The 140,661-nt window shown below is 39.9% G+C and overlaps 7 protein-coding genes and 1 long non-coding RNA gene across 12 annotated transcripts; 5 read left to right on the forward strand and 3 right to left on the reverse strand.

Moving 5' to 3' along the window:
* Positions 1-21,900: 21,900 nt before the first annotated feature.
* Positions 21,901-38,410, reverse strand: hic1 (hypermethylated in cancer 1). 4 transcript variants are annotated; one of them, XM_084950938.1, is made up of 2 exons: positions 38,353-38,410; positions 21,901-31,021 (listed from the first exon to the last, which is right to left on the reverse strand). In XM_084950938.1, exons 1-2 carry the CDS (start codon positions 38,408-38,410, stop codon positions 28,803-28,805), a joined length of 2,277 nt encoding a protein of 758 aa, XP_084807064.1. In that variant the 3' UTR covers positions 21,901-28,802. The 4 variants fall into 4 exon arrangements, with proteins under 4 accessions (XP_084807064.1, XP_084807063.1, XP_084807062.1 ...); XM_084950937.1 differs by lacking the exon at positions 38,353-38,410 and adding an exon at positions 37,111-37,414 and having other exon boundaries at positions 21,901-31,037; XM_084950936.1 differs by lacking the exon at positions 38,353-38,410 and adding an exon at positions 37,111-37,199.
* Positions 38,411-47,049: 8,639 nt separating this feature from the next.
* tsr1 (TSR1 ribosome maturation factor) lies at positions 47,050-59,103 on the reverse strand. Its single transcript, XM_084951420.1, has 15 exons — positions 58,926-59,103; positions 56,704-56,803; positions 56,385-56,613; positions 55,862-55,996; positions 55,306-55,757; positions 54,611-54,755; positions 54,047-54,231; positions 50,204-50,412; positions 49,941-50,100; positions 49,734-49,844; positions 49,502-49,634; positions 48,010-48,126; positions 47,697-47,837; positions 47,534-47,608; positions 47,050-47,447 (listed from the first exon to the last, which is right to left on the reverse strand). Exons 1-15 carry the CDS (start codon positions 59,054-59,056, stop codon positions 47,269-47,271), a joined length of 2,502 nt encoding a protein of 833 aa, XP_084807546.1. The 5' UTR covers positions 59,057-59,103; the 3' UTR covers positions 47,050-47,268.
* A 2,032-nt stretch (positions 59,104-61,135) lies between these two features.
* taok1a (TAO kinase 1a) lies at positions 61,136-75,281 on the forward strand. The gene is made up of 20 exons (XM_084950789.1): positions 61,136-61,624; positions 65,081-65,329; positions 65,743-65,814; positions 65,920-66,021; positions 66,136-66,181; positions 66,283-66,379; positions 66,490-66,603; positions 67,165-67,256; positions 67,451-67,544; positions 67,659-67,740; positions 67,843-68,004; positions 68,122-68,322; positions 68,454-68,582; positions 68,870-69,106; positions 69,201-69,329; positions 69,460-69,663; positions 69,792-70,031; positions 70,401-70,613; positions 70,745-70,927; positions 71,384-75,281. The coding sequence occupies exons 2-20, from the start codon at positions 65,198-65,200 to the stop codon at positions 71,915-71,917; spliced, it is 3,063 nt and encodes a 1,020-aa protein (XP_084806915.1). The 5' UTR covers positions 61,136-61,624; positions 65,081-65,197; the 3' UTR covers positions 71,918-75,281.
* A 5,769-nt stretch (positions 75,282-81,050) lies between these two features.
* Positions 81,051-84,969, forward strand: LOC146373532 (uncharacterized). Its single transcript, XR_014802308.1, has 4 exons — positions 81,051-81,177; positions 82,804-82,940; positions 83,699-83,743; positions 83,855-84,969. It is a non-coding gene; the product is annotated as an uncharacterized LOC146373532 (long non-coding RNA).
* Positions 84,970-86,097: 1,128 nt separating this feature from the next.
* On the forward strand, positions 86,098-92,142 carry paf1 (PAF1 homolog, Paf1/RNA polymerase II complex component). 2 transcript variants are annotated; one of them, XM_084950454.1, is made up of 14 exons: positions 86,098-86,315; positions 87,102-87,131; positions 87,252-87,344; positions 87,457-87,578; positions 87,671-87,737; positions 87,818-87,919; positions 88,019-88,124; positions 89,183-89,251; positions 89,395-89,498; positions 89,590-89,706; positions 89,860-89,988; positions 90,177-90,282; positions 90,777-90,861; positions 91,315-92,142. In XM_084950454.1, exons 1-14 carry the CDS (start codon positions 86,269-86,271, stop codon positions 91,740-91,742), a joined length of 1,605 nt encoding a protein of 534 aa, XP_084806580.1. In that variant the 5' UTR covers positions 86,098-86,268; the 3' UTR covers positions 91,743-92,142. The 2 variants fall into 2 exon arrangements, with proteins under 2 accessions (XP_084806580.1, XP_084806579.1); XM_084950453.1 differs by having other exon boundaries at positions 86,099-86,315; positions 87,099-87,131.
* Positions 92,143-92,306: 164 nt separating this feature from the next.
* Positions 92,307-94,946, reverse strand: gmfg (glia maturation factor, gamma). The gene is made up of 7 exons (XM_084950455.1): positions 94,805-94,946; positions 94,295-94,391; positions 94,100-94,149; positions 93,963-94,014; positions 93,077-93,157; positions 92,825-92,898; positions 92,307-92,476 (listed from the first exon to the last, which is right to left on the reverse strand). The coding sequence occupies exons 1-7, from the start codon at positions 94,805-94,807 to the stop codon at positions 92,405-92,407; spliced, it is 429 nt and encodes a 142-aa protein (XP_084806581.1). The 5' UTR covers positions 94,808-94,946; the 3' UTR covers positions 92,307-92,404.
* A 4,279-nt stretch (positions 94,947-99,225) lies between these two features.
* Positions 99,226-111,489, forward strand: samd4b (sterile alpha motif domain containing 4B). The gene is made up of 13 exons (XM_084950452.1): positions 99,226-99,532; positions 100,554-101,065; positions 101,202-101,672; positions 101,831-102,073; positions 102,212-102,321; positions 102,643-102,729; positions 103,068-103,341; positions 103,587-103,672; positions 103,911-104,026; positions 104,271-104,463; positions 104,970-105,096; positions 107,091-107,174; positions 108,496-111,489. The coding sequence occupies exons 2-13, from the start codon at positions 100,870-100,872 to the stop codon at positions 108,522-108,524; spliced, it is 2,016 nt and encodes a 671-aa protein (XP_084806578.1). The 5' UTR covers positions 99,226-99,532; positions 100,554-100,869; the 3' UTR covers positions 108,525-111,489.
* Positions 111,490-111,608: 119 nt separating this feature from the next.
* Positions 111,609-116,154, forward strand: socs9 (suppressor of cytokine signaling 9). Its single transcript, XM_084951329.1, has 2 exons — positions 111,609-111,751; positions 113,717-116,154. The coding sequence occupies exon 2, from the start codon at positions 113,865-113,867 to the stop codon at positions 115,500-115,502; it is 1,638 nt and encodes a 545-aa protein (XP_084807455.1). The 5' UTR covers positions 111,609-111,751; positions 113,717-113,864; the 3' UTR covers positions 115,503-116,154.
* Positions 116,155-140,661: the final 24,507 nt, after the last annotated feature.

The following is a 140,661-nucleotide window of genomic DNA, read 5'->3' on the forward strand; positions in this document are numbered from 1 at the left end:
ACATGACAGTTTTATATGTTGAAAAAAGAAAGAAACTGATGCTCGCCTCTCTGTTCCTCTGTATCAGCAATTCACTGCAATTTTATTAGTTTGAGGTGGCCCAAAGAGGTTGAACGTGTTCGAGACCTCTTTATGGCCACACTGGGCCATAAATCTGTCATTTACTTCCTCCCAGTAGTCACACTGTTTTTAAGACTGTATTGAATACTGTTAATAGACTAACTCTTGACCAGAAATCTGGCTATTTTTTCCTAAAAAGGCTTATAAATGAGTAGCTTATGATCCAAATGGAGTTGTAAGCAGTGATGACTGATATAAGCAAGCACAGGTTAACTCTCTTATGTTTTCAGTTACTCCACTCTTGTTATTGTGAGAGCGTATTATCAGATCAGCAGTTGTGGTTGGTTAGGATATTCTGTGCAGTGAGGTACAAAGTTTTAAGAAGTGGTGAGGTCACTGGATCCAAGAAGAGTTTTCTTCTTGTGCTCCTTATAAACATCCCCCCCCCCCTTTTTTTTTTTCTTTAATGTTAACTGTGTGGAGAAAAAATTAATTACATAAAACAATAAACAGTTTATACAGTGCTATGGGTTTTGTTTCTGTACCCTTTAGCATTTCATTCATTAGCTCTGTCTTTATTATACAATGAAATGATTTGTATCTATGATGTAGCTTTGATTAAGAATACGTATGAGTATGTGGTGTGTCCGCATAGTTGCCTTTTTGTCTGTGTTTGGTACGTGCTCCATTGACTGTCCTGGGTCACAGTGGGACTCCAGTGATTGAAGCCGCATTGAGAAAGGGGAGAGAGGGGACAGACAGAGGGGAGCTGGGGGTGTGGACGTGACATCTCCAGCTGGCCTGTGACATCACTCCAGCACGGACAGGAAGTAGGGGAATTGGGAGGGTATGGTACAGTAGGTGACATCAGGGCTCTGTCTTGGATCTTTTGGTCTTCCAGCTGGGTAAATTTGACAGAGAGAGACCCCCTCCCACAAGTTCCACCCACTCATCCCCCAGCTTCATCTCTCTTGTCTTCAGCCAGCCACCTTTTCAAATCCTCTTGTGTCTGTGATTACGTTTGTGTTCGCATTATTTTCCTTTCTGACCTACACCTGTCTATAATGCCATGTGTTTCCTCATGCTGTCTCGCCTTTATCTCACTCTCTCTTTTAAGTTTGTGTCTGTATTTATGTTTACGTGTGTGTCTGCTCTGCATCCGCTCACTCTGACCTTGCATCCCCATTGAATGTCTTCAAACAGCACTAACTCCCTGCTGACATTCATGTAGGCACACATGAAGGCATTGCCCTTTTCTTTAATGACAGTGTAAAAAATAAAAATATAGTTTAAGTAGTTAATGATTTTTGCATAGCCAATATTTTCAAGTCTAGATAGCCAGTCTGTAGCCATTAAACAAGTATACAACTTCATGTGTAAATTAATTCACTTCAGTAACTTTGCAGTCGCCTTTTTAAAAAGGCAACACAATTCGTGAACTAACTTACAGACACAAATATTTTAAGATAACATAAAAAATTAGCTAGTTTACTAAAGTGAGTAAACTATATAACCAGCAAGTGTGACTAGTTTTAGATATTTCACTTAGAATGACTGTGCATATGTTAAAACCCAGAAGAGGGGAAAAGCCAACGTGAGACCCCTATAAGAAAGAGAACTGAGCTGTCATCAGTGACGACAGATCTGACACTGATTAAATCAGACAGAGCATAAAAAGGAGGAACTACAGTCGAGCTGGGCTGCAAAGCAGCTTGCAGAGGCAGAGCAATTGACTAAAGCAGCTCAAATGCCACAGTCTGTCTGGACTAATGCTTAATATTGTTTTGTTGTTGTAACAGAGTAATGACGTGCATTATATTTTCTCCAGGTTACAAGCTACATGGCAACAATAACCAAAAAGAACATGATGTTTGCTGAGCTGAATGTTCTGAATTAAGCAAAGCAATTGAAATCAGCCACAGACACAATTTAAGACTACACTCAAGAAAGTGGTTGTGTCACAGTGTTACAGTCAGGTCCATAAGTATTTGGACAACAACACTGTTTTTGTAAATTTTGCCTATTTTAAATAGGCGATTTAAGTGTAAACGTTCAACTAAAATTGTAATTCAACTATTTAGGAATTACACCCAACCTGTTTTCAGAGACTTAGAGCTTATTGTACAATTTACTCACAAGTAGTTTCATGTCCTGGTGAGGTCTGTTCCCTCATTATTCCATGAAACATAAAGCAGACAGAAAATCTGGAGCCAATTCTAAGCGTTCGACGTGTTTTATAGTCTTTCACCGCAATTCTCAATATGAGGTCTAAAGAGATATCAGCACAAGTGTAGGAGGAAGTGTCATTAGGCTGAAAAACCAAAATAAAGCTATCAAAAAGATAACAAAAGCAAAAATTTTAGGAGTGGCCAAATCAACAATCTGGTACATTCTTACAGGAATGCACCTGCCAGCTCAAGAAGACCAAAAAGCCTGAAAGACTGGAGAAGACAACTACATAGAATGATCACAAATGATTTCATTGGTTAAGAAACACATTTTCACAGCATCTAGCCAAGACGAGAGCACTCTCAAGGAGGTAGACATTTCATTGTCAAAGTCTGCACACAACTGGTCACACTGGAGAACAAGAAAACCTGATTAGACTTTGGCAGATCTAAAAGAAAAACATTCTTTGGACAGATGAAATCAACATCAACTTGCACCCAAACGATGTGAAGAGAAAAGTATGAAGAAGAAGGAACACCTCATGATCTAAAATGTACCACATCATCTGTCAAACGTGCTGGAAGCATTGCTATGGCATTGCCTCCACCATGTTTGGTCGCCAGCAGAACTGTGTCGCTAAAGTTTATTGATGATGTGACTGCTGACAGAAGTAGCAGGATGAATTCTGAAGTATACGGAGCGATACTTTCTGCTCAGATTCGGCCAAATGCTCCAAAACTGATCGGACAGGACTTCATTGTACAAATGGATAATGACCAGAGCATACTGCAAAAACAACCCAAGAGTTTCTCAAGGCAAAGAAATTGAATGTTCTTCAATGGCCAACACAGTCACCTGATCTCAGCCCAACACAGTGTGCTTTCCAGTTACTGAAGACAGAACTAAATGCAGAAAGAACCACAAACAAGTAGCAACTGAAGGTGAACTGAATTAAACGGTAAGGAGAGTATCTCAAGGAAACTTCAGTTCAGACAGTTACTGACTGCAAAGAAATTTCATCCAAGTATTTAAAGCAAAACTGACATTTAAAATTTGTGTTAGTTTTTCCGATTACTTGTAAACCTCTGAAGATTGGAGGTTTGTATTTAAAAGAACAGAATAATTTACCAACAGGATTTTTTTTTTTCTTTTTTAATGTCTGGACATTCACGATATTCATCAGCTGAGACCGGTCCACTCTTTTTGTTACAGAAGTGTGCCAGTTGGTCTCTTTTCTTGTAATAAAAGATGCAAACACAAAGCCATGATCCTGTTTTGTAGGTTCATTTCTATGACTACACAGAGAGAGAGAGAGAGAGAGAGAGAGAGTGAGAGAGTGGGCTGCCAGTCACACAGAGTGGTTGGCCGTTGGTTTTGCACATCTCCGCATTGAATGTGAAACACATGTTAATGTGTGGGTGGGAGTCAAGAGAATAGAGGAGAGGGTATCCATGTCTCAATATGAAAACACCCTGTCTGTCCATCTGCAGGAACATTTAATAAGACTTGCACACCAGCAGACCTTTTTCCACCCTCCTTCTCTCTCTCTCTCCCTCTCTTCCTTAATCTCTCCAGTCTCAAACTCTCGTTATCTTTGATCTCCAACCTCAAATTCTTTTCTATGCAAACTAATTTTTCTGGAAACTGAAAGAAAGTGTGTTTTGGTAAAGTTGTGAATGTTTGCACCTGTATAATGTTTCACTTTTCACTGTGCTTTCTGTGTTTGTTTAGGTGTATAAATGTTTGTGATATGAACTCTGTCATATGGTAGAAGATTTCCTGTGTGTGTGTGTGTGTGTGTGTGTGTGTGTGCGTGTGTGTGTGTGTGTGCGTGTGCGTGCACTATCTACAGCATGTTTCACCATATGTGTTTGCTTGAAGAATGTGATATTGTGAGGCTGAATGTACAAGAGGGACCTGAGTGCATGGCAGCCCCCTGCCTGCCCCCCTCAGTGGTCTGGTGTGTCTCAGTGCTCTGCCGTGGGTTTATGATGTCTGGCAGAGAATGTAGAGAGTGCAGATGGCAAGAGTGAGAGAGAAAAGGAGGAGGGAGGGAGGGAGAGGTGTGTGGCTGCATTAATATGGTCTGCAATTCTCGTTAGTGCTAATCAGGGGCTTCCTGTACCGAGAGTAGCATAAGTTCACCTTCCCCAGTACCCCAGCACCACACACTTATATACAAACAGAGACACATGCAGGCACACCTTCAGAAAATCTGATATACACCAATGCACAAAGACAAGTACATGCACCCACACCTGCAAACTCTCTGTCAATCCTAACGGCTCTGTCACATCCTACTCCCTCTTGTTGAATGCGGTATAGAAGGCCCATCTCTGTCTTTGTGTTTCAGATCCCTCTCCCTGACCATTTATTCCTCTCTGTTTGTTTGGCTCCTCACGCTCTGAAACTGGCCATAAAATGAGTTGGAAAGAAGTGCAAGCAAAAGTGGAGTTTTTCCACTCTCGGGGTGACTTACCATATGCTAGAGTCACGTGAGACCGCAGCGAAGAGTTCATTCTCCCTGAGTAAGGGCCTGTCCCAACATGAACTATGAGGGGTCATGAACTTCAGCTGGAGTGCAGGGGGAACTGGCACTGAGGGCGGAGATCCACAAAGAGAGGCTAGTTGGCATAAAGGTAGCACAGTCGACATCCTGGAATGTGGCAACACAATGACACACTCATGAGCGGTAAATCACATGCTGACATTGGCATTTTACAGAAAAAAAGCATCTAAGCCTGACAGAAATCAAGTCATCTGCATGCGCACAAAGTGTGTAATACCATCTGTGACCGTTTAGCAGCTTGGAGCTTGTGTGGCCATGATGGCATGTGGAATCTTTGGGCAATATGTTGACCATAGAAACAATAGAAACAAGATTCCACAATGAAAATGTCATAAGTACCCTCGCTCCTTTTCCTCTCCCTCCTCCCATCCCTTCCCTTCCTTTCTCTTGACTTTAAAAGAGCCTCAGGGTAAGATAAATTAATGTATTTAAGATGTGGAAATCAGATATTGAAATCTTTGCCCTCACCATCCTCCCCCTTCTTCCTCTGCTTCTCCCCAAACCCCCAGCCTCCCGTACCCCTTCTCTCTGCACTGCTGCTCTCTTTAATAGAGTTTAATAGTGCACAGGGAGACAGTGTGATAGATAGACTGAGAGAAACAGAAGAAATTCAGTTCAAACTAAATTCTTTTTTTTCACAGTGCACTTTTTGTGTCAAATCTTTTTTTTTTTTTTCTTTTACTGTGCCCTGGGCTTTGCAATTGATAGCCTCCTCGAAACCACCTCCCCTTCCCCTTCTCCTACTCCTCTTCTTCCCTCCACACCTTCCCTTCCCAGCCCCACTGAAACCTGGCCAGCCACAGCTGCCTGACCAGATGTGAAAGAGAAAGAAAGAGAGCAGAAGAAGAGATGGAGGACAGGGAGAGGCCATCTCCTGCGGGGAATGAGGATTGAAAAAGAGAGTGGAGAAGAAAGAGATGAAGAAAAGAAGAGAAAAAATAGTATATATATATGTGTGTGTGTGTGTGTGTGTGTGTGTGTGTGTGTGTGTGTGTGTGTGTGTGTGTGTGTATGCGTATAAAAGTTGCAGTACCGTAGCTGGGAATCTAATGTGAGAGAGCAAGCATAAATTCTCTCTCTTCAGACAGTGACTGGCCTTGTCATTAGAGACCACCTACCCAGACCACACCATGGTCATCAAATAATGGCAAATTCATTATTTCTGCTGCTTCACACCTCTTTTCACAGCTTTAATCACCACGAGGACTGAAACATGATTGAAACCCCCTCAAAAAGTCACCAGAAAGGAATAACACTTTGCAGCTCCATCACTGAGTTAGTGGAGTCCGCATGTATCGAGGTCTCTCTATGGGTAGAGCTGATTTATGAAGCAGCTCAGCACTCTAAGCCCTGAGTCCGCTCTCACACCGTACTCCTGGGGACTGCCTGATTAGAGATGGGGGAGAGAAACCATGCACTCGCACACCCCACCATTTGGTTCTTATTACACACATGTACATGTACACCCAGGACACACACACACACACACATTCATACATGCACACATAAGCACACTCGCAGCTATGCAGATGCGGACTTGTGCAATTTCTCACAGTGCCATTTCTAATTTACCTGTGTATTGTGAAATTGGACATTGGCAGCTGTAGTGCTGGATACATGGTGCAACAATAAAATCTAGAAGTGGAACGGCAAAAAGAAAATAGCATCCCATTAAGAAAGAATGCAGCAAACTTTCCACACAATATTTATGATGCACATTTGAACCAATTCATGATATAAAAGCATAAACAGTGTTCGCCTCCACTAAAGTCTGGATTTCATTGGTTCTACATCTCCACTTTGAAAATGTCCTACTTCTCCATTTTCTCAGTTTTCATTTCTCTTTAAAACACTGCTTCGTCTGTTTAAAGCAATAAATAAATATAGGCTGAGGTAGTTTATTTAGACATGCTCGTCCTGCCTCACATAAGCAGATACGTGATTTTGGCAGGTACCATCAAGCTGATGGTGTCAACTCTAAGCCCAATTCTGTGCATCTGAAAAAAGCTAGTCCAGGATGGTACCCCATGCTGTTTAACACAAGTGTTAATATGGGAGGATTGTAAACACTTGGCTGTAATCGCAGACCACAGCATGAGGTGGCTTTGAGTGCAATACGATGAGGAGATGCATGTAATAGAGGTAGAAATGAAGGAGACTGGGTGGTGCAGAACTAATCTACAGCATGAAATGCTGATTTTAACAGCTGACCAGTGTATGAAAACCCAGACGGGGTCTCTGAGATCCAGTGTAGTCTGTTCTGTTCTGGATCACGGGCCATTTGTAGCATATCATTAAAACCTTGTTAAAACTGTGTTCCCCAAGCACCCCTACCTCTTAAACATACACTGTCTCCTAACTCAACATGAGATATGTCCCTCTCCATGCTCTCCCCATCTTTGTTATGACAGACAGTGCCCACTAGTTTCCACTTCGACTGAATCCCCTTACGGGGTGACATCAGAGCTCAGCAATGGAAGGAAACACGTTAAACACGTAGCTTCACCGGCCTCGATGTGCCCCTCACCAGGTCAAGGATATGACAATGGAGCTGAGATTGGTAAACCAGATGCACACAAAGACAAACACACGCATGCATAGCAGAGACACACACAAAAACCATAATAGATCACCATTTCAGAGAAAAGAGGAAGAAGATGGAAGGACAGAATCTGTTGTAAATAGTTAACCCTTCTCTCCTCGTCTCTCATCTAACTATTTATTCCAAAGTTTGAACTATAAATCTATTTAAAATCTACACAGAGGCTGTCTCATATCAGTAAATGCATGATTAGTGCTTAATTAATATTTCAGATGGCCATGACAGTGGGTTTTTTTTAGGTTTTATAGCACTTATTTATGGAGAAAAACATCTACTTTCACACAGTATCCTAGACATCAAAACATAACAGCCACAGTGACTAAATTATATGCTATTGAATATAAAAATGACAAGAGTATTCTGGAATTGCAGGGAAATATTACACGTGGGCCAGCACAAGGCCAGTTGCTGACACACTGGTGGTCCTGTGCTGGCCCATGTGTGGATTACCTCTGGCAAACCTGATCTGGGCCACCAAAGGGCCGTCATTCTTTGCGGTATGTGGGAGATGTGTAAGTTGTGTGCAGCCACGGGCCAGTTGCAGACACACTGCTGGCCCTGTGCTGGCCCAAAACAGTTTCAGCTCTGGCCCCAGATGTCAGCCTAATGTGTACCTTAATCAAGCCATGTAATAACAACATGTGCCAGAACATAATGGTGCAAAAGTAACATGACAAAACTCTGTTCACAGTGAATGGACTGATTCTTATATAGCACATTTCTACTCTCTTGGATTACTCAAAGTGCTCTATACAACATGCCACATTCACCCAATCACACACTTTCTCTAGACTGAATACTTCCTAACTACATTCATTCGTCAGTAGGTGACCTGCTCTACCGCCTGAGCTACAGGCACCCAGTGGCAAAGATGAGTAAATTGCCTATAGGTTTTGGATAAAGTGTACACTCACAAACCTGTCAAATATGCATTTGGAACTTTGGCTACGTTGGCAGTATAGTATTGCAACATGGCATTTGGGTCTTTTAACTAAAATAGGAAAATAGGAACATAAACAGTGGCATCATTGCCAGACCTGGCCCATATCTGGTTGACATACACTCTGCCATGACACCAGTCACTCAGAAGTGACAGCTTGATGCCAGATCTGGGCCAGACCTGTTTTCTATGAGCCTGGGCCACATAACCCAAACCACAATCGGGCCAGATGTGGCATGCCATCCCATAGACAGCGCCATCTATGCCAGGCCTGGCCCACATCTGGATGCCATACGTCTTATCATGCCAGAAGTCAACCAGCAGTGCCAGCTTGATACCAGATCCAGCCCAGACCTGCTTGCTATGTGGGGTGTCAAGCCACCCTTTTACATTGGTTCCTTATGTGTACCATGTATGATCACTCCTATTTTGCTTTACTATTTCAGATTCCCCCATAATTTCTGAAAGACCATCAGGTACCTCTTTCTACAGGAACATGGATAAATATGTTGGAAACAGACAGTTCATGTAACACTGTCAACCCCCCCTTGAACTTTGCCCCAATAAGACAAACACTCAGACATGGGACGTTCAGGTTCACAGTTTCAAAAGTCCATAAAACCACCATTTTGCTTGAATATTTTTGTAAGAAAGGAGATACTACATTTTATTTGGAATTTGCTGTATGAGCAAATAGGGTACATTTCAATATATCTTTGGTTGCGTTTTGTTTATTTTCGTGTTTAAAATCATTTATTAACTCACTTATTGCTATTAGTTTTAGTTATTTATATGATTATCTGTTAGAGTTATTTTTTTACACTGAAAAGGTTATTCTCACAGGAACTTAATGAGGTGACATATATTATTTTTAAACTTTCTGACACTTGTGTTATAGCTAACACCTGTAGGCGGCTGCCATCTTTTCAGCCATGGTCCCTTGTGACCATATTCAAGTGTGAAAAGAACAATGAGGTGGACAAAACTGCATAAGAGGATTCTGCGGGGGATGTAGTGGAGACATATCACGCTCTCTCTCAAAAGGGGTGTCCCTGCCTGACAGGAAGTGTATAGGTCAGTCCTAGACGTGGATGTGTGTGTGCATGTCTGGGTCTGTGTGTGTGTGTGGCCCAGTCCACACCAGGAGGTCAAGGCTTTACAGCTAGCCAGGAAATGACTGAAAACATGCACATCAAGACTTAACCCTGTATGTACTGTAATGTCTTCTTAACCTGAGGTTCTTATCCAAACAATAATTATTACCAGAGATTTCAGTTTTTGAGTAAACGTCTCTTTTTGTATCTAAAAACTGATAAGTACTGTGTAAAGCGGGGTAAAGTCTGAATAAATCGAGCAGAAGTTTTAAAATCACTAATGCCGGTCTGGCATAATGATGTAATTCTTGGAAACAGATGAAGTAACAACCTGTATACGTGAGCAACCAAATATACGTAAGAATATTTGGAATACTTGAGCGGAGGTGCTCTAAATTTAGCCTCTCCTTGACTTTCCCTCTCCCCTCCCAACACTTCTGCCTTCGAGTTTGAAACAATGGACCCCCTAATGTCCCTCCTCCATCCTCCCCCTCACCAAACACACACACACACACATGCACACACACACAAACACTGCGTGCCATTATTGGACATGCTGCCTCTCCCTACTTAGGTGTGTGTCCGTGTGCACTTGGAGTCCATCTGGCCTCTGGAGTCCCATAAGGAAGAGCACACTGTTTAGCAACTCCTGTAGTCACTTTGCAGTGTTGTTTCCGTGGCGATAGGGACACTATGCCTTGGCGGACAGGAAGTAACTCTAAGGGGCGAAGAAATTCTCAGACAGTAAGCTCTAACGGAAGCACAAAATATGTCACTGGAACCAAGAGTATGAAATTTTTGGACTGGATTTCTCTGCCTGTCAGCAGACACGTTTACATAAGTCCCGTCCAACTCTGATTGACCTATTAACTCATCAGGTTATGTAAGCACCGCTCTGAAAATGAAAAAGGTATTCAGTTTCAGCTTGGAGTGCCTATCTGTGTCTTATCCTGCTGCCACTCTGTAAGGGCATAGTCTACAGCAGCCTAAAAAACAGGAGTTGGTGGCGTGATCTAAGGTTCATCCTGTTTTGGAGAATGAGTGCAACCTTGAGAGTTTTTTTTTTTCCTGGAGTATCTTGGTAAAAACAGACATTTGTTATCATCAACTATTTGTAAGGAAGCCTTGCTGGCAGCTCATTAGTTTATCCTCCCTCTTGGTCCTTTCTCTTTCCCTCTCTTCTCCACTCTCCTCCTCCAGTTTTTCTATTCTTACTGACCACTCAAAGCACTTTAGACTACAAGCCACATTTGCCCATGCATTATATATAGTATGTACTTTATCCATATCCAATCCAATACTTTACCCACAGCCAAATTAGAATTCTGACTTAACCTAGCATGCACGTCCATTGACTGCTGAACCCCAATTTCCCCAGAGGAAACCCACATAATAAAAAAATGGACAAAATATAAACTCCAGAGAGAAAAATGAGCTGTCTAAATAATCAAATCTGCCTAACATTTGCTTAAACTTTGTTTATTAATTAATATATAGATATTGTTTGCTTAATTTAAAAAAAAAAAAAAAAAAAAAAAGTGAAAAGACACAGTTTGGTGTTTTTGGGTTAGCCATCTTTCCAGAAATTTCCCTGAATGCCTAAAAGTCTGCTTCGAGCTAAGAAATATTGGAATGACCACACAAGATGACATTTTCAGAGTTTAGTATGAATAAGAAACCTTTTTTCTGTTTTCGTAAATGGAGCATGTTACCATTGTTGTTGAACTGTCTTGGACAGAGCCAGGCCAGCTGTTTCCCTGGACAGACTGAGACTTACAAGCAGCCCCGGAGTTTGACCCAGGGCACATGAAGACAATGCAGTCCCTGGCAGGATTGTCTTATTTCAGTAAAGATAACATTACTTAATTAATATCTCATTGTAATGTTTATCATATCAGGGGCTAGCTACTGTTACTAAACATAGCTAAAGGACTTCCTTTGAACTTTTTCCCTGCTACTTCATCAGCTATCTATGTGGTGCATGGAAACCTACACCTCGTATCTCTTGTCTGACATGAATGTGACCAAGTTAGGCAAAAATCTTGTTGCAGAGAGAAAAAAGGAAAGCTCAAATTTAAAAGCAGTGTTTTTCCTTACCATTGTATGGCTGTGCAAATGTTATCCTTAGATCTCTGTCCTTGTCCCGCAGCCATGCTCGCCTTGTCCTTCATTTTCACTACTGTACAAAATTATCTCAGTATGCAATTCAAGTTATAATACTGAAAAATAGTAATGAGCAGTAATGATAGTAGCAATAATTATAATTTTGTTTCGAATAATGTCTAAAAACGAGTTCAAAATGTTAAGAAAATCTAGGAATATGCAGGAATTTGCAATGACAGAATGTCTTAAAAGGCAAGCAGTCATCTACATCGTTTTAGCTCTGTACATCACTACAGTGGATTTCAAGTCAAACAGTCAAGATGAGAAACAAGAAATGCTGACATTCAGCTTCAATTCAAAGAGGTTAACAAAAGTACTGCATTAACTGCTCAGTAACATGACAAGTACTGGGGTCATGGTCAACTGGTCCTCAATAGTTCAGAATATTAATATATCTTCCAAGCCAACCATATGCCAACTCCCACTGACATTTCTGCTATGAAAGCTTCTATTATTATTTGTACCAGCTTTGTGTATTTCTATTGCATCAGATCTAATTTAATTAAAGGCAAAATGTGCACAATGCAACATGAACTATGTTGCATTACAGACATCATTTTACATTGCTCTTCTCAAATTCTGAAATAGTTGATATCTATGGAAAGTATATCTCCCAGTATAAAGCTAATAAAATAAACTTTTGTAAGCTTTTACTGCATGAGTTTCCTAATGACTGTGCCCACGGAAACCAGCTGCTTGGGTTTTTTAAGAAAGATGCTCCTCAGAACTCTTTGCCCATACTCTCCAGTAACTCCAGTATCCTTGTTCTGCACTCACTGTACAAATGTGTGCGCACGTGTGTGTGTGTGTGTGTGTGTGTGTGTGTGTTTGCGTCTAAAGCATGTGAGTCAGTGTCCATCTCTCCATGGCAGCATTCCAGTAAAACTGAGCCAGTGAGGGGTCTCTGTCTCACATCCCTCTTCAATCAAACACAAACACACACGTCCGGCCAGCCTGGCCCACGCTATCTTCCCCTGCCTCCCTGTGCCAGATGCACACACCCTGTGCTCTCCCTCCTCTTTCTCCTCTGCTTGCTTTTCCTCCTTCTCCTCCCCTCCAGTTCAGCACCCCTGTGCATCACATTGTCTCCCGGCTCTTCATCTTTCCCCACTTCCTGTGTCCTGCTCCTTGTGCCCCTTACACCCCCTCCTCCTTCCTACCCCGCTTCTCTCTCTCTCCTCGCGACGTGACTTTTTGCACAGACAGTGGGGCCGCTGCCAGTAAACTAGGGCAGAACTGGCTGAAGATGTGCACTCACTTGGTGTGGTGTCCATGAGCACTGAGACATAGTGAATACATCCAGACACCTCAACACAGACATAGATATGTGGTTAGCACCAAATTATATTTGGCACCTTCACTTCTGCCTTTTCAAGGACAGATGGATGATGCAAAGGTAAACATTTCTTGAAGAGACTTTGCACTCATTTACTTGTATGCAATTACTTTTTCATTACTTTAGATTAGCCATGGTTACTTTAGCAGATTTGCAAAGATAAGACAAAAAAAAACTAGCAGCTCCTCAAAGCTGGCAGCTGGTTTGCTGACCTTAGAATAAGACTAGAATGTGAAAGTTTACAACTGACCATGTTTTGTTTTGCGTGCAAAGCTGAAATATAAAAATTGAATCATCAGGTCAATAAGTGGCTCACACTTGATCCAGCTTGAAACCGCAACCTGTAGTTTGTAAAATGTTGTTTTCAGTATGGATTAAGCCAACAAAACATATCCTGTTAATCATTGAGGGCACAGGTTTTTTTTTAAACCTTTAAATGTGTTGAGGTGGGTGTTTCCCCCAGTTTCCAGTCTCTTTATTCTAAGCTCAGCAAACCAGCTGCCAGCTGTACAGCCTCAGATACTGCACAGACCCACAAATGACTTCCTCATCTAACTGTCGGCGAGAGCGCAAATATGCATTTTTCTCAAAAAAAAAAAGAAAGAAAGAAAAAGAGTGAAAAAAAGTTTTTAAAAAATGTAGATGATTTAACAGATGGAACAAGACCTCCCTCAGTAGTTTGATAAGAATGAAAACGTTGTGAATTGCAATGACTAGATCTCAGACCAGCTAAAATCCTGTGGGAGCTCAACAACACACCAAATTAAGCAATATTGTTTAGAAGAAATGTGTTTATTCCCATCTGTAGAGCTCCAGAGGCTTGTAGAGTCTGTAAATATTCTTTTGGCTCACGGGCCAACCTTGCTTTATCACTTTATGTTGGGTTTTTTTTTTTAATGCATGACTAATTTAAATCAATAGAGCCTCACTGGACAACAACAACATGTTTTGAGTATTTACTATAACTGCTATATTTAGGTGTCTTACAAGAAATGCAGTTATTTTTAATTCTATTCGGTGACTTTTTTTCCTCTTTCAACCACCAACAACTGATAGGAGCATTGTGCTCATGACTCAGCTGACAAACACTTTTTTATGTGATTGTGGGAATGAAAGAAGATTCAGATTGCCCTGAAGAGAGCAACAGGGAGAACGAGGCGGGGAGACGAGCTGCAGCTGGTACAGGAAGTGAGGAGGATGATGCCAGTGGAGGGCATGAGAGCAGTCCACAGAGCAGTCTCACTGGAGACCTCTTAGTCCACACACACTCACTATGTGAATAAGGAAAGTCTGGTTGCCCAGACATGTTGTTGTGTGTTTGCAAGTGTTATCAGGAGATTGAGGATGGAGAAACAAGACGTCGAGCCATCCCTCCCTCTGTGTTTATACTCAGTCTAAACAGCAGACCAGCCACTGAGGCTAATGGGGTTCTAATCTACAGCTGGATGACACACACATGTCATCCTCTGCATTTCTCAGACAGACGAGTAACCCCTCCGTGCCACATGTGCATTTACACATACTCTCACTCTTACTTTAATGTACTTTTTATACATTTTACTGGATGCAATGACCCCAGCGTGGAGAAGTTGTGTTTTTCTGGTCTGCTTTTTTTTAAATAAGTTATTTACATTCCATTCATTTGGCAGATGCTTTTTCCAGAGTAACTTACATTTTTCACCCACACAGAAAACAATTTGGGGTTTGTGTCTTCCTTGAGGCTATTACCAACATATAGGCAGGAAGAGCAAAAGATTAAACCAGCAAAGTTGCAATTAATAGCAAGTCCAACTGAGCTCCTTCGAGAGCTGCAGTATTCCCCTTAGACCTTTTTGTTAACTGGAAATCAGTGTGACGCTTGGAGATAAGATGTTCACACATAAATGAGCAGATACACACAGAGCCAAACTGAAATAACACTTCTGCTATCTTCTCACCTTTCTGCCATCTACGCCCATTTACTCAAGCGCGCGCACACACACACCACACACAAACATACACAAAGTGAAAGTGATGAGGCACTTGATAATTTATTACCCTTGTCAAACTGAATGGAATAGTAATGGACTGCTTTTAAGTGTGTAACTCCATGCTGAGAAGGTAATGGACACTCTGTTCTTAACAGGTCAGTGAATTTCTCTGTTCTGTGACACAAGGAAATACTCACACACTCACACACACAAACACACACACTCACACACACAAACACACACATGCTGGGCCCCAGAGCGTGTCACCATACACAATAGCGTCATAGTTCCAGCAACAGATCCGGTATTCTCACCTTCACACTTTGTGTGATACACAGAGCACATCTCACTGCCAACGCTTTCACATGAAGTAATTCTCAATAAATCAAAGGTCAAAGCCTGTACAGGCAAACACGTAGAGCCTATATGTGCCTCTTACAGCAACACTCACGCTTTCTAGTTCACTTTGAACTGCAGTTGTTTGCATGCCAGCTCATTAGTTTGTTAAATTTGTTTCCCTTCAGGCATACATTATAAAGGCTCTTTCTGCCTTTTCCACTAATAGATAAGGATCTCATTATTGCCTTCAGTGTTTGGGTTGCCTTTATTTATATGCATGTATATGTGTATCACCCAGCCGGGCTGGCCGTCAGCCTCTCTCCCCCAAGGCCAGACAACTTTGTCCTGGCTTGTCTACCCGCTGGACCGCTCTGTGCTAGATGTGCAAAATTTATGATGTAAAGTTCCTGTTTAGTTTAATGTGTGTGCTTCTCGCTGTAGCTTCCAGCATCTGTGAATGACTAATGCATGAGCCTCTTGTACCAGTTTATATTTTCAGTGGGCTGGTATGAAACACAAAGTTTCAGAAACACTGATCTCATTCTCAAGATCTGCTAATAGATGATATGAGGTCCAGATGCACAAATTTTATGTATGTTTTAAACATCTTTTTGTGTGTGTGTGTAGTTTGCTGCATGTATGTACAGCAGCAAAGAGCAATGCATTGTGAGCTGAAAGAAACAGGATGGGTGGATTTGTCAAGGCAGGTGCCCACATGTTAGTCAATCTGCAGGCAGGAAATTGCACTGGCATAGACACACAAACACACACATTGCCCACAATATACACCCAATTTGTCACCCAGGCCCCCACGGCAGCTGAAGCAATACTTCCTTCTTGTACTTCTCTTGACCTTGCACTGCTTCGAACACTGTCTTCAGTTCTCTAGAAAATTGATTTCATCTTTGTGATGTAAACACCTTAGAGAGAGACCAAGTTTTTAACTACTGCCACCGTAGAAGTGACAGTAGGGACAGAGTGATGACACTTCAAATTTCCCTTTATTTCCTAAGATTATCCTGCATCAGATTCTGTAAATACATTATCATGATTCAACTTTAAAAATTTGGCCTTTTAAACACAGCAAATATTTATTTACTTTTAATAAAGAAAGTTTAAAAGCATTCTCTTTGCTGTCTACACAGCAATAAAGATCAAAAGGATAGTAACTGACTAGCTGGTCAGCTTAATGGAGCATTTAGCAACTGAAGAGCCAGATATTTCTATCAGGGCTAAAAAGGCAATAGGAACTATAGTAGTCAATTGTTATTCTTTGGCTTAGAATGAGTTCTTTTATTTGTGTTGTTGTACTCAGCTTTCCTCATTTTGTTGTTTTCTGCTATGTTTTTATCTTTTGTGATTATTTTAGACATACGTCACTTTGGTCAAGAGCTGTTGTTTCTAAATGTGCTACATAAATAAATTGGACTCGACTAAATGTGCAAGCAGATAACACCAAGTTGTGTGACAAATTTAAAAAAAAATGGACATCAAGTGTCTCACTAAGGCACCAGGTCACATCCTGTCACCAGAACACCTTCAGTGCACTTTAGCGTTTTGCAGGAACAAACGTTGTTCTTCCAAAACACATTTCCTCATTTGGTGTTTTGATGACGGTGGTGGAGATCGCTGTAACACAATGGTTCACATGTTGAAAGATTTCAGGATTGCGAAGGCCTCAGATTATGATTCACACCGTTTTTGTGCAGTTGGACTCTCTAACTCAGTTAACCCCCCCCACCAACGCACACTCACACAATCAGACACCCCATACTTTTGCCCTATATCAGACTGCTTCAGGATTATTCATCATAGGATGAAGAGGTCAACTAGAACAATTTTGCACTTTGACACTTCTCTCTCAGCTGGGTTCAAAATGCCCTCCGCAGTTAAACAAATCCCTCCGATGACCAACACAGTCAAGAGTTGTCCTTGGCACTGTTTTTCTTGTCACAACAGTAGTGGTCAAAGTTTTTCCTTTAATTTGTCACCCATCCGTACTATCATAACAAGCTCACGTTAACAACTTCCCATCTACTTTTTGTGTTACCCCATCCTGAGACTGAATTGCCATCCTGAATTATGTTTTGTCGACAGCAGACAGAAACAGTTATCAGCTGGCTATCATTAACAATATGCCTTTTTTTATGTCCCTGAGGTTTATTGGTTATAGTGTGAGTACTGGAAGTATTACTAGTAACACCGATAGCATCAGAGATGCTAAATTGGTTTTCAGGGATGGTGGTTCAAAAGACCAATGGCCACAGTTTAATTTTTTCAAAACAAACTTTGATACTTTGAAACAACACGCGCTAACATGCATTTCATCCGAGCATCCCACTAGTCTACAGTGCGGTTTGGTGTAACCTAAAACATATTATTGTTCTTGGGAAATCATAGCAGAGTTTTATGAGTGTTTGTCTTCACACGATTCATCGTCTACCACAGCAGGTGAACTATGGGTATCGGGGCAAACTAATAATTCTGACACATTACTCTGTATGCATACTTGGCCATTCAGCTCAGCTGCATTATATCTTGGTGCTTTTCAGCTTGTCAAAAGCAGAACCAGCCATAACAGCAGAGTATCACCAGGGAGTAGGGTTGGGAAACAAATTCACAGAAAGGAGGAAAGGGAGAAAGTGTACCATATGTGGGTGAGAAACATGTTCTCATGCAGGCTGTTTTTCTTTTGTTTCAGCTGCACAGCCCCACCTTAAATGAGGACAGGGAGCAGGGGAGCGCACTGGACAGAGAGGGAGCGGGGAGAGGTAGATGGGAATTCATTGAAGAATTGGGCATAATGTGCTCTGGGCAGTCCCCGACCCAGCTGTTTTCCATTCAGTGGGAGTCTTAAGCGGTGAAATGTAGCAAGGGTGGGATAGACGGACAAAGAAAGAAGTGAAAAGGAGGATGAGGAGGAGAGAGACAATAAAATGTGACGTGAGACACTTCGTATCAAGGTCATGATGGGGCTATTTAAGTGATCTGTTTGCCTCCTTTTTTTTTCTTTTTCCCGATGTTGTCGTACTTTTCTCACAAACCAAATTGGAGCATATTTCAGAGTTCGGATCTTGAGTTTGAAATTCCTAGCCCTTGAACGAACGGTTTTCTTTTTTATGTAATATGGGAAAACAATGTACTGCCTTACAATTCCTTTATCCACTTCATGTAATAATGTGAAAGGCAGCAGTGCAAAAAGAGACCGGGGGAGCATTTGTTTTAGTTATTACAGCAGACTAAAGCTTCCTAAGTCAGACGTGTATATATGGTGATAATAAATGCCACTTCAGCAGCGGTTTAAAAGTTATAAGCTACTGCAAAAGTACAATTACCAACACAAACACAGCATTCTCAGTGATAAATTAAAAGCATCAACTAACCACAATAAAATTATAAAATGCAAAGCAGTTAAATAGCCTTTTTAACCTGAGAGTGAATTCAAAAACTGTGGACACATTTCTGAGGTCAAGTAAGAGTCAGACATAACTATTGTGCAAACTTTAGTAACTAAACATGCAAAGAACATGCTAAACAAAAGCTCAAGCTCCGCTCCTGATAAACATTAAGCACTGTTTTCATACCATCCTACTCAAGCACATAAATGTCTCACGTGTTTTCTCTGCCATTCATATTTGAAGCCCTCTGCATATAGAAGTCACGGGGAGTTACTGGCAGGACTTTCATAATCAGTATCTGGCCATCCTGTTCTGAGTAAAACAAATATCATAGGTCTTTAAAAAAATTCTGTGCTACATTTATAGAAAGGGCATAGTATATACACGATAAATAAATATTTAAACCCATTTTCTAGTTCTCTGGTTTGTTTCAAGTTTGCCAGAATCACTTTACAGCTAATAGGTACTTTATATTGCTGGGACAATCTTTATTTGAACACACACACAAAAAATCAGAGAAAGATGTCAATCTTAAACTCATTACTTATTATATGGACAACAACCAACTGAACTATCTTGCTTTGGTTTGATTGCTGGCTCCACTGAGGTGTGACTGACAAAAGAGAATGCCTGTCTGATTGTGGGCTCAAAGGACAGGAGCTATTGAATGAAAATTTAATTTGAAAGAGGAAAAAAGCAGATGTCAGTAAAGCAAGAAATAATCCTATCTCATTTCAGTTTTTTGGTTTCTGAGTGATTGCATATTGCTATAAAAGTGGGACTGAAACTTTTGTTGACCTTTTGACAGCTCCAGAGCAAACTTTAGATGCAAAAATGTGTCATAATGTTGGAAACCGTATTAGGAGTCCCCAAGCAAATTCCTGGAATTTAAGAGAAGCTGCAGAAGTGTATGCACCTAATTTAAACATAAGTCATTTCTCTGTAATGGTATAGATACTTACTCTCTGGAGCACAACTACGGTTATGATTAAGTCCCTTAATGTGCCCACAGCAGACAGTCCCTGACTGTTTAAATGACTCAGCAGTCAATACCTTTGCCCTTCTCATGTCTCACCTACTGAAGAATGTTTGTGAGAAGGTTACGCAAACTTCCACTGGAAACCTACTGATCATCCACCATTTCTATTTATGTTTTTCCACAATTATCCCTGATCAGGGTGAAAAAGGTCTAGCACTTCTTCCAGTGTACATTTCCCCCCCAAGGAGGGCAAACATCCGTAACATTTCCATCACTTAGACGACACAGACGGAGTGACAATCTCTCACATTTTTTATTAACGTCTGCGAAAATTTAATTGACTATGTTTTGTGGGAGTAGACCAAAGCAAACTTAAGGAGAAGGTGTAAACTCTACACAGACTAGCGTAGAGTTTACAGCCCCTGAGCTTCTGGTAGTTTCTCTGACACAGAGGGCACTGAAAGCTCAAAGGGATGGTGGGGTTTCCAGAGCCTGGCACCCAGTTTCTGTCACCCACTGAGGGAAACCAAACACCACAGACCTTTGCCATTTAATATGCAGTGTCTCCGAATGGAAGAGTGGCAAGAGACCAGAGTGGCTGTAGCCCACCTGCCAGGAATATCCTGGTTTCTCAGAGTGAGCAGTGGGTACCAAGGCTTCTAGCAACTGCCCTTCAACTTTAGACCTAGTGCACCTATCTTCTTTCTCATGGACACATATAGCTTTCTGACTATGTGTGTCCACACAGAGGAATTTTTGTCAACATAACTATGTTTCAATTTTAGGCTGAAAGCACAAACTCTATCATTGCTTTGAATGAGGCTATCACACTTATTTATCAAGCACGCTAGCACAGGGCCAGACTGAACCAAGCTCAAATTCCGCCGTTCCTCATTATCACAGCTGCTTCATTAGCCAACGTGCATGCAAACACTGCTAAATATATACTATTCATTAAAATAAGTTTTAGAATTATTCTGCATAAAGGTATAACCTGCTATGCATACATTTTTGGCCACAGATAGGTTTTTGAAAAGTCCTAATCTATCACACAGGTTGAACTTCCTGGAAAATATTTCCTGTCTTACTAGTATCTAAGGCAACAAGCCATCACACCATGTAGTTTTTTGTTTTGGTTTTTTGTATGCAGGGTTGTTCTATTTACACAATTACACTCAAATAAAGCGGTTTAGATAATCTGGTTAAACTGCCGGCAGTCTTTATGACATGTCTTCTGTTCTGAAAGTTTGTGCCTCATACGACCTACATGTAGCAGGGCCATTTGATGACACATCTAAATAATTCACTGAGGAGTTTCAATGCATATTAACAGCTAATAGTTGGGAAATGTCTGGGGAGGGGGAAGCTGTTAAGTTAGACATTCTGTTAATATTTTTGCTAAACATGGATACAATGACCGTAACTGATTAAACAGTACGTGGATTGTAATGTGAGGGGATTACCATCAGAGAAAAATGTTCCTGTTCCACGTTTGGGTAGCAGAATTGTGCGAGACTTGTGATAAATGTCACGCTGTTCCTTTTGTTTTCACCCACTGTTCAAGCAGCATAGAGCGGATGATGTCTGTCATTACACCTGGTGAATATGATCTCTCAGGAAGCACCTCCAGCTCATGAATGTTGATTTAATGCACCTGAGAGAAGAAATGCTAATTTGTTTAATGTCAAGAAGTAATTTGTGGCAAGTTGCTTGAATTATATAAAACATCTGGAAGGCACTATGATTTCTTATGTGCTGGTGATAATAAGGTGATTTTCACACAGTGGAAAAGGATGTGTGTGTGTGTGCGTGTGCGTGTGTGTGTGTGCCTGCCTGGCTGGCTTTGCTCCTGCTGACAGAGTAATGGATCTGTTCATTGTTGCATGTGGACTGTGTGTGATGTATGAGATTCATTTGAAATTCTCTGTCTTAAATGAGGCACTCACATGTCTCCATGTGGGAGAATACAGACCTGAAGGCCAACGTGTTGTAGGAAAATGAACAGAAGTCGTTCATTTCTGCGGTCATCATTGCTGTGAAATGGTCTCCGCTGTGGTCTTATGTCCCATTCTTTCTTTTAATGTAAAACTCATTTCATGCAAAATAAATTTTCCAAAAACATAAATCATTGCATTGGTCTACAACAAGTTTTGTTATGAGAGATTTTGCACTGCAGTAATCAAGGGTAATTAAATTAATAAAAATATAAATGTGATCATTTACTGGACTATTTGATTTGGATGTGCAAATTAATTAAATAACTTGACAAACGTCCGTGCAAATCCATTATGCAATTCATTTTATTGCCAAGTTGATTTCGAGTATAGTAACAAACAAACAAGAAAAGACATTTTTCACATTGGCTTTTAAAAAAAATAAAAGCCTTATCAACATTTTATCGAGACACCATAATCAAATAAAATGATAAAAACCCACAATAAGAATTTACACAAAAAAAAAATTACCTATAAAACTTTTGACATGCAATAAATACATTCATTTCACTAAAGCAAAGTAAGATCAATATAGACACTGAAATATGCAGAATGCACAAAAAGAAAATACTGTTTTGGTTTAAGTGTATTGCTTTTAATTGTCATTTTGGTATAAAAGGTAAAACCATGTAACAAAAACACCGGACGCTGCTGATGTTTCTGGCACGCTTGGTTCATGCCTGCTGAAACATGATTCTGTCGTCTACTAAAAAAAAAAAAAAAATCTAATTTCCATTGTAAATTTGTGATGCATGTATTCTGCCATGCATTTTTCCATTTATTCACAACTACAATTGTCTACGTGGCAGCCTGTGTTCCTGCATAACATATTTGTCCCTGAACCACAGTCGGGCACAACCACCTCAAAATGTCAAAGTGGTCTTCATTAGATCGTAATCCATCATTTCTACACTTCTCCTTACCGATTTTCCAAAACCAGAATAGATGCTTGTGCGTGTGTCTTTGTGTACGTAAGTGTGTGTGAGGACCCTGAGGCTCTGTAACATTTTGGCACAGGTTTCAGCGTGTGACGGGTGAAAGCCGTCAGTGGAATCGCCTTTCTTTAAAAATGGGTTTTTCTACAAGAAGCGACACTCCAAACGGAGCAGAGCAAGCTAATTAAATCTGACCTAATCTGGAGCAGCAGTCTGCCATCCAGCTGTGTGTTTATGTGTGCGTGAGCAGGAGTGTGTTAGAGAGATATACAATCGAATATTCTCCCCCGGCTGACTTTCACTGCACCAAATTCCTGCTTGTTTTGTCCTAGCTCTCTGTTTGTCTTCAGATTTAAACTTCTGGAGCAGAAGTTGTGCACTGTAAACTAAACAATTAAAGTCAAGGTCCACTCAGTGGACTTTGTATGTGTTCAAGGTAGAGAGAGAAAAAGAGATCCAAGCAAAACAGATGCAGGAGGATATGGACAGACAGAAGCCCCTTCACTATTTCGCTACAAAGAGCCTACTGTAGGTCATGTGCTGATTTGGTGATAATTGCTAGGCCTGGAAAGAGCGTGTCATTTCCGATGTCACACTGACATGAACGTTAAAATTAAAAACCTGAAATTGACCTGCAGTAATAAAAAAAAAAAAAGAAAAAGAAACATGTCCTCATAAGATTAAATTGGAAGCGGGTGGAAAAGAGTGGTGAGCAGACACACACAACACTGCCAGCTTTCCTTTGTTATTTACTGAAGGTTAAGACTATCAAGCACAAGCTTTTTCTCTCTGTTTCTGCTTCTTTTCCTCTCAACCATCTCTCTGTTTGTTCTCTCCATCTCAGCGCATGACTTGGCTGGTGCAGCTGAGGCCCGACTCAATTGTGCAATTTCATACATGTTTACTTTACTGGCATCTTTCTGAGCATATTTTCCCTGAACATTTCCTCTCACATTATTCTGCATTTCCTCTACAACAATAAGATGTCTTTAATCTCTCCTTTGTAAGCCATTCCTTGGCTTGAAGATCACAATACAATAACAATGTCAGATACAGGGTTTTTTGCTTCTTCTTTTTTTGGGCCCGTCATCTGTTGTATTTTAACACATGCCACAAAGTTCATTTTGGAAATTGATCAGGGCTTAAAGAAAAAGAAAGTAGCTCTTTACATAAACATTTAGACAACTGTCTTCTTCAGCATGAAAAACAGCTGGAAGTAAGTGGATCATGGGAGAGGAGGGGAGGCAGCGGGTGCTGTGGGTCAGCGGTTTGTGTTAAGTGTAAGAAGAGAGAAGGCACAGAGAGAGGTGAAGAGGGAAGCTGTGCTTTGAGGGTACAAGGGCGGTGAACGAGTGTGGCCGAGCTCTGCACTGGAGGGAGGAAGAAAAGGAAGCAAAGTGCCAGAGGAAAGGCAATTGTGGGACTTCTAGGGGATCATAAGAGTAATAAAAAATCACAATACAATGATTTTTCCAGAAAAGTGCAGTTCAGAGAAATAAATCTAAAGCAGCTGCTTGTAATAAAGAGCCTCAAAAGTGTCAGATATCTCCCTTGTACTTCACCCTGCTACACTGTGGGAAAGGCATTCAGACATGTAGATGGGCAGGTGCATTAAGTAGCCACATCAGAAACCTCCCCATGCTACAGTCGTACAATTTATTGCAGGATAACTTCATACTTTTTATACCAAAGGCACGTTTGAACTGACTGACTTCAGAGTCAGTTTTCCCATTTAAAGGACAAGCTTAGGCTTGAATATCAAAATCTGACTCTAGCTTATATTTAAACATAAGTGCTCATAAATAGAAAAATATGTACTGTACACAGGACGATAGTAACTTGTGCTCACGTTCTCACGATTACCCACACTGATAATGACTTTCCTAACAAGGTAAAGATGGTTACAAGCTAAGCTCACCGATGCAAACCTCAACGTTTGTTGCTGAGTTTAGTTTTGTGCATCTGCGATGTCTATCGAAAGCTTCAGTCTTTTTTGGCACACCTTGCAAAATATAATAAATGTCAAACAGTGGTATGATTTCAGACTGTGATGCCGACAGGCGGCACAGAGGTGACCTTGGCCTCCTGCGACTGGAAGAAAGCTTAAAGGCATGCTTTGCATTTTTTAACGTTAAAGCCAAATCCTTTTTTGGTCCACGAGATGCTACTGCAGATCATCCAGAGCCCTTTTTACTTCTATAATGTTAGTGTTACAAAAAGTTATAGGACTGGGATGGTTGCCATAAAAAAAGAAAGAAATTAAAAAAGGGGAAATGACATGGCAAGTAAAGTAAAAAACAACCCACACCTAATTTTCTGCGGCTTTTGTTAGTGCATTCATGTATATTTGCATTCACTCACTTGATTCTAAAAATTCATTTAACTAATAAACTCTTTAGATGCCTAATTATGTTACGCTCCAAACATCTTCATCAAAACCACTGTAGTGGCAATAAGAGTTTTGCTGGGCTTACTTGTCATATAAATAACATTAACAAAGGCAAAGGGCATAAAACCCCATGGGGTGGGTGGCTACATCAGTAAATTGAAACAAGGCTCTTCTAATTAGACTAAGTGAAACAACCACAGAGCAAAGGAAACACTGCCAAGTTTTCCAATTAGGCTCTACAATACACTCACTGGGGTCTTCCTATTATTTAGTCTTGCCTCAAATTTAAAAAATGTTCAAAATATGGATATATAGCAAATAGAGGGGAAATTGATTTTAAAAAACCACGAGGATGCCAAAAGTATTGAGTCCACAATATCCTCAAATTCTAACAAAGCATCTAAATGTCTCACCATGCAGCCCTTGAAAGCCTTCAATGCAACATCACTGTGATGCTGAGCAGAGATTTATTCCCAAAAAGCAACAAGGGGAAGGAAAAGAGAAGATACAGTCTACTTGTTTTCTGAATGGAGAGTTTCAGAAGTGTGGACAGGCTTTCATATTAGGACAATGGCTCGCATCCACCCTGCTGTGCTCTCCCTGCTCCTCTCCCTCCCCGTTCTCCGTCTTTCTATCTGCTTCTGAGTAGAAACACACGGCACATCCTGCTCAGCACAACACACCAGCCAAAAGTTCACTTCCTGCTCCTCAGCTCTTCTCCTTCACACCAACCCTATTCCCAGGACATGCATTACCAGGCCTTCATGCGCTTAAATAGCACAGGGACACACAAACAGACAAGCAACTGCTTCCCCTTTCTAAAGACGTGAAACGCTCCCCTCCACTAACATTCGCACATAAATGAAATTAAGCAGATTTAAAACAGTGCGCTTCCTACAGAAATGCTCGGGCATTATCTTGGTCTTCACTCTTACACAGATTTGGTGTGACAGTGGAAGCGGTATGTTATTTTAACTAGTGAAGGGGAGTGTGGAAATTCTCACGACTGCCTCTGCCTGTTTTTTAGGTTTTGAACACATACACACACGTTTGTAGATGAAGCCTCTACTGGTTTTATTTTTTCTGCTATGTTCTTTTCCTTTTTTCTTTTTTTGCAGAGCACCAAACAAAACAAGCTGGCTTCCTGTGTGCTTGTGTGCATGAGCGACCTCCGTCTGACTCTTGTCAAAAGTTCACTAACCTCTGAGGAAAAGGGGGCCAAACAATACGAGGCTAGCTTTCATAGTCAACCAGCAAAGCCACTGCGTGTCTGTTTAAGGAAGTACAGATGATGCATCATGTCTTTCACAGAGAGAGCAAGAGAGGGAGAGAGACACAGAGAGAGAGGGAGATATTTCACAACACAAAGCTTGTCAGCTCAACTTTACTGTAATATATTGATCTCGCTGCCTTCATACTTACTAAACTGTGGTTCAGATATCGACAAGCACTTAAGGTACAAGCAAAATGGCTTTGCCTTATGTTACAACAATGGAACTGGTCAGACATAAATGTCATTGAAGAAGACAAAATAGAAAAAATGTATACCACGTACTATAACAAAAATGTTAATACCACCTCATCTCGCCACAACAAAACTGTAACAACAAATGGATAAACAAAGAATTAACCACAGGTTTAACACAGGACAACGGTCCTGTTAATAAAAAAAAAAATACTAAGGTGAGTGTGGGTGAGTGTGTGCATGTATGTGTGTTGATACTGTTGATCTATAGTTTACAAAAGATTAGCATCCCCACGCTGGGTTCAGTCCTGAGGTAAGCACCAATTTCACGTGCGCTGCTTTCAGTTCAAATTAAAATGAAGAAAAGTGACAAGAAACAACATGTTTGATATGATCATATGCTACAGAAAATAAGCCCTTAAATTATCGTTACATTTAAAAAGAAAAAGGAAATTCCAAAGAAGTAAGTAAGGCACACTGTATGATTTTTTTTTTTTTTCTTTTCTTAGCCTTTATGATTCACTACGTCTATCACAGTGTATTTATGGCTTTAATCTTCACATTCACCCTCTGAGGTTGGCATTGGCACTATAGTGGTCAAACATTTCTAATCTGAATTGAGGACTAGTAAAAGTGGACAAAGACCCAAAAAAAGAAGAAAAAAAAATGCAACTTCTTTTTTTTTTGGAATAAAGATTTACAGACAAAAATGTGCCTTCAACCCACAATCTTTAAGTGCTCTTTTGTTTTCAGGCTGCTCAGCCAACACACAAATCAGTCATTCATTGTTTCCGCATTTAATACCAGCAGGGCCGGGAGGCAAGGCCAGGACACATTTGCTAGGCTGGGATCTAATGTTAATAAGTGGATCAGAGGGGTACAATGGCAGGCATGAAATGGGACATCACGCCAGCGAGCAGTGTGAATTGTCCAGGAGAAAGTGAGATTTCACAGGGATTACTGAAGCACAGCAGCTGGGAGTGCTACTCACCCGCTGGCTTCCAGGGAAGACCCACAAACCCCTTCTTATGTTCATATCACTGACAGATTAGCAGCTTGCTGTGTGTGAAGGGGGAGCGTATATGCATCCGGTGTTTGGAGTGCTTCTAAGGCAAAGGGCTGAGTAGAGCACTCACTTTGGCCTGTCAACAGTAGCGGGGCTCCCAGACAACAGACTACAGGGGAGGGAGGTCAAATGAGAGGCCGGACGGTGGAACAGAGAAGCATCCAACAAAGCCTCTGACTGCTGCCGCTCCACGATTAATCATCAGACCGCAATGAATGGTTTAACTGCTGATGACAGTAAATGACAGATTTCTGTGTCATTAAGCCCGTCCTTACCCCTGCCTCTATGCTCAACTGTATCCATAATTGTAATAATTGCACAATGTCAGCGGCAACACCCATGCTTCATGTACACCATAAGATGAAGCTACACTCGCCATGAACAGGGATTAGTGTGTCATCAGTTGGGTATGTGCAATCATGTCCCAGTTATGAGATCACAGGGCTGTGCTTGCTGCATCTCAATAACAACTGAGCGCAAAGGGGTGGTTGTCGAACTGCACAGGAAGTTTCGGCTCATAAGTGGTTGAAAGCTGGGCATAAGGTGGATTCAACTGCTGTCATATAGTACAAGCCCTTTATCCACACAAATATGCAGAGTGGTGAGTGGTGTTACTTTAAAATAAATGGTGATTGGGGAATATATTGCCCTGGTGACTATCAAAATGCTCTTATCATTCAGTCATTTCCCAAGATGATGAGAAGCTGGAGAGCGAGATACATAAATTGTCCAGTACCCCAAAAACAGGAAATTAAAAAATGAAATAATAGAAAAAAACAGACAAAATGTACTCCCATTCCTTTAAAGTCCAGGTGAGTGGCCTTATTCATATTATAAAAGTTCTGCTCAGTTCTGGACAAACCCTGAAATTTGTCCTTATGTGCTTTTTCTTTCTTTCTTTTTTTTTTTTTTTTTTACAAAGTTGAATAGTACACAGGTTTAGGGTCAGGGATAGTTTTTGTTTTCTTTGGATTCCACCATAATAAAAAATAAATAAAACAATTTTCATTTTGGTTTTCAATTTTTCACTTTGGCTCAATGGCTGTAATCATAGAAAAAAAAGTTTCTTTGCATACACTGTACATAAATACTGTACTTTTTTTTAAGTGAGTGTCCCTTGGTCACGTAATAGCACAAAGCTCCTTTATGAAGGAGGTCTTTAGGATACATTAGATGCATAGAAAGGCACTTACAGTCTACACATTTTGGTGTGCATTAGCAGACCAATTGTTTATGGCCTGAGTCTGAGGTGCAGAGATATTGAGTTGAGGTGAATGGAATAAGGATACTGCAAATTGTGTGTGCACACAGACTTATTGGTGATATCACATGTCTTAACTTGGTGAGTAGCGGTCGATGGTTCGGGCGTCAGAGAGGGCCTGTGGGGGCAGTGATTGGCCGAGGATGTCCATCTTGTCATGGGTGAGGCCCAGGTGTTCAGAGGCCAGTTTGGAGAGTGGATACAGGCTCTCCATGACCTTTGCATCAGCCACCAGTTGCTGCTGCGCTTGGATGAGAAGCTCACTAGCCTTCTCTTGTTTCAGTCCAAGATGCTCTGCTGTGTATTTACTCAGAGGATAAATGCCCTCTGCAAAGTCCAGCTTCAGTTTCCCATCTGTGGTCAGGCTCCCTGCAGTCCCTCCACTGCTATGCATCTTCATGTGGCTGATGAGATTGCGCTGCTGAGCGAACTTTCCCCCACACACCTGACATTCATAGGGCTTCTCACCAGAGTGAATGCGCATGTGCTCAGTGAGGCGGTACTGCCGGGTGAAGCGCATGCCACAGGAGTCACAGGCAAAAGGTTTGAGGCCCAGGTGGCTACGCATGTGGCGGGTCATGGTACCGCGCTGTGTAAATTTCTTGCCACAAATACTGCAGGGGTAAGGCCGTGTCAGCCAGTGGGTCTTCTCGTGTTGGCGCAAAGTGGCTGGATCTTTGTAAGACTTGTCACAGGTGGAACAGCGGTAGGGTCGAATCATCTCCCCGATGCTCGCTGGATTCAGCTGGCTCGACTTGGTCTCCAGGTGTGACAAACTATTCAGAGTGTTGCTGCTGTTGAGGCTTCCATAACCGTTTGTGTTACTGCTCATGTTTTTGCTGCTGCTGTTATTGCCGTTTCCTATGTCCCCGCCTGAGTTGCCGTACAGCTCCTCTTCCGTGTGTGTCTCCACATGTGCATTGAGCTGCTCTGAGCTTGGGAAGCCTTTGTCACAGGGAATGCACACATACAGATTGTCCCCGAAGCTCTCCGGCTCGTACGGCATGTGGAACCTCCCCATTGGTCCTGTCGGGGATGGGCGACCCTCACTGCTGCCTGTCTCTTCTGTGCCTGACCCGCTCTTGTCATCTGCTCCTTCACTCTCCTCCCCAGTCTTGTGATGGTTATGATGCTGATCTCCATTTTCACCCCCTTCCTCTTCATCTTCATCCTCATCTTCATCTTCAGCTGTGTATGACAGCGGTTCGTGTTTTACCCAGCGGTAGATGTTGCCCATTTCTCTGCCTGCCTCTCCGCCTTCCGTGGGGGTGTCCGGACTTGGGGGGCATGGGTAGCGGTCTGTCCCCTGGGAACCTGAGCGATGCAGGTGGGGGAGGTGCGGGGCTATCGGTTGGTTGAGAGGTGGAAAAGGTGGCGGAGTGAGGGAGCCTCCCTGGTCAGTTGATTCCATTTTTTCTGAGGGGAAAGCTCTGCCATTCGTCCCCTGGGTAGGACTTGTGCGGTCACTCAGAGTCCCATCTCGCTCCTCGTCATTATGAGTGTTCCCCAGATGGGTCTGAGAAGGTGTGAGCTGAGACTGAGAGGTGGGGCTTTTCTTAGAGAGATCAAGGCCGAAGCTGGGTGAGCAGTTCCTGTCGGATAGGGCTGCACGCCCAAGCTGAGAAGGCAGAGGTGACTGCAGAGAGGGGAACACCTGAGAGCCCTGGGTGGAGGTGGGAGCATACAACTCTCCTGTATGAACAGCTAGTCGATGTGGAACAAGCTCCTCTGGTGGTAGTGCCCGGGGTCCATGGCTGTTCAAAATTCCGCCTGGAGGACAGGATTGAATGACAGGAGTAGAAACCCTATACCTGCCACCACTCCCTAAACCCATGCTATTTGGCCCCATCTTTGAGTAGGGTAGAAATGCTGGACTTGGGCGGGGAGGGTACTTGCCATTTCTTCTTAGCTTCTTTTTGCACAAAGCCACTAAGTCAAGCAGTTGAAGGTAGCTGGCTGCTGCCAAGACAGCCCCTAGATTTGGTTCATTTGGAGAAGTGGGGTCTCCATCACTAAGGCGGCCTGTGTAGATGTAGTCCAGAATTACCCTGAAGACCCCTGGACTCACCATCTCGTGATCGAGGTTGATGAGATTGTCATGGACTACCAAAGACTTCAAGTAGAGGCTGCTGGCAGCCAGAATGTTCTTGTGAGCTCTGAAGAGGGCGTTCTGCACCACGATGATAACATCACACAGGAAGCCCTTGGTGCGTTGGCTGTTGAGTTGCAGGAGGAGATCCCTAGCATGACTTGGAACTTCCATGGCATCCAGCATTGTTTTCAGTCCACCACCTGCAACAACAGATATCTGTAAAACGTCATGCAGCAGTCATCATTTCAAGTCACAATAAGCCAATTAATGTGCAATTTTCTGCACCACTAAAAATATTATTGATGCATTTCATAATCACAATCTATCAAAAGTTACAATAAACACATTACATTAAATCAGAGTATATTTTCAGAAGTTTGAGTGCCAAAAGCTTTAACAGCAAACGGGCTAGTAATGTAAACCATTAAAAAACCTTGCATATGGATGCACTTATTAAGATGAATTAACCGCTGTCAGATTTTCTTTTAAAACATAAACAATACTTAAATATGTCTTAATGGAAGCTCACAGTTACGCTTTTATGATTCGCTTATTATTTGCGTAACAGCTATTTAAGCAGATTGACCAGCTTTGACAGTAAAGTGCAGAACATATGTGTGGAAAGTGCACGGAAAGGCCACTCAGTAGAAGTGAACTTTTGCAAAAGGTGAGCAGTTGCAGTGGTTTTCTCATTATAAGAAATTCAAGTCTTTGCATTCACTTCCTCTGCAGCAAGCAAAAAAAGAGAAAGAGCTCAAGACAGAGAACCACAAACATATATTTTGTAATTGCTGGCTTCCTGATAAAGTATTCCAGAAGTGCTGCACACAGTTTTAAACAAAGCTTAGGGACAAATGTTTTGCTAATATGACGAAGAGCAGGTATAAACCTGTGGGGGAAGGACACATCCAAAAAAAGATCGAGATTTCAGCTCCCCTTCTTGCCCAGTCATATAAGGAACACTGAGCGCACGGGATGTAAATCAACATTAGGTGTTTCAATACGTTACGTTGAGGTAGGCTTCAAAGATCCAGTGTGTGCCTACACACACGCGCACAAACATGCACATGTACACGCTCAAATCCCGACAGTAATTGTTCCACCAATCTTAAAATAAACTATATTGGCTGCACCAATGAAATCCCACGTATTGTTCAATCAGTGGCATCTGAGCCTAGTTTACTTACAAGATTAAACGTCTCAAACTGTCCCTAAAGGCTCAGTCTCACTGATGGGAAACAAGCAGCTAAATAAATATTGTGTCATCCATCTGATCGCTGTCTTCCTGACACCAGCTCATTCACTTCTTGTTTATTTCATTAAGTGTACACACTCAGCATAAGAATGGAGAAGTATGAGTTTTAAAAAAAAAAACTGACAAATGAGTTACTGAGGAATTATGACAATTCCCGAGCAAAATGTGTCAATTTTTTCCTCCAAAAATCTTCCACAGCTAAGACTGGGCATTTTTAAAATGTTGATTGTTCAGCATTAGAGCTGCGAAATCAGACAGAAATGTCATCACTCACAAAATGGAAAATGACAAGTCACAGTCAAGTCCAGCAAGTGATCATGTGATAAGCATCATGCGATAAATATCAAAGGAAATTTCTGTTTTTAACAACAAATGCCATTTTAAAAAAAATAATTCATTTTGAATTTTTTTAAAAGGTTCTGTCGTCATTTCCACACGTACAGCTGAACTATTGTATACAGTTCTAGTGAGGGTAGTACGTGGGCTCACACTCCATCCTGTTTCCAGCTGACATGTGAAGTGCATCCACCGCTGGCTTCTCTTCTTTTCGGCTTTCAGCGGACATAATTTACTAGAAATTTTCATGACATCAAACGAGTTTAAGATCTATTTCCGAAGTAATTTCCATAACTTGCTGAGCTGTTGCAGTCTTCATTGCACTGAGCTGATTACTTGTTACTCTGAACCGTATGTTAACAGACTGTGTACATTCTCTCCTGTATGTGGTTTGTAGTGCATATTTAAGCATTAGAATTTCATCAGAAAGCCTGGCAGAAAACTAAGCCTTCTTTATATCCTGACTTCTGATTAAATACTTCTTCACAGTACATAAAAATCTTTTTCTTAATTGACATATTACAACATCTATGTGCACCTGCAATGTCCTGTGGATACAGCCTAACAATTTTTTTTAGTAATGTTTTGTGATAACAACAGGCACAGTGTTTGGGAGTTTACTATCAAGACAACAAAGATCTCTATGCTTTTGCTCTTTGAGTTGTTTGACAGGCTACAACTTGCCCTTTAAGTAGCCTAAACTCTCGACTTACTATAGCCCCTGACAAAAAGTGAAACATTACAGTAAAAGATGTAATACAAAACGCTTGATCTTGGGGCCATGTGTAAGCTGGCTGCATCCTGTTAGGAAGCTATCGATGATTGCAATATTTAGTCAGAGAACACATCTTAAAGAGAACCTGCTACATGCCGTGAACTTGAAAACACATTTTAAGCCTATAATATGCCACAAAAACTGCTTGTTTTGTTATGTTAAACATGCGCTGTAATGTTATTCTTCAAGACTGCACATACAGTGCAGTTTCCTGAGGGAAGCTTACAGCTCCCTCGTAGATTGATAGCTTTCTTCTAAAAGACCCCTGAACAGGCTAGAAAATCTCTTATGATTGTTATGTAGTTTATGGCAATGACATTCACCTTTTTGCATTAGATTAATAGTCATTGTTTCTAAGTTTTGTCTGTTTTGTCACTTTTGTGGTTTGGGGTGAAGCAAGACTAAACTTCCTACCTCTGCATACAGCCTCAGTCATATAAACACACCACACATCTGCTTAAAACGTTGTGCTGATGTTTTATTTTCTTTCTTTTCAATTTGGGACCCATATTCCTATGGCCTTGTTTATTTTAGAATAAATACAAAGTCAGTGTAAATTTTTCGCAAAGACTTTTACTGTACTTTTTTACAACTTCAGCCCACCTAATTTATTTTGTCATTTTTGTGACTCAATGGAGGTGAACTGTTTTAGAGTTTGAAGTTTGGAAGAAAAAAAAATGAATAGACTGGGTGTTTGCAGTGATGGTTAGTGATTATATTTGACAGTTTGGTTTTTTTTCGTCACATCAGTAAACAGGATGGGCAGTTAATCATTTTCCTGTTTGATTTCTATATTTCTATAATCCTAAAAATCATCACAAATTTAGAAATAGACTACTGATAAAGACATGAGGGTGACATCTTCATGTAGATTGTAACTGAGTTAACAATGAGATAACGAGATGGTCATATTAACCATGACATTATAATAATCCAAACTTCTATGCTAGTATTACGGAGGTAACCTGTTTGCTTGTTTTTTAAATGATATACTAAAGTTTTCAAGGCAAGTCGTTCCTTTTTTTAATTTCCTTTTTTTCCCCTAAGCAATTATCAAAGACAATATGTATGATAATAATTTCTGCAGCTTGCTTGGATACAGTTATTATTGTTTTCCTGTGCGATTATTAAGGAGTAAATTCTTAACGTCGGTGTTGGCTTTGATTCCACTGTTAAAATATACATGTACATATATATCGGAATACTACATGTCGCAAAACACAAAGTCGTGTCCCGCCTTCGTGAGTCGCTGAGAGGACCCGACCTCTCGGTTTCTAACGTTTTAATTTGCCCTTCACACACTGAGCAGTAAACCGAGTCACGAGTGAATGCATCTCCTCTGCGCTGCAGCGCCTCATCTACCCTCTGCTTCTCCTTATCTCCGCCAAAGAAGAAGAAGAAGAAAAAGAAATGAAATCATCTCCAGAAACAGGCCGATTTCACCTCATTGCGCTACGAGGTGTATCACACAGCTGTTTCTTATAGCAACTCTTTTTTCCCTTTTCAGACCTGTCAGCAGCATTGAGAGAGCATCTCTTTCCGGGCAGCTGTGTAAAGTCTCCACTTGTACAAAGGAAACCAGAAATTTATACACTGCAAATCACCCCCCACAAAAAAAAAAAAATCATATAACGCTCTCCTGCGCTTGTGTCCTCACCCTAAGCTCCGCACTGCTGTTGTTACACATAAAGACAGATCCCCAGTGAGGACTTTGCTTAAGGATTTTGTTGCAGCATCCCTGACAAATTTATAAGACATTTATTTTACTAAATACAGCTTTTTAAAAATGTATTTATATTTTTAATTCTGAGTTTTTAAAGTTTTTAAAGTTTTTTTCAAATACACTTTAATATTAGTCAATATAAAACACGTTAAAATCTCATTTTACAGAGGGATTTTTTTTTCTTGTTTTGTACTCGAAGCATGTCAGATTATTTTTATTTGCCAACCGCCGGTTACATCGGCGTGATCTTGAAGAAATATACAAATTAACAGCTTCCTCTTTACGTGACAATTTTTTATAACGTAAGGAACAAGGAATTAAACAATTTTATGTTTCAACCAACGCGAATTAAATACGCTATAAAGAACATGTGCAATGTTCCGTGTCCGAATTAAAACAGGATTTAAAAAACAGAAAAAGACGCCATATGTTGTAAAACAAGTTCCACTAATATCTCATCGACTCCAGGAAGTTTCCTTCTGAAAGCACGCACAGAGTTCAGTCATTATTAATAGAAATGTCATCCTTCCCCTCTTCTTGCCTCTGTACATATCAGCTCTTACCTGCATGCCCGATGTCTTCTGCCATCCGATCTAAGTCTCCCTTAATGATCATCTCAGCAGTCTCTAGGAGTCATATCTGACGTTTCAGCTTTGAACTGCCAGCCTCCAAAAAACCATGCCAGTTTTCCGAGCTCGTCTGCCAGCTCTTTTTTTTATGATTATTAATTGATATGAATTTCTTTTCGCTCCTTAGGTCCGTCCTCCCACCCACTTTCCTCCCTCTCCCTCTGTCTCTCTGTCTCTCTGTCCCTCCTCTCCCCTCTTTCTCGTCCCCTCCTATAAAAAAAAAATACGTGCTTAGTACAGCATCATTTTCCTCCCTTTTTTTCAAGTAATTTCCTTAGCTATTTTTGAGTTGGAGCAATAACGCGCACAGGGATGATAATGGACACTCTGTGCGCCCTAAGTGTTTTAGCGCCCCGTGTGATGTCAGTCTATAATAAAACTAAAAGGTAAAATCGAGGGCAGGAACTTCATGTGACCCCGACTTGAACTTCTCAACACATCGTCTTAAAGAGACAGGCAGCAATTGTATACATATGTGTGTGTTATACCTATGATCCTTAGGTAGCCCACCTTAATTTTAGACAGAAGCGTAATGACGGAAATAGCTTGGACAGCGAATCAATAACATGTCAGGAGCTTAAAGCAGTCAGACTTCTTCCATAACGACACTGATTTTATTTTTATTTTTTTCTTCAAAACTCAGCTCAAAATCCAATCAAGTTCAATCACAAATCATTGAGGGAATAAATGTATTGATATTCTATAATTGAAGCCGTTTCATTGAATAAATCAATAAAACGGTTAAAATAAAAGTGTCCGTGTCCTTTTCTCCAGACCTCCCCTGACAAAAACCTGCCACAATACGAGCCTTAAAGAAAACAATTAGCCTGCGTTAGAGGGAAAGTTAAAGCAGGTTAGATAAACTTTGGGCACCTTAAAATTCTCTCTCTCGTGCGCGTGCGCTCTCCCTCACTCGCTCAGGTAAAACACCTGTTGCGCAGTTAAAGCCCTCGATCATGACCCGGATTGGTGACTGAACCAAACACCAGTACGAGTTTGGGATACAAAGGGAAACTAGCAACTCGATGACACGAGGGCCTTTTCTTGGCTACTTAAAAATAATCAAGCGCTTCCTCTGATGTCATATTTTTAAGATAAGTAATGAAGTCAAAGTTGTGCGCCCTCGCAGGTAGTGCCATGATGACGGTTTTTAGATAAACAGAAATTGTATTTCCCTTTTCTGAAGAAGTCCTTTGCAGTTGCTCTATAAAGTATTTAAAATAATTACGTGGAACTTTATCTAATATCTGTTATATTACAGTTTCCTATTCTGTGCCAGCACAACGTTTTTTCACCCCAGTTCCAGTTTAGTTGAATAACTTGCATGTTGTTTGCCAAATATCAACAGAAAACCTAAGTCTGAAATATTGCATATCAAATGAGCGGTGGTGCTATAATCCAGATGTTACCGTCTCTGTCAGTACGGGTTACATCAATCTGCTCAAAAGGAAAAGACCTGGGGAAGCATACAGTAATTGGATCAACACATCTCTGTAATTCAATAAAACTGCTCATTCTGACACGTCTGCCTGTGTGCCATCCCCGCCTTTCTACCCGTTTCTCAATCTTACCTCGGACTCATGTCTGGTGCTCTGGCCGTATGTCTTCTCCCCTTTTCGGCATTCCCTCAATAAGATCTCCGCAGTTCCCTCAGTGTCCAGCTCTCTCTCAAAAACTTCTCTTCCGCGTAAATTTGCAGCCCCCTCTCTCCCGGTCTCCCCCTCTTTCACCTTCTTCCACACACTGAATTTCTCACGTGTTAACAAGACTGTCTGACACTTCAGACTGTGTTGAGGTCCGGTCGGACCAAACCTGCCGGCTGAGACTTTACGCGCACAGCGACACCCAATGGCAGTGAGTCCCAAAGGCCTTATCAAGAGTGGGACGCGGGTTGCAGTGATGTTGGGGGGATGAAAAAGTCGGTAAGCGCTGGCCTCTAATTTGTGAACGCCATATGACAAGCGTACAGTAACTTATAAACCAGTTATATTGATAAGATAAGATCAGCCACGTAGTTCGCCAGAATGTCAACGGGAGACGGCTGCATATTAAGGGTAAGCACAGGGAGAGTGCCATAGTCGTCGTTCATTTTCACGATAAAATGCGTTGTTATGTAAGAATCATTCAGAAGTACAAACACCCCCCAGCAGCTTCCAGTTAAAAATTACAACAAATAGCTTTAGGTACCTTTACTTCTAACAGCTATATTACATTATATGATTATCTTGTTGAGTCATAATGACTCGCATTTGTGTCGATTTTAAGTGCTCTATATGCTGCATAGCAGGGTATTTATATGTGTGGTGTACTAATACTTAATTTAAGAAGCGACTGCATTTGCCAAATGTAGCTGACTACAAGTACAGTATGTCTCTCAGGAGAAGCTTAAAGTAGCAGTAAACGTTTAAGTAAACGCTGTACCTTAGTATCTTTTCACGCAGAGTAGTTGAGCTGAGCATTAGTGAACATTAGCAGTAGACTAATAAAAAGCCTTCCCTTTGTATCAGTTGCACTCTGAGCTGTTATTACAAATCAAACAAAACATGTTCACAAAAATGCTGTGTGTGTTTATGGCTCCTAATTAGTTTCAGTACCTTTGAAAAAGTACATTTTAATTCTGCTTGCAAACTATAACAAGCAGGAATCATCACCTTTAACTGCATTTGGATGGATTATGTTATTCAGGCCTCAAGCCTTTCTATAACCATCCAAAAGCTTCTTTTTTTTTAAGACCGCAGACTGAAATTGATGAAACAAATTATTTTGCCATCATGTTGAGAGAGACAGCCGATGTGATTCGGTGAAACACTTACCAAACTGAGGCCGATTCATGTTTGTTTTGATCACAGCAGCAGCATCTGACAATGTCATAAAGCACACAGGGCCTCTTCCTCTTTAAATTATCCAACCTCAAGGTGCTGGTCTTTCACTGAAATGCTCTGCTTCAAAACTTAGTGCCTGGTGAAGTTGGGGAAGGTATTGTCTCTGACTTCCATGTTCCCTTGATGAACTGATGATAACCTCACAGACAGAGAGAGACAGAGTTTTCTGTAGGTGGAGATAAATATCTTCTATCAAGGATATGACAGTGTTTCAATTCATAGTCCAAAATAGTTTCCACAAAAGGAAACGTTGTTGTGATGTCATTTTGTCAGGTAGGCTATATGTAGATTTCTTTCTCTTTAATTAACACAGATTTAAAAAGGAGTATAGGGCTGGCAGCATTTTTACCCATTTAAATCCTAATAGTCTCAATATTTACACGATAACTGTCTCTGATTTTTATTAATTCCAATTATTTGTTGGCAGAAAGCATTTAATATGACAGATTAGACATATGCAGGCTTTACATTTGCCTAGAAAATTTCAGTTGCTATATGATTTTTTTTTATTAAGGAGTTATGACACATCTGTAAAGAACAATGAATAAAGAACAACAATCTAATTGATGCCTTCAAATGTAAACTATTTTTTAAAATGCTCTAATCACAAGGCTAGAATAGGTCAAATCTAAGAGTGAATAACAGCCGTTTAACAATCAGCAAACTGTGACGCTGCCTGTTAAAAAAAAGTCTCCGGTTTTGCAAAATTGATATAAAAAGAGACACAACCTTTTGATCTTAGCAGTATTAAGCAGCCTATCATTCACTATGTGCAATACTCAAAACTAGGACAGGGGAGGGTGGGAAGAGTAACTATAAATATGCAGTAAATATGTAAATGTGGTAGTTTCATAACCAATAAATAATACAAGAACTTGAATAGTTCCAACAATATGCATTCAATCAACCTTTGACAGGTTTTATTCAAGCCAAACTAGAACTCTGTCTTCAAAGCCCAGGGTCTGACCAGTTTACTGATGCATCATAACCAATTAATATCATTTTTGTAATATCACATGTTTCTGAGAGCGCTATAACAACACTTAAGGAAGAGAGCATGATCGCGTTTGTTGCTTGCAAACATATCGATACGCTGTCTAATAGTGAGCACCCCAGAACAGCTTGGACAAATGAGATTAAAGGCAAATACAGTGGTTTTGATATGAACAACAGTGGCATGTGCTCAGTCTCTGAGGAAAGAGTCATCACATGACAGCGCGGTCACGATTTCATTTGTAGCTAGGGACTTGTGTTGCTTGTCATCCTCTGTCTTTCCCTCTATGTTTTATGCCTCTTTGTTGCTGACTGTCCAATAAAAGCAAATATGCCACAAATAAACCATTTTTCCCAAATATAAAACTACATAAAAGTTTCTTCATTTCAGTTGTTTTGTGTGTCTCTAGGTACAACTATTGTCTTCCCAGACAGGCGTTATCTCTTTAATCAATCAGCCTCCTGAGGCTTGTGCTGGACATTAAACTTCAGCCTGTCAAAACACAATTTAACATGCCGTAATCTGGAGCACAGCAAACCTGAATGGCTGAACTTTTAATGAACTGAAAAGGCCTCCAAATTGCTGGTTGTAAGCAATGATTCAATTAAAGTTGCAAGCGCAAACCCCAGACACAGCCCAGGGAGCACATCCCAAAGCCTGTGCCTGACTACTTTCCCAAAGACCAACACTTGGTCAGGAACCAGAGCTGGAGATAAGGCAGGCTGAACAGCTAAATCCCTTAACATTTTGCTGTCACTCTCTAAATCACACACCTTTCCCACAGTTTCTCCAAGTGTGAGCATTGCAAGTTGTACATGTGACATATCTCACCGAAGATTGGTGGATATGGAAACACAGTGAGGCGTTGAATAGTCTGAACGACTGCAGCCAACTTCTTCAGACATCTTCAATCAGATATGTTGCAGGGTCATCGTGTCTCTAAGGCCCAGTCCACCTTGTTTCAATTAAGACTTTGAGTGACGAATATTGCAATTACCTTATTATTGCTCCATCTCTGTCTGCCAGCACAGACAAAGCAGGTCTGGACAATAGACAGGACAGTCTTAAAGTAATTTTAACACTTTGAAACAGACTATCTGAGTGTAATCTTCCACACTTTTCTCAACTACTAACATCAGGTCTTTTGCGCGCTCTCTTTTCTGTCTTTCATTCTCATCAATCATCTCTCCGTCCGTCCTTACTTTCTTTCCTTCCTTCCTTCCAGTGGACATGGCCACACATATCTCCAGATGCTGGCTGTGGCCGCCTCACCATACCAGACGCACACCCCTCCAGCTTCAGATTCCCTTCACCACCAAAAATTGAATGGTAGGCTCAACATTCACACACAGACCTCTCTTAATTCATTGTAATGAGCAGTTGCACGACAGCTTTAGTACATAGGCGTGCAAGGCATGTCATCTGAATAAGCAGAGTTGTTGTGTGCGTTTGGCCTCTATTCTGGGTTGCCCATCTGATGGTGATGCACAATTATCTTGCCATGATTAGTGCCAGATAAGAAATACTTGAAAGGCAAGAGTGGTGTGGGGGGGTGAATAAATGCAAGATAGTTTCTGGGTTGAGAACACTCACACCATAGCATATTTTATTCTCTAAACATTTTCGACTATTTGACCTTCACAGTTTGTTAATGTATCCAGTCAATTAATATAAATTAAATTAAAATATACAAAAATATTGGAGCCGCTTAAAATAATAATAATAATAAACAAAATTTATTTAGCATTTTAGGAAACTGGATTTTTCACCTATTCTTGCAAGCATTGAGATAAGAGCATTAAATAAATAGTATTAATTCTGTATGGTAAACAGAATTCATTTAAACCTTAATAATGGAAGCAAGGCAGCTTACATGTTGAAATCTTTTTTGATTGTACATATTAGATATTGCAGTGAAATTGTGTTTTAAAGGTGCAAGGAGACATTCTTTGGGCTACCATAGAGGTAAAAGCACAATTTCAAAATGTTCATTTAAGGTCTACTTCTGAGCTTTAACCTGAGCTCTGTGACTCTCCCTCAGCTGAGGGAGTTTATCCTGTTGTTTATGTAATTATAATTCAAATTTCCATTTTCTTACACTTGAAGAATCAAGAAAAATCATGTGAAACAAACATAATACTGACACTGATATGGCATACATCCAGTGCTCACTCTCCGTTTAGCTGCGGTCGGGTTTCCACCGCCTCCTCAGAGATGCATATGTATCTAGCACTTTAGCAGTTAAATGCTCTATTATCACCAGATAGTTGCCAACTTTTTCTACAGTTTGAGGCTGAGCAGGCATGCAGTTGGTTTTTTCTCTTTTTTTTAATGAACATTTGCCTTCAGGACAGTAAAGTTGTGGCAGAAAAGAAAAATCCACAATCATGAGCTGAAAGATGCTAAAATGCTCTTTAAAGCAGATTAACTGCATTTAGGTTGTACTTTTCTGCCTGCGTATGACTGCCAGACAGTTATGTGATCCGGTGTTAAAGGGAGATTGAAATGGGAACATATTTTTTCGACTGATACTGAAACTGAGTAAGTAGTGCAACACATATCTGGCCTCCTCCTGAACTGCAGTGTGGGTATCAGTAACTATGTTAAAATCTGTGTATCTGTGTGTGCGCACATGTGTGTAGGCCAATCCAACGGGCGCCTGTGCAGCACATGGCTGTCCGATGCATGGTCTCTGCTCCCTGGTCTCTCCTCATTAGCCTCACACAATGCAAACATTCCCCTTCCCTCCCACTCCGCCACCCCTCCTCTCTCGCTTTCTCTCTCTACCTTCTACTCACAGTGCACACAGGGGGAAGAGCAAACCTTTTGTTTTTTGTGTCCAACCTGTGCGCAGCTCCAGCCCTCCTCCTTTTTTCTCCTTCTCCCCTCCACTGACTAAATCTCTTTTCCGGCTTGATACTGCCGAAAACCATATGGTGTGTGACATCATCAGGGCAGGAAGCAGGGAGAAGGGAATGATAGAGCTGGGGAGAGATTGGCTTGCCAGGTCTCTGTGCAGTGATATCAGCAGAAAAGCACTCTTGGAGGCCCGTTGGGGGGTGAAAGCAGAGCAGGTTGGAATTTATTCTTTTCTTTTTTTAAAGATTTCACTCCCACCTGGATAATCAGAGGGTGAAGGAAGGAAAGTAGAGAGGCAGTGTGCACCTTAAAGGGAATATTGATGACATTTGTTAACATCCGAGGTCATGGATTGTTGGCCTTGTGAGCCTATTATAAATTGGTGTGCAGGTGTTGCTGCAGCGCTTTTGTTAAAAAAATGCCCCGAACAATCTGGATCAGAGGGATTTCAGATTGTTACAAACTAGGCTTGGACCATATTTAGATGCTTTGGACTCATCCTGTTATCCTTAAAACTTCTGCAGATCATCTGTCTACCTCTTCCTTTTCGTCGCTGGCAGTCCCAATCTGCTCACCAGGCTTTATGTCTGTCAACCCCCTTCCTCCTCCTTTTGTTCTCTGGGTGAACTCTCCGGCTTTGTTGTGAGATCCTGGTCTCCATACCATCACTCCGGACCCATCCAGCTCTCTATCAACACACACACATAGATACACATAAACACTCAGTTAGACACTCACACAGTCAGCATCTTTGTCTTTCACACACAAACACACATGCACTAAAATACCCTTTCCCCTCTGATTAATGGCAGAGCTGGGGAGTGTGCCAGGCGAGAGGATGGGAAAGGAAAGGAACGGAAAGGAAAGGAAAGGAAAGGAGAGGAAAGGAGAGGAGAGGAGAGGAGGGGCTGCTGCTGCAGCTGTGGTTTTGGAGTCAGTCTCAGCACCCCCTTGCTGCCCCCTCTCCATCTCCTCTCTGGCTCCTCCGGGGACACGAGCCTTGGCCAAGCCCCAGGAACCAGGGAGTCAGGACCAGGCTAAGAGGGAGAAAAAGGGGAACAACAGAGGGAAGGAAGGATAACACAAAAGAAAGAGAAAAACAGAGCTGACCTAATATGCAAGTATTGTCAGGCAGCACCTACAAAAACAGGGGAGCATGTGAGATGTTCATCAAACGTTTATGAAAATGTTACAAAAAGCATAATTTTTCCAAAACACTTGATAAAGTATGTTTTTTAATTTAATACTGGTGCTGTCATTTGGTTTTACAATGCATCAAAAACATAATCAGCTCTGAGTTGACACAATATTAATATTACTTAAAAGCCGGATAATCTTTTTTTGTTTTTTGAAAACATAATAACATTTTACTGGAATATTTTTTTAAATCGTTTTTAGTCATCTGCATTGTGCTTTTGATCAACAAAAGCATGCGTGAAAACTCATTTATATTTCACATGTAAGTGAGCTTCAATTTATTTATTTTTTGTGCTTAATACTTTATAAAAAATTAGAACACCTGTGATATGCTTCAGCTTCCCTGCAAGCTGCATTTGGACAAGGGGTTAGGAAAATCGATGGATGGAAAATATTTAAGCAAAAATAAAATAATTAGTCAAATTTAAATATTCAGATGTGCGAGCGATAATACACATAATAACGATAACTTTATACTAAATCTCACTATTACTCAAGCAAATAAGCTCCATAGCACGTAGGCAGCATTGTTTCTAAAGAGTGCCTTAGAAATTTGTGCCAAAATAATTTTTGCCAATATCTACTTGATTGCAGAACATTTTTCCCCTGTAAACACGCAAAGGCAGCTAATGACTGCCTCATATCCCACTTTTAAAATTTTGCTGTAAGTAAAGTTTAATTTGCAGTAAACCATATGTACTGTGTGCTGCTCAGAGTGTACATAGTGCCATATGTATACACAGGTCATCTAAAGATGCTTGCCAATTACTGTACACGTATGATAAACCTAAGGTTACTAATCAAATATATCTGTGCGCAGAGTGTGTCAGCAAAACTCTCTGCTCCATTAAAACATAAATAGGCCTACTTGAGGCAAATTATTGCAGTCATATTGTTCATTCTCAGAACTGTAACTCTAGTGAGTTTGGCAAAGAAATAAAATAAAACAAGTACAGTTTCCCATTTTTTTAATAAGCATTTTTGCTTGGACCAGATCCAGTGAGGTTGGCCTGAGGATGGCATGAGAAATGGCAAACTTTACAGGATGAGCCTATGAGAAAAACCACGAGTTGAACACTTTTGGTCTACACTTGGCTAGCTTGCTGCTCCTTTGTACTGTATAAACTAAATTTAGCATTAAGTGCAGAAGTGGAAAGTTTTCTGTCAACAGAAGAGATGGTGTGACTTGTCATAGTTGATGGGTGGGGCAGATAGAGTTTATTTACAGAAAGCTCAACTTTTGTATCTGAGATAAGCTCATCAGCTCCGAGCTTTATTAACATATGACTTGACCCAAGCCTGACTCTTGCTTGGGTCCGCTTGTGTGTGATTGCACCCCAAATGTAATCTGCTCACCCACTCCGCAACGCAGTCCCGGCTTAGTGTGCGTTTGAGGCCTACCTTCTCTTTCTCTCGTTCCCCCCACTAGTCAGTGTTTTATGGGCTGTGTGCTGCGGTGCGGTGACCTTGCTCTCACCCCGGTGCCACCCAGCCGGTGCAGGATTCAGGCGCGCATGGCCCCTGCCAAAACCCCATAGCGCCACATCTGCAATCCATAAACGCCAGCCACTCTCGCTCTCCTTACTCCCTCGCCCACACCGCCTCAGACTCTCACACTCCTCCATTTCACTCTCTCTCTCACTGGCTCTCTCACCCACTAATGTTTTATTTTAATTTCCAAATTCTATGCATCCCCCTTTTTTTTTTTTACATTCCTTTGACTGCTTCCTCCCACCACTTCTGGCTTTATTCAGGCAGAACATCAACTAGTTCTTCCCTTATCTCTCACTCCCTCGCTGCCCCTTTTCTCTCCTTCCGTTTCTTTATCCACATCCAACGGAAAAATCTCTCACCCATTATATCTTCTGTGAGAGCCAACTGAGTGTGGTGGCAGTGAACTGGGAACCACAAGACATTCCTGATCCAAACAGCACTAAGTCACCAGCATTCAAGTCTTCAGAGGGTGGCCTTTGCCAAACACACACTTCACTTATGGGCTGGATTCAGTCTTACCACGTCGCAGTTGGTCCCCAAACAGCTAAATGTTTATCTGTTTCAAATTGATAGTGTCAGGGAAAAATGTAGTGCACGCATCTAAATACAGTTCCATTTTTGTATGTGTTAGTGTAAGAGCGTTCTCCATCATCGGGGTATTGAAGTCCCCCTCCCCTTTAGCGGCAGAGCATACTCTCTGCCTCTCAGCCTGAACAAGATGTGTTCAACACATCACTGTTGCTGTGCCCCTGTATGAATCCATAGCGAGGTACTAAATATATGAAGTGTTACCTCAAAACTGTCCAGTGCTCCCACCTTCCCTGGCTCCAAAAATAGTAGGCACATTTGTCTTTCTTGCATTGTCTTTTTTTCAATTTATGTAATTTTTTTTCCACTGTTCTCAAACAAAAATGCACAGGATGAACTTTTTGCCTCCCTCCGTCTTCTTTTCTTGGCTCATGTTCTCCACTTCATCCAAAAGACTTCACCTTCAGGTTTCCCAGACACACTGGCATGCCTTTATGGTGCAATCCCAACAGAGTCCACGGATGAATCATGTTGCTGCAGGCATGCAGGGGCTCAGTTTTTACGATAAATATTGCAATTCATAAATCAGCGGTTTCCGAAGAAAGAAAGTACGGCGAAGGGGAGGACGCAAAAGTGTAGAGCATTTCAGCTTTAGTTTCAAATTAACAGGGGTTATGATCTGTGTGTGTGTGTTGACTAGAACTGAAAAGAAGGCTACAGGTCAGGCCAAGACCACCATGAAGAGCCAAACTGCCAGAGTGTGTGTGTGTGTGTGTGTGTGTGTGTGTAGGGGGGGGGGGGGGGGGGGGGGGGCTAAACGTTGCTGGTAGGAGGCAAAGTCTTATCAGTGCTTTTATTTTTGAGTGCTCATACAATGTCATGCACTCGATTCGTAAATTACATCAGGGAATTATCATGTACAGGAAAGTGTAGCAAGAGTGAATTTTGCGGAGATCAATTTGTATTCAACCTTTTGGCTTCTCACTCATGTAATAGTGGCAATGCCATGCATTTCAAAATGGTTTAAATGGTTTTCATCTTCTATTTTGCACCATTGTTGTTTCACTCGGTGCTAAAATTCAAGTCATTTATTAGTTCTTCAGCCTATATTTTTTAAGTAAACTATACTGAGGCATGTGTATGATAAAAGATAACATAAATAACGCTCGAAGCTGCGATTTTTCCAAATCTTAAACAGCATTTCATTAAGCGATTACAGAAAATAACTTTTCCTTAAAAGTGCGACTTGGGAGTTCTCTTTCCATGATTAAAGTTCCTCACGTATCTCGGTCATTATCGATACATAATTTCGTCCTAGCTTTCTACATTTTAATGTGCGTAGGCATTAAGCCACACATGCATGACTTCAAAGAGTTGCCCATGTAATGAGCTCGATACATGCCTAATGTTAAATTACTGAACTCACCCAGTCGTCGTGGTACCAGCTCTCAGATTTGTTTAATCATAAAGCACTCAGTGCAACTCAACTATTTGTTTAGAGGCAGTGACTCAAATCTTTTTTACCCATTTAGGAAAAAAGAAAAAGTGAGATGCTCTACAAACACGTAGGAAGCTTTATTAATACTTATCCATTCCTGCCATCTAGTGGTCAAAACAAACTCTGCAGCATGTTTGAGGCTTGGATGCAAAATGGAACAAGATAACTTAACTTTGGATCAAAATAGATTTATTTAATACGCATTCCACTTTTTGAAAGTGTCCTGAAACCACTTGGATGTTTCTGTTATTACATGGCTTGTCATTCTGTCCCTCCACTATTCCATATCCAAGTCTTCCATTTCCACAGTGCCTTCTCTCTTCACCCAAGTTAAAGGCGCGGGCACATAGGGGTCATACGTCCACCGAGGATACACTCTCTTGTACAAATTCATCAGCACAGTGTCTTGAGAGCGTAGCTGATTGTCAAACACGCATTTCATGTGACCATGTGTTCCTGAAAGATAAGAAATGGCAGTGAGAATCCACAGCAAATAAGGCACAGAGACACAGACACAGGGTTTTATTCTTAAATTTTCTCACCTAAGGCCTCCTTGATGTGACCTCTCCGACCCCATTTTGTTCGCAGCTCCACTGGCTTGAACCACATGATATCATCTGTAAAAGAAAGTCAAGAAAATTTTAATGAAAAATAAGGAATTATGTCTGCAGTGACAGTAATAACAGTATGAGAACGTCCTCTCACCCCTGTTAAAGAACATGTAACGAACAACAGCAGAGCGCCTGTTAATTTTGAATGGGTGTCCACTCAGAACAATCCTCTTCAGCACAACACGCTGAGGGTCACAACTGAGCAGACTGCCTGTAGCCACAAGGTCCTGGATGCCTAGAAAGACACAGTAAGAAGAACACGTGCTCAAAGGCCAGTACAGAATTTGCTTAAGTGGATAATTAATCAAAACCACCAACAGGATGAATGGTCTAAAGTTTAACTTGAGGGCAGCCAGGCCACTAATTCAATTTACTTATGTTGACGTAAACAGGACTTTCCATCTCACCATCATTCCTTTGCTTAAAAAGCAGGACTCCTGAAGGGGGGAAGGTGATGGGGGCATACAGTGACACTACAGTAGGGGCATCTGGTCTGAGGAAGCGCTCCATCTTATGCTTGTCAGCTAGAAAAAAAGGTGGAGAAAAAAAAAAGATTTTATTATTAATATTAATAATAATAATAATAATAATAATAATAATATATCCAACAGATATCTTGTTTCCAGAAGTAGCTTTTAAGATCATTATACTAATAAAGTAACTTGATTAACAGTTCTTGTTTTGTAAAGAACCAAAAGTCAACCTTACATGGTGGAAAGACATTTTTCAGTTTCTGATTTTTTCAGCTTAAGATCGACACATCTTAATTAAAATGTCAATAATAATAATAATAATAATAATAATAATAATAATGAAAAGGTTATTTTAATAATAAAAAGGTTAAGTTTATGTTTTTTACTGGATGATACCTTATTATACATTTTTTTCAAAAGAACACAGCTTAGCATTATAACAACAAATATTACAGTAATAGCACTCCCGTAATGCAAATGCATAGAGGTGGTTCTGTTTAAGGACACCGTCTCAACATCATAAAAAAAAAATGAAGTGGTACAATGAACCCACCGAGTTCCAGGTGACCCATCATCACTAAATTCGTGAAATAATAGATCCTAGATTAGCACTAGGTGTGTTTCAATATTACAAGATTTACTTGTAATATGAACCAGATGTTAAAACACTGCATTTAGTCTGCATCTTGGCTGGTTATGATATCTGATTTTTTTTTTCTTTTTTTAACAGATTTTTGCCCTCAACTGCAGTAAGTTACAGGAACTTCTCTCAGTGAAACAAGTGAAAATAAAGTGCTCTGCTTTTGCAAAGAGGCAAATATAAGTAACTCAAAACGAGCTGCTGTACATCCACCTTTATCTGACATATTTTACCTTGCCAAACAGAAGCAGGTACAACATATTTATATAACAAAGCAAATGTCAGGTTCTTGTATAATTTTCAAGTGTTTATAAACTCACCAGATAACAGGATATCCTTTTCTCTCATCTCCATAATTTTCGTCATAACTGGTCGGATCTTTTGCTCATACCGAGGCTGCTAGCTTGCGGCTAGCTCTAAACTCTGGATAGTTTTCGCTTTAACCACGTTACTTTGTTAGCTTATTTAAAATGTCCATGTTCAGCTCGGTGAGGGCAATTTAACTGTTTGATTTGGTTTGTTGTTACAAACATTATCGCGGTTTGTGACTTAGTTTGGCAAGCTTTATCTCTTCTTGATAGCTATAGCCAAGCAATAAACGATATGTTAGTTAGACTGATCAGTCAGTTACCGGTCAGTCAAGAATGCAGGAAGTTGGACGTTACAAGCCCTTAGCCCTGAATTGATACATCTCTGGCAATGTGTTTGATTTAAGTTTGTTTATGCAGGATCACTGCTGCCGTTTGTTCTGATGAATGTACTGGATGAATTCAGCAGGTTTTCTACCTGATGTGTGCTGAGAGAAGATGGGAGAGGCTCGGAATCTCCGAAATCCACAATGGAACACAAGCTCCTCTTTAGATTTGATCGGTTCTGTGTTGCTGGGGTGTCTCCGCACCAAAACATGCGTGACTGACATCTATGCACAGAAGAAAAAACACATGAGGTCAGCAAAAATTATTCTGTGTAGCTGGTGCAGCTTTTCTTACAAAAAGGAAACATTTTCAGATGTGAATACCTTCTGTTCATGGGGCAAGAGAGACACGAGAACCAGAGGTTTGCCTGACTGGACACTCTCCATCACAGAAAAAGGCACATCAATGATGTGCAGGGTCACATACCAGCCATCCTGAAACGTGGAGGACAGCAGAGTGAGTGAAGCCAAAAATCATGGTTAAACATGAGAGCATTTACAGCTGAAGACAACTACTGTTGTCTACTTTACCATGGCTCCATCCTCCTCAGCTGCAGCCTCAGCCAATATGCGGCGGCGAGTGCGTTCAAAGCTCTGGAACTGGAATATGCGCGAATAGTCGAGGGGCAAGTTTTCCATGGGGTCCCAAGGTGATGAGCGGAAACTTTTTAACCCCCTGTAACGCTGGAACCTGCGAGAACAGGACGGCAACCCAAACAAACAGGAAACAATAAATATTCCATCCCAAAAGGAAATGTAAAAGAAACAAAAAACATAAAAGAAACGCTACTGACCTGATTCTAGCTGGAGTGTCGAGGGGCGTGTCCACCTCATCGGGGAACATTTCATTGGCTCGAGCGTCACGGTAGCGTTTTAGGCCTTCTTCTTCGGCAGCTTCATCCATATGTTCATCATAGCGCTGATCTGCACCCGCTCGCTCTGTGGAGCACACCTCTTCCTCCTCCTCCTCCTCCTCTTCTGAATCACAGCATGAACCTGGGTCCTGGGCAGAGAGGACACAGGACAAATTTAGTACAAGAGGTTTGAACAAAGAATGCAAGCTGCTCTCTGACCATAAACACAACAATCATTGTACTCATTTTTAGTGATCAGTGAAGAAGCTTTGATGCTTTGGCATTTACTAACAGCAAATGCAGTGACAGAGATAACACTATTGGTTAACTCAAGGAAGGAAGGAAGGAAGGTCATGGGCCACAAGGGGAATACGGCTAGCCTCACAGTAGTTTTTGCCACCCAAACAAAATTTTATATGGCCAAATTTCAGCATTATATAGTAGATATAACTCAGATAACAAACAAACTATATTTTCAAATTACAAGACCACTGAAAACATTTTTAAATAACCTTTTACCAGCTATGAGTCTGGCTCCCTCTTTTTAAAACCCTGAGCTTCTAATCCTAATATACTGAGTTAAACAAGTGTCCTGGGTAGGGATGGGCGATATATTGAATATACTTCATGTATCAAAAGGTTTTCCACGTACGATGGTTAAAATGGGTCTATCGGAACCATTGAGTATAAACTGCCCTGGCAATATTAAGCTTTTAAGAGTTTTTTTTGGAGCGACTGCATGACTAATCCTCCCTCCAAAGCAGAAGGTTTTCTGCACGGCACACTGCGCTGAGCATGCATGTTTATATTCTACCTGATAAGAAAAAATATGGTGACAGCCGGAGTTTCAGACGAGGAAGTGAATGAGACTGTAACTGAAGACGAGTCAGACGAGCTAGTTCCAAAGAGAAACGTTTACTGGCAGTGGTTTGGTTTTCAAAAGGAGCATGTCAAACAAAATGCCATAATTTGCAAAACATGGCATAAAACCATTGCCACAAAAGGTCGCAGCACCACAAATTTATTCCACCACCTGAGAAGTCATCCATTGCAAAATGAGGAATGTTTTAAAGTCCGCATGTCAACATCTCCCCACACACCACAGAAAACTTTAAATAAACCAGCCATGAAGCAGATGACACTGGCGTCTTCGTTTGCCAAAGCGATCCCATACGACAGCGGTCCCCAACCTTTTTTGCGCCACGGACCGGTTTATGCCCGACAATATTTTCACGGACCGGCCTTTAAGGTGTTGCGGATAAATACAACAAAATAAAACTAGTACCGGTACCGAAAAAAAGAAGATTTATTCATAACACACGTGAAAAGACCCAGGAAAACCGAGTTAACGATAAAAACGATAACAAAATAACGCCGAAAACCGATAAAAACCCTGAAAACCATACATTTCACACCTGAGCCTCAACTCTCGCGGCCCGGCACCAAACGACTCACGGACCGGTACCGGTCCGAGGCCCGGGGGTTGGGGACCGCTGCCATACGACAAAAAAAAGGTCTGTGTTGACCACAGACAGTGACCGTATGAATGATATATATGGTTGAATATAACATTTGTTTTTGGAGGCTAGTTAAACATATCGTGATATATATCATATATCACGATATAGCCATAAAAAAAAAAAAAAAAAAAATCGCCCATCCTTACTCCTGGATAACGTTCTCTTGCTGTAATGTACAATATTGTTGTCCTACTATTACAAAACACTTACTTTGTTAGTTGCTGCCAGTATTAACAATAACCAGACAAATGGCAGGAAAACAAATTACATCAAAACAATCCTAATTATAGAAAATATTTATGTAACATAACCAACAACTCCACCACAATAAACAAACAGCACTGAGGGGCCTTGTATGTGTGCATGGGATAAGTAATGGCCCGAATTCAAACTATGGGAATCCCTGCTTTGCATACATTTGAATTCGGTGTGTTATGTAACGACACTCCAGTGCGAGACATCCACTCTTAAAACAATATCTAGAAATTGAGCATCCAAGGGCAACATATTTGGATAAGGAAATGAATCATCAAAGAAGACATGCTTTGCTGTGCTCCCTTGGCTGGCAAATTACAGGAGAAGCCAGACGCAAGAGCGGAAAGCTCTCAGCATGCGGCTGATTCGCAACCTTTCCAACATCCTTGCTGCAATAGTAAAAATAATCATTATCATTTGAAGTACCCTTTCCACTATTGTTACCTTCGTCTAGATACGTATGCCTGTGCGCTAACCTTGACATCAAATGCATGCTAATAACAATCACAGATCGTAATGAACCTGTTGCATAAGGAAAGTTTCCCTGACTTCTTTTCAAGCGGAGTGGGAAATAAATAAATGGCCAACCCCTCCCTTCGTCCAGACAGGAAGTTCTGTTCAAAAGACAGGAAGACAGGAGGCTTCTCTTGGGATTCCTGCTCCAAACACTATTGTTGTGGTGAGCAGCCTGGCACTACACGCCAGAGTCAGACACTGAGAAAATAAACAGTGCCTCTCAGCAGTGAGGTGCACTGCCTGTGGGTCACGTATGCACCGCTTCAGCCCCGGAACCGCCAACACTTTATTGCTTCTTCACAAATTACCATCCTCATCATCCTCCACAGGACTGCACCGCCTGACCTTAGCTACACTGTTGCTATGACAACACGACCCCGCGCAACAAAATAACCATAAAAGGTATGTTCTGGCTGAACTTCTGGTCAAACTACTAAATGAGAAATGAAAGAAAAATTCCAAATATAACAACATTTGTACAATCCCTGACACACGAACCCTCTACATCATCCATACTATAATGAAAAACCTGCTGTAATCAAGTCATCTGAATCCTGTAGTGAGTCTCTGGTATTTTCCATGGAAAGCGTTGTTATCTAAGTAATTGGTAACTTACTGTACCTTGTTTTGCAGTAAAATGCTGTTAAACGTTTTATTAAATACGATACTACGGACTAAGGGCTTTTCTGAATTATTCAATTTTAGCATGTAAGCACGCTTTATTATTCTTACCACAGTGGTAAATTATCCAGCTTTGATTTTTGGTGGTGCGCCCACAGGTAGGCAGACTCGTGTGTTGTTGTTTTTTTAGTCTGAGCCTACTCAGGCCTCATGGCTTGAAACAGAGCACTTCTTCAATCATGGCGTGTCCACCCCAAGTTAGGAACCTGCCCCATTGAGAGCAGTTCAAGTATCTTTAAATCTTGCTCACAAGTCAGGGAAGAATTGAGCAAGAGGTTGAAAGATGATTAGTGCAGTATCTGCACTGAAACAGACTGCTGTTACGAAGAGAGCTAAGCAGGAAGGCAAAGCTGTAGTTACTGAAACAGTAAGAACAAGGATACAGGCACGGGAAATTAGTTTCCTCCAAAGGGGGTCTCAGCCTTAAAGATGGGGTGAAAAGCAGAGTCACTCACAGTCGTGCTGCTTCTCCCCTGCATTGAAAAGAGCTAGTTGACATGGTGAGGGCATGAGCCTAGGATATCTCCTGCATGCTTCCTAGGTGAGTTGAATGTCCAACCCAGGAAGAGACCAAGGTAGACTGAGGACAAGCTGGACAGACTACATCTTGGCTGGCTTGGGAACGCCTCGTTAACAAACCAGTAGACCTCAAGACCTGGCTAGACAGACGAGCTGGCTAAACAAAGAGATGTCTCAGCATCTCTGCTTAGATTATAAAAAAAGGAAAATTTAAACTGATACTTGCATTTTATTTATCTTCTGCTTCACTGTGTCATTAAAGACTTATGTCAAAATTACTTTAAATGTGTACCTGAGAGTCAGTCTCCCCATCCTCTTTATCCATGGCTTCATCCATCATGTCATCATCATCATCGTTGTCACTACTTTCTTCATCCATGTCGCCATTCTCCTCCTCACCTTCATCAACAATCCACGTGGCCTGATAGTCTGATGTTCCTTTAGGGACCTTCATTACACGTTTTTTCTTCCTGGCTTCTAAAGAGAGAAACATCAAAAAAAAAAAAAACTTTGAATCCTGTGTTTTCCTGGCACGATAAACTGTATACTCTTGCATCAAGAAAAGCACATTACTCATTTCTATTTACTAGAAATGACTGAATTACTTCAGCTATGTGTAACCATCCAAATTTTTACTGTACATCAATAACATTATAGCAAAGTCTTTGTTTAACTGGTTTGTTGTGTCTATTAAACTGTCAATTAAGTTATATATATTTACATCAGTCAGACAGTTTCCCACTACTTGAAAGTATAAAGTGATATAGTTGTAACTTCAAATCAAGTGTGACTGTCATTTTGTATCTTAGTCATCATCATTTTCTGAGAGCATTATCTATAAATTCTGTTTCTTCACCTTCAGCTTCCAGCAGTTCTGATTCTGTTGGCCATGTCTGCTCTCCGTCCATGGGATCCACCTCAGCCTCTGCCTGCAGACTCTCCCTGTTGGATGGGTCCGCTTTCATGAGCACCCTCACAGGGGCCTCATTTTCACCTCCATCCTGTGGGAAACGCAAATGAGCAGGTAAATGTGACCCATATCAACTAAACTAGATGCACTAACACGCCAAAACAATTAAAGGTGTTAAAATCTCACTTTGCATTTAAACCAACTGACCACCATTCATTATATTCACTTTGAATTAGTTTTAATGGTTAAAAACAGCGTGGGGAAAATGCACAGAGTTTTAGCAGGGGTACATTCCAATTGTTATGCAAAGGTAATATTACATTGATAAAAACAGATGCTGACAGTTGTAATGGATTACCTAACTTAAACAGGTTTCCATGCTTCAAGTTTGGAGCTATGCTTTGTATAGAGTGTGGAAAATGCATGCCTGAGTCCACAAGTGAGAAACAAATATCCATAATACAACTTATCAAAAAAGTCCAAAGCTAGGTAAAATTCCCCCCCAAAAATTTTAATTTTGGTGATGCAGTAGAGCAATAAATGAAGTCATTTATATAATTTATTGTTTAATAAAGTATACGCTATCAGGTCTGCATGTACATTTGCCAAGTTAAAGTATTAAAAAAAGCAGCAACACCTACCTGCATGTCAACATCTCCTCCTTTGCTCGGCTTCAGTGGTCTGGACACTGTTAAGTTCAGAGGAAGAGGGTCTTTTGGGGCATCAATCTGGCTGAGCTGAAAATCACCATGACCACTGATGTGTACCAGTCTGTCAACCCGCAGAGGGCGGCCACGGACATACCCGGACACACAGAGTGTGCCCAGGCCAGTGGCTCCACTTGTACTATCAACAGGGTTGTTGGGTGTAAAAGTGACATGTTGAGCAATGAGATGTGACCGTTTGGAGCGGAAACCCAACTTTCTCTGTCTCTGAGTCCCCAGGTGTCTGAGAAGTAGTGTGGCATCTTGTTCGGAGTCCAGAGGGAAGAGACGAGCATCAGGAAAACGGGCCTCTGTGATCTTTGACAAAGCTCTTCTGGACTCAACCCTCTTCTTCACAGGGAGCTCGGACACACCCTGACACACCAGTGCTATGTAGGTTGAATATGGGAGAGAGACAAGGGCTTAGTAGAGGCACATCAGAAACAAAGTCAATTAAATTTAAAAAAAGAAAGAAAGAAAGATTTATAATTACCATAGCTGGGGAGACCCTGAGCAAAGATGCAAGAGAGACAATAGTCTCCATAGGTGTCCCAGCCTTCAGTAGAATCCAACACAAATACAAGGCTATCTGCAATCTTTGTCACATCCAGTAGGGAGTGCATGTCAGCTATAAAAAGAGATTACAGAAGTGTTAAAGACACATACACAAAAAAAACTAGTACATTTTTAAAATATTTGTTTTAGAATGTCATTTACTGAACACAACATCAATTTTACAACACAAAATATAAATAGATAAAAAAAAAATCCTATCTAAAGTACAGTAACATATCTGACTTAACTTCTTATTCTTCTATGGTATTCTACAGTATGTCACAAGTGTGTCAGCATTACCAGGGATGTTTACTTATTCAATGAACAAAATTCTCAAATTGTAATGTCTTTTACATTTGATAAACTAAAATTACATCAATAGATATCACAGAAGCAACACTATTTGTGCTTCTGGCTCACTTTTTTTTTTTTCCAAAGGAAATCTCTTTTCTAATGCTTACCTGTACTCTGACTTAGAAAGGTGAACCTCTGTTTAAAACGAGGCAGAATCAGCCCAAAACTGTCACTGACACCACTGATGCACCGGTCATGATGTACAATGCCCCCAGCGCCTTCTCCACGAAGCAGCTTAGTGATGGCTCCAGCATCGGCTTGAGCATGTAGGGACACCACAACAACCAAATGAGGAGGACCATCCCTGCTGCCAAGACGTCGCTTTTCTGTCAGGACCTGGGAAGAAAGAAAGAAACTCAAGCAACTCCAGATTCTGTACATTAAGAATTTAAGAACAGCGATCCATCATGTGATATTTTAAATTACCATGTCTTTCTTATTCTTGCGCAGCTGGTTGGCTTTGTGCCTTCTGTCCATCTTCTTTTGCTCCTTCCTCTGTTTTTTGGTAAGGACTGTCACTGACACTCTGCCTGTGAGACATTGCAACACAAGTTATTTATTAATTTATGCAATGTGTATAGTATTCTTTTAATATAGGCCTTACTACAACCCACAACCTTGCTGCTTAGAAAGAGCTTCTATTCTAACACACACATATGGATCATGCTCCACTCTGCTGCACAATGTTAAAGCAGCTGAAGTCTAAGATGTCAGTAAATCTCTGCAAATACAAGAATAGTGTGTGAACATCGGCCGTTTGATTTTTACAATATCTTTGCTGCTTTAAAACATATGCTGGCAAGGCAACCAATCAAAAACACCTGCAGAATGAAGTTCAAGTCAACACAACAGCGCAGCTGTTGCAGCAGACAAAGCTTCCCCGCCCCCAGAGGGTCATGCTGATATAAATAAAGTGAGCAAAAGACCACACATTAGACAACTGGACTAAAATTTATATGCACAGTACTGATTTGTTTCATAGTCAATGAATTCAGTAGAAATGGCACTATGCTTTGTTAGAACATTTTCTTTTTTACAGCTATGTGTCAAACCTTATATAACAAGAGATAAAGCAGACTCTATAGACAAGAAACAGTCATTTTTGTTCCAAGAGTTTTCTGGTTTTCATTTGTATCCCACTTGTAGTTGAAACTGATATGCTGGTTTCACCAGGAGCCCCCAGAAAATTGCTGTTGTCCCCGCTGGCTAAAGTCTGCAGACAAGACTGTAGTGCTATACTCTGATAATCCAATAAAATGATTACTTACATTAAACAGTCCACTTAAATTCTTGTTTAGCTTTTAAAGCCAATTGCCATCTGTCAAATATGCATTACTGCAGATGTAACTGATAAAACATATTACAATACAGACTGTACAATGACTGACATTTACCATTTAGTATTAGTACGCATGTGCATCAGTGAATGAATAATAATGAATTTCATATTGAAGACAAATTATGAACAAATCCATACTCATAATAATCATAAATATCAATTAACTGAAATAATTTTTCATTATGTTGTTCTGTTTATGTTAAACTATTTTTACTATCCAACTTTGATACCACTGCAGTACATACAAGCATCAATGAACAACGAGACGAACATTCCTTTGTTGTTCTTAACTACCACACTGCCTTATATGTGAATATATTTTTCCAGTTTGAGACTGGGGTTTATTTATACCTGATATATTGATGAATGACACATCACTGCTAAGGTCTGACAGCATATATGATGTTGAATAACAGCACAAGCCGGCTGGATGATTATCCATCAGCCATAATACATAAGGTCTTTTAGCTTATCGAAGAAAAACATTTATTCTCACACATTAGTGGAGCGCCCTCTGTTGGAATCCAGTTTAACTGCAGCGCAGACACTTCACAGTCATTTAAATCAACATTCCTGGCTTTTATTGAGCAGTGGGGGTTATTGTGTGTACTCTTCAGGGCACGATTGCGTCATCTGGCTGTATGTTAATCACGTGTGCTCAAATAATTTTTTATTAAAGTGTCCACGTTACTTTGTATCTCAGACATTCCAATAAATGTAAAATGCCGACAAATTCACTAATCCACAAAATTTAGGTTTGTTTACAGATATAAGACTTTTGCCTGAATATATTTGTTTAAGCTACAAGGTGTCCAAATGTGTTTGTGTACTGCTTTACGCTGAATGAAATGAAATGAACATTAAATTATAGCATAAACTATCATTGCTGTACTGCTTGACATGTAGTGTTACTATCTGACGATCATTCAAATCACGTGTAAAACGTGTACAAGTCGGAATGTGAACTTGAATTTAAATAGAACAAAAATGTTTTTAATGATAAACTTTCTCGGTGTAATACAGAGTGTTAAGTCCTCTGATTTTCCAGTAACTGGATATCTGGAAGACCCCCGGACCACGTTTAAATGGCTGAAGCTCATTGGCAAACTCCAGTTAAACACCAAACGAGGCTCGCAAGCGAATACAGACTTTCACTAAATACCTTTAAAAGAAAAGTGCTACGATATAAGATACTGTACTGAAAGGATTGAGCACTTAAAGCCCAACACGTGTACTTGCAGAAGCAACCGCTACATGCTAACAACACACATGTAAGCCCCAAGTTTAACGCTGTGCAGCTGGACGCGACTTGCCTTTGTTTTCCCTTTCAATTTCTCCTTTCGTCCGGTGCTTGCCATGTTTGTGTCCTTTATTTTTTTGTTTGTATATGCCGGGTCTGTGGCCCTGTTGTTTTTCCCCATCAGCAGCCATTTCCACCATGTGGGTATGTCAGCTAATTTACTTCCGCACTTGCAGCAACGTCACGATAGGGACGTGTCTTCCGGAAAGCTTTTCTTCAAAATAAAAGCTTGGATAAGCATTATTTGAACTTGCTTTGATAGTGTTGATGAAGAGGTGTAAAGGAGGTCAAAAGGAGCTGCTCTGTGCCTCGGTGGATGGAAGAAAGCATATGACAGGGTTCCAAGAGGGGAACTGCGGTACTGTATGAGGGAGTCAAGAGTGACAGAGAAATATGTGAGGCTGATGCATGACATGTATAAGGCCAGTGCAATGACTGTCACTAGATCAGACTCAGCCAGTGGTGAGATGTGCAGTACCACACCTCACCACTGCAGAGCTTCAAATGAGTGCAGCGTGGGATTACATCAGGCTCTGAGCACCTTCTTGTGTGCAGTGGTGATGGACAGGTTGATATATGGGGTCAGGCAGGAGTTTCTGTGGACTGCAGTGTTTACAGATGATGGTGTGATCTCTTGTGAGAGTAGTGAGGAAGAGAAAGAAAGCCTAAGAGGTGGAGGTATGCTCTGAAGAGAAGTGGAGTGAAAAGTAGAAGCAAGACAGAGTACATGTGGAATGAGGAATGAGGGGGAGACGGGTGTAACAGTGAAAGTGCAAGAAATAGATGTTATGAAGGTGGATAAGTTTAAATATCTGGGATCAACCACCAAAAGCAACAGATGGTCCACAAAGAGTGGTGAAAAAGTGAGTGCAGGCAGTGTCAGGGGTGATTTGTGACAGAAGGATGGCAGCAAAAGAGGGAAAGTTTACAAGATGGTATTGAGATCTGCTATGATGTATGGTCTGGAGAGAGTGGGACTAATAAAAAGACAGGAGGCTAAGCTGGAAGTGGCAGGGCTGAAGATATTAAGATTTTTAACGAGAGTGAGCAGGATTGAGTGGCAAGGATTAGAAATGAGCATATGAATCTTTCCTTTTTAAGAAACCTGGGCTGGATCATGTCCCTTAGCTATTGTGCTATAGCCTCAGGCTTGCGGGGGATTTCCTATGATACAATGAGCATTCCTTCTCGATTTCCTTCTTGTCACACCCAATACATTTACATGTCAAATGCATGTCATTAACTCCAGTTGTAGCATGTGGCTGCTCCTCCTTGAGCTTGGTTCTGCCAAATGTCTCTTCCTGTTAAAAGGGAGTTTTTCCTCCCCACTGTAGTCATGTGGCTGCTCATGGCCACAGTGTGATTATGTGATTGCTGTTAGATACAGACCCTCTGTTGCATTGTACAATCTACCGGAATTACCTTGAGATCACTTGTTTTCTGTTAACTTGCATTTGCGATAGATAAACTGCTACAACCTATCTTACATGTCTGTGTTAACATTCCCCCTGTGTGGCTTTGTGTATCCATTCATTTATTGTATTTTTCTGTTAGTTTTCATGTTCTTATTATTTAAGAAAACAAAACAAAAGCAACAAAAAGTGATGTGGAGCAATGGGTTGTTGCTTACAGAAAGTTAACAATGGTGCCCCTATTAGGAAAGAAGTATTCCACTTCTGAATGGATGAACAAATAGATAAATTTAATATACAGTAAACTGCATACAATGCTTCCCTTACTCACAAGGGGTCGCCACAGCGGGTAGCTTTGCATATTTGAGTTGCCGGAGTTTAACGCCGGATGCCCTTCCTGACGCAACTCCCAAGAGAGTTGTGTCTCCTCACGGAATCGAAACAGCTTTCCCTTGTTAGGCAAATGTGTAATAAGCCAAAGATGTTCCACTGCCTCATGAATATACAGTACTACTGTGAAATACAGCTACTGTCCACCTTTGGGCTCTCTAACAGTCTGTCTCAGTTCTATAATGTTCTTGTATTTCCTCATCATCGATAACCAAGTCCTTTCATTTAAAATACATATTCAATTTATAAAGCCCCCCCTACTCACATCTTACGCCAGAAATATCAAAAGTGAAATTATTAAAAGTAACTTCGATAAAAATATGAACGTGATCGCAGGTCCAGTGTTCGTTAATGATGTTCCAGTGTCTCCGCCTCTGGATGTACATGGGTCAGGGAGAGTTTACAGCAAATTCAACAGGCAGGGCGGAACTGCTGTTTGCACTGAGGAGCACGGACAGCCTGGCACATACACACGTCTAAACGGCTACGGTTAGTCTGCCAGTGTGAGAGGTTAAATCCCGAGGTTTTTTTCCCCCAACGATAAGGCGGACATTATCGCGGCTTGTTTAATGCGGTTCTGGAGGTGTTTGAACTTCCCTCACATTTCCCCCGACGCATTTCCACGAAGGGAGGCGGCAGCGGATCGCTCGGCAGCCATCTTTGGACCTGTCTGGGAGTGGGATCTGACTGCTCTGGCACCCCAGTTACTTGAAGGGTGGGGATTTTAACCTGTAACAATTCACAAATGTGCGCGTTATAATCGACTGACAGCGTGAAGAACCACAAGGATTTGGCGCACGAAGTTGCTTCACTGGCGATGAAACGGAGGGGATACTTTCCAAATCCCAAACTGTTTTGAATTAGCGACATTCTCCACAGCGCTGAAGCCTGGCCTGTCAAAAGAGGGTGAGTTTCAGCTAACTGGCTAAGCTAACTTAGCAAACATAACAAACGTTAGCCAGCTAATTTAGCTTTTTCTAATAAGCGAGTTCTTACAGGTCGCTTAATTCCACATTATCCATGTTTATGTTCAGCTGTTCACGTCGTAAACACGACGCCAATTATGCTTGGGCTGTTTCGCCATATGACACGTAACTTGGCTAACGTTAAGTTTGGTGTGTGTAGCTGACATCACACTCCCAAGCTGCTGTCTTTTTATATTTCCGTCTTTTTGATGTGATTTTTTTTTTAACATGACGCTTAAAACCGCTGTGGGAAAGTGTTAACTTTTAATGAATCCCAACCAAATAATCTGTGAAATTCCGGTTGTTTTTAAACTCTAGGAGGAGGTGACAGGTAAAAACGCAGCAGGTAATGCTGCGCTGCTGTTTGCCTCACCAATCTTAGTTTGGGCAAACGTTAGATATTTTAAAGGTTTTTAGATCTATCGCCCTCATTCCTCTTGGGTAACTGGTGCCTAGTTACCAACTAACTTAATATACTTGAAGGCATAAAGATACACTGGCTACAATGTTACAGTGCCGTTTCTGTTTGTTTTTGGGTGAAACAGATGTAAACCCTGTGCTATGTTGTGCCATAAATTGGCGTGCCAAACGGAGGTGTCTTAAATGACCTCCATTACTTTTACATTTGTTTAATGGATTCTTCAAAGTACTGAAAACTACCTGTATTTTTTTAAGTTGCTTCTAGGACATGGAAAGAAAAATGTTTTACTTTATTAAATTGCGGCGCACTTAAGAAGGCGTGCCATTGCTGCAATACCAAGATAGACAGATAATCACTAGTGAAAATGCTCAGCAAGGCCCATTCCTACCTCCCTATAGCTGCACGAACAGGAAATGCTGAGAAATGCAGCGCAGTGAGGGCATACATTGAGAATTCCAGCCCTCCAGCTCTGTTGTCCTGTCCTGCTGCATTCTTGTGCATGCATTTGTGCAAGTTGGAACACCAGGGTATTTATATTGTTGTTGATCTTGTTGTTTGTGTTTGTTGTTTTCTTTTTCTTTTTTTAATGAAAGTGTCAGTTATCATCATTCACTTTTGTGCTCACATGTTCACAAGTTGAAAATGCTATCATGAGATATGACAACAAAGCTCATTCATGAGAAACAATGTAGTGAAGAACAATGGCAATAAAGAGCCACAGTCCCACATGGTAATGGGGCTTTATTTCAGAGCTGTGGCTACAACTGTGTAGTATAGTGAGTTGTTCAGTGTTGTTGTGAGACAAAAGATGTCTGCTTGGAACTGGGGGCTGTTTCTCCCAGGCTGGGAAAGAAGTCTTGTGACTCTAGCGTCAGCCCTGCATCTGTTTGCAACTGATCATCTGAGCCGAATGGACTCAGTAAACTTTTCTCGGTGATCTTTTACAGTCTACATTAGTATTGCAGTAGTGAAGCTGTTTCAAAGTGATAATGGAAAGTAAAGTATTGAGCGTGGTGTTGCAGGCATAGTAATAATCTTTTATTAATTTCTGTATTTTTAAAAGGCAGAGCCATCATGATAACCTGTAATTTAGTAGGTGATATCAATATCAGTAGAATTGCATGAGTCTCAATACCCAATTTGATGTACTTGGACATAAAATACCTTTAATCGCACAAAGTCATTTTAAATCACTGTCATGGTGGTTTAAAACATTATTTAAAATGTTAACATTTTATTGATAGTTAGCCACTGCAAACATTTAGGTGCATGAGTGATTTCACAATGGCAGTGCCAGGTGTCTCCAAAAAGAAAAGGTTAGTGTATTTCAGGATAATAACACAAAGTAGTTCCACACGCTACTCATACTGCCTTTTATATCAATGAGTAGAGCCTGCGCTATAGTGGCCGCTATAGTCGTAGCCATCTTCCATGTGTAGTTTTTCCTGGGCTCATGGGCATCCTCCTCCTCCTCCTTCATCATGTAAAGATAGACTGGAACACTTGTAGGCGTTTTTGCCCCCATCACTTCCAGAAGAGTCAATACATACTCTGCCAGTGACTTTTGGCTGCTCCATTATTTCCTAAGGGTCGCCACAGCAGATGGATCGGTATGTTTGTTTTGGCACAGATTTTACACTACATTCCCCTCCTGACACAACCTCTCCATTTATCTTTGCTTGGCACAAGCTAGGCTTATACTAGCTTGTGACTCCTTAAACTAAGTTTAGTGTCTCCACTCGGTCTCAAACCGGGTATCTTCTGCGTATAAGGTGAATGTGTTACTACACGATGGAGCAATTATTGTGATGTACTGAAAAAAACGAACTAACAAAATGACTGTTGTTGGTTTTTGTTTTGTTTTTTTCCATCATTTTGATATTGGCTTTGCTGACATCATGAAGAGCTAAACATGTTAACCCCCATAACCCCAGTGAAATTATATTGAGCTTTTGATATATTATGTTAATCCACACACCCTACTGTGATTATTTTTTGGTTATTTTGATCTATTTATTTATTTAATTTGTTTACATTCACGAGAAGGCGGCGCACTAGACTGCTTCCAGTAAGACACCACTTATGAAAAGGCACGCTGCTTTTCAGATGTCATTTTCCCACATGGTGTGAATCACAAACAAGTAATTTATTTTAATTGTAATGAGTGTTTCTGTTGTGGATATTCCAAAGTCAGGGCAAAGGAAAACTAAGCCGTGACTGTGGTATGACACCACTTTGAATAAGTGGTTTCAAACAATACTTTTAATAAACTAATAAATATAACCTTTGAATAAACTTTTTTTTTTTTTTTTTTTTTTGCTGAACAAACCCTTTGATCACTTTTAGGACGATGCATGTACGCTGTTTGCTGCGTTTGAGAATGTTTTCCATGTACCTGCAGGTTTAACCAGTCATCCCGTCACTGGAATGCTGAGTTTTCCTTCAGTCATTAACACTATGAAGGTGCTCAATTTCTCTTCCACGTTCAGGCTGGAGATGGGCAGCTCTCAGGCACGTCTTTGTATCCTCCTCACATCTTTTTGTGTACACACCAGTCACTGAAGGTGTGAGGCCAGTTTTGTTGGGACATGGCCCACTGATTTCATTGCTGTGGTTACTATGGAAACAGGAGACTTATCTCTTGCTACCTCAGGATTTCTGACATCATGGTTAAGTTCATGCTTTGTTTAGCCTTCTCATGCCCACATTATTAGGCATGTCTGTTGCTCATCCGAACAACTAAGAGCTTTCTCACTTATATAGCCTTCTAATATGATATAATCAGTGTTAAGAAGTATTATTAGTAATTCAGCGTTTAAGTGAATCTTACTTCACAACATCCAGCTTTCCTTTTCTTGTAGTGTGCTGTGCTTCACAGTCCATACAGTGTTGCTGTAGCTTTCTAATTTAGAATAGCAATGCATGTGTACATCTCTGCTAGTGTGTTTACTCTTGTTTTTTTCCTTGTACTTTCAGTTCTGAACACATATGAAACCACTGTCCTGCAGATGAGTCATCAGTGGGGGCTTTCACGTCGCTGTCGCAGACCCAGATAGTTCCTGGCGGCAGCGGCATTGCCCCCAACCCCTAATTATGCCCAATAACAGTCGGGCGGGGAACCTCAAGGACCCCGAAATTGCTGAACTCTTCTTCAAGGAGGACCCAGAAAAGCTCTTTACGGATCTCCATGAAATTGGACATGGCAGCTTTGGTGCTGTATATTTTGTGAGTATTTAACAACACATGGATACAGACATACCCACAAATCAATTGGATGCGTGTAATGGATTTAGAAGGTTTTAATACAGATATTACGCCTAAACATTGCTTATGTTAGTCAGCTTAGAGAGAACTGATTACCATAATGTTGTTCCCATGTTGCCCCAACATGTCTGCTTGTAGCTGTTGTGCATGTGACTTAATACAGATTGGCTCAGGTATCATGATATCACAATGGGGCTTTTTAATGTTGATTTTTCAAAGCACATAGATATAATTTAATCTTTACAGTTTCATAATGCAAACTTAATTAAGCTATATGGAAGTAGGACCTTTATTATATTGCCTTATTTATCTTGTCGTAGCTTAAATCACAAAAATCTTGACAATCAGTTTTATGTAATGTGTTTATTATTCAGGCACGGGACGTGCAGACAAATGATGTGGTGGCCATCAAGAAGATGTCATATAGTGGGAAGCAATCCAGTGAGGTATGATGACCTCAAATGTTCTATATTAGGTTAATAAACTGTTTATTCATGAATGTTACTTGTTCTTGCTGTAACAGTCCTTTTGTTGTTTTACTGTTATCCCAGAAATGGCAAGACATAATCAAAGAAGTGAAATTCCTGCAACGAATACAACACCCAAACACCATAGAGTACAAAGGATGCTACCTACGAGAGCACACTGCATGGGTGAGGTTCTACAACATTGTGTTAATGATGATGATCTTGATGTAAGACTAATATTTATTAATTATTTAAGGGCCAAATATAAATTCACACAAAGCACTTCTGATTTCCTTACAGCTGGTAATGGAGTATTGCCTTGGCTCTGCTTCCGATTTGTTAGAAGGTGAGTTGAAAACTTTGGAAGAAATTGCATTCCTGTATTTGCCATTTTATCCCCATCACCTTTTTTCTTGATTTACATCACTTATTATACATCTTCTTCAGTTCACAAGAAACCTCTGCAGGAAGTTGAAATAGCTGCAATTACACATGGTGCTCTTCAAGGTTTGGCTTATCTTCACTCCCAAACCATGATTCACCGGTGAGTGTTTCAAGTGTTTTTAGGAGCATGCTGTGCACAGATTGCTTTAGCCCTCAAGCACTGTGTCTTCTACGTCTTGCTATAACCATTTCCTGTCATGTGTTTGACAGAGATATCAAGGCAGGAAACATCTTGCTGACAGAGCCAGGGCAGGTAAAACTAGCAGATTTTGGCTCTGCTTCCATCGCCTGTCCTGCGAACTCCTTCGTTGGGACTCCATATTGGTAAAATTCAAAACATCTTACTATAATAATTTATCTATATATGTCTGTATATACCCTGTCTCCTTCTTAACAGATGGGCAATCTGTTTACAAGAACATTGTCACATATTAAACATAATTAACATCTATATGTGGAAAAAACCCCTTCTAAATCCCCATTCTTTTCACTAAATATGGAAAGAAATGCTGCCAGACTAATGTTATTGCTACTTTCATACTGCGAGCAGCCAAGTTACCAGTGACCAATCATGGCCAGCGATATTTTCACAGCGTCATGGATAAAGTGCATTGCCTGAACAGAGTTGAGGCCAACTCAATTTTTACTTGTTGAGATTCAGATCCGTCACGTACCGACGGCTGTCAGGTGCCCATTTGCAGCTTCACATTCCTGCCTTCCACTGGAATATGAACTGTAGCCAAGTGGGGTTTTTTTTGTTGTTGTTGTTTGTGTTTATCAAACCACCTGCATATTTTTAATATAGTATATTAAACCATCATTTACAAGTTAGCAAGTTAGTGAATGTGATGCCTTCTTTGTTTTTGTTTTTTTGTTTTTTTTCAGGATGGCCCCAGAAGTAATTTTAGCCATGGATGAAGGTGAATATGATGGAAAGGTGGATATTTGGTCTATGGGTATAACCTGCATTGAATTAGGTATGTCCTAGCTCCTTTGCTGTTGCATTGTTAGAATTCACACATCTGCTTTTATACTTCAGTTAACTGCTCACAGTCAGCAGCAGTGTTTCTCACACCATTAGGTTCATTCAATTACTGATGTGGCTTTTTCTTCTTTCACCCTCACTTTCCTTGTATGCATTTCTTAATGTAACCTGTTTCTTGGTTCATAGCTGAGAGGAAGCCGCCACTCTTTAACATGAATGCAATGAGTGCCTTATACCATATAGCACAGAATGACAGCCCCACACTGCAGTCGAGTGAATGGTGAGTTTAGAATTGGATCCATATTTTGTTTTTCAAATTGAATAATGTCTATTTATCATTTATGTTGTTCTTCTACATTCTAAACTTTGTTCATATATGATCTCCCAACTGTAGGACGGATTATTTCCGAAACTTTGTAGATTCTTGCCTTCAGAAATTACCCCAGGATAGGCCAAACTCTGAGGAGCTCCTAAAGGTAATCAGCCAAAAATGATTGTGACCGATTTGTTATTGTGATGAATCCTTATAGACAAATTCATGAATTTAACGCAAAATGGCTTTTCTGTTGCTCGTCCAGCATGCATTTGTCCAGCGTGAGCGACCTGAATCGGTTTTAATAGACTTGATAAACCGGACAAAGGATGCAGTACGGGAGCTAGACAATCTGCAGTATCGCAAGATGAAGAAGATCTTGTTTCAGGAAGTCCACAATGGCCCAACAACACAAGATGAAGAGGAGGTCTGTTTGAAATTGTGTTAACCCCTCCTTGCTTGCCTCTCTGCCTTTCATAGTATTGTGTCCTCTGACACAAGATGTGTTGTAATCTTGTTATTTTCTACTTTATTTTACTTTTAGGAGCCAGAACCAAGTGTGAGTAGGACCGGTACAGTGAACAGTGTAGGGAGCAACCAATCCATCCCCAGTATGTCAATCAGTGCCAGTTCGCAGAGCAGCTCTGTTAATAGTTTAACAGATGCAGGCGATGACAAAAGTGAGGCAGACATCGAAGGGGACCACACTGTAATGTCCAACAGCTCTGTCATACATGTCAAACAAGTAAGACATCTTTCTTTCATTTGTCTTTCACTTTTCATTGAGTAAAGTGTTCTTAGTATTATTCTCACTGGAGTATTGTTTAGATTGGTTCTAAATAGCCTGCAATGTCTGTATTGTTGTGCACCTTTTAGGGAGAAGAGACGTGTAACCAAGATTTACAGACTCACAACCAGCCAACTGAGCAGCAGTCCCCTCCTCCACACACGCCACGGCCAAGAAGAAACCGTGAACACTTTGCCACAATACGCACAGCTTCAGTGGTAATGATGCTGTCATTTCATTTGTACATCATTGCTAACGAACTGTTTAATATCTCAGATAACCATGCATATACCTGCTGGGTGTTTCTGTGATTGTAAAAAGGCAAAAATATTTTCACCCAGTGTTCTCGTGATTATTAGAAGCATTTACCTTAAGGCAAGCAATATATTTTTTCATGTAATCATCTAAGTGTTTTGAACAAGCTTGCAATTAAATCTATTCACAATACTTGTGTGCCTTATAAACTTCATGTCTAAAGACAAGTATTTTGTCTTGTGTTTGCTAGCTCACTCGCCAGATTAAGGAGCATGAGCAAGATTCTGAGTTAAGAGAGCAGATATTAGGCTACAAGCGCATGAGGCGACAGCATCAAAAACAGCTGATGGCTCTGGAAAACAAGCTGAAGACTGAAATGGACGAGAACAGACTCCGTCTGGACAAGGAGCTGGAGAATCAGAGGAATAGCTTCGCCCAAGAGATGGAGAAACTGATCAAGAAACACCAGGCGTCAATGGAGAAAGATGTATGCTTTCAGCTTCTAAGTGTTCATTAAGTGTTATCATTCACTCACTGTTGTTGTGCATAGAAAAAACTGATTATATTTGTTTCTTTATCAGGCAAAAACCTTTAGCAATGATGAAAAGAAGTTCCAGCAACACATCCAGAGTCAACAGAAAAAAGAGCTCAACAGCTTTCTTGAAAACCAGAAACGGGAATACAAACTTCGCAAGGAGCAACTTAAAGAGGCAGGCAGATTGATGTTACAGACACAGAAATACATACAGATTTCTTTTTTCTTTTTAAACTAGCAGTTAGTAAACATTAATCAGTATAAATTAAGTGTTGGTAGTGACCTTCAGTCTGTTATTACTTTAGGAATTGAATGAAAACCAGTCAACTCCCAAGAAAGAAAAACAGGAGTGGTTGTCAAAACAGAAGGAGAACTTCCAAAACTATCAAGCAGAAGAAGAGGCCAATTTACAGCGCAGACAGAGGCAGTATCTGGAGCTAGAGTGCCGCAGGTTCAAAAGGAGGATTTTGACTACTCGCCACAGAATCGAAAAGGATCTATTGCGAGAGGTCTGTACCTTTCTCTACCACTATACTGTTGAACAGTATGTTACAAATATTAAGTAATCCGGTGGTCTGTTGTTCTGGAAGTAATCTTATCTTGTCAATGTTGTTTATCTCCATTTGGACATCATTAGGAGCTAAGTAAGCGTCAAACCCAGAAGGACTTGGAACATGCTATGCTTCTCCGGCACCACGAGTCCATGCAAGAGTTGGAGTTCCGCCAGCTAAACAACATCCAAAAGACGAGGGCTGAGCTGACCCGACTACAGCACCAGACGGAGCTTACCAATCAGCAGGAGTACAACAAGCGAAGGGAGAGAGAACTTAGACGCAAACATGCTATGGAGGTTCGCCAGCAACCCAAAAGTCTCAAGGTCAGGAGAAGTTTCTGAGCATGGGTGTATATTAAATATTCAGACACTGATTTTAGTAAAAGTGCTTGTCTAGGCACTATTTGAATTCTACTTCATCGTGCTTGGGTCAGGACTAGCTGGAAAAAAAGATGCACAGATTTTGGAATAAAATCAGGATCAGGAGTGCCCAGCTTTATACCTCTTGATATTTTACTGTTTTAATTAAAAAAAACAACAACAAACTGAATAGACTGTAACCCAGAATTACTTTAATGTAGTGCTTTGTTTTCTGGTTATACTTCCTCACTTCTAAGCATGCTAGCTATTATCTGTAGATAATAGTTGGGAAGTATAGTGCATATAGTATTTACTCCTTTCTCTACAATCTAGTCCAAAGAGCTACAGATCAAGAAGCAGTTCCAGGACACTTGCAAGATCCAGACCAGGCAGTATAAAGCACTGAGGAACCATCTGCTGGAGACGACACCAAAGTCAGAGCACAAAGCTGTCCTTAAACGGCTGAAGCAAGAGCAGCACCGCAAACTTGCCATTTTGGCCGAGCAGTATGACCACTCTATCAATGAAATGCTTTCTACTCAGGCGGTGAGTCTGGTAAAACTGTAAGACTGTTAGTCTCTTACCCGTAATGGATATGGCCACATGGCCACATCAGTAATAGTTGAGTATATGTTTTACTGCTTGGACCCTGAATGTGATCTTCTCGCTGGTCTTAGCTTCGTCTGGATGAGACTCAGGAGGCTCAGTGCCAAGCCCTACGAATGCAGCTACAGCAAGAGCTGGAGCTTCTCAACGCCTACCAGAGCAAGATCAAGATGCAGACAGATGCCCAGCATGAGCGTGAAAAGAAAGATCTGGAGCAGAGGGTGTCACTCCGAAGGGCCCTGCTGGAAACAAAGGTTCTCCGCCATAAATTATGTTCATGTTAAGATTTACATTTATATTTTCTTAAGCTACCGAGTCTCAGAGTTTGGATGTAAAGGGGCAAAATGCTTCTACCTTCAGTTAATCCAGTTTGTTTTACATGCAATGTGGGTGAAGTGGCGATGGGATTTACATGAGGTCAGTGGCCTTCTCATCGTTATAATGATAAAGAGTTAATTTGTCCTGCCATACGAGCTGCAACATGATTAAAATGAGAGAAAGGAAAAACAATAATGTCCACTGTGTACATGTTTACTATATACCTTTAAGCAGGTTTAAAAAAAAAGGGGGGGGAAACTATGGTATAGTAGAGAGCGTCCTGGCATTTTAAGAGTCCTGAACATTACTTTAGTTGCCATATTTGTAAGCCATAACAATATTGCGACCAGTTTAATATGAATTTCATTTTTTTTCCTCCTTTTCTGCTATAGATTGAGGAAGAAATGCAGTCCTTGCAGAATGAATGCTCAGCGCGAATCCAGAGCGTGCTGGAACGCCAAGCCAGAGAAGTTGAGGCTTTTGACTCTGAGAGTATGCGCCTAGGCTTTAGCAACATGGTGCTATCAAACATCTCTCCAGAGGCCATGGGGAATAACTTTCCTGGGGCTCAAGTAAGTTGGTGTCAACATCAGCAGCACCCATCTGGAAGCTCTCAAGGTGCACACTGGGGCAGCAGCAGCTCAGGTGCAGGGTTCAGTCACCAAGGCAGTTACCATCGATATCACTCCAGTCCAGGAGGGGCATCTATGCAGCATGGCTGGGGACAGGGCATACAGGGAGGAGGGGATTCGACACCATGGGGCCACCCATCAGCTGGAGTTCTGGGCGCACGCACTAGTGGTATTCAGAACAGCCCCCAGGGGATGGGAAGGACACCCTCGGGAGGGCACAGTGAGCAGGGAATGAGCAGGAGCACCAGTGTGACCTCTCAAATATCTAACGGGTCCCACCTCTCCTACACATAGATCCCTCATCAGCCATGGAATCAAGAATCCAAGTGCGGGGAATCTAAAAACACATCAAGGCAGAGCTCTATTGCTCTGTCTCTCTCAGACACTACCCCACCATTTACCATTTCTCCCATGTACAGATGTGGATGTGTGATGAAATAAATGTTGCTCAGGTCAAAAGGGCTGGAAAAAGCACAGCCCGCCCTCACGGCAGTTTATCGGCACACATACAGATCCTTAAAATTTATGTTACATAAGCAGTTTGAGTGTCAATATGTTACTTTCATTTGTGTTTAGTTACAGTTCTCTCCTAAGGAGGATTTAAAAGAATAAAATAAAGAAACAAAAAAAACCATAAGTTTGTGCTACTCACAGCCATTGCTCTCATTTTGCACATGAAACACTGTTAAAAGCCTTTGACATGTGTTAATTTTGTCCTGTTTTAAATGTATCAAACAATCACAGAACTGATTTTATTCAGGACCTCCCTTCTTCACTCTCCCCATTCGTATTCAGTAATACACTGGGCAATTGTTTGATGGTGGTTACAAACGCAGCAGAGTGAGTGAAGATGCTTGTGATGCCAGCCTGCTGTAATGGTCGTCATGATGACTTCGATTCCTCTTATCTTAGTTAGTTTTATTTCCTCTACCAAAACGAAACATTACAGATTCAGAGCCAAATAATCTAGTCTTAACTGTTTCACACATATGCTACAACTATCCTACAGTGCCTTTTTAACCTATGATAACTGAAATTAGTCTCAGATCTTTATAGTTTAAATTTCCTTCTTCCATTTGTTATCAGTGTTAGCTTCTTTTGTTTAGCCTATTTTAGCAGGTTTTCAGACATTTTCCTTTTCCGATTCTCATATTCAGTACAGTTTAATTCCTATGTATGTCGAGAAACAGAACATTGCTGGTGCATATCTGCAACCAGTTCTCATGCCTTCACATGGTACTTGAGGGGGAAACCCCTGCGTTACAGAGAATGTCACTGTACATGTTCTCAGAAGGAATTGTGACGTATTGGCCTTCATAAAGAATCCTAATAGACATCTGTTTATTTTTATTAGTGCCTTTTAAAACTGCTGCCTTGTTCAAAGCACTTTATACAACTAAATGTGTGTGAGATTTAATAGTTGACTTCTTTTCGCAAAGCACCTGGTGAGTGATCATTGGTACGCATGTTGTTAAGTTTAGGAGTCAGACTTAGATGTGCTGTGATCCATTTTCTTTTTTTCTTTAGAGCAATTTCCCAAGTACAGAGTACAACTACACCCAATACAATTGTAACTAAGGAGATTGCCAGTCAGTGAAGCTATGGCTGTTGTTGCTCTCAGTTGTGTTTATGTTAAATTCCGAGTGAAGAGAATATGTGAGGATGGTGCTTTTTTTTGTGTGTGTGTGTGCGTATGTTTTGGCTAGAGTTTCTATGAACTGAAGTGAGTAAACTGGAGAGTTTATTATGGCGGGCAGGAAGTTAGAGTTAATTGTCATGACCATAACAGCAGGCTTGGCACAACTAAATATGAAAACACTGGGCCCAAGTAAGCAACACTAATAATTTAAAAGGTGCTAAGTTAATAATGTTACACCAAGTCATTGAACCCCAAAACTTGGGTGACTGAATGGAGCACATGCTTGCATTTTGACGTTGTAGCATGTAAAACTTAGTCAGTGCACAGTTTAAAAAAAAAAAAAAAAAAAAAACACAAGCCAAGTGCGAAATACATGTGGCAAAAAACACTTCCTTTCCTCCCCTGAATTATATTCATGTCTGCATTCTTTCTCTCTCTTCAGTTTGTAGTTAATGAACTATCGCTGGAGAAGTATGTTCCCATTTTACCTTTTAACAGCCTCTCCATTCAAGTGAGACTTGGCATTTTGACACTGAGAATATAAAACACTTTAAAGATAATTCTCTGGAGTTGGCAAAAGTGACTGCTCCTCCTCACAAAGCTGGAATTTATGTGTGTGTATGCGTGTGTATGGGTTTTTTTGTTTTTTTTAATTGGAGGAATTTTAAATGTAAACCCACATTTTAAGAAAATGATTTCTAAAAACTGACAGACTACAGTGACATGTGTAAACCTTTCACGCTCAGAGTTTAGGTGTTAAGTTGTGTGGACATATCTCAATGTTACGCTTGGTTTGTGTACACTGACAAATTGCCTTTACTATCATCTTTAAATACCACTCGTTTAGTCACCATCTCTGAGTATTACCACTGCGGAGTTAGTTCTCTGTCGCTGCACACATTCGACCATTTGTCTCCATTCCACTCTGATCCAGAGCCGCCCTTTCTGGCTGGCTCTTTCTGAATGTTGTTTGTTGCTCTATTCCTATCATATTTGAGGACACACAAAAATGCTGGGATATTTTTCTTTCTAGGTGGGATTTTAACTTTCATTATGTATATATTCTGCCTAGAAAGTATGCATTGTATCAAGTTACATATGGTTTGAACCCGAAACTTTTTTTTTTTCTGTTATGCCAACTGATTAGTTCCAGCTACTGTAACAAAACAGGTTGTAGTCATCTTTTTTTTTCTTTTGAGTTATTCATGTTGTAAAGAAGATGAGAATGTATTTATCTTTATTGGATTGTTACTATATTCATAGGCCACGGCCAAGAGTTTGAATGTTAGGTCAATCAGACCTCACATAGATGCCAACTTTGTTTATGCGGACACATTTTGTTCACTTTTGTGTCATAGTTTTGTGTGAGGGAACCTGGATTTTGTTATCAGTCGAAAGACTTCTCCACCAGCCTGGATTAGATTTTGTTTTGTTTTATTTGTTTGACTTTAACTTTCAGATATTTCTCCTACTGACTGAAAGCATGTAGGATACTGAATTAGAATCAGCGACAGAAAATAGCGATCCTTTTTATGGTCCAACACTGTGCCATACCTTAGTTGCCAAGCCCAGATACCACTGCATTTGTTTCATCTCCATGGTTGTAACCTATCATTGGGCTGACCACATGTAATGTATGAAACAAAACAACAAGGTTCTGGTGTAGTGGCCAAAGTAAAAAGGCTTGAAAAGATGATGGGGTGACAGGCAAATTCTGAAAAAGATATTGCATTTCTTTGAAGATGTCAGTATTGTTTGCCACATTACCACTACAACTTATAACCTATAATAAAATGTATAGATGGTGGAACTTGTTATTGAATGTCAGAGAGATTATGAAGATACTACATAAGATATGGTAAAGTACAAAAAGTGGATTTAAATTGTGTACAAATATTGATAAGCAGAATTAAAAATAGGATCAAATTTACTATATTGTTTGTATTGTATTTACTATTGTGTGGGCAGAGGGATATTGAACAGAAATCAGCTGTAATAAAGTAATTTTAGTATGGCTTACTTTGTGGTTGTGTATTTTTTTTTAATGTATTTTGCTTCAATTATCACATTAAACACATTTATTTATTTAAAAAAAAAAAAAAAAGCCTTGATCAAGTGGAAATGAATAAAGCTGAGTCCATGAACAGAAACTGTTTAAAAGTACCCAGGTTGGAACCCTATTGACTGCCTTAATTGAACCAAAGATTCAACAAGGTGCTGGAAACATTCCTCAGAGATTTTGGTCTTGATAGCATCACAAAGTTGCCTCTGATTTGTCGACTACACACATCCGTGTTGCAAGTCTCCTGTTCCGTCACGTTGCAAAGGTGCCCTGATCGTGTTTGGCTAGAGGTCATATGAGTACAGTAATCCCTTTGTCATAGTCATTGATCTAGATTTTTGGCATGAAACATTATCTTGCTAGCAGAAGCTATTAGAAAATGGATTCACTTGCTATAAAGAGATGGACATGGTCACCAATAATACTCATTGTTCCATTAAAGGGCCCAAAGTGTGACAAGAAAACGTTTCTGACATTACACCACCTGCACCAACATATGATACAAGGCAGGATGGATACGCAATGTCATGTTGTTTGTACCAAATTTTGTCCCTCACTGTCATGATCCAAGCAGCCAGGAACACACAGGCACAAATGTAATCTTCAAAAAAAAAAAAAAGGGTTTTATTATACCCCCAAAAAGGACAAGATGATTACAAAAATTCAAAATATCAAAAATAAAGTTTTTAAGAACCAAGTGGGCCCATAAACGAGGTTAACTTAACAGAACGCTACTCAAGTCACTTAACAAAAACATAACTCATCAAACTGACCTGCCCAAATGAGAAACAGCTCCAGTTATATAGCAAATGAATAAACCATTATATACACCAAAGGTGAAAACTAAAGAGATAACAGCTAACCATCATTCAAGAAGAACCCCATTCTCCCTGCATGATCACAATAGATGGTCCAGTCCACTTTATTGGCTTCTGCATTTAAACCAGCTCTACCCTCAGCCTCCTCTTTCAGCCAAACCAGGAAGGACTGGAGCGGAGGTCAGGTAACTCAGAAAGAGCAGAAATATAATCAATATAACATATACCTATATAAAATAACAAACAATGCAAAGCAAAGTCTATGCCACCATTTGGGCTATAGCTTAGTGCTGTCATGCATTACAGGTAAACTCAAAATATCAAATTAGTTAACTTATGATCACAGAAGCTTTAGAGCATAACGTAAACATAAGACAAAAGACCAAATGAATATTACCTAAGTATCTCAGTTGTGTGGTTGCATGCATCCATCACACACTCCCCCCCTTCAGCAGTGAGCTGGAACAGCGAGAGAGATAGTCCGCTGTGCAGTTGTTCTTGCCTGCAATATGCTGAATGGTAAAACAGAATGGCTGCATCGCAAGGTACCATCTGGTGATTCGTCCATTCGTATCCTTCATTTTCTCCAACCACTGGAGCGCCTTGTGGTCAGTTTCCAGTGTAAATTCCCGGCCTAGGAGGTAATACTTGAGGGAATCAAGTGCCCACTTGATTGCTAAAGCCTCTTTTTCCACCGTTGAATATCTCATCTCTCTTGGGAACATTTTACGGCTAATGAAAGCCACTGGGTGTCGCTCATTGGGTGGTCCCTGTAGAAGAACAGCCCCCAGACCCCTATCAGAAGCATCAGTTTGAAGAATAAAAGGTTTCTCAAAATCTGGGCTATACAAGACTGGAGTCTTACTGAGGGATTGCCTGATGTCCTGGAAAGCTGTCTCAGCCTCCTCCGTCCAGTGAATCTGGTTAGGGCACCTAGAACCTGTTAGATCAGTGAGGGGAGACGCCCTGGCAGAGAAATGAGGGATAAATCTGTGGTAGAACCCTGCCATGCCAAGAAATGATCTAAGTTGTTTCCTTGTCTGTGGCAAACTGCAGGATTCAATGGCACTGATTTTGCTCACTTGTGGTTTTATCACCCCATTACCTATGACAAATCCCAGGTATTCAGTTTCAGCCTTGGCAAAAACACATTTTGACGAATTAGCAGTCAGCCCAGCTTCTCTAAGACGCTCTAGTACCTTTTCTAGATGTTTGAGGTGCTCCTCCCAGGTTTGGCTGTAAATCACAATATCGTCCAGATATGCTGCCGTGAACTCTGACAAACCACACAGTACCCGATCCATCAGCCTCTGAAATGTTGCAGGGGCTCCATGCAAACCAAAAGGCAGGACTGTGAATTGGAATAGCCCCCATGGTGTCCGGAAGGCAGTCAGTTCCCTTGAGCGTTGAGTAAGTGGCACCTGCCAATAGCCTTTGCAGAGATCTAGAGTCGTCAGGTACTGGGCTTTCCCAAGTCGCTCAATCAGATCATCAACCCTAGGTGTAGGGTATGAATCGAACTTTGAGATGGCATTCAAGTACCTGAAATCAATACAAAACCGCAGGCTACTATCCTTCTTTGGGACCAAAGCCACCGGGTTGCACCACTCGCTCTTAGATGGTTCAATGATCCCTAGAGACAACATTAAATCCACCTCCTTCCTCAATGATGTTAACAGCCGCTCTGGAATCCTATAACTCATACGTCTCACAGACGCTCCATCCTTTAATACAATGTCATGTTCAATTACATCCGTCCTCCCAGGATTCTCCTGAAACACCCCAGAGCTGCATAACTCTTTCACCTGAAGCTGTTTTTCTTCTGAAAGGTGATTAAGGGCCAAATGCTGGAGCACACCTGAAGGAAGATACTGCTCCTCTACCTCTTCCTCCTCATGAATCTCCCTTATCAAAAGAACTTCTGCTCTCTTCGGCCTCTCCACCCACTCCTTCAGGAGATTTACATGCAAAACTCTACTGGAGCGAGAGTGACCTGGAGTTGCCAGCCGATAGGTGGTAGCTCCCAGTTTCTGCTGAATCTGAAAAGGTCCTTGCCATTTAGCTAACAGCTTACGGTCATCACTTGGAAGGAGTACAAGTACCTTTTGTCCAGGTTCAAATGACCTCTCCCGAGCTGACCGATCATACCAGACCTTCTGATGTTGCTGGGCAGCTACCATATGAGCTTGGGCAAGCTCAGTCATCTTCTCAAGTCGCTCCCTCATCTGTATAACATATGAGATGACATTAGTAGCCCCTGCCCATCTCCGGTCACCCTCCCACATTTCTTTCAGCAAAGAGAAGGGCCCCCTTACTTCATGACCATATAACAGTTCAAAAGGTGAGAAGCCAGTAGAAGCTTGGGGTACTTCTCTATACATAAAGAGGAGGTAAGGCAGCCACTGATCCCAGTCAGTACCAGTGTCATTCAAAAACTTGCGCAACATCTGCTTCAGGGTCTGGTTAAAGCGCTCCGTCAGGCCATCTGTTTGAGGATGGTATGGAGTAGTCTTTAGCCCTTTGATGCCAAGAAGCTGGTAGACCTGCTTTAATAAAGTTGACATAAAATTAGTCCCACGGTCTGTCAGGATCTCACGAGGGAATCCCACCCTTGAGAAAAATTGCACCAGACAAAAAGCCACAGACTTGGCCTTTACAGATTTCAGAGGAAAAACTTCAGGGTACTTTGTGGCATAATCAGTTATTACCAGCATGTAACGGTTTCCTGCCCTGCTTTTCTCAACAGGTCCGACAACATCCATCCCCAACCGTTCAAATGGGGTGCTAATAACTGGCAAAGGCTGAAGTGGAGCTCTGGAGGGGGTTTTGATGGAAGTCTTTTGGCACTGAGGGCAGCTTTTACAAAATTGGGTCACGTCAGCACGCAGGCCCGGCCAGTGGAAATGCTTCCTAATGCGAGCCATGGTTTTATGCTTCCCTAAATGTCCTGCCCACGGCACAGAGTGCCCCAAATTCAGTACCACCTCCCTGACTCCACTAGGAACCATCAGCTGTACCTGTGATCTTTGCCGGCGATAAAGAATGCCATCTTTCAGAAAAAAATCCTCACTGCTGTTAATATCTGGTTCCATCTCATGCCCTTGCTTTTTGGCTTTCTGAAAAAAGGGTGCGAATACTGGATCATTGTGTTGCATCTCAGTGATATTAGCTGGGACTTTAAAGTCCAAAGACATTTCAGGCTCACAGACGGGAGATGCTTTCACAATAGTATGATGAAATTTCTCTCGCCTTCTCTCCATGCGGTACTTGCGCAACTTCCCGGGTACTGTCTCTAATTCTGCCTCATAAAATGGCAGAGCACTAAGGGTCTGAGTGGCATCTGCTGGCTTCATAGCTTGAGCCCTAGTGCTGTCTAACCCTCCAGAAGCTCCATTCTCCTCTTGTTCTCCATCGACTTGTCCTTCTGAGCCCATTTGCTGGCTTGGTACATCTCCTCGGACTACTCTCACACTCCTTGCTCCTCTCTGCATGGTTTGATAAGGAGTGAAGAAAAAAAACAAAAAGAACTGTGCCTTTTTTGTGTGTGTGTATTTTTTTTAAACTGGCTGTATCCCACTGCTGCCACCAATTGTCATGATCCAAGCAGCCAGGAACACACAGGCACAAATGTAATCTTCAAAAAAAATGGGTTTTATTATACCCCCAAAAAGGACAAGATGATTACAAAAATTCAAAATATCAAAAATAAAGTTTTTAAGAACCAAGTGGGCCCATAAACGAGGTTAACTTAACAGACCGCTACTCAAGTCACTTAACAAAAACATAACTCAACAAACTGACCTGCCCAAATGAGAAACAGCTCCAGTTATATAGCAAATGAATAAACCATTATATACACCAAAGGTGAAAACTAAAGAGATAACAGCTAACCATCATTCAAGAAGAACCCCATTCCCCCTGCATGATCACAATAGATGGTCCAGTCCACTTTATTGGCTTCTGCATTTAAACCAGCTTCAGCCTCCTCTTTCAGCCAAACCAGGAAGGACTGGAGCGGAGGTCAGGTAACTCAGAAAGAGCAGAAATATAATCAATATAACATATACCTATATAAAATAACAAACAAAGCAAAGTCTATGCCACCATTTGGGCTATAGCTTAGTGCTGTCATGCATTACAGGTAAACTCAAAATATCAAATTATTTAACTTATGATCACAGAAGCTTTAGAGCATAACGTAAACATAAGACAAAAGACCAAATGAATATTACCCAAGTATCTCAGTTGTGTGGTTGCATGCATCCATCACACTCACTGAATATGAACTCTTTTCTAGACCGTTCTTTGTGAACCCTAGACATGGTTGTGTGGCAAAATCCCAGGATACCATCAATTTCTGAAACAGACCAGCCTGTCTGCCACTTCAGTGTTCAAAATCACCTTCCTTTCTTGTTCTGATCCTCGGTTTGACCTTTAGGCAAGCTTGACCAAGTTAACACGTCTGAGTAGTTACTGTGTGATTGGTTGATTAGAAATTTACCTTGAGCAGTTGAACAGGTGTAACTAATAAAGTGGCTGGTCAGTTGTTTTTATTTTTAATCTATTGTTAAATTAATTGGCAAAACCTTTAAATTTAATTAAAGTACATTTTAAATTGGTAGAAGAAAATAATTTCGGGAATATTTTATGATTCTGTTTTATGTATGAAAAATATAAACCGAAAATTACAGTACAGCAGAATATGTCGTTCCCCCCCCCCAAATTAACAAAACATTGTCTCTACATATAGAAGCTACTGGTATTGATAATTTTATAATTGAATTACATTATCCAGAATAGAATATGTATTGTGAGAAAAATACGGTACGTAGTTTAATTTGGAGGCCTGACAGGACCTATCAGCGTCCGCGGACCACGGCTTCGCAATATAAATGAACCGATGTTGTAATTGGTTCTGAAAGCGGAACTGCGGTTGACGCGTAATGTGACGAGCATTGTAAACAAAAGTATGGTAAATGTTTCCTTAGCCTAGAAGAGAAGGAATGCTGTCTCAAGAGTCTTTTCCTTGAGTAAGGTAAGAGGCCTAAAACATGAATTCCCCTATTTAGATACCGCTTTCTTGTTAACAGTATGGGTGTGTGTGGCAAATGAAACGTTAGCTAAAAGCAAGTGGCTCTAGTTTTCTCCTCTCTTGTAGCTAACATAACTCTATTTCTGCACCGAAACTCGCGCAAACAGCTCATTACTCTAACGTTATCGTTAAGGTAAAAGTCAAATACAATGGTTAGCTCAAGCACCCATGCACTCTCAATGCTCGAAAGTGTCTAGGTAGATGGCTAGCGGGACTGTTTATAGCTTGACATTAGATGCCACGCTAGCTAGCTACTCTCACCGTGTCTGTGTCACGCTGACCGATAATCGTGGACATTAAATAAAATATGACTCTGCGCAGGTTTTGTGCGGTCAATGTCGAAGAGTTTGGCAAAACTAGCTTTCATTTCATTGTTCATAATTAATGATTTTTTTTTTAAACGTACGTTTAAAAAAGATGAAAGATTAGCGGCACCAGATATTTAACATCAGTTAATGAGTTTCTGTTCTTGTTGTCAATGACTCTCAAACATTCTTTTCCACAACCAATTAATTAAACGTGAAACTTGCACGGAAATTAAATGTATAGGGCAAAACACACAGGCTATACAATATTAATAAACCTGAAGGTCAATATTTGGCTAAACCCCAAAATTTGCCGGGCCCCCAGTGGCCTCCCTCTTCCCCCTGGCAAGACTGTCCTATGCTGGTAATGAAATAAATAAAATAATAAAGGTGAGCACGAGGTAGGAAGACGCCCTAGAATGAGTTGAAAAAAATAAATTGTCCTTTATTCCTGCATATACATTTTTTTACTTTTGTGTGTGTCATTTGTATTGTTTCACTTTGTATGTTCCTCAACTTTATCTGTTTTTGGTGTCCCACCCCAAATATTTTAGTGGCCCACATTTGGCCACCCTTATGAAAAAATTGTGGAGGTGCCCCTGCTTCAGTAATGTTGAGGCCTGAGCTCTGGAAAGGCCAATCATGACTCTGTGTTTTTGTTTTGTCCCCCCCCACATTCACAGAAACTGGTTGAAAAGCAACCAGTTTCCAGAGGAAAAAGTTGAAAGACCTTCAAACTGTATTGTTTAGCATCTTCCATAGAATCAACTACAGAGATGGAAGCAAATTGTGTATTTAGTTGCATGCTACTAATAACAAAGTGCCTAAAGATACAGTTTAAAATCACTTCTTTGCCAAGGTGTCACTTGTGTGTCGATAAAACCCTAATTAATCCTTTAACTTGGGTGCTTGAATTATTTCTTGGTCAGCCTTAAGTGGTTAACAAACAGAAACATTCCTATGAAAATGGTCAGGTACAGTGGCCGAATTTAAAAACTGGTGAAAAAGCAGCCACTGTCCAAACAAAAACACGGGAAGACCTTCAGAAAGGCTGAGGAACTATTGCTCAAGACAACTTTAAAAAGTTACCAAAAAGCCTGAGTACAAAATCTAATACCTTGAGAAGAGGCTCAAGACTTTTGGACTGCATGTTGTATGTGCTACAGACATAATTTGATTGTTATTTAGCAACAACATGGTGCCCACTACCTTCATAAAACTGAAGACATCACTTATTTATGATGCATGTGTGTCGTCCTCACAGAGCTCCAGGATGTTGTGTGAAATCCTGCTCACATCGCTATGGCTCCTGTTTGTTATCTTCTGGCTGGAGTTGATAAGCCTGTGGTTGTTCCTGTCCATGTTCTTCCAAGACCGTGCATTTTACCACTGGGGGGATGGGTAAGAGATTGTTCTATGGTGTCTTTTTTAAATATTTTTATTTCTTGAGTGATTAAGTTGTATCTACATGTTCTCAAAATATCTGAATTAAATGTAGTCATTCTTCATCTAAGTACCTGATTTATTCTACTGCTTTTCCCATTGAATTGGTTTTAAGGCTGCGCCATCCTCTTGTCTCCTTATTAGCTAGGATCCATAGACAACTGCTGCTATTAATTTATTTAAAAAGTTGTGTCTCTGACATTGAGAGCTTCGTGTCAAGAGCAACTAACCTATCAGGACTACATTGAATGCATTGCTTTGGAACAAACACTTGTTCAGAAATTCCTCAGTTTTCTATGCAAATAAAACCCATATGTTTTGATTCAACACACACTGATAACAGACCAATCTGGGAACAGTTAGATGTGTGCAAGATGGCACAGTTGTGCTGAGCAAATTCAATGCTCTTTCAAATTTGAGTTTTTCAAGGGCAGTTAAGTATGTGTCAGTGTGTTGTTACTAAGTCAGATTGATTTGTACTGTCACCCATAATTATAAACAAGTTTGACTTCACATGACTCATGATGTTTTGCTCACTGAAATGTCTTTGAACTAACTTGGACAAAGTTTGTGGAAAAAAGAGTGTAGACTCACAAGGATTGAAAGTAAAGATGTCACCATTTAAACTATGGCTGTTAATTGATCTTAACCCTCAAGCCCTGTTTTGAACTAGTAGATGGAAAAAATATTTTAAAGCCATTCGCTTGTCATTGCAGGATGTTTGCAGATGATCCTGGACAGATGATCTACATGTTAAGCCGGTATGAATTATGTCTTGATTCAGTGTGTTGTGGGTTTTTGTTTGTTTTTTAAAAATATGAGCTGTTTGTTTATACCTGTATGCAAATCTGATCTGTTGTCCCTTTCCACAGCGCTGATGCCCAGACAGAGACGCAAACCTGAGATGTAGAAAAGAAAAGAAAACAAGAAGTCCACTAAAGACTCTGAATGGAGAGCTGTTGAAGTAATGTGACTGAAGAATATGATAAAAGGCAGGAGCCTTTTTTTTTTTTTTTTTTTTTTTTTTTTTTTTTTTTTTGTCCTGCCTGGCGCACCCTTGTGCACAGTCCACTTTCAATAATAGATGGTAGAGAGGTACAGCATGAGTGAAGGGCCAAGCTGAGATGCAGAGGGGGGTGTGCAACATTTATGATTTTTACTCTCAAATTTTGGTGAAACAGAATGAATGTAAAGGAACTGTTGATTCAGAAAAGACTATGCTTTTTTTTTTTTTTTTTGTCTACCATTTCATTTTAAACTTTTTTTTTTTTTTTTTTTTTTTTAAATATGTTGGGATAGTGTTTTGATCATGTGATTCTATGCAACTACATTTGTTGCGTTTTACAGCTATATTCATGGTTTCAGAAAGCTGATGACTGTAAATCTGTTACCAGATTTTTTTTTAATATATATTATCTTTTTTCTTTTTATTATTTGTTCCAATCAGTTATCAGATGTTTGTATGTTTGATGCTACAGCTTTTAACAATGAGCTACTTTTGAATGTTGGATTTGATGGAACACATGTGATGAGTGTAGAATAGGTAATTAATAATTTGATCAAATATTTTTATACACTTAACACTAAGCGTTTCACCTACAGTAGATAAAGCATTATTTGAGCTTGAAGGAGGTGTCTAGTATTACAAATTTCACCCTTTATCTGATTTTGATCAACTGTATTACCACTCTTATAAAATAAATCTTATACCAGGTCAGAAGATGGCAAGGGAAACGTATTCATTTGTAAAAGGGGATCAAGGAATGTATCGGGGGAATGGTAGCAAGTGTATAAAGCAACTTCTTTTTTTTTTTTTTTTCTTTTTTTTTTTTTTTCAATATATAGATATATCCATTACATAAAAGGAAAAGTCCACTTTTCAAACATATTAGTCTCAGCTAGCCAGTGAGATTAGTCGTCTGCCAGCCATTTTTGTGTTATGTTTAGGTGTCTGTTGATTAAATGATTTCCCCTGAAACAAACAGCATATTTGGGTTTTCTTCGTTTCAATACATTTTCCTCCCAGTGAGCCAAATGTTGTCACTTTTAAACTGGTCTTAAACAATAGTTCTACAAGCTTTCTGAAGAGCTTTTTTTTTTTTTGAAGGTATTTCAATTTTATTGGAAAATGTATTTCCTTAGTCAAATATATGAAAAATGCCAAAGATAAGTTTGGAAGAAACTAGTGTTGGGTTTTTTGTTTTTTTTTGCACCAACAAGGTGATTCCCAAAGATCTATTAAATGAAAGCTTATATTGGGTCAAGGCGAGGACAAGAAATAGGAGACCTACAGCAGATGAGCAGTGTGTGTGTGAAAGCCATGTGCTTAAGAAGTTGGAATCCAGCAAAGACCTGATACAGGAGCTGCAGTTGATCCATCTACCGTCGAGGCTCACTTCAACCTCATCAGAAATTGTGTCATAGGAGGGGTCTCTGTTACACCTGTTTGAATCTATTAAGCTAGGTAAACTGGGAGAAAAGGCTGAGGTTTGCCAAATTCCATGAGAACTGGATGAAACAGTGGCAACAAGTCTTGTATAGTAATTTATCCAAATCATCACTAATATGTATGGAGGAAGTCAGAAAAGGCACAACAGTCAATGTCTACATCAGCTGTAAAACATGGAGTCTAAGTCAGTAGTGTGACTTACCGACATCATTACAGTATCAGATTTTGATCCACCATGCAATACCATCCAGCAGAGGCTTCATTTTTCATGTCAATGATCCCAAACACATTGCAGTAAAAGCATACATAGATTTAAAAAATAAATAAATATTAGTCATGGACTGGCTTCCCCAGAGCATACACCTTAATGCTATTCAAGCAGTGCTGGATCATTTCAACAAAGAACAGAAAAAAAGCCAGTCAGCATTCAAAGAGCTTTGAATGTCCTTAGAAACCTGAAGCCAATTTCTGAAAACTACTTATAGGAAAGCTTGCTTAACAGAGTTTAGGTTGTATTGAAGAATAAAGGTGGTCATACCAAATACTGGGTTTCAAAAATCGCCCATGTCCCCTTTTCCTGTGAAAAAAATAAAAAAGGACAACGGGTTGTTCAAGTACTTCAAATTCCAGAACACTAGGAGGCGCTCACAATAAAGAAAGTCCTCTTAAGAACCGGAGATGTGGATACACTACCGGGTCATCATCCCATCCTGCTAATAAAAGATGAAAACGCACTCAGGCCATGAACTCGATAGGAGTTAATGTTTTTTGTTGACTTCTGACGTATTTGTGCAAACAAACGGTTTTGTTTTTAATTTTAAGCGTTTTTTCATAAACATGGCTCCAACGATTCAGACACAATCTCAACGAGAAGACGGCCACAGGTACGTTCAACAGTGCCTTTACAAGTTCGCTTACCTGAGTGGTTTCTGCACGTTTTGTGTCAGTTTACGACACGGAATTAAGTTTAATGCAGAAACAAGTGGTCAGCGGGTCCCAGGCTGCTTTTGTGATGTGTGTAGCATTAGTCGGAAGTGTTAGCAAACAAACAATCAAGCTTAACGTTCGGCTAATTTACGAGAAGCTTACAGAAATCAGCGTAGGGATTTCCATAAGCTTACTGTCAGTAGTTTGTGCCAGTCAACAATTTATTATTATTATTTTTTTAGCAGCACTAATGTAAAGTTCAGGCAAATCAAAAGCTGACTTTATGTTGGCTACAAGAATGCTAACAACAATGTGGCGGAAAAAAGGCGCCTGAAAGATTAGTAATTAAGTACTAAAAAATAGTGGTTTTAAGTTTGCGGTATGTGTAGGGTAGCTTTTGTTCCTTTTAAACATGTTAACGCACAAATACCCCTTCCAGTGTTGCCATTGCCAATATTTGTTTGAAATTTTTGGTCCTTCGTTTGTAATTTTGCAAAATAAAACAAATAAAATAAGAGTTAGCTTGTAATTGGTTTAAGCTGTACATTTCAGACCACAGTGAAAAGTATGTATAGACAACATAAGGAATGCCCTATTTTTGCCCAAAAGGAGAGGTTCTGTTTTCCAAGTTGAAGACATTTGGATTCTTAATATAAAATTAAATTGTGTAGTAAAGGGATTGTGCATTGTGCACTCTTTACTACTAACCAATGGCTGTTTTTTGTTTTTTTTTCTTCCAGCAGGCCATCCTCTCACAGAACCGTCCCAGAGAGGTCAGTAGATTAAAAACATATTTGTATGTACTTATTTTCTGTCAGGTACAGAAACTGCTTCTGTATGTGAAGATTGCTGGCTTACCATTGGTGTATTCTTTACTTTGGTGCTCTTGACAGGTCTGGAGTTGTCTGCAGAGTGAAATACTGCAACACCTTGCCTGACATACCCTTTGATCCTAAATTCATCACTTATCCATTTGATCAGCACAGGTATTCATTTTTGCACTCCACTGAATGGAGTGAATACAAGTATTCACTTCCCATCAAGTAAACATGTTTAAACACACACACATATATAACCTATGGTTTTCTTTATTGGCAGGTTTGTACAGTATAAAGCCACTTCTCTTGAGAAGCAGCACAAGCATGAACTCCTGACTGAACCAGACCTCGGGGTCACCATTGATCTTATCAACCCAGACACGTACCGCATAGACCCCAACAGTAAGTCTCTGTCAAGGTTGATCCTGTTCTTAATTTACATTGTGAATTATTTAAATGTCTGCACAGACTAAGTTAATCTTTCACATTTTCAGTTCTGTTGGATCCCGCTGATGAAAAACTGTTGGAGGAGGATATCCAGGCTCCATCCAGTTCAAAGAGGTATGACTACTAAATGGGCTGCTTTGTGTTATGCATTCAGCAATATTTTTATTTTGAGCAATTTTCCCCTTCCCTATAAGGTCGCAGCAGCATGCCAAAGTTGTCCCATGGATGAGGAAAACGGAATACATTTCCACAGAGTTTAACCGATACGGTGTTTCCAATGAGAAAGTGGAAGTCAAGTAAGTTGGATCGGTGAACTCCACCTTTACATTTCACACATGTACAGATGCATGTTCTAGGTGTTCATGTAATCGAGACGTTTTTGTTTTTGCGTTTAGGATTGGAGTGTCTGTCAAACAGCAGTTTACAGAAGAAGAGATCTACAAGGACCGAGACAGTCAGATTTCTGCTATTGAGAAGACGTTTGAGGATGCACAGAAATCTGTGAGTGAGCATATTAATATGCTGCTCGATTATGGCAAAAATATTCATGATTATTTTCACTGAAATTGAGATCTCGATTATTTGACGATATTTATTTAACAATGTATTGAATATTGGCTTTAAAGATTGTCATAAAATAGTGTGTAAATACTGATAACAGTGCAAATTTTGCAATATAAAAAATAACTGAAAAGTGTTGATTAGTTTCTTGAAGCTGGGGTTGTTCACTGTGTTAATTGAGCAGTGGTCTTTGGCGAGGAAAAACGTTACCACGTTTGTTATCTCCTTGCGTCTCTGGGAGCTGGTGGGATATTTAGTCGCGCTGTAAAGGGCAGCGTGAATGGAAGTCTGTGAGGATGAAGCAGGTGTTGTCGAGAGTTTTTCTCTATGCTCCTTCATTGTTTGATCGTATGTCACTTTGTGAGCGGTCTTCAAATGATTGAATAAATTTGTAGTGTTGCTCTGTGGTGCAGCTACGACACCATAGCAAAGTTGACACACTATGTCTACTTGATCCACATCTGACTCCGCGAACCCATAATGTTTCCACACCACTGAAGTTGTTTTACCTCTCTTTTCAACCAACGGCATTCTTTCTTCAGCAGCCATTATCCTCTCCTCTCCAAATAACATCTGCTTACCTTTTCGAGCTTTCCGAGCTTCCCTCGGGTCCTCTTAATTGTTGTGACGCGTGTTCGAAACGCAGAGAGGTGCGCTCGATTTGCCACACAGAGCAACGCGAGAGTAAAGCACGAGGGAGGTGCTAATAATCGGCTCAGTCATTTTTAATGATCGTTGAAAGCCCAGATCGTAATTTAGATTAAAATTCGATTAATTGAGCAGCACTAGCTCAAATCCTTCTCTTCTTACACCAACAAAATGATATATGTAAAAGAAATGAGTTCAATTTAAACCTTTGTATTGGATGTGCGACTCTTGTTCTGGCAATTTAAAAAAAAAATAATAATAATTGTTCTGTTTGTCAACTGAGTTCTTTCATTTTGATATGTGTTGGTAAGCTACAAACTAGCTAAAATGGAGTTGTTCTTTATCTCCAGATTACACAGCATTACAGCAAACCCAGAGTTACTCCTGTGGAGGTACTACCTGTGTTCCCTGACTTTAAGGTGAGCTAATTCCTTAACTGAATTTATTTGTATTAACCTATGGAACCTTAATGATTGAAACATGCATGCAACAACAACAAAAGAAATCCACTTTTGTTGCGCTGGTAGTTAAAAATAATAAATACATTTTCTCTTTGCCTCAGATGTGGATCAATCCATGTGCTCAAGTCATATTTGACTCCGATCCTGCACCTAAAGACATGTCTGGACCAGCAGCTGTGGAAATGATGTCTCAGGCCATGATCAGGTATGATCAGATGTGTTTTCTCTGTTCTCCTCTTCAACAGCTTTTGTGTTTTTTGTTTTGTTAAATGTCACTTGTTGTTTGTGAAATATAGAGGTATGATGGATGAGGAAGGAAATCAGTTTGTGGCCTACTTCCTGCCCAATGAGGAAACGCTCCGAAAGCGCAAGAGAGACTTTGAAGAGGGGATCGATTACATGCCTGAGGATCTGTAAGTAAAATAATGCATCACAAACATGTATCTGTGGAATTTACTGCATTAAATAAACATTAATTGGGTGTTATTTATTTATTTATTTTTGAGTGTGTTTGGTGAAAGTGTACTGTACACAAGTATAATGGAATTTTGTATGGTATGTTTCAGCTATGATTACAAGATAGCAAGGGAATACAACTGGAACGTTAAGAACAAAGCCAGCAAAGGCTATGAAGAGAACTACTTCTTTATCTTCAGAGATGGAGACGGTGTTTACTACAATGAGCTGGAGACAAGGTGACACCTTAGAAATGATTTGTATATGTTGACACTTGGATGGAAAATATTTTTAACTACTTCAACATTGTACATGTTGGTTTGTTGCACAAGTTTTGGTATTGGTGGTATTGATGTTGTTGCACAAAACCGTCATGACAAATAACTGGCTGGCCAAGACCTTTTACAACTGTTATTCTGGCCTGTAGGGTGCGCTTGAGCAAGAGAAGAGCCAAGGCTGGAGCACAGTCTACAACAAACGCTGTGCTGGTGTGTAAGCACAGAGACATGAATGAGAAGGAGCTTGAAGCTCAGGTGAGTGCATTTCATTGTTTTTCAGAGCTTTCAATCAGGAGTTTAGCTTTCCATCCTATAGTTTGCTGATGAAGCTAGAAACGTATGTTGTTGTTACTGAATTTTTTTTTGTTTTTCTTGGAAGAAGATTGGGACTGATACAATATCTTCAAAGACAAAGAAAACTATTTAGAAGTTTAGAACTGTATGATTGATCTAATAGAAGTAGTTCTGCTGCAACACATTTGCTAAAGAAAGTAGTTGCTATACAAAAGAAGTGCCGGTATGGGAGGTGTCTTTTATTGCTTTAAGCAAAAAAACAAAACAAAAATTAACGGGGTCAATGATGGTTTGCATTATTATATATTTAGCACCCTGCTTCCAGCGTTTTCCATGTCACTCGACAGACTACACTAGATTATAAATGCTTTCTAGGAATGGCCGTATACTTTGATTTTTGTCATTCCTCTTTTACTGTGTATTTGTCACTGACTGCTTTCACTGTGATTTTTCAGGAGGCACGTAAAGCTCAGTTGGAGAACCATGAGCCAGAAGATGAGGAAGAAGATATCGACATGGACAAAGAGACGCAAGATTCTGGTCAGTTGTTGACATAATTTTTACTGACTTTTCTACCCTCTACCCAGAATTGGCTGGGGAAAGACTCTGATGATTTTTTTTTTTTTTTTGTCGGATTAAGCAACATAAACTTTGTTTTAGAAATATGTGACAGTCTGGGCGGTGAGCTACCAGAGCATTTTCTGTAATTTTACACATTTATGATGTAGGAAAACTGTCATGTGCTGTTGAAATTGCACTACTTTAGCTTATATCTGGGGAAACGGAACGGTTCTTATATAGTGCTTTTTTTTTTCTTTACCTGAGCACTTATTGCGCTTTATTATCTAAATCTAATTAATATTTTGGGGATTGAATGTGTAGTGAAATGTCTTTAAAGTGCAGTTTCATTTGTCCGTATGTGCCCTCGATGTAAAATGAGTTTGAGCGATTGTCAGTAACTATGCTAAATCAACGCACTGCTATTTTCTCCAGGTGATGAGAAGAAGGGCAGTGGCAGCGAGGGAGAAAACTCTGGCAGTGAATCTGAGAGAGACGATGAAGAACAGGAACAAAGGGGAGAAGATGAGGACGAGGATGAAGACAGAGGGAAGAGGAGGCGGAAGGCAAGCGGCAGTGGTAGCGAGAGCGGCGAGGAGAGGACCAGAGAAATGCGAGATGAGGAAGAGATCTTTGGCAGTGATGACGACAGCGACGACAATGAGCCAAAGAATTCAGCCAGGAGCAGCGGGGAGGAGGGCAGCGACAGTGAGGATGAAGGAGGGAACAGAAGAGGCAGCCGGAGTCGCAGCGCCTCTCCTGCAGGCAGCGACCGCAGCAGCGACCATTCAGAGACTCGGGCTCAGAGTGGGAGTGGAAGTGACAGAGGCTCAGATTCCAGTGACGCCAGCGACAGTGAATAAGACCAGTGAGCCGGTGACCTGTCTTATCTATATATTGAGCTCCAAACATTGGCGCTCTTACACTGTCATTGAGTATAATATTGGCCTGATGTGGGGTTGAAATTTCTTGCTGATTACAAATTGTTTATGAAATGCTGATAACCTTTCACCTGGATACAACTCTGTTCAATCCAGTTTTTATTTGTAGATTTAACTCTAGTTGCTATTTGTACGCCATTCCTCTATATTGTTTGCCAGATGGTCATTACAGGATCATGTTAAAAAAAAAAAAAAAAAAAAAAAGTTTTCCACTCTTGAAATGCCTTTGGAGTGGGAATAGTGTAAAGCATGTGGGCTCTCAAAGCAGGTAATAAATTGTAGACGACATTTTGTAAAAAACAAAAAAAACCCTCTGACCAAAGTTTGTTCTTTTTCTGTGTCTTTTTCTGATTTGGGAACCTCTTGAGTATTTTCATGAATTTAACCTGTGCTGTAATTAGTACAGCTGATCTTATAGTATTGTATTTGTTCATCTGAAAAAGAATACCTAAAATGACTGATTTAAATGCAGAACTGACAAAGCTGTTTGGGTTAAAATGTTTATTAACAATTCCATACACACCAGATGGACATTAAACTGACAGCCTCATAAAGGAACCTTTGGAGATGCAGAAGCTGTACATTCAGCGAAAAAATGACAGGTGGCTCTTCAGCCATTCTTCTGTCAAGTCATCGGGGTTTCTTGTTTCAAACACCTTAGAGAGTAAAGCAAAGAAATTATAAAATGAGCAATTGCTCATACACAGAGTTAACATGTAAGAAAAGACATGTTTATAAGAAAACATTACATTAAAATATGAATAACCTGCTAAAATAAATTGGCAGTAAACATAAAAGTATGTCTGTCAACTACATAACTAAAAACAACTGAGTAGATTTCAGAGAAAAGTAAATCTGAGACTTTCAATTAAAATCTACAAATTTACAGATTTTCAATTTCTCTGAATAAAAAGTAGAAATATTATACCTTGTTACATTAAATACTAGTGTATTTACTCAACATACCACTGTATATTATAAACTCATAATTTTGTGATAATTACCTTTGTGAGCTCTGCAGTTTGGACCAGTCGATTCTTGCTTCCTGCATACATCATCTGCTGCTCTGGCTTGCACCCTATTAAAATGAAAGTGACATTTTTTTGGGGGTAATTTTAATACTCGCCCAAACATATCTTTAGAATTCTAATTCAACCTTCATCCCCATAAAAACTTTTAAAAGTGTATTTTAGATTAGTTTACTTTGCCATTGTTGCTACAATGCTTTAAGAATCTAGATTACTGTAACTGCTTACCCACAGGACTGGAGAATATGAAACACAGCGGGTAAGACACTCTGCCATCATCATGGACATATTTGTAGCTGTAGACAATGAATGTACGTTTCTGTCAAGGAACTTTTCTGTGTATATAACCATATCAGCAGAATCTGAACAGGAGCAAGCAGAAAGGAGTCTGAGGAGGTGGAGGTATGAATTGGAGAGAAGAGGAATGAAAGTCAGTAAAAGCAAGACAGAATACATATGTGTGAATAAGAAGGAGACATGTAAAGGTGATGCTGGAAAAGTAGTGGCAGCAAAGGTGGATGAGTTTAAATACCTGGGGTCAACCAATCCAGTGCACAAGAGAGGTGAAGAAGAGTGCAGCCAGGGTAGAGTGGGTGGAAAAAAGTATCGGGGATGATTTATGACTGATAAGGGTTTACAAGATGGCAATGAGACCTCTTATGATGTATGGTTTGGAGACCGTGACACTGGCAAAAAGACAGGAGGCAAAGCTGGAGGTGGCAAAGTTGAATATGTTAATATTCTTTAATTGGATTGACAGGATTAGAGATGAAGACATCAGAGGGACAGCTCAGGTTGAGACAAAATTATAGCGGCAACCCTGAGACTGGACGTGTGCAGAAGGGGCATAGTGGCTACATTGGACATAGAATTTTGAATATGGAACAATCAGGCAGGAGGAAAAGGACCACAGAGGAGATTCATGGCTGTTGTGAAAAAGGACATGCAGAGGGTTGGTGTGACAGAAGAGGATAATAGGATAGAATGAGATGGAGGCAGATGATCAACTCCGGTGACCCAGAAGGGGAGCAGCCAACAGAAGATTACTTGATTTTGCGAAAAGGCTATTTTTTTTAAATTAATATTTTTGCTTTTCATGATATGATGTAAGGATATCTGGGCTGCCGCTCTGGAAGTTCATTTCTTAAGTCATCCATTGAGATGTCCTAGAAGACAAGACAGAGTGCGAGTGACTTTTTAAATCAAAACAAACAGAGAGTAAATAAAGAGAGAAAGGAAAAATTGACTTACGTCATATTCCTCCTCAAGAATAACGAGCTGTTTCGCCATGTCTATTTTCACTAAGAAATTTCAAAGAGAAATCTTTTGTGCTTTGATTTTATTTTATATTAGTTGGTCTGCAGATATTCATATGCGATGAAAATTTTTGATAATGATTTTACAAATGTGAAGTACGTGTGTAAGGAACGGATAAACGTTACTTACTTAGTATGGCAGCATTGCTGGTCTCTTTTCGAAATCTAAACTTTTTCAGTTTATCTTTCAGACTTTCATCCACTTCACACACAACTAAAGAGCTTGACTGTAAAAACAGGCCATGAAAACATTAGTTAAATTGTGTCACTCTATTAAATGTTCAATATCTCCAGATAATACTGTGATAAATAGTTAAGTGGGCTGGTCTACAGACCAAAAATAGAAACAAAAAAACGGGGTGAAGGACATCTACTAGATCTGTAAAGGGCTCTATCCACCTTGCATGGGTATATTAAACATCCATGACATTCTTTGACATTTTGAGGGCAGGAAATGTGTTGCAGCAATATGCAAGATTGTAGTTTCCTGTTTTATAGAGCAAGGGGGATGGTCGCAATGGTTAAGTAGAACAAATATCTTTATGCGCACAGACAAATACGTAGAATTACGGTTCATCGAATGCAGTGAACTTCAATTGAAAAGCTAAGTCTTTCAAGAAATTGCATCAGTTTCACCTACCATTCTCAAAGGATCCTTCTCTGCTTTTAAGTCCTGAGGGTAACACCGCCTTGCTTAAACTGTTTGCGATAGACTGACAGTTACTTTCAAACTGTTAAAGATGGCAGGGGAGGGCAGACACAATGCTAGATCGCCTCTCAGTCATGCTTCCTCCTTTCAGCAGGAAAACATGACAGCAGTGGTGAAGCGGAGCAACGTATCTCAGTCTTTTATTGCATAGGGGATAAATTATGGAAAACATTTACACACTAAACTCACACATTTTACCGTAGCAGAAGAAGCTGGAGTTGAAATTGAATAATTTTAGGCCATTTAAACCTGAAGACGATCAGGTTAATCATTTTGTGTTGTCTTTTACTGTCACTTAGCATCTGCGACTTTCACTTCCCTTTATAATGTGAACGTGAATATCAAAGTGAAACTTGCAGATGTAGAAAACGTCTTCATATCCTTAAACAATAGCAAAACAGAATGTTGTTTAGGAGTTGAAGTATTTTATTTATACCATTTAAATCATAATAATAAAAAATAAGAAAGCTATTATGTTTAAGCAGTCAAAAGTGTGGGAAGAATAATTTATTTGAAAAAATTCTTACTGTTTTACATTCTGGTTACATTATGGAAGGGCAACCTATAAATCACAAGTGACAGCACATTGTAATATTAGAGTTGATACTGGATTTTTTGGTCAATATTGGAATTTGTAAGGCACTGGTCACTTACACATGCTCTGTGTTGCCTTATAGGGCCTTTTCCCACCACGCCTAAAACTAAAAGGCTTAAGTCAGATCTCACACTCTGCACGACTGCCGTGCATTTAAGAATCTGCAGCCTGAAAGAAATCAGCTTCCTTTCTTTATGAATAAATTACCTTACACTTACACAGCAACCTACCCCGGTGCCCAGGAATATTGTCAAATTAGAAGTGTAAATTAATTGTGTATCTGATAGGAAAGAAATTTATTGCCATGCTGCTCTCTACTGGTGGAAATTGTAGGCATGTTGCACCTCTGGCCAAACACACTTTGCTGTTTCCTAGACCATTTAGTTTTAAATAAAAATAATTAGGTGCAGTGACCCTTTTTATCTGTACTGATAAGTACCAATTGTGTTCTTCATGATTCAAAACTGGTATTAATAAAATAATGGAAAGGAAGTAATGAATAATAAATGCCAATGAAATCGTAACAGCAAAGGAACGTTAACAATAAGCAAGACAACTGAAAGACAATACCCAGACAGTAAAAGCTACCATATGCAGTTTAATTTAGTAGATAAAATCTTTTAGTCTTGTGTTTTAAAAAGTGAATTTTAAAAAGATGCTACAGAGTCTGTAAGTGGCAAAAGCCACCTTTAGATGTAGTCACTACTTTGAAAGGGCAGAAGGGTTACATCCTAGGATGTAAGCGTATGAACTCAGCAATATGGTCAACGTTTCCGCTATTTAACTAGGGCCAGCATTAATTTAACAGTGGTTAGTAACATTTGAAATCAATTCTAAAATATACAGGAAGCCTGTGGAGAGATGCCATGATTATGGTGATGTGATGAAGTCTACTAAAACCATTGAGAAAGGCTTTCTGCTATGTTCTAAACTAGCTGAAGGTGGAAGAGTGACTTTTCATTTATATCAAAGAGAATAAATTGCAGTATTAGGATGCCTTCATAAAGACTCCTTTCACGTCTGAGTATGAGGATACTGGTTTTATTCTGGGGTTGCTTTTTTATTTCAAGGAAGCAAGACTGGAGAACTGGACAACCCAAACCTGAATAAACTGAAACTCCTGTATCTCTTTATATTTGTAAAAAAAAAAAAAAAGAGCCAAGAGAACTCTTATCGCTATTCATGCCGTTTGTGGGACTGAACAATAACAATTTTTATTCTGATCTATAAAGTGGAAGAAAACGCGGCGTCTTCTAATATTCAGCACCAATATCACAGCAATAGCTAGGTCTCTGGGCCACTGTGTCTATGGTGACCAACAAACTTCTTTCTAAAAGATAAGAATGCAACAATCAACTGCAGAATCCTTGATAAGACTCTTAGTTTTACATTATACACCCTTTCCTTCCAAATGCAGTCCAAATTTATTCATAAAGCACATTTAAAAACAACAAAGTTGACAAACATGCTGTACAGGAAACAAAGGGTTACACAAAAAAATAAGAGATACCATATGCACCATACATACATGCACACACTGAAAGAATTGCCAAAAAAGAAAAGATCGCATACACTTTCATTAATATGAAGATGATAGGTCATTATATTTATTCATGAAGACCGAAGACCCAATTAGTTAAACTACAGGCATGTCTTAAAAACATAAAGACCTGGATGTCCCATAATCATCTTCTCCTAAATACCAACTATATTCCAATTATAACAGAGCACTTCACTTTTTTTCAGACTGTAGGCTTTCTTGTGGTTCCTAGGGTATTTAAAAGTAGAATGTGGCGCAGAGCCTTTAGTTAGAAAGCCCCTCTATTGCAGGATCAGCTACCAACTTGGATTTAGGAGACATACACCCTCTCTAGTTTTAAGATTAAACTCAGAACTTTCCTTTGTGATTAAGCTCATAAATTAGTTGGGGCTGGCACAATTGAACTTGAACCATGCCTTTTACTGCTGCAGGACTTCCTGTGATACACTGTGGTGTGTTGAGCACTCCTTCTTCACCCACCACTTTTCCCTCATTACGTGTTTATATATTACTGCAGCATGTCATTAAAATTTTGTCTTCTCTCTACCTTAGTCTATGTTCTGTCATATCTCCTTATGCTCTGGTTTGCTTTTCTCTTCTCTTTCTTCTTTTCTCTTTCCCCTCACATCCCAACCACTTGTGGCAGATAGCTGTTCCTCCCTGAGCCTGATTCGGTTAGTTTCTACCAGTTAAAAGGGAGTGTTTCTTTCCCTCCCATGCAAAATGCTTGCTCATAGGGGTTTGTATGATTGTTGGGTTTTCCCCAGAATAGTGAAGGGGGTTTTCTACCTTGTAATATAAGGTGTTCTAAGGCCTATAATATTCTAATTTGGTACTATATAAATAAAGCTTAATTGAACTGAAAACATTTTTTAAGATGATCTAAAGGATCATCATCTAAAGATCTGTCGAACCTCGTGAAACTCTGACATGTCTTAAAGACCTCAAAGTCTTCTCTGTGGACTGCTAAAAAGATAGTCACTGGTTACACTGAGGAGGAAAAATAAAAGCTAAAAGCTTGTGGAAAAAACTTTAAATAAAAAAAAAAAAAAACTTTAATAAATATGTAAGAACAGAAGGATGAAAGTTTGCTTTCTTTAAAAACGGTTCAATAACAGCACATAAAAAAATAGAATGGAAAATGATTCTGATAAAGAGATGAAAGAAAGTTTTACATTGTTGTGAGGCATCAGTGAAATGACACTGGACAGATGTGATAATGGAGTCTATATCTACTGTATTTTATATTCAGGTTAAGTTGCTGTTTCTTGTCTATTGCACATTTTTAACTGTATAGCACCTGCCATTTATATCTTACACAGTACTGTCCATACACTCAGGATGGTGGGTCAATTCAAGCATGATCATATGTTATCTTTAAATATTAAATTTATAGTTTAGTTTAATTTTGCCAGAATATTGCCTACTTTTTGGCATTTTTGTATTTTGTATTTCGACTGTTCACTATGTCGAAGCACAATGTGTGATCTTTTTTGCACTATGTATATGTGCACACTGTGGTGTGAGCTTCACAATTTTGTCTCTTTGCATACAGGTGATATAACAATAAAATTCACATTGGCTTTATCTGTATAAGTACAGTGAGAGAAGATGACAGAATAGCATATACTACTCAGCCACGACATTAGAAACAGTGGCAAGTGAAAGAATACCATTAGTCATTTTGTTAATAATGCAGTGTTCTGCTGGGAATCATTTGATATTGACATTTATGTTGATGAGAAAACTAATTTTAGCGACCACACACATAAGTGCAATACAGGAGCTTAGAAAGGCTCATCAAACAAGCACGTTAGGTTAATTTAATGGTTCTTAAACTCTGGTAGTGGCCCCACTGGTGGGACATAGAGCCACAGCAAGTGGGATTTGGACGACCAGAAGCTAAATATAGTTGAATTAATAAAAACACAAGTTATGTCATCAAAAAGTACCTTTTCTTCTGTCTTTAATAACTGGTACAAATGTGGGGAGTGGGCTGTGTCGGCGAGTGTGGTGTGAGGTTGTCTGTCTCTGTGATCAACTAGAGACCTGTTCAGGACGTTATGGGATAAGCAGCATTTCCCTCGCAGAGAAAACGTAAGAAAATGTATATATCTATCAGATAGATAATCCACCTCAGCCAGGGTCTTCTTCATATTTATAAGATTGTGGGCGGACATTAATATTACGTGCGTCGTGTAGACGTATGACGTTGTGCCCACGTCTTACGTCAACTTAAAATCGAAGTAGATTTATCCAGGCGTACACTCCTTATTTCTGTATTGTAACTAACATTTTTGTACATAAATTCTTTAACATAGTATGCTTAAAGCCACAGAGGCTCACCACTGTACAGGAACCTCCTTAAGGAGTACCACGCATGGGACCGAAAGCTACGCTTCTCAGCTAAGCTAACGTTGCTGCATCTTTTAGCAAAACTTGCTAGCTAAGAAGCTAACGCTACCGTCGAGCTAGCTATGCATTACTACTAGCCTAGCCCGCTAACCAGTGACAACTGACAAAGGTAAACAACAAATCTTTTGAGTCTCTTCAGTTTAAATCGTCACCTGAGTAACTTAATCTTGCTATCTGGCTAAAACCTCTGGCCGATCAGAATAGCGTTTTAACATTCTCGTTTTTACCGCTAAGACTGAAGTACGAGGCGGAGAAAAGGGGCAGCAACAGCGTCAACGAAAAACAATACAAATCTCGATCCCTCATCACAGACTAGGCCAACCGAGCTAACTCAGCTAACCGCTATTTAATGCTTAGCTGCCGGGTGTAATATTCGTCTGTTTTAGTCTAAGAAACCCTCGCAGCAAAGTGAGAACCGGAGCTTTCAGCCGAGCACCCAGCTTTGTTCATAAAATCAACATTATAGCTCATACTGTTACAGGTGATACCGTTTGCAGTGCTGGGAGTTAGCAGTTTTGACATGTAACTGAAGTTACCCTTGCTCGTTAGTGATTACATGTCTGCGATTCATTTTCTCTGTAAGAGAAAGCAGTATTAGTTTCTGTAAAAAAGAGTTATTATTCACTTATGTTCTTTGAATAGCAGACTTTTTTTGCTCTACGTTTTACTGACCCAGTCTCTTATTGATAATTGTGTTGACACACCTTTTGTGAATGACTCGTCTGTATAATGATGCTATGACTTAAGAAGCATAGACCTGGGAGAGGTCTTTATAATGCCTATGATATAGCAGTAGTCTGTTTTATTTGCACTTTGTGCCATAGTCTCTGATTAATGATCATGATATAAGATTAGACCCTCATTGTCAGTTATTTTTTCCTCTCCCTGAGGTTGATGATCCATTGGCATGATCTAACAGAGTCATTACTGTTACCTTGTTTGCAAGGTTGAGGCAATAGATTACTCAACTGCCTTATTTTAACATAAGCTACTTCTGGCTGCTCCCTTGCAGTGATGTTACATTTAAGAAGTTTTTCCTTGTATGCGATTTTAGAATTAATGTGACAGTTCACCGAATGTCTAGTTTAAGTATGCAATGTGGTTTGCTTTCTGTGTTTGTTTTGTTATAGGGTGCAGATGATCCAGAACACGCCGGAATGAAAAAAATATTTTCCTGTTTTTGTGATTAGCCACTACAGTTGACACTCACTTTCAGTCTAAAGACATCCTGTGAAAAATCCACGCCACATCCCTCGCTGAAGTTTCTCCTGCATCTGAACCATGTGAGGGTCCCTCGGTCCAGTCTGAGGGGAATCCCAGGACTGTTGAAAATACAACCCCGCTGTGCGGGGCTGGACTCAACCCATCTGTGTCTGAGAGAGCAGCCTTTCCTGTAGCCCGCTCCCTGTTGGCACATTCGTTTTCTCCTTACCAAGGAGACGCGCCATGATGTTCCGAGACCAGGTAGGTATCCTCACAGATTGGTTCAAAGGCTGGAATGAGTGTGAACAGACAGTGGCGCTGCTGTCCCTCCTGAAAAGGGCATCCCGCACCCAGGCTCGCTTTCTACACATCTGCCTTGAACACTGGCTGGCAGACTGCACTGACATCCACATCCTTGAAGCTGAGGCCAACAATGCAGGTAGCTGAGAGCTTAAGTGTCCTTTATTATTAATTACTTTATAATTACAGCCATATTAATTGTTTTTCTAAAATGAAAGACAGCATATATTAAATAATAAAATGTTAATCACATGTAAAAATCTATTTGTCGTTAGCAATTGTCAGCCAATGGCACCAGGAACCAAAAGAGAAAGTGGTCTCCTTGCTGTTGTCCCATCTGCCTCTGCTGCAACCACGTAATAGTGAGGCCAAATGTGAGTACATGAAGCTGCTGCAGAAGGTTTTGAGTCACACTATTGAGAGTAGCCTGTTTGTGGAAGAAAGCAGGCAGCTGCTATCTTATGCCCTCATCCACCCTGCCACCACACTGGATGACCGCACATCTCTCGCCATGTGGCTGAACCACCTGGAGGAGCACCTTTCCAGTGGGTATACACCACGTGCTCCATCCAGCCCCTACCACCCACGCCAAGGCTCAGATGAGTGGCCCAGTTCTGCAGAGTCTCTGGACCCCGGCCTCGTTTGGCACGACAAGTCTCCTTCATCCAGCACACCTTCAGCAGGCCAGAACGGACACATGTCATTCCCAGGCGGGATGTCCTCACCTATTAACAGCAATAATACAGGTAATATTTGTCATTCAACTCTCATTTTTCATCTTTTGGGAAAACATAAAGAAGAAGTGGTTTAATAAAAGCATGAGTTATCAGTCATGAGCATATCAACTATGTTTTACAGTTTTGTTTTTTGTTGTTGCTCATATCTGAAATGTTTCCCTTTCCAGGCCTTTGTGGGCAGATGCAGCCCAGCCCTCAGAAGAAGTCCATGTCCATTATTTCTTCCAGTCCCCAGGCTTGTGGGTCTGAGTGGGTTAGCCAGGATGATGCAGTGGGCCGGCAGAACTTTATTCCGACAGATCACGCACCCCTTTCGCCCCAGAGCAGCGTAGCTTCTTCAGGCAGTGAGCAGACAGAAGAACAAGGCTCGGTTCGCAACACCTTCCAGGAGGATGGTAGTGGCATGAAAGGTCAGAGTTCTTTACCTAACCAGTCCAAGAGCACTCCAAGCTCTGGTAAAAGCCATGCACAGCCAACAGCTGGGGTGATTTTAAGCCAAAATATAATGTGACTTTTTTGTAACTTTTTCCCCCCCCTTTTTGTACTAGATGTTCCTGCATGGTTGAAGAGTCTCCGCCTTCATAAATATGCATCACTTTTCTCCCAGATGACCTATGAGGAGATGATGATTCTCACAGAGCAGCACCTGGAGTCACAGGTTTTTAAGCCTCCTTTTTGCATACGCTGGCACCAGGCTTTGATTATTCTACACTCCTTATCAATTGTGAACATTATTGTCCTCAAACCTGATGATACATCAGCTCTCAATGAGGCATGAAATTAAACAACGCACCCTACAGTTATATCGACCCAGTCGCACATACAAATGGTGCGATTTTGCCTCTGCCCCTTGGCTTTAATGAAACAGATGGTGATTAGGTCTGTTATTTAGTAACTGTATAAATTGCCCAGTGTTCCCTCAAGAAATGACTTTCCTGCTTCTTATGCCATCTTGCTATTTTCTCTCTCTCCTTTTTAGAACGTCACTAAAGGAGCACGACATAAGATTGCCTTGAGTATCCAAAAACTGCGAGAGAGGCAGAGTGTGCTCAAGTCTTTAGAAAAGGTAATTCAAATTGGATAATATTTTTCTCAAGCTAAAAAAAAAATAGCAGTGGTGCTTTGTCTTGATGAATTTTCAATTGCACTGATCGAGTATGTACTTGGTGACAATCATGTGATTTAGCTCCATTGGGAAATTCCCAGTCTGCTTGTTGGCATAGAAACATGGAGGAGGGCTGGTAGGAATTCAGTGTCTTCCTGTAAGACATTTCAGTGGAGCAAATGTTTGCTTTGCTACAGCCTAAATCTGGATTTCCAACTTGGAAATCAATCTTTCCGCTCACAACAGCACCCGTAAAACTTAAGCTATCATATGACAGTGATGTCGTCATCTCTTGTCAGGATATTTTGGAAGGGGGAAACCTACGTAATGCCCTCCAGGAGCTGCAGCAGATCATCATCACACCTATTAAGGCCTACAGTCCACCCACTGCAGCACAGACTGCTTCAGACACCACCACCTCACCTTCAGATTCTACAAAAACAGGAACGGATAAAGAGCCGGCCCCAGAGGGCTTCCAATCCAACAATCCACCTCCCTGTGATGGAGATTCCTCAGGTGCACCCATCTCAGATGGTGACATTGCTGGACAGTTCACTCGTGTTATGGGTAAAGGTAAGAATACAGTAGAGGTTTTACGGAGTAGATGAAGGTTGCTTATTAGATTGGTGGCCAAGTTCTTATTGGAATCTCTCTTACAACTTTCTTATAAAAGCTATGAATTTAGATTTCATACCCAGGTCAGGATATTGTATAAAACAAAAATACTTAGAATAATCCATTTTCACCAACCCCCATTAACAGAGATCAGCAGGTATCACTCACACTGAAGGGTACTGTGGCTTTTTTCCCCCCTTCAGTTTGCACCCAGTTGCTGGTGTCAAGGCCAGATGAAGAAAATATCAGCTGTTACCTTCAGCTAATTGAGAAGTGTCTGACACATGAGGTAAGAAACTGAAGATGAAGCTTTTTCTCTGTTTGCTCATATATGTGTGGATGCAGTTGTAAATGGAACTTGTGACAACCTTAAAACAAATATAATGCCTTTAAAAAGATCTTTTTAAAAAATCTTGCCTGTTTCTTTCTCGAACTGAAAAATAAATACAGATTCCAAATGCATTTCCAGAAATCCTGCTAATACTTTGTTCATTATTTCACTCCTTTTTGCTGTCTTGTTTTGACAGGCTTTCACAGAAACTCACAAGAAAAGGCTGGTCTCCTGGAAGCAGCAGGTCCTCAAACTACTCCGCCTGTTCCCTCGGAAAGCTATGCTGGACATGCCTGGGTACCGTCAGAAAGGGTGAGAGTGCTGGCCTTCTTTTACCTTTGATCTTCCTCTTTAGCAGAAGAGCTGTCACATCAGTTTATTGTGATTCTGGATTCGTCTCTGTTATCTGTTAGCTTGATTTTCTTTCCCTTCTTTTTAGTGTCCTCTTTTCCTAATTGAAATTGCTGCTGTCATTTCTTAAGAAATGGCTGTAATAGTTCAACAATCCTTATAATTTCTAAGGCATGTTTCTCTGGTGTTTGTTTTGCTACTCCAGCTGGACCTATGGGTCCAACTCCCTCCCCACAGCAGGTTCTGTAAGTGGAGGTGTAGGGCGGCGCGGCCAAAGGCAGTTCCAGATGACCCCTCGTGGACTTCCAGCTGGACGCATGTGTCTCCCAGCTGGTATTGGGGGAGCTTCTCCACGGCACACTCTCACTAGTCCTGCGCTGACAGGACAGGGTAGACAAGTCAGTATTTTAAATGTTATAATTATATTATGACATCAAGTTGTAACATGCATTACTAATTTTAACTTCTATACAGATTAGATGTCCTACAAAACAATCAAATATTAAAAGATTTAATGACTTAAAACCAGTTGTTCTCAAACTGTAAACCCCACTGGTGACAAATAGTGAGCTAAGTGGTGTAGAAATGACCCAGAAAAAAATAGTGGAACAAAGTTCAATTAATATGAATTCTGTGTAGGGTAAATTTGAATAGTTTTGTGTGAAGGTATTGGCCAGTATGAAGCACGTTAAAACAGTCATAATACATCTTTGTTCTGAAAGCATAAAAACTCCCCCCAAAAAGAGGTTTAATCAATACAGATTTGACAGTAAAACTGGTTTCATAGTTTTATATAATTTGAGTGTTTTTATTTGAGAACCTAGCTGAAGGTTTAAGAAACTTTGCCAGTTTTCCTGGATAATTGATGTTTGTGTAAGGAGAACTTGTGTTTTCCAATATATAGAGCCTGTGGTTTGCCAACCCTGGAGGCAGTAACAGCATGCCAAGTCAGAGTCGCAGCTCTGTACAGCGGACCCACTCGCTCCCTGTCCACACTTCCCCACAAACCATGCTCATGTTCCAGCAGCAAGGTATATATATATATACACTAACCCACAAACTGTCATAGTGCTTGTTTAATGTACCACATTCTGTGCCAACATGTAAACACAACCTTCTTGACATCTTGGGATTCCTGTTTACACTTTATAACACCTAGTTTTACCTACATGTTCTGAAAGTATTTTTTTAAGTGCCTAACTGGAAATGGCTATTGGAATATTTGAAAGCTCTGGGTCTCAGTCTGAGTTTTGCAAGTAGAACAAGCTACACAACCTCTGTGAAAAAAAAAAAGCAAAAAAAAAAAGCAATGAATTGGTCAGATGCCAGAATGGAGAGTGTCTCTCCCTCTGTGCCAAGGACAAACTAACAAGACGGCTTAGCAGCATGTTGCAGAAAACAATCTGTCGCCTTGTATAGTATACATAACCTTTTGGTTGCCTTGTTTTGTGTGCCAGATGCCAGACGTGAGCATTGCAAATTTACCTGTAATGGATCTGTCGTGTTTTAGCAGTGTCAGCTTCGGATATTTCCATAAAGGAGTGTGTGAAAGCCAGAAATGTATAGTTCCACAGTCATGAACTCAGTATGGTTGTAGTTTCAGTGTCTACACTCACGCAGTTTCATATTCTTGTATGCTTAATAACGCAAAGAAACAAAAACCTGAAAAATACAGCATTTCTAATTGACTGAGTCCAAATCTGAATCTGCTTTAAGATTGTGTTGCATTTTTTAAACGATCGATTGAATAAATGTTGGAAATATTTAATTGCAAACTAAAGCTTGGTCCTGCACAACAGACCATGTTTCCTAATTTACTGCACTTCAGGCAGCTTACTGCTTATGAACAGAAGTGTTCCTGAACTGCTGACCTTGTTATGTTTGTGATTCAATGCTTAAATCTGTATTTTCAATATAGTGGCATCTACAGTGATCTGCCTCTGACTTTCCTCTTATGGCATGTTGTTTTTGTTGCACGCTCTTCCTACACTTCATTTAGTGTAACAACATGCTTGCATCCATACATCATACACCTTATTTTTCATTTCTAGCTTTAGCATAACCAGTCAAAGCAAAATAAGGTGTTAAAACATACATGCAAGTAAAAAGGGTGTGTGAAAGCAGACAGAATTATACAGCATGATGGTAGGACTCTCAGATATAAACCTTTTTATTCTTTTGGTTTAGTTTTGTTCCTCAGTACAGAGGCAAAACAAAACTATTGTAGCATAATATGTTCTTTGAGTATCCCAGAGGATTCCTTATAAAGCTGTCTAGACATCACTGTCAGCCAAACACCTAAATGCCTTTGTGGAAGTTCAACTTTCAAGCTCTGTTTTACTTCTTCTCAGACCAGTATTGTACTATCGATCATGTCTTTATTCTCTTGAAACCGATTGAAATTTACATCAGAACTTACATCAGAATACATCTAAAGCTTTGCAGTCACAGTCTGCTTTTTTAAGTAAGTGAAATGCTAACTGATGTAAGAAAGAAAAGAGGATTGCAAAGGCAGACCTATATCTCACTCGAGTTAAAACCCCCCAACTGTTTGTAAGTATAAATTACATTTCATTAAACACTTTTAAAAATACAGTAAAATGATGTTAAACCTTAGACTTTTACACCATTTATACAAATTCTTGTGCCAGTTACCTCCATTTTTCGTAATGTTCATAGTGTTTAATTTGGTTGAAACTGACTATCTGTAGATATGCCTTGTGTTGTTTGTTTAGAAAACAGAACTACTCCCTTTAGTGTTACTCACTTCAATTTTAGATTACAGCACCAAGGTGAGCTGAGCATTAGCAACATTGTGATGATTATTCTTTTGCACACAGTAGCCACATGTGCACATTGTGTTTCAATAATGTAATCTAAATGTGAGTCAGGCAGATTAATCTGCGTTAATGCAGATTTTATATACAAATGTTTTTTTTGTTTGTTTGTTTTCTAAATTTAGTGTAGTGACAGTATGTCATTTCCTAACATTCCTGTGGACTAATAGTTTTATTCATTTCCTCAGAATGCCAAGTTCCAGGTGCTGACCTGGAGATCAACCCTACGCTGGAATCACTGTGCCTCAGTATGACAGAGCATGCCTTAGGGGGTAAGTGTCAGCAACTTTAAATGGGACACTGGTTGGCAAACGTGTACACAGCTTTCAGCTAGAGCAGAAGAGCAAGAAGAGCAGGGGTGGACAGCCCACGATCCCCTTAACTGTCACTCCTGCAAGCTTTAAAAAACAAAATAAAACAAAAAAAGATGTAATCCTTCTTAATCTGCAGCTTTTTTTCTTTTATTGTTTGGTAGGAAGAGCTTAATAGATCTTTTGATATTGAAGGTTGCTGACCCAAGAACTAGTCAAATGGGAGAAAAAGAGCCCTTTAAACGAAAGACAGTGTAAAAAATGGATATACCCAGAGAAGTTTTTACTATTGTTTTTTCAGCCACAAGCTACCTTACATGCTTCACAGGGTCAAATTTTACTTTATCAGCTAATGCTAGCAGGCTTGATTAGAATGTTGCATCTATAAACTGTATGGGTGCAACTCAGACACACATTTGAGGTAATTAGTGCCAAGTAAGACTAATAAAAAACTAGAATTTCACTCACCAAAACTGAAATAAAAGAAGCCATAACATTAGTCAGATAATCCACTGAAAAGGCTCCAACAGCATAGACACAGTGAACAGTAGTGGATGAGGCCTAGCAGACTTGATCAGCTCCAGCTGCCTGTGGCAGGACACCTGTCTGTCAGAGTGGCCACACCCCTGACTCAGTTATTCAAGTGGATGAGTTACAAAAGAATTCACCCCATTTAGAGTGGGATCAAAGCCAGATTGTTTTATGGTTATTAATTCTGTTTGACATTTTAACACGGGGGGTCTGTGCAGTGCTCTATTTGGAAGAGAAACTCGAGTAGCAATTAGAGGAACTGCACTGCCACTTCTATGTTGGCTTAATTTTTAAGCTCTGGAGGTTGCACCTGTGTTTCAACATCAGTAGCTCTGTATAATTGTCCAGTATTGTGGTTGTAAATAATTTATGAGATGGATGAATTTTGGAAAATTTTATATTTTCATTCCTTTAACTGATGCGGCTAAAGTTATGTTCTGTTTTGGCTTTGTATATCTTATAACAAGGATGCATAAAGGGCCTGAGGGCCAGAAGCAGCATAAATCTTAATAGAAATCTGCAGATTGTCTGTATACTGGATAGTATGTGTTAAATCAGTGATACTGCAAGACAGAAGCCAATTTAAATTTCATAGGATTTAGTGTTTTTAATTTTCTTAATGTTACTAATATATGTATCTAACAGTAAGTTTAGCAGCAGGACAGTGACATGCCCCTTCAGCGATGCCATGCTTATCAGATTGTGATTATAAATGTAATGTACCTTAACGTGTCTCTGTTCTACCCCTCAGATGGAACAGACCGGACTTCAACAATATGAAAAGAAGAAAGGAAAAATACACTTCATTTGAGGCCTATTCAGTTCCTCATCACCCAGCACAAAGATAAACGTATGCTTCAGAAAAACAGGCAAAGCAGTCACTACAAAATGACAAAAAAACTGTGTATATGTTCTCTAATATTTTTGTACGTTATTATATACAACTAAGTTTATTAAAAATGGAATACAGATGATTATTATATTGCAGGACAGAGAAAAAAAAGGTTAACTGTGCAAACTGCTCCGTGTCACCTGCAGGACTGTGGCATGATCTGCAGAGGCTCAGTTTGCCGTTGTGAGAGAAAAACAGTAGATTGGTGCTTTCATAAAGGGGTTCCGCCCTATGAGTTACTCTTCTTTTCCTTCTGCCTTGGAATAAGGCTTTCTATCCAAAACACACTGACAGCAACAGCCTCTGCACCATATAATGTGTAGATTCTGAAGATTTCCAGCCAGAGTTAAGGCACTTTTAATAAATGAACTTTGATATTAGGCACTAAATGGTATTTGGCTCAATTACACACTTACTGAGGTTCCCCTTGTAGTCAGGTGCTGATATACAGACACCAGTATGCTTTCTAGCCACCGTAATCATTCTTTAACCTGTGATAGCTGGGGCTTTTGTTGGTTGAAACTTGGTCAGCTTTCCTTGGTTCTTTTTGTCGTCTCTAACGAGCATGTTTTTGTGTCAAAGGAAGGAGAGAGATGACCAAAAGGCTTGAAGAACAGCTTGTAATTCAACCACAGGTTTATCCTTTGTCTTGGTTGTTTTTCCCCTGAACATGTAGTCAAAATAGAAGTGACTCTCCTCCTCTAAACGTCTACCAAGCCAAAGAGAAGGGTTGTGTGACTGTCAATTTGAGAAAGACATTTATAGTGAAATGGTATACTATTTTTTAAAAAAAGAACAGCGGTTTAAAGAATTTATGCCAGCTGCAATTTGTCTCTGTTATTTTATGCCCTACTACATAAATGATGATGAATCTCATTTTGTGCCGAGGAATCCCCAGAGGGGTGAGTAAGGGCTGTGAGGTTTGTACTGTGTGAGAGCTGATTTGATATTGAATTGATAAAAGCAAGAAGCGCAGAGTGTTTTCAATTTACAGTCTAATGCCAGGCGAGAAAACTAAATGAAACCCATCTCAACCCTCTGGCCCCCTTATAATTGGCTTTGGAAAATGAAGCTTGATCTCATAATAAATGCTATGGAGCACAGCGCCTCACCCTCGCAGTGCCCTCTTCCTCAAATGGCCAATGTGATGATTTGATGAATCATACTTTTCAAGGTGCTTGACGATGTCCATCTTTTTTCTGTTTGTGTCTCAGTGTGTTTCAGTCTCAGAACCCTAACATTATCATGTGGTATCAGTGTTGAATCAAAAACTGTCTTATACAGCCTCTGTCTGTGAATGTGGCAGAGCCGGAGGTGCATGTACGTGTAATATGGTCTTAACTTTTGGATCACTTTTGGTTGCAACATAAGGCAGGGATAACCATTCAAATTATTATTTCATCAAAAATAGGTCTGTCTAGTAAAGATGGTTATTTACAGATATCTTTTTTTCAATTGTATTTTTTACTCTCCCTTGATATTGATAACTTATGCTTATTTTCTATAATCGCATGTTTTGCCACACTAATACCGCACTGTTGTAGATAGAGGGCATGGTGGTTGATGGTGCCCAGTGTCACCGGAGAACAGAAATCTTGCAACTAATGTTGTATGTTTATATCGCCTAAATGTCACTGTTTACATCTCTCTGGGATGATGCCAGATTCATGTTCTGTGATGTCATGCATAATCCATTGTCTCACAATCTAACACATTAAAGAACTGAAGCCTTCTCACACCTGAGCAGGCTGGGTAGATCCCAAAAGCAAGTCTTCTACCCCCCCAATCCGTGGACTCCATATGAGTTGCAGTAGTGGGTTTTTTTTTTTTTTGTTTTTTTTGTTTGTTTTCAAAGGTATAACTATATGAGGCACTTAACGGCTCATTTTTTTTGTTTTGTTTTGTTTTTGGTCATGTGGTGGTGAGAAAGAATTGTTTCTCAAACCTTGTGATTAAACTGTTTAGCTGTCATGTTCTCATAAACTGTTTATGTGGTGCCTGAAATTCTCGCTCCAGCATCCTCAGCTTTTGTTTTAATAATGGTCATGAGAAGCATTCTAGTCATAGATTTCTTCAGAGCAGGCTCTTGGAATTATCTGACTTGTTAAAAGCATCACACTCATGCCCGCAAAGGACTTTAGTGAGTTAGCAATGGTGGCTTTAAGACTTCTTTCTTTTATTTTTAACTCTTCACTATCCTGTATACCAACTATGTTGTTGCAGATGGCTCAGATTATCCTTCTCATGGCCTCTGTTGCTTTGGACAGCCTACTTGTTACTTCAAATAGACACAGAGGTACAGTGCTGCAGATTTCTACAAGAGTGTGTGTGCGTGTGTGTGCGTGTGTGTTTATAAAGATGATGCAGCAGGGGGGTGACAATGCTTTTCTGAGCCACATAATCATGATGTGATTATGAGTAAACTGAACACTAATAACTGGCCAAGGAATATGTTTACTCCATGTTTACATTCCAAGATGCGTGATATTAGTTGAGAAATGCATGTATTAGTTTCAGGCTGGTGTATTTTAACATGCCACGCACCCACTACGGAGGTACAGAGCCTGTGTCGCATGGAGACGTCTACCAAGTGGTCCTGAGACCATGTTCATGTCCCAGCATGGTTTTATTATTGAATTAATGTAGCCCACGAGCTGCATATATCTATCTTGTACCAGTTATATTTAATTCTAAAACTCTCCCCCAACTTTTTCTAATGTTTTATGAACCTTTTTGCATCACATGCTTACACTCTACTTTTTTACTGTCACTCATATGTGAATGGTCTGAAATGCAACATCCGTCGGATCATTGACAGTCCAAATAAAGAGGTTCAGTTCTTTTGCAAATTAACTTGTGGTCTGTGTTTGTGTCTGTTATTTATTTATTTATTTATATAAGGCTTCGGGAAACTTGTGAGTCGCTTTTAAGATGCTCTTGTGTTGAAAGAGTGGCCGCATTGATGCCGCAGAGTACGTTTTTACTTCCGGGTTGCGCGGTTCTCGCAGTTCATCAAGCTAATGCGAGCTAGTCATCTCGCTGTTAATAACGGCTTTAGTTTAAATAAGAAGAAACAACGTCTGTTTGCTCTGGGAACTTGATTGCAACTTCTTAGGTATGTTCAACATGTGTGTTGTGGCCGTATAAGACCGATGTAAATGTCTGTAGGCAAGGCAAAGACCTTCCTACCGCAGAAAAGTAGAGTTAGCGGATGGCTAGCTGTGCTTAACATGTATCAACACTGAACAGCTGTCGGCTAACAATGTTAGCTTGTTAGTTCTTGCTTAGTGTATTTCACGCTGCATAAATGATTAAGTACTTAATTTGGCTGGTAAATTTACATCTTTAACGACGATTGAGGTCGGCTCAGTTGTAGAGTTACAAGTTCGTAAATCTTTACTTTTAAGTCGATCATCCCCGGTGTCTCGATAATAGCGGGTGGTGTGATTTGTGAGGACAGAGCTCGATCCCAGATAATACTGCTGCCCCTGGTCGGTTTGTTAAAACTGTTTCAGTTTTAACATTTCTATAAGTTGCCGAGACACTAACGTTAAAAAAAGTTTATTGCTGTTTAAGAATGGTATAAAGCTTTGTTCATAAAACATTTTCAGAAGTTGTGTCACAGAGTGCTTTTCAAGGAAGTGCTTTACAAGACATCTAATCAAATAAAAGGAAGCCTAATGCAGGGAAGAGAAAGTGGGTGTTTTTACCATTAGTCAACCTTCATGTGAAATTTCATATCTAAATGTTTCTAAAAGCCAGCTCCTCTAACAAGACAGGACATAAGACATGGGGGCAACAGCTGGAGCCTAATTGAATTAAACATAAGAAAATCTAAACATGGGTGTAAAAATGAAAGCATGAATTACAATCCAAAATAGTCACTAATATTAATAAAATGATTTATCTGTCATTCTTTGTTTAATTTATCTTGTCTATGCTGTACATAGCGGGACAGCCACAGAAGTACATTCACAAAGCCCCTGGAAAGCATTGCTGACCGTGGCCAACAAACTTGAACTTTTTCTGCCCCACTTCAGATGTCAAAACAATCTTAATATCGCAAGCCCTGTAATTAAAAAAAAAAAAAAAAAAAGTATATTACTATTACCTAGCAAAAAAGGGACCCACATTGAATTTTGCTTGAAGCTGTGAGCAACAAATAAATAATTAAATAACTTTAGGTTTGTGTAATATTTTTCACCTTGTTGACCACTCAAAGTCTTAAGAATTGCCGCAACTCTGTTACTGGAAACAATGCAATGGATTTTGCCTTGTGTTGCTGTACAAACTGCATAACAACATAATTTCTAGTTTACCTTCAGGCATCTCTTTCTCCACTATGTTCTGCAAAGGGAAAAGAACTTTTAACTGCACTTGTTCGATAACAGTCCATTATCAGCCAACCGATTCATTGGCTCTATTTAGATGGACTCTGATATCAGTTCTGCTGAAAGCTGTGATATGCTAAAATTCACACTGGACAGAAAAATCAGAGGTCACAAAACTTAGAAAGCAGTTTAGCTCTTCAAAATTTGTTGTTAGTACTTCTCCTTTAGTTCCTCAATCATGTGTTGTTATGTGTTATTCGTGTATTCTTTTGTAATATGTATTCTACTCCCAGTACGCACACCTCTGTGTACTCATCTGATGTCATAGAAACTCAAGATTTCTTAATGTTAAAAAGACTCTCTTGTGCAGTCTAACAATACCATAAACCAACATTTGCCCTGTATAGTTTTTTCCTCCTCTTTTCTCTACCTAAGATTCAAGTCTGAGTTAAAAAAAAAAAAAAAAGAAAAGAAAAAAAGAACTGTAGGTTAATCAATAATGAAAATGTCAGTCTCGGCTCTAGAGTCAACACCTTTCTAAAACAATTTAAACAAAAATAAACCTTAGATTTCAACACAGTGAAATTCTGAGAATTGCTATTGTGTTGGATTGCATCAGTTTTATATGAGCATTTGAAATAAACTGGCAACAAAGTCTGCGCCACCAGAATTTTGACATTATGTTATCTATAAATATTCCATAAGGTTGAAGCTGAGCTTTGAACAGAGTTTTCTTTTTTGTTTTTCAGGCATTGTAAAGTCTGTATGGCCACTATACATGGATGGTGAGAGTGACCTGTCAGGATGTGGATGGAAATCATTTGCTGAAAGATAACTGTAATTAGCTGTTCCTTGGAAATTTCCTGGATTGGGGAAACCGTCTCCACATATTCCGTCATGTCATTACCAAAGGAGTCAGGGAACCGAGGAAAAGATCGAGAGAGGGGGGCTCGTCCCAAGGTGAGACAGAGCCGGTCAGAGGAGAGACGAGATGCAGGCGGTGGAAGGAAAGGAGGAAAGGGGAAGAAAAAAGGCCTTTCCTCCCACGACGCTGCGGCTGAGCGACCTGTCAGTGATGGCTTTGAGTATGGTGAGCTGTTGAGTGAACTGGAGACCAGAGACCAATCTTCCCCTTCCCCTCTGAGGGATAGTTGGAGATGGCAGGGCTTTGAAGTAGCTGCCTCATTACTAGGACAGGAACGAGTAACAGCAAGACCAACTCTGGGAGCGACTGGCTCTGCTGCAGAGTTACCCACATCTAGTGAAGGTGAGGGGAGAGGGTCAAGCAGCAGTCGCACTCTCAGGCAAAAAATCCAAGATGCAATGGGGCAGTGTTTCCCAATAAAGACACACACTGCAGCGGCACCAGCTCCACCGCCGCAGGCTCTTTCATCATCAAGTGCCTGTGGCTCCTCGAGGCGCAAGATCCATCTCAGTGAGTTGATGTTGGATGACTGCCCTTTCCCTGTAGGATCAGAGCTGGCTCAGAAATGGTATCTCATTAAACAACACACGGCCCCCATTACCCAGCCTCCCCTGCTAGATTCTACAGTAGTGTGCACTGCCCCAACTTCAGCCATGGCAGCTGCAGTGGAGGATGTGGATGACCGATTACGAGAGCGCAGGCGCATCAGCATTGAACAAGGGGTTGAGCCACCTCCCAATGCAGAGATCCACACATTTGAGGTTACAGCCCAAATTAACCCTCTCTACAAGCACGGCCCAAAGCTGGCTCATGGTATGAATGACTTAGCTGAGACTGACAGAACCTCCGTCCATCAGCAACAGCAGCTTCTTCTCCAAAGACAGCAGCAACACCAACTCCTCTTACAGAGCTGTTTGGACACTCTGGATGAAGTTGCAGCCTCAGCCTCTGCATCAGCCTCCGTCCACACCTGCGACGCTGTCTCCGACGCTTTGGTTGACCCGGACATAACTGCGACCAGCATGACCTCTGGAGAAATTCTTCCTCAGACTGAGCATCACAAATCTCACGATAGCTACCGCATTCACACTCAGATTGATTACATTCACTGTTTAGTTCCAGACCTGCTGCAGATCACAAACCTCCCATGTTACTGGGGAGTCATGGACCGCTACGAGGCAGAGACATTGCTGGAGGGAAAGCCTGAAGGCACCTTTCTACTGCGGGACTCTGCCCAGGAAGACTACCTCTTTTCAGTTAGCTTCCGCCGCTATGGCCGCTCACTACATGCACGTATTGAACAGTGGAATCACAACTTTAGCTTTGATGTTCATGACCCCAGTGTCTTCCACGCGCCCACAGTTACAGGACTGCTAGAGCACTACAAGGATCCCAACTCCTGCATGTTCTTCGAGCCCCTCCTGTCCAACCCCATCCACCGCACACAGCCCTTCAGCTTGCAGCACATCTGTCGAGCGGTCATTAGCAGCTGCACCACCTATGATGGCATTAATATGCTTCCCATTCCAAATGCTTTAAAAAAGCACCTGAAAGAATACCACTATAAACAAAGAGTACGTGTACGGCGAATGGATACCTGGTGGGAATGAAAAACAATAAAACACTGACTTAGAGAAACTTCCAAATACATTTTTAATGCAAGTCTCATTAAACTGAACTGAGAAGTGAGTCTTATTCTTCACTCCGTTTGGCTGTATTAACCTACACCACACTGTACTTATTTATTATATTCCTGCTGTACAGGTCTTAACAACTTGTACTAAACAACACCGATGAGGCAATATGTAATCTCACTGTTCTTGCACACTCAGTTCTTTATCCTCAAATTAAACAGACTTATTTAGATGTGTGTTGTTCACGGCTATCCTCACATATCATCTGTGTTTTCAAGTGTGACTAAGTCAGCTTAATTATCTAACGATGGGGGGGGGGGGGAGTCCTAGAGTGAAAGGAGATGATTATAATCAAGTTGTTCATCAGTCACGTGCTGAGAAGGTGAAACACGCACTGACAAGGTTTCTTTCTTGTAAGTGAGGTGCTGAAGTACAGCACGTCTGTGGTATTAATCATAATTGCCTACATAGCCCAGGGCTGATCATAAGGGATGACAGTTAGGTGCATATGCTACGTGGTCCTATTAAAGATGCAAAGGCTTGTCACTCACTGGATTTGATAATGTGCTCACATTAGTTTTTAGTTTAATTTTTACTTTTAACTGCAATTAAAGACTAACTAACATCCCGTGGTATCAGTCCTGTCTTTGCTGCAGTTATGTACAAGTATTCTTTTGCTGGTGTAGCTCCCGGTGCTTCTAGTGGAGACACTGGACGCGGTGAAACTAATTTGAAAATGTCCTCCTTCCAGGGAGTGAAGTAAAACACTCCATTTTCTTTTATACCTTTCTTTAGCACAGTGTGATTCCCCCCCCCCCCCCCCCCAAAAGTTTATTTTAAGTGTGCAAGTCTTATACTCAGATTCTAAACCTTTCAGCTTCAATCCTAAGCTGTTGGTTTCCCGTACAGTTAAATTGCTGCAGTCAGTGCTGGCAGTCTTCATTAGTTTAGTTAGGATTACATGTGGCTTGCATGAACCTGTCAGCCGCATTGTGATCAGAATGTAATTATAAAGCCCTGTGGTTTATGTACCTTATTTAGCCAAAACTCTGACTTTTGTGCATTTCCATAAGTCCAGAAGTTGAATCTGTTTTATACATTTTTCCCCTATGCATCTAATTGTGATGTGAAGGGAGAAAATTGATCTTGTTGCTATACTTCCTGCTGGGTGTATTTGAAAGAGGTAGGGTGTCTCCACACTAATCTTCCATTCCAGCAGTTCAATGACAAAATTACCATAATGAAGTAGCACTGGTGAATCTTAATTAACAGGGAGAATGATGGGAGATGGAATGAATTTGAGCTTTTTTCTGGGCTGACGTGAAGTCAGTTACCAAGACAAAAATCAGTACGCTCTAAAAGCTCTGCAAAGAGAAATCAGTCCTAAACTAAAACCCTTAAGGTGCTGAAAAAGGGAACAGCTTACAGTGTGTAAATCTACATGCTGGGGAAGAGTAGGGTCGTAAAGGCTATAGTGTAATAAATAAAATACAATGCTATGTAATGCATCTGTGTTGAATGCTCAGAAACACTGAAGTTTAAACATAAAAACAAATCACCAAAAAATGTCCTGTCTTCTCATCAGACTGTAAAATCTTGCTTTATGTGTGTTGAGTTGAACATACACAATCCGTACTATCTGTTTTATTAATATTACCTGACTAAAATAAACACATTTATGTATAATTCTGTCCCGAGTTTGCATATGAGCACTGCAAATCTCGCAAATGAAGTGTTTACACATTTACGTGTTTAAACTTCCAATTACCAAAGCAACGCAGAAAGACTGAAGCATTTCACGCAGGTCAGACTTGCGTGGTCAGTGACATATTTATGACTTATTTTGAGAGTAATTCCAAATTTTTACCCCTGCAGGGGAGTCATTCACTCCTATGTGTGAACAGCGTTTTGTATTAATGAATACACAGAAGAGACACCCCCACTGCTAATTGTTGTGTGCACTAAGTAATGGTAGTCACAAAAGCCAACCATCCCAGTGTTAATGGGAAACCATGGAGATGGGACCTAGTTCGTCCTCTGAGCCACTGTGATGTTGTTTTCTCCCTGAGATGGCTCATTTGACATGCAGAATGTAAATCATCCATGACAAGCACTCATCCAATAATGAGGCTGCTATTATTTAAGCAGCAGTTCCAATGCATCATTAAAGTCTGCATTCAAAATGCAAAGTCAGAGCCTTTGACCTTTGTGTACTTAATTAAGTCACCATAAAAACTCAACAATAAAATGAGTGATGGAAGACATTTGACCTGTCATGCATACACAAGTGTGGGCTACACCAGCAATTTGAGTCCCTGAACAGCTCGAGGTTTGTGCATCTTCCAATAGTATGCAAGACTCTGCAATCAGGTATTCATGGCAGAACTAATCCAGTAATAAGATGGGTTTTTTTGTGTCTGTGCAACATATTCCCATAGATTTGCGTAGCTATAAAGAACTGTAACCAAATTCATATATGCATTCCTGGAAAGCAGTTTTTAACAGCTTGCTAATTATTACTTATGCTGGCACCCTTTCAGTCAGCATTTACAATGAGTTTCCAGCAGAGCAGATCAGCTAAAGATGCTAAATTTTTTAAATTTGTTTACAAGCAAGCATACAATTCAGCATGCATTGTTTGAATATGTAAGTTGTCAATGCGATACCATTTAATTGTCTTTAAATACAGCTAAGCAAGCTCTTTATTTACCCAATAAATGCAATAATTCTATGTAGAGATTATTAGGAAATTACAGACCTGCAAAGTTGCCATTTTATTTTATAATTGCTATTAAAGAAAAAAAAAATACCAAAGATAATTTCAGTTAGTTCAAAATGCTGTATTACTGCAAGCACAGCAGGTGGCTGTAAAGAGCTTCAGTGTGTTCCCCCCTGGCTCCTCAGTACCGTGTGATTTGTGTGTGGTGCATTGAGATGGAGGGATTGAGTTAGTTTTTTTTTTTTTTTTTCAGCTGGCAGCACGGTGGCACTCATCATGCAGGTATTACAGGTCCTGGGGTAAAAAGAGGACTTTTCTTTCCCTGGATCATGAGGCCCAGAGGGATAGGATGCTCAAGCAAATCAGAAAGCTCATTGGCTACACATACTTAGTGTGTTTGTGCCTGTTTGGACCCGTTTTCCTCTGAGCCTAATCTCTACAGTTGAAAATCACGAGGGTGGAGAATAAGCTTGGGATGTTCATAACACCTGGGGACAATTACTTTCCCAAATAATCTGCCTGTCATAATCTAACAAAAGCTCAAAAAAGAGCTTGATGTGGCACAGACTTGGCTTATTCAGCTAAAAACCTGTAGCAACCTTAGGTTCCAGGGGTTGTTTTTGATGTGTTTGTTTTAGCGTGCAGTATGTAAACCCATAGATTTAAAACTCAACTACCATGAGATGCGGCGTGATCTGCGCCATTAATTCAGGGGAAGGCGTTTCAAACTGATTTGGAATTCTTGCAAGATGCAAACAGCTAGACACGATTCTCCTTATCCACCCAGAGAGGAAGAATATATTTCTGTGACTGAGAAACACCGCGGTTGCGAGAGTTATTTTTGGTCAGTAAACGAATCCAGCTGAATCTCAACCTTGAACATGAATCAGTACATTCCTGTCTATTTTGAGGCGCACCACCTTTTCAAAGATAGTGCGTCTTGTCAAAACCAAGTAAGTAATTTGTGAGTTATTAAAGTGTCAGTTCTTAAAAGTCTTGCAATTCCCCCTCAGGAGGTACATTGTCACACAGTGACATGCGTACATTTGATGTTTGTTTCCCTGGAAGCAAACCTTTGACAGCACATTATTTTCTTTCCTACTTATTTAAAATCCAAATGCACTCCTGCTTCTCTCATGCGTGTATTGGAACTCTTGTGAGGCCATTGCTGCAGAAAAACATCAATATTCTAATTTAGAGCTGTTTGTGTTCTTACTGCTCAGTCTCTTGCCGTTTTTATTCTCCTTTGCGCTGTCAGATTGTTGATGGAATAATAGGGGTGTAGGGCATTCTACGACTAAGCCCAGAGAGATACTACCCAGATTTATGAGATTGCAGGGTAAGTGACACATGACAGTCTACATCCCAGCCTCCAACCTGTGAAGCTGATAACTAACACCCTGGCATGTTCTAAGGACGTTCCGAAGTTTTAATCAACAGCTTGTAAATTAACATATTATTTAATTTAGCATCAAAATATAGTTGTAATGTGTATCATAATGTGTTTGTACAAACTGTAACTGACACAGAGATAAGGCAAATATAATTATAGATAAGCATTGTTTGTTCTCAGAAGATGGTTAATTACAATAAGCCTTCACAATCACTGTGAAAAGGCCCATGCATTATTGATAGAACGTAGAGAAAAAATTATAATTGCATAAATGATACATTACATTGCATAACACCTGCTCTGTGACTAATTATGCTGTCGCACAGTGGCTGCAATGACCAGTAGAAAAAGTTCAAGCGATAAAAGGAATGTGTAGACCTCAGTAGCTGGTTGTTATTTTATTTTATTTTTAAGTCATTTCTCACATCGGGCTCCTTTTGGACCCAGTGATATCCAGCCTGTTAATGTACTGTCAGTGAACGGACAAGATTAATTTGCAGGAAAATACATTTGTGGAGGACAGAAACCTAAAGTATATGGCCTTTATGCTAATCATTCAAACTAATAAACACCACACTACTGTGCTAAAGTTATTAAAGAACCTTTCTTCATTTTATATAGCATTTCTAAGTAAGTTTACGTTAATTATGCATTGTAAGAATGAGTCATTTGTCACTGTCTTTTATATTTGTTTTGTTTTGGTCCCTGTTTGATTTGCTGGTGCTGTCTCTGTCATGGTTCCTCTAGTTTTGGTTTTACTTGTTGCAACCCCCCCCACCTTTTGACTTTGTTTTTCCGTTTGGCTCTTGTTTCTCTGTCCTGTTCCCTGTGCTCCTTCGTCTATTCCATAACTTTTATATTTCTATTTTTACTGCTTTAAATGCAGTGGGGTGTGTCACCTGTTGTACGTCTTCATTGGCTATTGAGACTTTAATTGTCCTGCATTTGGTTGCTGTCCAGCATAACTCTAAATACACTGTATGTTAGACATCTGTTGTAAGTATTACAATACTATTGGTAAAGTATTACTAAATCAAATTTACTTGAGTTCTGGCATGCTCTGCTCTTAATATCATTGCATAGAGTACTAGAATAAGAAAAGCAGCTATGTACAGTTCAGGCATCATTACTCTTTGTTAATGTATTCATTCAGTTCATCTACTTTCTTGCTTAATTGAGTACTATTTGACCTTCTGCCTGTAGCTGCATTATGGTTTTATTTATCACAAGAGATCTAGCCTACATATCAGCCACATATTATAAAGGAGAAAAAAAGGGCTTCAAAAATATTTCCATTTCACCCACATGCATCACTTCTGTCTGTTGCATTTATAAGAGCAGAGGATGAACTGTGCCTGGCTTTACAGTTAGAATTTGTTCACTGTAATCATGTAGCAAATATGACTTGTGACCAATAATTAGACATAAGCTAATCAAACAAGAACTTGACACATTAACTGCTAAATGGGCCCGAAAATGAGACAGATTTTGATAAATGACAGATCAAGACATGTGGTCACTGAGCCTTGATATGGCACTTCCGGCTGCTATCTTTCTTTGGTTAGAAATAAGATGCATCACAGGGAGTTTTTGTACAAAGTCCACAGGGGACCGTTTGAGATGTCTGGAAATGTGTTCAACGCAGTGGTAACCTAACTGTTATCAAACCCCTACTGGGGTTTTGAAATTTTGAATTGGAGCTTGCTAATTATCATTGTGAAAAACAGATGCTCAATGCTCTGTGCCATTAAGTGCCAGAAATATCTCAAGCAGAAGCCAGGAGAGGCATAAATAGTGCAGCTAAAAAAAAGAGGCATTAACAACATTTTATTTTGTTATTTTTTTTAAACTTTTTTTTTATTGAAGGAAAAAAAAACTTAACACATGTTACAATAAGCTATAAGCAGGATAAGAGCATTAGAACCAACTTTGGAGCAGGTAGATGTGGCACACGAGCTTTGTCCCTGCATGTTTGCTCATCCAATGGATTCAATTTTCAGGCTTTAGGAGTCAAACCTATATAGTTATAGTTCTCAGGAAAAAAAATGACAAGCACAAGCAAGTGCTCACGGTGCTGAAAAGCATTATGGACAATAATGGACAATTTAAAATAATGATACTCTAAAGAAGGTGGGTTATATGAAATCAGATGAACAGGAGCCCACTTAGATCAGCCTGGACTCCTTTTGGTAATATGCGTGCAGGATTCTCAGACAAAAGTAAGTAATTTTTTTCCGATAATGTATATTGCATTGCTGAGCTGGAGTGAAAGTTAGCTTGGCCGTATGATGCTCTCCTCTAATAACTGTGCAGCGTGCTACTGTGCTGTCTGCAGCATCTGCAGCCACTTGTTCTGGTTTGTTGCTCAGCATTATAGTTGTGGTTATTGATTGCTGAACAGCAGCTTGAGTTCACTATGCCTGATTATTGTTTGGGATCCGTTTTAGTTGATAAAACACCTGCCTTATGCGTGTCCAGAGCTGTGTATGCCTGCCAAAAATGTGTAAAATTAAGCTCTTATCACAGACAAAGCTCAACTTTCATTCCAATATGTAAAAATACCTTTTCTCCATAAAGCAATTTTTACAAAAAAATAAATAAATACTGAATAATAAAGTCATTAGACCCCTTTTAATGGCTTCCCTGGTGCCATACAGCAGACATGACTATCTCAAATATAGCAGCTCTTTTAAATTATGCTTCTATTGCCTATCTGCTTCTTCAGTGCCAGTGAAGGCCTCGTCAAAATGAGTGACACTTGTAAGGAAATGAGTTTGACCAACTGTAGGGGAGCTGGAAAGTTAACAAAAAAGTTATTTACTGCAGTTTTGACCAAACTGTATCCTAACAGCTGACATAACAGTTTGAGTTGTTTTTTATTTTGGTGATTGATGTTTTTTTGTATCACATGCAACTCAGAGGTTTTTTAACACCTTTTTTAACACAGGTCTGATTAAATGAGCTTGAGATTATATTAACTGGAACACAGAGGAACTCAGAGGTTTTTTAACACCTCTGAGTTCCTCTGTGTTCCAGTTAATATAATCTCAAGCTCATTTAATCAGACCTGTAAAAAACGCAGTTCAAAATGCCACGTGATGAGTAAACAGATTCGAGAGGTGAATTTGCCAACTCAATGAATTTCAGTTTGACCACAGTGAAAAACACTGCAGATGAACAGGAACAGCTTTGCTCAGTAAATCTTGTAGATGGATACCTGATGGTCCTATCATAATACTGAGACTGGGTTTTCATTTACTTTAACATCTCATTTTTACTTCCTACCAAAAACAGCAACATAACTTCATGTAGGAAAAGAACAATAAAACTGATGTTTTTCCACAAATACAATGACATGAATACCGCATGTAGCTAAGAATACTTTCAGTTATAATTTTTTTCAGTAGGCATAGCATGATGTGAAATATAAGGACAATAGAATATAAGTACTGGGCCACCAACACAGAAGATCTGCAGGAAACACATGCCATGAAGCTCCTGGTGCGCAGCTTCTGTGCTGATGTTAATGTAAGAGGAGTTTTGGAACTCTGCAGTTACTGAGTCAGCAGAGCGCCAGCGACCTTTATGAACTATGCACCTCAGCACTAAGTGACTGTGCCCTGTAACTGTACATTGTCTCACACTGATTGCTGTGGTTCCTAAATGCTTCCACTTTGCAATAACGCCGGTTAATAAGACCCCTTCTTCCACAAATGTTTGTAAAAGCAGACTGGACGGGAGACTCAAAGCACACTGGACTTGTCAGTTGTTATATAATTATGAGTAATGATAAGATGTGCAGCAGATGTTGAAATTCTAAAATTCTATTTTTCATTAAGAAAAACCCAATTTGCATTTTCACAGAGCGATGAACCGCTCCCTATCTTTACTTCCCTCTCCGTCTCTTCTCTTTTTACATCCAATCATGTTGCTAATCAACCTGATTAGCTGTGAGATGTTCTGCCAGGTGTTTTTTGTTTTGTTTTCAGTTTTTTAAGCATTACAGCAACATTTTCATTCTTTTGTTGCTTCTGAGTTGACAGAATTCAGTTAATTTATTCATTATGATCATTTCTTGTCTCTTGACTCTGTTAGGCATGTTTTAACCAAAAAAACTGATAATTCGCTGACACAAGCCAATGTAGTAATAAAAGCTAAATGAGGTTTGGAATTGTGTAGTAAAGGGTCAAGCACATAATTTAGGACAGTGAAGTTGTAATAACTGGGTGTGTTTCTTCGTACATTTTTCTAGACAGGCATCACTCAATATTTGCAGCTGATAAAAAAGTTCTAGAGTGTGGATTTCAGTGCAGTGTTTAGAAGACCAAATACGCTCTTTGTTTATTGACAGAGCAAATCTTTAGAGGTTTTTACTGCCTCTACTTGGTTTTAGTGTTCTCTACTACACTCAATTCAAAGCACCGGGGTTGAGTGCAGGCGTGACCACAGCTGTAATGGCTTCTTTGAATTCTGTTTAGAGAGAAAGTTCATTCATTCAGTTTTTTTTCCCATGAGGTAAAATTATAAATACTAACCATGGGTGGGCAAGTGCAGGGTTTATTGTATTTCAGGTAAGAATAAAACAAATGTATTAAATTCTGTAAATTCTCGGCAGTGATAAGGAAATAGTCCTTAAAGCTTTTTAAAATTCTCCATGGTGCCTTTGAGCTTTTATGATCTCCTTTTAACAAAGCACTGGGTCTTTTCATTGGGAAGAAAAAAGCTGTTTCCCTATACTCTCTTTTAGTAGGTTTATGATAGACCCATTTTGTTCAGGAGCTTAGAGTACTTGACTTGGTTTTTACATCAGATGCTTTAATAAATTAAGAATTTCCCAAGCATTAACACATATAAAAGGGAAATTTGTCTGTCACTTTACATCTCATACACAAAGGTGATCCGCTGGGTTCAGTTTAGTTGCGCTGACTTTTAAAAAATTCATTTTACAGCAAAAAACATCCCCCAAAAATAATAAAAAATATGTGTTTAAAATGCATGGAGAGCCAAATCCTGCATGTATTGAATGCCAAGTTTGATAAGTTTTTTTCTTTTTAAAGAAATTTTGAATTTACAAGCACAAAACAGCACTGTTACTACCAGGTGGGAAGATCTTGACAGTTATGAAGTATTGAGTTGTTTACCAAATTAAGGTGTGATTTCTTTCTGCCTGCGAGCTTCCCATTAGGCAAATGGGAACAGACCCCTATGACTCAAGAACATCTTCTGCTTTTAGACAGCAGTAAACCTGTTCATAGCTGAGCAGCTGGAAGGTTTTCATACTCAATCTGTTTTTTCCCCTTGCCAGATTAGAAAAAATGAAAAATTGTTCACTCTCCTTTGGTGTCTTACTCTGGATTTATAGGCAACATCTTTGAATACAGCAGTTAGATTAATAGATATCAAGTCTTTTCTACCAATCCTTAAAATTGGCAAGTAGAGGATCATGAGGATTCTTCTTCTTGACACTGTCAAGTGCTTTTGATTATTAGAACTTTTTCTTAAATGGTCTCCAATATTTTTTCTTCTAAGTAAGGGGACGTTTATGTAGAAAAGCGAAGGGGAGGTCAGGGAGATTAAATCCAACTGGCAGAGCTATTGATTTTTCTAAATTTCTTGCATATCATTGCAAGGATATGCAAACTAAAAGCAGATATGACTGGTAAGTATTCCTCTGGTTTTCAAATAAACATCATCCTGTATAAAGTGTGGCATGATGGTGAAGTGGATAATGCTGTGGCATCATAGCAACAGTTCAAACACTGGCTGTGGCCTTTCCATGTGGAGTTTACATGTTTCCCCTGTCCCTACATCGGCCTCCTCTGGCTTCCTTCTACAGGTCGAAGACAGGTGAATTGAATTGAACTGATGAAATGGCCACGGATGTGAGGAGTGATGTGAAGTATTTAGAGTAAAGCACAGTGGGAATGTAGTTAAAATGTGGCTTGTAGCAAAAAGGCAGAAACAATCGATAAGTTAAAAAATATTACTCACTATATGCTCGCTCATCTTGTGTAGGGCTAGCTAAATGCTGAAGTATTGCAACCACGACCTGCAGCCATTCCAATGTTGTGGGGAAAAAAAATAAAATAAAATAAAAACACTGGCCCACTTTAACCTCTGACTATGGCACACTGTTTTGGCTCTTTCATCTATTTTTATGTGACATCACGTGGTGATTAATAGGTGAACAGGACTGCCTTTCCTGTGTTACTGTTTAGGGTCAAATTGGTTTGATGTTAAATGGCCCACAGTGACGAAATAATAACTTCCCTCAAATGCCTTAAAAGCAAAAGTAACAAGTAACATTTTGAGAATGTAAGTAAAAGTTAAACGTTTTCAGAAAGATTAATACTTACATACCTGAAAATTCTACTTAAGCATTGTAGTGGAGTATTTGTACTTTGTTACTTCCCACCTCTGCCTAGGGGTGGCTCAGGTTCGCAGTATCAGTTTGTCAATGACAAGAAGAAAAACAAACCTCAGCTGAAACTGGTGTTGGTAACATTAACCATTCTTATTAGCACTGCCTAAAACATCTGCACAGTAAGGATGTTCCTGGCAATTCATTTCGTAGTTGGCCAAATGAGAGAAAAAAACACTAGAGTAACCAACTAGTCTAAAACTAAGAAACATACAAATGTTAAGTTAATTTTGAAAACCGTTTAATGGAAAATGTCAAAAACTGATAGGAAAACCGCTTTAAACTGTTTATGAGATTTTTCAATAATGAATCATGCCACTTAACCGTGCGGCACCTTTCATTGTGCATTATCAACATAACACGTTATATTCCAGACAACGCAGAAGAAAAACACTTGAAACAAACGGATGTTATATATTATATCAAAACATGTAACTATATCAGTTGTTCACGTATTACTAAAGTACTGTATGACAAGTTAACATCTGGAAAAGGAATATGAAAATGAAAATAAATTCATCATCTCCCATCTTTAAGTGGTCAGTAAAATGGGAAAAAGCATGTGAGTACATTACATTAGATACAAATCAAAGGTTGCTATATACGCAGTGCTTAACAATTTTACCAACCAATGTAAGTTTTATCCCACAGCTACCGTAAATTAACACAAAATAAACAATATTGGTAATTGCTAAATTAGTTTTTTATGTTTCTGTTAAAGTTAATCTACCAGTCTATGCACACACTCTTTAATTAAAATCTGATTGCTATGCTAAAATATAATTATTGTTGTTTTCTGTGAATTTTCAAATGTAATTTCTTACAAAAAAAAGCTGAAAAAACAGTTAAGCACAATATTATTTTTTGATTAAGATGCCAAATAAATTCCTATTTCATCTAAATATGTCATCTAAATATCATTTACTTGAATTCCCGAATGGAAAATTAGTTTTACTGGTTAAATGTTATGCTTGATTGATTTCTGACTTCTCAAATTTGGATGTAAAAATGGGAAATTAGGTTGTTTTTGTTGTGTTGTTTGTTAATTTTTTTTGTCTAATAAATACCAATTTAATTTTTAGTTTTAAACAAGTTTTAGACAGATTAAAAATAATTTATTTGTCTTTCTTTGTTTTTGACAGGTGGTCAACTGAATTTGTTAATCTTCATGCGGATGTCATTGTATAAATGGTTGCCATTACTTTATCCCAGGGTCAATATTATTAGCAATATCGTCAGTTACTTACTGATAACACCAAGATCAAATCCATGACACAGAAATTCACTGTATCATGTTGCAGGTTCTCCTTCCCATGTTGTGATAGAAACAGCACATTTCTGAATTGGTGTAACCAGCTCTGTGTAAATGTAGGTTAAGAAATAGCCTCAGTAAGATGTATTTGCAGGGATATGCTACATTATTTAACCATGTGCTCATGTTGCTTAAGCTATTCCAGATAGCCATATGGACCCATGGTTGTTAACTGTTTATGATTTAAGGAGTAAGGATATTTTGATTTTGATTAAGGCAATGAGGGGGACATTTTTAATACCTGATCAAATAAAACTTAAATACATAACAAAGGTCAAAGAGTGTTTTCTCTCTGTAGGTAGATTGTTGCTCCTATGATCTCTGCTCACAAGAGTTTTTAGTCCACCAACTGATGGAACAATTAGACTTTACAAAAAAGCTTTCTCTAGAGTTCATGTTTAAGGTAAATGTTCATAGAGGTCTGTTCATCATTTCTACTAAAGTTTCTCTCAGAGTATTTTAGAGAAAAAAAAAATTGCTGACTATACATTTACCCACTCCGAAATGAGGTTGTTCCTTAAGTGGCTCCTTTTTTCCTGGCTGTACGTTGGAAAATAATGGCTCCCCTCACATTTGCCTTAAGTGCATCCAAGGCTGTGTACCTTTGTTATTTAATAGTAGTTTTCCATTTTAGATTACAGCCTACTTTGCAAGACTTAGAAAGTGGCTGATTTATTTGTGACGGATTGCAACATTTTGTGATTACTTGGACTAAAAATTAAAATAGGCAACTGTTATTACGAATGGCCAAGACTGATGGAGATGGGTGGTGCAGTGTTTCACGTGGAGTAGGTGTGCAAGCAAAGGAAGGCAGATCTGATCACATTGTTGCTTGGCATGATAGCACATCTGGCACGCCATGTGTCCAGTCCAGCTGCCTTTTCTTGTTCTGTGTGCGGAGGGAGGGGCGCGCGGGCTACATGCTTCTGTGGTCAGACATAACCAGTGGGAACAAATTTTCCTTGCACAAAACGTTTATTATGTTTGCACAGTTATGTGCACAAAGATGAAAACTGTGCATTTTTTGTTGATATTACTATTGTAGTATAGAATTGCTGTCACAGCTTGCCTTGTTATCGTCACCTGTTTAAACGTAGATTTTGGATCAGCAGGCTTATACAGCAGGCCGAAATAAAAACAGTTTCTTAAATTTCCACTGCATTTCTACATCTTATGTATGGCAAGATGTGGCCATGTGCCTGAAGGTTTGCCATGTGCTGGAGATTGTATGTTGTAGGAAAGCTATTGTTGAGTTGAGGCTGTCTCAGGAATGTAGAAAATATCAACTCTATCTCAAGGCATTGACTTTAATATCAGAGTATCAGGAGGAAACTGTGCAATTTACCCTACAGCTTTTACAAACACCACATCCAGACTGTGCAAGATCACGTAAAAGATAGCAGTAAATATGAAGTGACAAGAAATCTGCATTTATCCTCTATTAGAAATGTGAGCCTGTCTAGTTTTTATTTCATTTCATTTCTTACCAAAAAATGATGATGTTGGCAGACTTGGGAGATGACAGCCTGTATTTAAAAAGTCTAGGAGTCCAAAAGTGCACTGTACTGTAGAAATTTTAGGGTCAGACATAGGTCAGTATGTCTGCTGATTTAAGAAGTTGGCTTTACACATTAATAACTTAGCCCCCTGTTTCCTGGTATTCAAGATTAAGAGGTTTTGCTGTACGTCTCCCAAAAGTGGTAGACATTGTTTAAAACTGATCCTATTATCTCCCAGCAATATTCCAAGTTTGAGGAACTCATGCCTCATCTTCAGTAAGCACATTTGAATGACTGTAATTACTTTATGATCTATTTTAAATTATTTAAACGAACTCCTCAGCTGCCACTTGTAACTTGAGTTGACCTGACAGCCTTCAGCTAAAGAGAAGGTTTTGATTTTTGTTTTGTCAGTGAGGGAACAATCATCCTCTACACTCACTTGGCATTTACACCATTTTACAGCCAATAAAATGACAGCAGTTCAGTGCATTCGATCATGTAGACATGGTCAAGATAACCTGATGCTCGATAAATTCAAATTGAGCATCAGAATGTGGAAGAAAGGTGATTTGAGTAACTTTAAACGTGGTCTGGTAGTTGGTGCTAGATAGACTGAGTATCTCAGTAACTGGTGGGATTACTGGGATTTTTCCATGCAACCAGTGTTCACATCTAGGGTTTACAGAGAGTAGTCTGAAAAAGAGAAAATATCCAGTGAAAAGCAGTTCTGTGGGTGAAAATAACTTTTGATATCAGATAGATCACACTGCTTTGAGCAGGTAACAGTAACTCAAATAACTACTTGTTAAAACCAAGGTATGCAGAAGTCAATTTCTGAACGTGCAACATATTGAACCTTGAAGCAAATAGGGTACAACTTTAGACGACCACATATGCTGCAACTCCTGTCAGCTAAGAACGGGAAACTGAGGTTACAGTTTGTATGGACTAAACAATACTGGACAATAGAAGATCAGAAAAGCATTGCCTTGTCTGATGAGTCTTGAGTTCTCCTGTGGTGTTCGGAGGATAACCTCAGATTTTTGGCATAAACACCACAGATCCATCCATCCTGTCTTGGATCCATGGTTCAGGCAGGTGGTGCTGTAACAGGTGTAGGGGATATTTTGTTGGCAAAATTTGGACCCTTTTTGTACCAACTGACCATCATTTAAAAGCCATAACCTACCTTAGAATAGCTGCTGACCTTGTCTATCCTGTCATGGCCACAGTGTACCTGTCTTTGTATGGCTGCTGCCAGCAGGATAATGTGCCGTGTCACAAAGCTTAAATGATCTCACACTGGTTTCTTGAACATGACAGTGAGTTCGGTGTGCTCAAATGGCATCAACAGTCACCAGATCTGAGTCCAAAAAAGCACCTTTGGGATGTGGTGGAAAAGGAGAGTTGCATCATGTTAACATGGACCAAAATCTCAGAGGAATGTTTCCAGCACCTTGTTGAATCTGTGCCATAAAGAATTTGCAGTTGTGAAGGCAAAAGAGTATTCAACGCAGTGTAGCAAGGAATACCTAATAAGGTGTCTGGTGTGTGCATACTTGTAGCGTATGTTTCTGTTATACCCATGCTGATTAGATAATATGTAACATTCTGTCACGATCCTGGGTCTTATGACCCAGTGTTTTGAGTTTTAGTTCATTTTGATGTTTATAGAATGTTTAAGCTCATTAGGTCTCCTATGTTCATTTGCTTATTAGTTCCCCCTTGTGTTTCCAACCCATGTTAAGGCTCCCCTGCTCTTCATGTGTTTCATGTCTGTGTCTTACGTTGTCAAGTTCTGGTTGTCATGTCTGCGTCTCATTATGTTTCCTATTTTATTTTGAAGAGATCTTGTGTTTTTATATTATGGTTTATGTTTTGAGTCCTTTGTTGTACTGTTTCTTGTTTCCTTAGGTCTCAGTTATGGTTATCATAGGTTTAGTTCTTTGGCTTTGTAACATGGCTTCCCTGTGTTCCATGTTGTGTCTACTGTGACGTTTTTGTACCATGTTTCAGGTTCCTATGTTCCGTCTCCCCAGTTGCTGTTAAGTTTACATGTCTAGAGTTCAGTCAGTATGTTTCCTGTTTTATTTTGAAGAGGTCTGGTGTTCCTGTGTTCATCGTGTTTAGTTTTACTCTTCCACTGTGACATCGTTATGTTCATGTGTCAGCTGTTTCTCCATGTGTTCCCACTTCCCTCATTATCCTCCTGTGTGTATTTAGTCCGTGTGCTCTCAGTCATTCTTTGTCAGGTCGTCTGCTCATCCATGTCACAACTTCAGGTATCTATGTCGGTTCACCATGTTTAAGGTTTTTTTCATGTTTAGTTTTAGTTCACCCAGTTTAGGTTATTGTTTAGTTTCACCAATGCCCTTTTGTTTGTACCCTCTTTGCTAGCCTCAATAAGCGGCTTGTTTTTTGTTAAATCCACGCCACGTTCAGTTTTTGGTCTGCGTTTGAGTCCTCTTTTGCAAACACATACAGTCTGCCCCAGCCAGACTGTGACACATGCAGCTTTATGCGGTCCATGACTTTATCTTTTGTTCATTATAGCATTATTTTTGCACATTGAATTGCCTTTCTAGCAATTGCAGAGCAACTGCATCAAAGGATTTTTCCTCACAGCAGTCAGTTGTATCTAAAAGTAGGGCAGTGTATCAGCATTTAGGCCATTTATTTAAATGATAAATATTAGTTCACTATAAGTTAGTTTAACAACAGTTCTGTTTGAAATGAAATGGAGACATGAGAGAGAACAGTGAACAAGGTGTTGCCTGCCCAGTGGCATGCTGAGAGAAAATGTGCCCATTGTCTGCTTATGAAAATCCATATTGAAATATATTCAAATATAAATTGGTCTGAGAAATGGTTTACCTGCTGAGAAGACTAGAAATTCATTTGCATGCTCTACTCAACCATGGCAAGACCCAATCATAAAAGACTGAATGATACTCTGCTGCACATATGTTGGAAATCCTGCCCTCAAGAGCAAAATTAAAGCAAAGTCAGCACACTGTGCAGGCCACTGGTAACTACCAGGAAACCTTTGAATATCCTGTAGTTTGGAAGCTGAAATAGTTCCACATTTGTGTGGATGGATGGGGGTACCTATGCATGTATTTTTCTATTATTGTGATTGTACATCCACTCTTAATTCATAAAGGTGGGCTTGGTATCTGTGACAGTGGCTGGATCTTTGGAGCAAATTTAATATATTCAGTTCTGTGTTTATTTCTTCACATATTGCTACCAGCTGCTAGCAGGAAAAGCTACCCTAGCATGGAGGAAGATAACAGCAAAATTTTATTTTTGACAACTAAAAACTGTCAAGTGAGTTAACAGGACCGAGAAAGTCAGATGATAATGCTTCCCAGTTTACTGTCTTTTTCTCAAGCTCTTGGTAGACTAGTTTAGGGTATCAGGAGATATCTGAAGTCAAGGTGTCACTTTAAAAATCTCCGACAGACCACCATCAATCAACTGAGGAATGCTGTCGCTGATGTTTTCAAATGTGTGAAGTGTGAAAAGAAGAAAAAGAAGCATGTCTTTTATCCTGTCTGTCTTCTCTCACCCTCACTGGTTGCGGCAGATGGACGCCCCTCCCTGAGCCTGGTTCTGCCGGAGGTTTCTTCCTGTTAAAAGGGAGTTTTTCCTTCCCACTGTCGCCAAAGTGCTTGCTCATAGGGGGTCATATGATGGTTAGATTGTTTCTCTGTATGTATTATTGTAAGGTCTACCTTACAATATAAAGCATTTGGCAGTGCTTCGGTGCTGTATAAATGAAATTGAATTGAAATTATTTCAGAACTATGCAGAAAATACTGTGCCCTGTGAATAAAAATGGTTTCATAAAACTAACCATCTTGATATTGTTTGGAATCTCTACACCCAGACCAGAAATGCTTTATTAGACAGTAAAGGTGAATTTGTAGATGGGTGATTCCAACCACTGCACTCCCACTGAAAGAGCTTTTTGCATGCTGATGTGCAGAACAGTTTGGATTTTTGTCAATGCACATTGCTTGCGTCTTGGTAGATGATGGAAAAGAAAGCTACAGATCTCAGAGGAAGATGGCGCTCTACTGTCCTGCACAATGCAAATCCCACTTCAGGCTCTTACACTAGAGTACATATACAAGATGTTGTAGCCACTGTGACATATTGGTTGTTGGACAGCTGCTATGAAGTCATCAATTTGTGCATTTTAACTGTTGCAGTATGGGTGGATCTTACTTGGAGCCAATGGGTAATGCATGCCCAGGTGGTAAAGAGTTGTCAGTCACAATGCTGTATTAAAGAAGATCTAAGACTAGCAATTGAGGCCCTAAACTGACTTGTAAAATTTTTTTTTTTTCTGAGGTGATAAATCTAGTGGGGCTTTTTTCTCACTGACTTCCACGCAATCAGACTTTTGCAATCAGAGGAGTTGCTCTTTGAGGGTCATTCAGGTTTAAGGCTCGAGTCCTTAAAGGATTTTAGTGAAGTTAGAAAAAATAAAGTTGTACTGTGATTTTGGTGTGGCTATAGACTGAAACTGCTCGTATGCTTTGAATTTAATTGAGTTGGATTTGAAGATGTGTCTGAAAGAAAAGAAAAAAAGGAAATAGGAGCAAAAGAGAAGAGCTTTTATCCACTGTAACTCATCACTGTGGAAAACAGCTCATTGCACTGAACATCAGTCAAACTGTTTTTGAGGACTGTTTATTTTCTGTGATATTTTCATGCATTTACTATATTGTGACGTGACAACAAAAATATTCTGAAATTGGTATCAGGCGCATTACCCTTTCGCCTTTTCCATCGGCTCCAAGGAAAACAGTTCAGCTGATGGACATCTTCTTCAGTTTATTGACCTTTTGTGTAGGTGAGAGACGGAAAAAGAAACAGTTTTTTTTTTCACCTTGGTATATCAAAGCTCGAAATCAGCTGTTGTCTGAATTAAGCAAGTCATGTGGAATTATGGGGGATATTGGAAACCAAGAGCACTCTTTGATCTCGAGTTGTCACAAGACAAGAATGACAAATTGTGTGGGTTGTCTTTAGTCAGCTTTCCTTCATGATCAGGCTGACTTGGACAGAGAGTGAAGGGTTTATAAAACACAACATCCTCTTTAGTAGTAATATGCAGATGAAATACAGTGGACGTTTATGCATTTTTGTACCTAATAAATTATTGAGTAGATTTTTGTGCAATACAAAGCAAACTCTGCATATAGCATTTTGGTTAGGTTACTGTGTTCATGTTCACGGCTCTCCTAATTAATAATAATAATAATAATAATAATAATAATAATAATAATCATCATTTTGTACAAAAAAATTACCCACATTTAATGTTTAAATAGGCTAAAAGTTGTAGATTCTCTGCTAATATGCTGGGAATATTTCTCAGAACATCAGTAGCTTATCATTTAAGTAGTCAAATATGCTAACAGACTCTGTCCCATTGAGTTTTGTTTGCTAACACCTAATACTGTTGTCTCTGGGCTCCAAACTGCAGATAATTATGGGGACAGGGTGTTTTCAGATAAAAGGTAGCTTTTAATGGGATAGTGGCAGTGTGACTCAATATTTAGCTGCCTCAAGGCATGTTTGCTGCTTATCTTTGACCTCTTGTGCAGAATTTGCATGTTGTAGTGTCTCACCAACACTGTCATCCAGTGGTTTGACTGGTTTAAAAGTGCTCAACAACGATATATATTTGAATACTTGTTTGTTGCAGCTTCATGAGTGATTCTTTGCATCTTGCAATTGTTTTATCGGGGATTTAATGAGAAGGATATATTCTTATCTGAAAGGAAAATGAATGTTAAAGGACATTTGATTGGCTTTTGTAAAGATTTCTTACATTTTTTTTCTGTTTAAAAATGTTTTGAATGCACGTTGTACGCAGATCTCTAGACAGCTTTTATTATTATAACAGTTTTTACCAAAAGGAAGTGAGTTCTTACATGATTCAAATAAATAATTCCTAAATGATGTGCTGTCAGCAAAGCAAATTTTTGTCATCCATGTCTTAGTATTTGAATATACAGCTGCAACCAATACAAAGTCTATACCTCAAGAAAAAAACAAAAAAACTGTCACAGTTAGCTGCCAGATGGCTGGAATTATTTCCGCGTTACACATCAAATGCACTGAATGATTCCATGGAAGATGACAAAATCTGTGAGTTGGCGGAAGGTGGATAAATTTGTTGCGTGGCGAGAACCACAACTTGTGCACATGCCAACGTGGTGCTATGCTGTTTGAAGAGGGACTTGGAAATAAAACATCCCTACAGAAAGATACTTGATCTAATTCACAAGAAAGCTTGCTCTAAAGTAAAACGTTTGTTGGACTGTGTGAAAATGTCTAATATGGTGATGGAGGCAGTATATATGCTAGTTGAGCTTATTGCAAAGTGCCAGGTCCAGATGCCACAAATGAACTATTAAAAGTGATCTAATAATGCAGTGAAGGGAGGATTGTTAATATGATAGACCCTATTTAGCACTGATATGAATCCAGGATTGCCTGAAGCTCAAAGGAAAGGCAATAACCCACGTTGCAAGGTGTTATCCTTTAATAGTGCTTTAATATTTTTCAATTAAATAGTTAAATTAAACAAAAAATGAGGGGCTTGCACATGAAAAAGGTGAATTATGAATTATGCGTTTCATAATTCAAGGAACACTTCAAAGAAAAAGTCATATTTCCCATGGCGTACAGACACCCAGTGCTTCGAAGTAAACTGTGTGTGGTGTCACAGTATCCCAACCAGACTTAATGTAGTGAAAATTTGAAGAGTTAGGGACTGATTACATCTATTGAAAAACTTTGTGCATCATCTTATCTGATTAAGTTTTAACACATCAGATTGATATCTGTATCTTCAAGCTTTTATCAAGAATTGCCTTTAAGAATAGTTTTTGAAGACAGGGAAATATATGAAGTGGCTCTGTTGGGCTGATTTGCTTTGATAGTGTGATTAAAAATGCGAGTTTAATCACAAAGATATTAAAGAAGTTTCAAAAGTGTATAGTTCTTCTCTCAATCAAAAAAAAAAAACTACATTTCTCAGTATCATCAGTGGCCCTCTGTAACAGCACTGCAAGGTACGACATGTGTGGTGTAAAGTATCACTGCTCTTCAGTGACAAACTGATAAAAACATATTTTATTTAATGAAACTCCAGCCATGACCCTGAATTGGATAAGCTAAAGAAAATGGATGGATGGTTGGAAACTTTCATTGGTGAGGCCTTTAGAGATCACGGTATTTATCTAGTACATGATTGCGTAGGCTGTTAGCCTGCAAGCAGTGATGGTCTCATTAAAGCAGACCTTTAATTAACAACACTGTCTTTTTATCACGAGTGTCATGAAGCGCATAAGCACAGCCACATCCAACTCCTGCACATTTACACACAGTCAACATGACAATACACCTGGATGGCTTCGGCTGTGATCTAAGAACCAAGACAGTGTTTAATTCAGTCTAAACTTAGAGCCACCACAAAGCCCTATTCTTCCTTCAGAAATACTGAGTGCCAGAGGGCCTGGTCACTTTCATTATAATAGACAGCTGAGAAGATTTGGTGTCTGCTGCAGTCACCAGGAAGCTGCAATCAGTAGCGTGGCCCTCTCACGCTCTTGCTCAGTAATTAGAAACAGGGAGGATGGAGGAAAGAGCTTGCATTTAACCTTCACATCTCCTTGTTTTATAGAAAGTGAATTTCCACTTCTATTTGGGCAGTACGCCTTAACACTCATGACTTTTTTTACTGCTTTTATCTGCCTCAGGTCCTTCTTCATATAGACACGAGAAAGATTTGTGTTAAAATCATTTACTAATATTTGTTGTTCTCTCTATTAATACACATCGAATATTATAGGTTATTGATCTCTGAGCATTTAAAAGATTAAAAGATTAAAAAATATATAAACACTTTAAAAGAGTTCATCTTAATGAGTCGTGAGGTGTTTGCTTCTTATACACACCACAACTAATTGAGTATGCCAACTGGGATGTTTGGCTTGCTGCCCTCCACTGTGTGCACAGAGGGAATCCCAAATTCCTGTCGTAAAAGCACAGGAAGCTGTGACCTCTTTTGAAAGACTATGAATCATCCTGTTATCTCCATCTCTTCAGCGGCAGGGACTCTCGTTCCAGCGTATCACTGTCGACTCAGGGCTTGGTAAATGAAATGGGAAGGCAGTAGTAATGACATTGAAATGGCATTCTCAGAATTGTATTGAGGAATCAGATTTGCATGGCTTCGGGTATTTGAAAGCAATATTACACACCAAACTTAAGAGAAAGTCAATGCAGGAGGGAGCTTAAGTCACACAAAAGGTAGAATGATGGAAAGATCTGTTCAGTAATACCCTTTTCAACACTGTAGTCCCTGGCTGGAGTAATGAAGTGCAGGCAGTCATTAGTATGCCCTATGTGTGTCTAGTCAAATTACCTCTTTTCTTTGCTGCTGTGACTCAAAACAACCAGTTCTTCAAACCATCTGATTAAATGCAGCAAATCCCTGCATTGGCTTCTTCTTTTTCTTTTTTTCCTCTTAATTGGTGGTGAAACCTCAAGCCAAGTTCACATGCAAAATATTATTGTTGAAATTCCCTTTTAATATGCTCCATATTTAAACCTCACCAGGGATCTAATTTATCAAGAAACTCTGGCTGTTAAATGGTGAATTTGAGGTTGCAAATGAAAAAGTTCAACTATTTTCAGGGCTACACAACATTTCACTTACATTTATTTGATTTAGCATATGTACGCTGCAGCCTCATGCAGAGATTTGACTGTTTCACTTTGATCGGTTTTATTCTTCCCGGCATGCACATTAGGTCTGAATTGTCCCTCACATTCCTCTGAATAGAATGTGATTTAGACCCATGCATATCTATGAAATGGAAAACAGTCACTGGCAAAAGTAGTTATTTGAGGCACGATAATGGGCATATTGCAATGCAAATTTTGCTTTTTTTGCTAATTACTTATGTTTTTGAGGCCTCAAAAAAGGGCCATTTGTGATAAAAGGATGAATTTATGACCCTTCTTCTAATCCGTATGCAGAAACAGAATGGATTCCAAAGGTCATTTCCCTGCCTCAGACAGACATAATGGATATGTCACTTCGGTCCGTTTGTCGTAGCTATGACCTGAATGCATACACGCATCACACCACACATAATACTTGCATCCTGAAGCATGAAATTATCTAACTACCTAAAGTAAAATACTGTCACATGTTAAACTTGATGGTTTTGTTACGATACCTAAATTGCAGTTTTACCACCCAGAGACAATGTAGTTGTTGGCCAATATTTTTGTTTGCCTTACAAAAGCAAACTGGGACATAAGCATTATCGCACAAAATCACGGTCAGAAATGTGTCACCAGCAAGCCATTTGCAGGTATAAATCACTGTGTTCATACATGCACCTCAGGGAAGGACATAGTAAATCACAGGCAGTGTTCACAAGTGGCATAATTCCAAATTGAATTCTCCTGCAAAAAATAGGCTGAGACTGGCCCTCTGCCAAAACACTAAGTAAATCTTGCTTGTGCCAAATTATGGTGTTATCCAAGCTAGATTTGATGGCTTATGCTGTGTAAAGATGGCTTATAATGGTTGTTATAGATGAATTACAGGATAGATTAAGAATTTGTTGAATAATGTACCATAAAAGCTATAATATCACTTCATGCATACCAGCCTCTCTTTCTCCACCCCAAAGATAGGTTAGGTTAGGGTTTTCTGCTGTTAATGACTGTGACATTTCTAAATGTCTTGCAAAATGGGCCACATTGCCTGTCTTTGAAAGGGAGCTGGGACACCTGGTGGTCCAGAGCTGGCCAGGGGCCCGAGAGATGGAGAAAAGGCTAACCTTTTAAAATAAAATGAGATTAGGTCATTCATCCTTGTCTCAGCATTCGCATTGTACTGTTTTGTGCAGGGAAAAGATGAAATCACAGCAATCTCAAGGCCTCTCACACAAAGCCTAAACTGTAAGATTAGGTTTCATGCTACGACATAGAGCACAATACATATAGAATAGCACAATATTTGTTTAGCTCCTTTCTGGTATGACTGATGGCCTGGTCATCACCTGCAGTGCAAAGTCAATCCTTATCTCAGTTAGATATTGATTCTGTAAATTCAATTCAGTGTAAAGACTAGAATTATGACTTCCCTTTAAGTCCACTTCCAGGATTATAGTTGCTGTATGCGCAGTATGTTGCATACCACTTTATTGCCTTACTATCTGCTGTGTGGGAAATGTGTAGAAATGGTTGTCGTCATCGCAAATCACTAATGGTTATAGATTGGATTGCTCAGAAAAATGTGGATGATTTCCAGAAGTGATGAATAATTCTCCATAAGGCTCAAGAAGCTTCCCCATCACGGCGCAGAACCACCAGAACTGTTTTGTGTTCCTTTGACTTAATATTCATGTCTTTACTTTGATCAGCTTGCTGTCAGTGAGGTCTCTTGAAGTTAATATTCATAAAATTGAAATTCATGGCTCCACTGTGCTCAAATAAAGCACCTGACATCAGTGCAGAACTAGACTACAAATTTATGATTTTTTTTGTCCTGGCTTGCTTTTAATTCCCAAATGTGTCGCTTGGTGACTGCGGCAGTAATTATCACCTGACTAAATATCCCACAGTGTTGAGCTAATACTGAAATTTATAATATTACCTGGAAAAACAATGCCACCGTGTAGCAGAGATAAAACAATTCTCTCCACATCAACACCCTTGTTATTCCCCAATATTATTGCTCATCATGGATACTGAGGTCGCATGTTCTGTTGTATATATCGGTTGTTGCTCAACTGAAATGCCATTTCTTTTGACATTATTATTGCTTATTAACTACTTTTTGATTCTGCAGTTGTTCGGGGAGTAGCAATTAGAGTAAATTGCTGTGTGAGAGGGAACCAAATATAGCAGGTATATTATGCATAATTTAAGAGAAAAAAAATAAATGAAAACTTTCTCAATTTTAAACTTGCAGCTCTGCTTTTATTCTTCAAGTTGCAGCAAAAAGTTACAGATTAAGACCAAGTTTGAGCTTTAATGTGCAAATGAAAATCTAAAGAGGAAGAAAATGGTTTATTCCTAAATTTTCTACTTTGAGAAACCAATACAGCTGCAGGGAGTAAGAGCCCTGGTCTGCATGGGTGAGTCAGAAGCATCAGAGCCTGCAGTCTTAGACCTTATGTCATTCCCATTTAATATTTCCATTACAGTGATTACACACACACACTAACACACACACACCTTTATAAAACGCATGTCATTGTTGTAGCAAATCTACTTCTTTGCCCTCAGGAAATTAACTTTGTGATGTTAACCTTTGGTGTGATAAAGATAAATCCCCAACTTGGTGATACTTCCTTTCATGAGGACACCACCATCCTAAAATAGAAGGAATCTTTTTATCATGCTCCGGTGGTGTTTGAACAGTAAAACAATACTGCAGTTAGCGCTCGCTGCTCTGCATCCACCAGCTCTTTTTTCAATCGCTCTTCTTTTTCACTTTATAACCTACAGCTTTTGCCCACAGCCTGTCCTTATCTTGATAATCAATGTTAAATTCACATTAGGGACCATTGTAGTAAGTCAGGAAGTTGGGAGACACTAGAAATCCTGTAATAGAATCTTTGTAATGACCACTTTATTCAGTTTAAGGGCAATATAATCTAAGTAGCTTTAGCCTCAGTCTGAATGGTTTTCCTTTTCGATCTCTCACAGCTGTATGCACTCTGGAAAAAAGTTTGGC

This window comes from Perissodus microlepis, chromosome 14, assembly GCF_051167445.1.
Source record: "Perissodus microlepis isolate ML-2025 ecotype Zambia chromosome 14, ASM5116744v1, whole genome shotgun sequence".
Lineage (NCBI taxonomy): Eukaryota > Metazoa > Chordata > Actinopteri > Cichliformes > Cichlidae > Perissodus > Perissodus microlepis.

Excerpts from the sequence above, each read along its gene's own strand:
- hic1 (XM_084950938.1), bottom strand. The coding sequence starts at position 38,410 with ATGACATTGTCAGATGCTGCTGCTGTGATCAAAACAAACATGAATCGG. Across the intron at positions 31,022-38,352 it reads CATGAATCGGCCTCAGTTTG|GTGGTGGACTGAAAACAATG; the intron begins GTAAGTGTTTCA and ends CTGTTGTTGCAG.
- tsr1 (XM_084951420.1), bottom strand. The coding sequence starts at position 59,056 with ATGGTGGAAATGGCTGCTGATGGGGAAAAACAACAGGGCCACAGACCC. Across the intron at positions 55,997-56,384 it reads CTTTCTAAGTCAGAGTACAG|CTGACATGCACTCCCTACTG; the intron begins GTAAGCATTAGA and ends CTCTTTTTATAG. Across the intron at positions 54,756-55,305 it reads GAGGAGATGTTGACATGCAG|GATGGAGGTGAAAATGAGGC; the intron begins GTAGGTGTTGCT and ends CGTTTCCCACAG.
- taok1a (XM_084950789.1), top strand. The coding sequence starts at position 65,198 with ATGCCCAATAACAGTCGGGCGGGGAACCTCAAGGACCCCGAAATTGCT. Across the intron at positions 67,545-67,658 it reads ACACTGCAGTCGAGTGAATG|GACGGATTATTTCCGAAACT; the intron begins GTGAGTTTAGAA and ends TCCCAACTGTAG. Across the intron at positions 67,741-67,842 it reads ACTCTGAGGAGCTCCTAAAG|CATGCATTTGTCCAGCGTGA; the intron begins GTAATCAGCCAA and ends TTGCTCGTCCAG.
- paf1 (XM_084950453.1), top strand. The coding sequence starts at position 86,269 with ATGGCTCCAACGATTCAGACACAATCTCAACGAGAAGACGGCCACAG. Across the intron at positions 87,920-88,018 it reads AATGAGAAAGTGGAAGTCAA|GATTGGAGTGTCTGTCAAAC; the intron begins GTAAGTTGGATC and ends TTTTGCGTTTAG. Across the intron at positions 89,252-89,394 it reads CTGTGTTCCCTGACTTTAAG|ATGTGGATCAATCCATGTGC; the intron begins GTGAGCTAATTC and ends TCTTTGCCTCAG.
- gmfg (XM_084950455.1), bottom strand. Across the intron at positions 93,158-93,962 it reads TCCAGAGCGGCAGCCCAGAT|TCATTGTCTACAGCTACAAA; the intron begins ATCCTTACATCA and ends AGAAACGTACAT. Across the intron at positions 92,899-93,076 it reads CATATTCTCCAGTCCTGTGG|GGTGCAAGCCAGAGCAGCAG; the intron begins GTAAGCAGTTAC and ends TCATTTTAATAG.
- samd4b (XM_084950452.1), top strand. The coding sequence starts at position 100,870 with ATGATGTTCCGAGACCAGGTAGGTATCCTCACAGATTGGTTCAAAGGC. Across the intron at positions 102,322-102,642 it reads AGCAGCACCTGGAGTCACAG|AACGTCACTAAAGGAGCACG; the intron begins GTTTTTAAGCCT and ends TCTCCTTTTTAG. Across the intron at positions 102,730-103,067 it reads TGCTCAAGTCTTTAGAAAAG|GATATTTTGGAAGGGGGAAA; the intron begins GTAATTCAAATT and ends ATCTCTTGTCAG.
- socs9 (XM_084951329.1), top strand. The coding sequence starts at position 113,865 with ATGTCATTACCAAAGGAGTCAGGGAACCGAGGAAAAGATCGAGAGAGG.